The 144,179-nt window shown below is 42.9% G+C and overlaps 1 long non-coding RNA gene across 2 annotated transcripts; it reads right to left on the bottom strand.

The window, feature by feature from the left end:
- Positions 1-14,813: 14,813 nt before the first annotated feature.
- Positions 14,814-104,438, bottom strand: LOC132248316 (uncharacterized). Of its 2 annotated transcripts, none has more exons than XR_009459485.1 (3): positions 104,315-104,438; positions 18,378-18,473; positions 14,814-15,711 (listed from the first exon to the last, which is right to left on the bottom strand). It is a non-coding gene; the product is annotated as an uncharacterized LOC132248316 (long non-coding RNA). The 2 variants fall into 2 exon arrangements; XR_009459486.1 differs by lacking the exon at positions 104,315-104,438 and adding an exon at positions 27,067-27,143.
- Positions 104,439-144,179: the final 39,741 nt, after the last annotated feature.

Consider the following 144,179-nt stretch of genomic DNA (forward strand, 5'->3'; position numbering starts at 1 on the left):
ACTAAACAAGAGAAACATGACCAAAACTAGGAAGCTATAAAACTTTAGCCTTACCAAGATGTCCATGTAGAATTTGGCCAACTGTCTAGTGAGTAAACTTATGTTACACCTGTTTGTTTAATGATTTATTTTTCCCGTGTATGGTCTTATCTGTCTAAACAGTACTCTGTGGACATGTCTACATGTGCATTTTAACCGGCTTTAATTTACTGTGCAGTAAGTGGAAATAGGCCAGCATTTTCACATGCAGGCATTAAAGCACAATAACGCTAGGGTGGACTGATTTGGGGCTTGGTGTTATTGTGCAGTAAGGCATCTACACTTGTTACTGTGCAGTAACTAATCAGCATAAATTTGATATCTGCATGATGCAAGTATCAAATTTACATTCAAGTCAACATAACTCAGCATATTTACTGCATAGTATGGGTATGCATATGCAGGTGCATGCCTATACTGTGCAGTAAATTTGGTTACTGAGCAGTAAATGCACACTTGTAGACACACCCTATGTTATAAAAATTAGTTTGTCCCTGGTCAATCTTTTCATTTTCCCTAAAGGAATGTGACTACATGTGCTGAAAGAAAACTGAAGCTTCAGAGATGTCATAGTGATTACTACCTGTCTGCACTTCAACTTTGAATTCAGAAGTTCTGTGAATCCAAAGTGAATGCTGTCACCTAAACAACAAAAGAAAGAAGGTTGAACATTCATACTTTTCTTCAATATTTCTTACTGGCTACTTTAGGCATCTTCCTGCTCAGTCCACTTCTGCCTTGGATCTAATTCTGTGGTTCCTAACTCATCTTACAGAGTTGCATAGGAAACTTAATCATTCATCTTAGGACTTGAGTCTACACTGGGACAAGGCACCCAAAAAATAAATGTGGCAAAACTGAGTGTCACAGGGCATCTAGATATGCCCAAAGCTTGTTCAGGCATGTGCTAACATGCTCCAGCTGCCTCAGTGTTTCATGTATTCAGTGTCCCCATGCTTCAAAATGCAGCAGGTTGCTTTAACTAAAGCTCATCAAATGTGCTTTTGTTGCCCTGAGGGGTCAGGCCAGTGCTCAGGATCTCAGTATTGCACTGTTAGACAGGAGGGCGTGGTGTACAATTGCACATATAGAAACACAGAAATCAGTTGGGGCACATGCATACTTATCACCAATTCAAGCATATACACTATACACCACAAAAATTAGACACAGATCACTAATTCATATATCATGCACACAATGCCATACACACACACTAGCAACTCAGATACACACATGCTCAATATAACCAGTCTAGGTTCATGCACACCTATCACCAGTTTAATCCCATACACACTACACACACCAAATTTAGACAGAATCAGTTACCAGTTACCAACACCTGCACATCCAATACACATATGTGGATTACTAATTCATATATCACACACACAATGATACAATATATATATATATATATATATATATATATATATGGATGGATGGGTGTGTGTGTGTGTGTGTGTGTGTGTGTGTGTATTTACTAATTTATACACATACCACCCAACTATACATACACACAAGTGAGTTCCTAAGTTGGGTATTGTGATATGTATGTATGTATGTATGTATGTATGTGCTTGTTGTACTTGGGATACCTGGGGAAAAGTTAAGGTAAGAAAGTAGAAGTGTAGGGAGTTAAAGTTACCCAGACCGGGATTAGAACTGGTAGACTACAGGGGCCAGGGCTGAAGAACTGAGGCTGGGGGTAACCTTAAGTTAATTGATCTTAATTGATTAAAAGACAATGCCCAAAGCCTGCAGAACAGGGAAGCATGCTGGCACAGAGGCTGAGACTGGAGCCAGAGCTCTGGGGAAGCTGAAATAGTAGGTGGGGAGAGGGGAAAATGGGACTAAGGGAAAGTGTGAGTGTTAAAGAGGGGCTCTGGGTGTGGGGAGCCAGAGGATGGCTTTGGGGCAGCTAGAGAAGTTGCAGGGAGTGGCAGTAGGTGATGGAAGTTGGAGAAAGGCTCCAGCTGATGGAGAAAGGCTCCAGCTGATGGAGAAAACTGCAGGACAGCTAAGAGTAGCTGGGAAGCTGCAAGGGAGTGGGGAGGATTACAGAAGGTACAGGGGAAACCTGAAAACAGAGAGATGGACAGCAGAAAATCACAGGAAAAGCAGCAGGTGGCAGGGCAGCAGGAAAGCAGAGGAAGGCAGCAGAAAGTCACAGGAAAAAGGCAGTAGGAACAGGGGAGGCTGAGAGGTGGCAGAACAGGGGAGATGGAATTGGGAGATCGGGAAACTAGCAGAGAGGGTGGGGACTGGAGCTGAGAGAGAGAGGGAGGGAGGAATGAGGCTGGAATTTAAGATAAGGAAGTAACTGGGATTTAGTAAAAGATGACGCAACTTGGGGTTGCAAATGACAGTGGTTTTATTGAACAGGGGAAATGCTGACACAATGTTAAATTGGTTCCCTTGCACCCACCCACACACACAATGGGAGCAGGGGCTACAGAGACTTGGTGCAGAGGCTGAAATCCACTGAAGTCCAGGAGGAGAGAGAGAGAGAGACAGAGAGTCCAAATTGTAGGAGGAGGTGTGCAGGTAATATCTACCTATCCAGGCTGGAAAGGGGTCTTTGTCCAGTAGATATTGTCCAGAGGTGGGGTTGCCAGCAGGGCCTCTGGGTGGATAGGTGGTGTGACATGGTGCTGGTCCAGATGGAGAGGGCATCCCACTGGGTCTTTCTTCACTGCCCCTTTTTATAGGAGCAGACCTTGTGTGACCCTAGTGACAGGAGGCATGCCCAGGCAAGGGTCAACCCCTGGCATACTGAGCATGTGTGCTCCATGCAGGGATGTGCAGTTTCGGGTGTCTGTAATGGTGAGAGTTGCTGATTTTGCAGGGTCTTTTGTCTTTCAAATGCTGGTCTTGTCTCTGTTCCTGGGTGAGGTCCATGGTTCCTGGATGAATCAATGCGAGGTGATGGCCCAGTCATTACAGGCCATTTAGTAGTGGCCTGCTATCATTGTATTTCAATCATTCCCAATCACACTCATTCATCCGGGAACCAATTTACATGGAAGGGGTATGTGACTCATACAGTTGTGACACAGGAGATGCCCAGGCAGAGGACAGAAGATGGAGGCTTGACATATAAAATGGAAACTTGACATGACTTTGGTTCACTTACAAACACAGGCCTAAACCGTACAATATCCATATGAAACAATAAAAATGAATATGAAAATGATAATAATACAATATACAACAGTAAAAATCAATACAAACCTAATAATAATACAATATAAAAGAGTGGATATCCAAAACCAAAAACTTGCTACCAAAATAAAAGCTTATCCTAAGTCTGAGCTCACTTATACTTATCTATAGGGAATAGAGAGGGAGAGAAAAGGTTAGAAATGGTTCGGGAAGGGGAGGGAATGTATTTTAAAATAAATCAAAAAAAAAAGAAAGAAAGAAAGAAAAAACTGGGGGGTTTGCTACACTTTAGTTAAAGCACCCCTGCTACCATTTTGCAGTGTGGAATGCTGAATAAATGAGATACTGTGGGTACTTTAGTGTGGCTCCCAAAAAACAGTCTAATTAAAGTGCCCCCACCACCACCTTAGAGAACATGTAAAGTCACCCACAATGCTTAAGTACCTTTCTGGCACTAGTCCATAACAAGAGAGTCTTTGGCCACATCATGTGGGTAATTCTACACAAGACATTTACTGTGGAGTTGCCTAATTAGCTCTGCAGTAAAGTCTTAGTATCTACTCATGTGGCCCTATTAAGCTATCCTGTGGCAGCTTTATTTAGTGTGCCACAACATGTGTAGATGCTGACAGGGCTGGCTGGGTCACAAGGGTGCTTCAGTGTAGGGGCTGCTTGCCAACCCTTGTGCCCCAGCCAGCCCCTTCACAGCCAGCTGAGCCACGTGTGAGCACCCCTAGGCTGGCAGGCTGACCACTTCCTGGATCCCCCTCAACATGCTGCGGTCCCAGGCACATGTGTAAATGTGGCACCCAGGAGCAATAAACACCATTCCCATATGCACTGGAGATTACTCAGTATCATTAATAGCATGTGTAATGTGCCCTTGATGGGTACCCCTGAACTTTCACTATGCATTTTCTACTTCGGGAACAGCTTTGTATGTTTTGAAAAGTATTTTATCTAACCAAGGGCATAGAGTAGGTTGTTTAGGCTGGGGGAGATCGCTTGTTGCTTAGTTGCTTAATTGCTGGCCTCGCTAGAAGGAAAGCTGTATCAACAAAGTCCGGAGCTGGAAGGGGGGTTACTTGCTGGGCTTGCTATACATTTCGTCACATCAGCAAGTTTAACCTGTTACATAGCTATATAAGGCAGACGCCCACTGGGGTGGGTGTGCTTGCTTTGCGAACAATTGCCAAGCACCACTTTCTGCGCAGAAATAAAGATTAAGTTGGGTCCTTCAACCCTGTGTGTTTATTGGCACAAGCGCACCGGGCACGAACTCACCATTGTTTGGGGACAACAATTTCTGGCGACCCAGATGGGACTCTAGCTGACTGCCTTGCCCGGTCCACCTCTTCGGCTCCGGCAACAACTGTGGACGGCGCGAGGGCCAGGCGCCACCGACCTTATTCGTCGGAGGTCTGACCATCTCCTGGTTGCCTGACGGAGTCGGGGAGGGGCACAACGGCGCAACGCTCGAAGGACCAACTTAATCAGGTGGGGCGAGGGAGGTTTCAACAGACTGGTGAGTACTTCTTTCCATATTTTGGGCAGGTTGGGGAAGAGATGGCTTTGAAAGTTCCGACCGTGTAGATACCCTAGGCGAGTGAGATCGGGTGGCAGTCCCGTGAACTCCCTTTAATCAGTTTGGTTCTGAGGTTGAGCGGCAGTCGCCATCCGGTAGTTGGATAATGGGAAGTAACCAGTCTAAGATTCCACCCTGCAGTCCCTTAGGATGCATTTTGAAAAATTGGCCAAAGTTTGGAAGTGACCCTATGACAAAACAACAGATGATTCGGTATTGCAATACATGTTGGCCACAGTACCAACTTGCGGATGGTTCAGCCTGGCCGGAGAATGGGTCTTTGGATTATAACACAATCTTGCAGTTACAGTTGTTTTGTAGGCGCCAAGGGAAGTGGGATGAGATGCTTTATGTAGAGGCATATATGACTTTGTATGGGGATGGGGTTACGCAGAAGCTGTGTGGGATATTTAGGGGAAGTGGGGTAATGGCTTTGCAGGGGGTCACCACAGTATGTCCAAAGGAGCCGGAGGAGGGAGACGTTGCTAATTGCTCCCACGGCTCCCCCATCTCATCCTGTGAGCCATGCATCACCACAGGGGACTTTCACTGCACCTGTAACGGCTTGTCAGGGATTCCCGGCTGGTTTGTCCAGTCCGTCGTCCCTAACCTCCCCTGACAGCCTTGGGTTGCCGTCCCTGGGTCCAGCGGATGCGGATGGTAGCAATCTGGTGGTAGAGGGGACTGTAGGAGATGGGGCGTTTAGCCCTGTGGCGAGTCGCTTACGATCAGGGGCCCAACCAGTAGTTCAGGCCCCTTTACGACAAGCGGTGGGTCCTGAGGGTGAACCAGTTTTTGTCCATGTGCCATTCAGCACGGCAGACTTGATAAATTGAAAACAGTCTGTAGGCCAATATCACCAGAATCCGGAGGCAATGGCACAGTTGTTCTCTACTATTTTCCTCACCCACCAACCAAACTGGATAGATATTCAGGCCTTACTGACCGCTCTTCTGTTTGGGGACAACACCCTTAAGAAGAGTCTTTATTGGGTGCATCTATATATACATTTGATTGGGGAGAAGTTTACTTGTGAGTAAGCTACTCATGACTAAGCACTCCTAAGCAGGTGTCTACACATTCAGGGAAGTGAGAACAGATTTGCTGCTAATGGCAGCAAACTGCTCCCACTTCCTGGGGCCCTGCAATGGGCCCCTGCCACCACCAGGGGCTGACCAAGAGAACCGGGCCAGGAGACAGATGTCTCCTGCCCTGGGCTGAGACATTACATTTTGCCCCCAGGAGCTGCTGGTTGCTGGGATAGAGACAATGTCCCCATGCCCCAGTAGCATGCAGCTCATGGCCCTGGATCCCCAATCAGAAGCAGAGGGCTGGGACCAACCCCATCCCTGCAGCTCTTTCCAATACCATGTCTTGCCCACCCAATTGGGACACAGGGCTAGGGGCTGGGGCCTGCCCTGGACCAGAACACTTCCCACCCCCTGCCTCTGCAAGCATGGAGCTGAGTAGGAAACAAACTGGGGATCTTGTTCCCTGCTCAGCTCTACAAGCAAAAAGCTGGATGGGAAATGAGCTGGGGTGTAGCAAAACCCACATTCTTTTTTAATATATAACTAAAGTGTAGCAAAACCCCTAGATTATTTTTTTCTTTTTTGTATTTATTTTAAAATACATACACACTGCACCATCCAAGTTAGGAACTTACCTGTGTGTATGTGTAGGTGGGTTGTATCCATGTGAAATGGTGAGTGTGTGCATGTGTGTGTGTGTACATATATGTATACACACACATATATATAGCATCTGTGCATGATATACGAATGAGTGATCTGTGTCTAACTTTTGGGGTGTATAGTGTATGTGCTTGAGTTGGCGATAGGTATATAGGTATGCATGTGCCTAGGCTGGTTTGGATGTGAATGTGCCTGAGCTGATAGTGTGTTTATGTATGCACCTAATTGATTTGCGTGTTTGTATATGTGCAATTGTGTCACACCTTCCTGTCTAACAGCACAATATTGAGAACCTGAGAGCTGGCCTGACCCCACAGGACAACACGGGAGCTTTCTCCCTGCCCAGCTCTGTGAGCGCAGAGCTGGGCAGGGAATAGGATGGGGAACTTGTTCCCTGCCCAGGTCTGCACTCATGGAGCTGAGCAAGGAAAAAGCTTCCCAATCCCTGGCAGCAGGGAGCTCCCACTGCTAGCTCTGCACCATGGGGCCAGCGTTAGGAGACCCTGATCTCTCAGTGCCAGCTCCATGACTTTTGACCTGGCATTGCAAAATAATGATCTCCCAGCCATCTGCTTCCCCAAAGGAAATCTTGGAGCAGGGGGCTCAGAGCTCCCTGCTCCTGGAGCAGGGGGACACAGTCAGCTCCTGGGACAAGCAGCAATCTCCTGCCCCCTGGTGGACAGCTGACCAGAAGCACATTTGCACCCAGTCAGGTGTCTACATGGAGTGCTACAACACCTTTACTAATCAAAAGGAAATTTGTTCCCTGCATTTGCAGGTAGCAAATTTACTTGTTATTAGCAAGGTTTGCTACATAGTATGCATGTGCACTTGTAGACATACATGCTTACTTTGCAGTCAACTACACTACTGTGCAGTTAAGTGTCTTGTGTAGATGTTCTCCCTATTCCTTAAAAAAGGAGTCTTCCATTATTTCAGCATCTTTATTCTTCCATGCCAGACCCAGAAAATTAAAATGAAAAACAAACATATCAGAAGTTTTAGAATTCAAATTCTGTTTAGTAGTAAGAAGTTTAGGAGATGCATTTGTTGGCATGCCTCCCTCTCTCCAAACCAGGTCACTTGGTCTTAATCTTTGAAAACTACAAAAGTTTAAACAATTGTCAAGGAAGCATTGCTGTGTCAACTTTTGTTTTGTTTTTTTAAAAAACCATCACATTGATATGACAGTAAATAAGACTGTTGTAATAGTCCTGACAAGATGTAGCCATTGGTTCTTCACAGGTTCTGCAAAATTTAAATGTTTGAAAAAGAAGATTGCACATTGGCAGCATCTGCTCCCAAGAGCAAAATAGTAAGTCACACTTGTACTCATTGCAGATATAGATCTCCAAAAAGATATTTTCATAAACAAGTTTACAATAATGCGGTTGTGCCTGCCAAACATATCTCAGGAAACTGAATGCATTCCAGGAATTAACATACCAGCGTCCAGAGGAGACTAAGGAAACTAACTGCTTTAGTGACACCCACAACAGCAGGAGATGACAACAATGATAGTACCAACAGCAAAAAAGCCTACTTTTCCTTTTTTAAATGAAATCAAGCATATGGCTAGCCAATTAAGCCTATTCTCATTAGACTAGGGTATAGCTTGCCAAGAAACCTCAATAGGGGTTTTCCATGCACAGTGATAACAGATTCCAGGAAATACCCTTTAATATATAAGAAAACAAAAGTTTACCTTTGGAAAAAAAAACATATTCTACGCAACTTGTTTACAGTCAGTGAAGCCATTAACTCACCATTTGTAATTCTGTTTTCTGTACCTATAAGTGTTAGAATACTCCATGCCTACTTGCCTGACTATTAAAAGGAATGCTATGAATAAAGTTAAGATAAGGATGTTGCAGAGTGAGAGATCATTTGTTTCCTCTTCATTGTGATTATACATTTGTACCATTGTGTTTGTTTTTAATCTCTCATCTTCAATAAATCATCAAGACGGACAGTGTAAGCTTTGTTCATTGCATATGTAAGATATAACATTTCCAAATTATTTATTTCTACCTCCGCTGCTCTCCCATCATCTCTTTTTTTCACATGTTCATATTTCTATTTCCTTCCAATTCATCAGTCTGATAACACTGAACCAATGTGATAGCCATCTGTAGTAGACAGTATGAAATAAGAATGTGAATAAAATGTAGTACATAGATTCATAGATTCATAGATGTTAGGGTCGGAAGGGACCTCAATAGATCATCAAGTCCGACACCCTGCATAAGCAGGAAAGAGTGCTGGGTCTAAATGACCCCAGTTAGATACTTGTCTAACCTCTTGAAGACCCCCAGGGTAGGGGAGAGCACCACCTCCCTTGGGAGCCCGTTCCAGACCTTGGCCACTCGAACTGTGAAGAAGTTCTTCCTAATGTCCAGTCTAAATCTGCTCTCTGCTAGCTTGTGGCCATTATTTCTTGTAACCCCCGGGGGCGCCTTGGTGAATAAATCCTCACCAATTCCCTTCTGTGCCCCCGTGATGAACTTATAGGCAGCCACAAGGTCGCCTCTCAACCTTCTCTTGCTCAGGCTGAAAAGGTCCAGTTTCTCTAGTCTCTCCTCGTAGGGCTTGGTCTGCAGGCCCTTGACCATACGAGCTGCCCTTCGCTGTACCCTCTCCAGGTTATCCGCATCCTTCTTGAAGTGCGGCGCCCAGAATTGCACGCAGTACTCCAACTGCAGTCTGACCAATGCCCTATAGAGGGGAAGTATCACCTCCCTGGACCTATTTGTCATGCATCTGCTGATGCACGATAAAGTGCCATTGGCTTTTCTGATGGCTTCGTCACACTGCCGGCTCATGTTCAACTTGGAGTCCACTAGGACTCCAAGATCCCTTTCCACCTCTGTGCCACCCAGCAGGTCATTCCCTAGGCTGTAGGTGTGCTGGACATTTTTCCTCCCTAGGTGCAGCACCCTGCATTTCTCCTTGTTGAACTGCATCCTGTTGTTTTCTGCCCACTTGTCCAACCTATCCAGGTCTGCCTGCAGCTGTTCCCTGCCCTCCGGCGTGTCCACTTCTCCCCATAGCTTTGTGTCATCTGCAAACTTGGACAGAGTACATTTCACTCCCACGTCCAAGTCGCTGATGAAGACATTAAAGAGTATCGGTCCAAGGACCGAACCCTGCGGGACCCCACTGCCCACACCTTTCCAGGTCGAGACCGACCCATCTTCCACGACTCTTTGGGTGCGACCCTCTAGCCAATTCGCCACCCACCGGACTGTGCAGTCATCCAAGTCACAGCCTCTTAATTTGTTCACCAGTAAGGGGTGGGATACCATATCGAAGGCCTTCCTGAAGTCCAGGTATACGACATCTACCCCTCCTCCTGTGTCCAGGCGTTTCGTAACCTGGTCATAGAAAGAGACTAGGTTGGTCAGGCACGATCTGCCCGCCACAAACCCATGCTGGTTTCCCCTCAGCATAATTTGTCCTGCCGGGCTCTCACAAATGTGAGCCTTGATTTTTTCAAATACTTTACCAAGGATGGAGGTGAGACTGACTGGCCTATAGTTGCCCGGGTCCTCCTTCCTCCCCTTTTTGAAAATGGGGACCACGTTAGCCCTTTTCCAGTCCTCCGGGACTTGGCCCGTGCGCCACGAGCATTCGAATATTCCCGCCAGTGGCTCTGCAATGACGTCGGCCAGTGCCTTCAGCACCCTCGGATGGAGCCCATCCGGGCCTGCCGACTTAAAGGCATCCAGTTCTTCCAAGTGACTCTGCACCACCTCAGGATCTACGCATGGAAGTCTGGCGCCTTGCTGCTGCCTCTCTACAACCCCAGTGAGAGACTTGTCGTGCCCCTCGCTTAGGAACACTGAGGCAAAGAACTCGTTGAGGAGTTCAGCCTTGTCCCCCCTATCTGTCACCAATTGCTTCTGCCCATTTAGCAGCGGTCCTATTCCTCCCTGGGCCTTCCTTTTACTCCCTATATATGTAAAAAACAATTTCTTGTTGTCCTTTACTTGAGTTGCCATCCTCAGCTCCATGGTAGCTTTGGCCTGCCTAACTGCCTCCCTACAAGCACGAGCAGAGGAGGTATATTCATCTTTAGTGATCTCACCCTGTTTCCACTTTTTATGTGCTCCCCTTTTGGCCCTTAGGCTGCCCTGGATTTCTCTGGTCAGCCATGGAAGCCTCCTGGCCCCTTTCCCTCTTTTGCCTCTCTCGGGGATCGTCTTGCTTTGTGCCCAAAGGATCGTTTCCTTTAGGCACAGCCACCCTTCTTGGGCACCCATCCCATCAAAACTCCTACTCTGCAGTGCTTCCTTGACTAATCGCCTGAGCGCAATGAGATCAGCTTTCCTAAAGTCTAGCACTTTCACCCTACTAGTTACCTTACCCACTCGCCGTCTTATGTTGAATTCTATCATAAGGTGATCACTGTCTCCCAGATAGCTACCGATCTGGAGGTCCCCTATCATGTCATCTCCCGTTGCCAATACCAGATCCAGTATGGCATGTATATATGTGCATCAGAGATAATAATTTAAAATCTACTTTTTTTTTAATAAAGATTGCAAAATCAAGTACTCTGAAGCTAGGAAATAACAACATTCATGTTGCCTTTTCAACTTCATTTTGTCTCCCATTTGCTTGTATTCATTATGGCACTGTCTTTTAACACAGGATCACATACATTTCCCCCTCCACCCACACCAAAGAGGATGCCTGTTTCATTCAGTACACAAAATGGACTACGCTATTTAATGAGCTTCTAGTACTATTTGTTTTATTCTCATAGACTAATTATACTTTTCATGGGCTATTGTGGGGCCCACTCAGATTTACTTCAAAAACATTAATTTATTTTCACAACATGCCTGTGGTAAGAAGAAGGAATTTATAGATGGAGAATTGATACATATAAATAAATTATAGGTCAAAATTATTCACTAATTGTGAGTGTCACTATGTTTAAGATGATAAGGATCTAATTTGTCAGATGACATTGTTTTATGTCGCACTTTACATTTTCAGAACTCTGATCTCACTGACTTTTTCCAACTCTGAGCAGTCAACACTGCAGCAAATAAAGCTCTATATTCTCAAGTACTGTTGAGCAGGTATTTTCTAAAAATGCCAGTATGCTGAAATCAAATCATTTCATGGCAGGTATCAATTTCAACACATCTTCCAAATCACAGGTGACTGGTAGGGGGTGCATGGGAGTGAACGTGCCCCCCTGATGGGGCCAGTGCCCCCCCAATGGCTGACACTGATACGGTCAGTAGGGCTGGTGCCCCCCCTGAAAAGGCCACTGCCGTCAGCAGCTTCTGAGGGTGAACCCCCCCAAATTAAGGAGGCACCAGTCACTCATGTTCCAAATGAAACAAGGCAGGCCTCTGTATCCTTATCTGATCTGTCCCTGCTTTCCCCAGTTGGCTTCCAGGTCTAGTCATTCTCCCTGGACTTCTGATGAAATCTACAGCACCATTTCCATGTATTCTATTTGTTTTGCCCAACCATTCATAATTCTCCTTCTGCATCCACCCTCTTACACTTTTTCTAAGCCCTACATGCATTGTCCTCCCAATCCTTGTTTAACACACTTCACAGCTATGTTTTCAGTCTCTGTGCCCTTCAGAAACCTGCCCCCAAGTTCCACCTAATTACCTAGCCCCAGCCTTCCTTCAGCTTCAGTTTCTGTCCCATTGCCTAACCAGTCTCATTCCCATTGCATCAACCATCACAAATTCCTATCCAAGTACTCACAAGTTTCCTACCTTTCCCTTATTCCCAAGTCCTACTCCTTGGCTTCCAGTTCAGTCCCAGTAACTCTGTTCGGCCTAGTCTTATACTCTCCCAGTTTTCCTGTACACCCCAATACCAGTCTCATTACATTGGGACTAGGAGTCCTAATATACTATTTTCTTCACATACAGCGCAATATTTTTTCTCTCTTTCAACTTAAATGAGGCTTCTGCCTTCACACTGTCTGGATACCATCAGGGTGTTCACTGAGAGTATAGGGGAGAGTAGATTCTTGCCTTCTTTTCCAGAGTTTTTCCCAGAACAAGTGGAAAAAAGTAATGCAATTCTGTAGCCTTGCACAGAAGCAGTCAGTTTGGTTTTTTTTGTTGTTTTTTTTGTTGTTTTTTTTTTACAGGGACAGCACACATGCACTGTAATTACACACAGGAGCTCTAAGGGGATGGAATGACATTGCTGAAAATTAAATCTTTAAAAAAATGCAACTAACAAAAACTGAAGAAAAAGCCACCAAGCATACGTGAATTATGGATTTTGAAATACCCAAAATAACAGCAGATTTTCTGAGGGCTGAAAAAGGCATCTCTCTGACACAAAGAAAACCCTGTCCAATTAGAAATCCCACTAACATGGCTTGGGATGCTAGAGCATTTCATCATAACAATGTGGAACCTCATTCTCAACAAAGAGTTACATCATTATGCCTGAATTTTGTCATGCAAGCCATCAATGCTAGAGGTCAATGCCTGGCTTTTAACATTTCACCCCTAAACAGTTAACATATGGTAAAGTTATAAATAAACAACATGGTCATGCAGAAAGTAACAATCAAAAGAATTACTGGTCTCATTCTTAATGCTGCACATACATTTACAATTGCTGTTGCTTACTACTAAGTGCTATTTCTGCTAAAACAAAGATTGAGAATCCTTTCTGTTTAAAGGTCTACTATTCTATGAACTCCAAGGTTCATGTGTTTACTTAGATTGTCCTGAAACTTGGTGCAGCTCAATGGGGTTGAAGGATAGGGCTAGCTTACTAAGCTTAGAGACATTTAAAAAAGGGATTTAAAAAAGTCCCCACAAATAGATGAAGTTTAATAAATTCTAACAATTGTGTGTGCATAGAGATCTGGAGATCAAGCTTCAATGCCCTCAAGTCCTTTACTGAGCCTACCTCAACCTGCTACCTGCATCATGCCCTGTGAATTTATCAAATCAGAACCATCATCCTGAAACAAACAACTGAATCAAGACAGAAAAAGTGTCTTTCCTGAGGCATTACTTTCCATTGAGTTATTCCTTCAGGATATTCAATAAGTTAAATTTCTGAAGGAGCTCTTTTCATATTACAAAGAGCTACTTATATGTTATCACTACAGCTGAGTGAGGAATATGACATTGATAAACATGCATGATGATCCACTCCAACATACTGGTATGCAATGGATGAACATCAGAGTTTTTATTTATTACTTATCCTCAACTGCATACTTTTATATTGCTCCATGTGGCAGGGCACTGTTTGTACCTACCACTTCAAGGTCCAGAAAGCAGCAGCCAGCAGGTGCTTGATTAGGGCAGCCATTTTAGATTGAGGTCTGCCCATATAAACAGGGCAGTTCTGATGCTGGAGGCCAGGCAACAATACTGCCTGGCCAGAGGTTTGAAGATATCATTTGGAGGTACGGGAGGAGCTGTAGGGGACAGAAAGGAGGCTCCTGGTTCTGGGTATGACTTAAAACTGCACCCTGCCGGGAGTGGGTGGCCTGGTGGGGATCTCAGTGGTGCGGGAGCCCCCAGGAACTGCCAGGCCAATTACCATCCCAGTGAAAGGCAGGTTGGAGCACCTTAACCCCTAGCCCCCACAACCGGGTGGGTTATCCCTAGTTTGGAGGGCCCAGAGGGTGGACCTTTGGAGAAAGAAAAAGGACCATAGACTCAAGGCCTGTCTGAGTTCCCCGTGACTGGCCCATGCTGGGGCTAGGACCAGAAGGGTTGAAGGGCCGGGAGGCCCACTGTGAGGAATGCCCAAGAGCTGAGGGCCTGGGGTTCCAACTGGCCTGGAGGTGGGCCAGGGCTAGAGAGCCAAAGGATCACACCCAAAGGGGAAGCAGTTCAGGGAGCTATGTTGTCTGGTATGAAGGCGAATGAGACCACCTGAGGAGAGGAATCCAGATGGGGTTCAATTAGAAGGATTCTTGCTGGGGCCCAGAGTGGAGCCTGGTGATTTTTGTAACACCTAGCTACCATCTGTCAGGCTTAGGCTGTAGTGTAGGGGAGGAATGGAGCCGCAGATAGTGCCCCCTAGCATCAGGGCCAGAAATGGGCAGCCTCCAGCTTAATTAACATCTATTAATGAATTATAACAACAAGACGTGGCAGACAAGAACACTGGCAGTTGGCTCAGGAACAGGTGGGCGGACCAGAGTGAGATCGCCCCCGAGCAGGCCCCCTGTTACACTCCACAAATGAATATAGATAGCGATAACCTGTCAAATATTTCTAGTTTTGATACTGAAAAGGAGGGAGACAGCTAAAGTACTTGTATAATAAAAACAAACACAAACATATACTAAGCAACTGCCACTCAGAGTTGCCAAGCCTTTAATTCTTAGTACTTACAATGCATCTTGATTAACTTCTATTAGTCAAAAGTATTCCAAGGATGGCAAAAAACTTCACCTGTTATTTTTACTTACAAGCAGCCACCTTCAATTGTCAAACATCAGTCACCTGTCTGGTGTCTCAATTTATAGAAAAAATCATTTTCCAAACAAGTACCAATGAATGGTCTTTTGCATATAGAAGAAATTATTTTCATAGAATATAAAATGATAAAAGGAATTCAAAGTTTTTAATTATGTTTAACTTATCTATAATCTCAGTTTTAAACTTTAAATGGTTTAAACTCAAGTTACAAAAGTGAATAAATATCACCAGAGTTGGTAAGTAACATAAGAGTGAAAGATAATTGAGTGGCATTGGTGTGGAGGCTGGCACAAACAATTACATCTTTCTTAGTTGTAAGCATTCCAATAAAAAGATATTAAAATCTTCTGTCAACTTTGAGACAATTATATGGAAGTATCAAGTTATTAAAATCAAGCCTTATATCAGTTTCTCATTAGTACACAATGTTACTTTTTTATTTTGACAGCTTGCAGTTCAGCTTACTGCTGGAACTGTGAAAAATGTAGTGATAAAAGAAAAGTTTGAAATGATGAATAGTCTTTTGTTTAAATTCTGCTTCATATTTTAATTAGGAAACCTACTAAGACCTGTTCTTTGAAAGGCTATATTTTATTCCATGTTTTTCACATATTCATTTTCCATTAAAATTAGATTTTGATTTTGAAGTGAAGACATTTTCTAGCACAGCTTTGGCCTGTTTTGAAATGTTATCTTAATGGTAAAAATGTGTATAAGCAGAAATCTGTGAGTCAGTCATAAGGACGTTAAAGAACTTCCCTCTGTAGGCTGAGTAACACACCTAAAAGGAGAAGGGAAATGACCTTCTTAATGTGAATATCATTAGAAAATGACATTAATTTCTATTCAAGTTCTGTAGCCTGGCTCAATCAATCCACAACATATGCTACTCATAAAAAAGATACATGCTAACACAGAGTGGAACCAAAGGAGGAACAAACTCCAGCAGAAGTCTCATAGTTAGGGACTCATTGTTTAGAAGGGGCTGGATTTGTAAAGGTTTTTAAGTTTCAAAGATGAAACAAGTATTCAGTAGACACATCTATGCATGTGCTTTACTGAACATTATATTAATATGGAGATGCAGTCAGAGCTGCTGGGCCATGATGTGGTAAACCAGAACTTTATCTCCGACCCCAATGATGAAACCTTTGCCAAGTACAGGACTGCATATGGAACAGCATCTCAGCAGTCCTGGATGATGACTGATCTGGAGAAGGCCTTATTGTCAGGGGTGCATAAGGAGCTCTGGTATACCACATTACCACCCAGCAGCTCCATCACCATCTCTAGGCTTTTGCCAGTGGACAGAGTGGCAGCATGGTGGCTGGGTGAAAGCAGTGGTGTGGGCAGCAGCTCAAACTTCTTACAGATGTTCTTGTGGGATGTGGCAGCTGCAATTCACTGCCCTACTGCAGGGCATATGGGTCAAGGCACCTCTAGCTGAGGGGGAAAGCAGGGTGCACCCCCTCACCTGTGCCCCCCAAGCAGCTTCATTGCATTCCACCCAAAGCAGCTGTATTGAATGGGGTGCATCCCATACCCCAGCCTGTCAGGAGCCATGATCACCTTTACTAGCTGCACCTCCCCTAGGATCCTCTGGCCTTCCCCACCTCCCCTTTCCCCTCCTTCCTCCTCCAGCTGCAGGACAAACTGCACCCCTGGGAAGGACCCTTTGCCCCTCAGTAACACAGAGTGGGAGGAAACAGCTGGATGGAGGTGGAGGCAGCCCCCTGTCAGCTGCAGCTGCCCAGATCCTGGAGATTGAGTGAGGAAAGCCAGGCAAACTTTGCCCTCTCTTTGCATTGGCTGCCTGCAGCCCACCCCCTCTAACACCTCCTTCCCTTTCCATGATGCTCCAAGGCACCTGGGGCATTTCATGGGCAAGTCCCCCAGAGGCATATAGCAGAGGGCATGGCTTTGTGCCACCAGCCGAGGACACCAGGCTGTCACTGCTCTGTCTTGCACGCCCAGCCCTGAGCTCTGTCACTCAGAGTTGCCTTGAGAGACAGGTACAGTTCCTCCTGCACCCCCCAGAGGTCATGGCCTGAAGTAAGTTGCTTTTGTTGGCCTCAGTTTCCTCCTGACCCTGGCACACACATAGATGAGTGCCTGGGTGGAGTTTAATGCAACTGAATTTTCTGCACAGAAATTTCAGGCTCATTATTTGCACGTGTAGATACACCCTGTGGGCAAATCCACACATACAATTAATGTGACTGAATAAACTCCAGTGCAATTGATCTGGACTAAACTAATCCCAATGTGACCATCTACATGTGCATTTAAGTGCAGTAATTTACTCCACCATCAGATAGTACCTGTGTCTGACAGGACTATCCAACAGTGCTGTAAACTAGTCTATACTGGCCCAATTGCCATGCATATGTAGACAGTGACATTTTACTGCTCAGTAAATTAATTAGTCTACTGTGCAGTAAAGCTCATATGTAGATGCACACAGTATGATTTTTAAAAACACCTATGCCCACTCCAGTAACAGACACTGTTTTTTGAAAAATCATCCAGACTTCCTCCTAATATCTTTCATCATCTATATACTTTGATAAATCTAACCCCCTATCATAATCTGAACATATCAAGAGACTTTCATTATCATCATTATTTTGTGTGTCTAGGGCAGGAGTTGTCAACCAAGAGTACATGCACCCCTGGGGGTACTTTGAAAGGTCTCTGCAGGGGGACCACAGGGGCGGGTGGGGAAAAAGCACTGCCACCCTGAACCTCTGCCTCACAGGAGCAGAGCCAGGATAGGGCGATAGTAGGGCCACACAGGTGCCGTGCCGTTGCTTGCTACGCCCCTGCTCTGCATCTGGCCACTCACCACCCCCACCCCCGCATGCTGCATCCAGCCGCTCACCACCCCCACCCCTCCTACTCCACCTCCAACCCCTCACCACTCCTCTCCAGAGTTACACTTATTAAGAAGGGGTCCACTGGGAGTACACTTATTAAAAAAGTTTGAAAACCCCTGGTCTAGGGGTATGGATAGTTTCACTGTTTTAAAAGTGGAAGAGTTTAGCTGTTACAATCTGTGTGATCCTGTAATGATAGACGTTAGCTAGCTTGCTCCATCTTTGACCCTAAATGGGACAGGGTTATAGTTGAAGTGATCTTGATTTCTGATTTTGAAATTGAGTCATACAGATGTAACTGCTACATCATAAAAGCTTACACTCTATCCTTTGATACAGACACAGTTGTTATGCCTGTCTATACCTTGGGATAACAGTGATTGAGGCTGGAAAAGTTTTGAAAACTATGAGAAAAAAACAAGTTTTGTTTGACAGCATCTTAGTTACACAAGGAACAGAATTTTTATGGTATTAGCATTAGAGCCAAGTCTCGGTTTCCCAAGTACTGCTTCTAGTGTCCAGCCTAAAAATCCTGAGATTAGTGACTCAAGATGCAGCTTTCAGGACCCACCATGCTCTGTGTACTGGATCCAGGACCAAAGTTCTTGAGAGCCTCAGCTTGACAGACCATCAGGGCTTTCAAGCTTCCTTTTTCACAGCTGAGAGTCTGTCAAAATAAGAAAGGAAAAAAAGTAATAATGTTATTATGGTGGAGGTCTACTGTAGACTACCAAATCAGAAAGAAAAGATGGATGAGACATTCTTCACCAAAGTAACAAAAATTATGAGATGATATTAATTGGGGATTTTAACTGACTTGATATTATCTGGAAAAATAAAAAAGCAAAATATAAAACATCCCATAGGTTCTTGACTTATGTAGAGGACAAGTTTATATCTCAGATCGTGTTCTGTCCAAAAAAGAAAGAATGATTTATGAATGTGAAGGCAATAGGAAACTTGGGAAGAGGAAATCACAATATGATACAATTCATGATCTTACAAAAGGGATACAGGATGTCAATAAAATAAGAATACTAGAATTCAAAAGGAAGATTTCAAGTAACTCAGATAAATACTTAGTAAGGTCCCATAGTAGATTATTATGGGATAAAGAGTATTCAGGAGGGTTGGTAGTTCCTTAAAAATGTTGCATTGGTGGCTCAACAAGAAGATATTTTGACACAGTGGAAAGATAAGTTGCAAGAGACCTATGTGGATTTATAAGAAAAATTTTAGCTACCTCAAAATCAAAAGCAAAAAACAAACAAAAACAATTCCCACCTTCCCTCCCCCACAAAAAAAAACAGTCAATGGAAGGAAGGGAGAGCTGAAAACAATTATACCAAAGAATAGCGAGGATTTGCAAGGACAAAATGAATAAATAAATAAATAAAATAAAATAAATAAATAAATAAATAAATAAAGGGAGAGAGAGAGAAAAACATAGGATAATGAGAAAGGGTTCTATTAATATGTTGGACAGAAGAGAAAATTTAAGAAAGGTGTGGGTCCATTCCTCAATAGCTGTAACCATATAACTAGCAACTTTAATACAGACAAAGAATGTGAAGAGCTAAGGAGCATATCTGAACAGTGTCAGAGTTTCTGATAAATTTGAATGAATTAGTTCAGCAGGATCTAATAAAATCCATTCCAGCATGGGGGGGGGGGGGAGAAGGGGGGGAAACTGGGTGAAAAATACTTCAACCTATTGGCAATGATGTTTGCAAAGTAATACATGAGATAAGATATCCCAGAGGACTAGAGAAGGGCAAACATGACAAAAGGAAGGAAACAGAATGATAGATTTGTCAACCTAACTTAAATACCTGGAAAGTTACTGAAACAAAGAATAAAACCATCAATTTGTAAACAGCTGGAGGAGGAAGGTATGACTGATCATGTGGATTAGGAACAAGTCAACCCATACATACTTAATATACTTCTTTGACAGGATATCTAGTTTGGTGGATGAAAGGAATACAGTATAAGATCCAGGGGGTGACAGTGCCATTCCACCCAGTGCTACACAGGGATTTCTCAAATATTTGAATGACTGCCATAAAAGAAGAGGGAGAACAATTGTTCTTTCTTGCTGTGGAGGACAAGGCAATGAGTTTAAATAAAAGAAAAGCAGATTTGGACTATATTTTGGGGGTAAGGAGGAACCTTCTTTATTGTCAAGATGGTAGAAAAATGTATCAAGTTGTTAAGGAGGTTATGGAATATCCTTCACTGGAGTTTTCCAAGAGGAGGCCTCATAACCATTTGTCTGAGGTGTTTTGGAAATAGCTTATGTTTATTCAGAGGGATGACCTCAATGACCTTTGAGATCCTTTCCAACTCCGTGATGCTAGACTCTTATCTCCTAGAACTTCTGGATTTCCAGCTCCACTACAGAAAGTTTATAACTCTCAAGGCCCCTGGCTGCAAGGCAGTCCACTTTTCAGTACTACATCAAAACTGTAAATTAGTGTAACTTATTCAAAGGTCCATAAGTCAAGCTGGCAGGAAACCAGACAGTATTCCAATAAAATCTTGTCTTGGTGTCAACTTTTGATGAACAAAAAATAGTTTACACAATCATGTCAAGTTTCAAAGAACCAGTATTTTCTAATGAAATGCTGTTCCATCAAAAAAATCCTGACCAGCTCCAATTACCACCCTGCATCATGTTGGGCCATGGGCATCCAGGTCAGGGTGTCACCTCAGGTCTAGGAGACACTAAAAAGTCAGAAACTAGAAGACCTGTCTGGGGAACCAAGTCAGAGATCCAGAAGGTTAGGCAGAGCACAAGGTCAGGAGTTTAGCCAGATCAGGTGTCCAGGAGGTCAAGCCAGAGCTGAGTCAGAGGGTCAGGTAGACTGCAAGGTCAAGAAGCTAACCAGTCAGGTATCCAGAGCTGCTAGAGTCATTAGCAGCACAATCCAAGGGTGCAGCAGCATAGGTACAAGACTGTAAATTGTTACCCAGACACTTCCCCTTCCTAGCCAGGGGTTTATATGGGAAGAGGTAACAGGTTAGGTAACCTTGGCTGCCCACTCTGGTGACAGAATGGGCATGTGCCTAGGCCTAGATGGAGTGTTCTGGCCATTAGTATCTGTCCCACTATTCTTCCAGGGAGGTGGCAGATTGGAGTGAGCTACTGTATCAGTCAGGTCAAGTTCACAGTCTGATGCTGTTTTTTTTTTTATGCAAGGGAAAGGAGGGCCATAACATCCATAAGCACAGAAATACTTTGAATTGTTGAATGATACCAAGTAAACAATATTATATAAAATAACAGATTTAGGTACATTTAGATTCTTCTGTAACCCACACATGCTAATGAGCAGGTCTCAGTTTCCAGTGTCCCTATCTTCTACATTTTGATGTTACTAAATTATCCTCCCCTTCTTCCTTTCCTGGCTTGCACTAGCATAAAGTTCAGTAGTAACTCCACTGAACTAATTTGAGTTACACTGCAATAAAACTTGTTTATGTGAAAGGTGTATTTTGCCCATTGGTCCCAATCATGCCAAGTCTTGTACATGTGATACAAATCTGAACTTTACAGTTGTGGGAAGTGTAATTGACTTCAAGTAAGATAAATCACTTGTAAAGCTTAGATACAGGGTTGTGATCTTGCAGGACAGCACTGATGATGATGATGATGGGTGATCACGCATGAACAAGTAAGATAATCTTCCAAAGATCTTAATAGTGAGTCTGCAAGTGGCTCCATAGTCTAATTCTAGATCCACATTTCTTGTCGCAGTGAGGACAAGTGTTTCCAGGAGGGATGGGCACTGTGTTTCTCTGTTGGATATTCTAATGTGTTTTTTTTTTCCCACTTGTTCCTCTTTTCTTCTTCTGCCTGAAGATCTTTCAGGACAGATCTATACTGCCACTTACCATGGCAGTATACATGTTAAAACACAACCTACCCCTTTACTCCCACAACCTACCCCTGCATGCCAACTGATGAACAAAAACATAATGAAGCTATTGTTAGAGCAGCTTGAACATTCATCAATAAACCAGTGAGTGGCCTAGACAAAAACCTAATGAGTGATACTGCTACACTCTTGGTATATTCCAAGTAGTGGCTAGGTTAGACATTTTGTCATTTGGAAGACATGGAACATTGTGTGTTTTCATGGTGGCAATCTCATGAATGGTCAGGTTTGAGGTTGATATATGCATCAAGTTCAAATCCTCTCACTGTTCTTCCAAGATGAACTCTACCAGTAAAGAGTTCATTTCAAACATCTTCCAATTCTTTTTAGCTCAGTAGTTCTTAAAAATGTCTCAGGTTTTGATTATTGCTATTTTGTAATAAGAACTAAAATGTTTTATAGTGACTGCATAGATTATTAGTACCCAAAGGACAAAAACCAAAATCCCCAAGGAAGGAATTCAAAACAAAAATGCATTTCATGTTAATTATGGTCTTTATTTATCTAAAATGTTTTTGGTTCTCATTTTGTTTAAAAAGTGAAGTTTCAGGATTTGTCATAAATGTCATAATAAATTTGATGAAATAATTATTGTCATCAGAAGCTGTATTTTTCATCAAGCTTTTTGTTGGAGATTTAAGTTTAGATGGATCCATTTTGATATCCATAGTCATTCTGATGAAATACTCACATTTTCTTGAATGAAAAAGCCAATTTTTGCTTATAACGCCTTTATTTAAAATGTTTTATTTTAAAATTTTAGTTTATTTTAAATGAACATATTTTGAAGTCAAAATGGAGCAGTTCAATTGACCCAAACTATTTTTCAGAATTGTTTTATCCAATATAATATACTATATGAAATAATTTTCATACTTTTTTCCACTTTAAAAAGGGATGAAATCTCACAATTGTTCTTGGGATAGCAAAATCTACTTTTGATCACCGCTGATTCTAATGGATGCAATGTATTATTGGCCAGAGGCTACATAACTGTAACTAGCACAAAATCTTCTCCTTTTTATAAAAGTAGAAATAAAGAAGGAATATTATCAGTGATTCAAAAAGCTGCCACCATGTAAGCAGACTTCTGACCAGCTGTTGAGTGTGGAAGGGGTGACCAGGACATTAGCTTTAGATGCTCTGTTGGGTAGAGTGTAAAAATAGCAGTCACTATGCATGCAGCTGGCTCAGCTTTTGCTGCCACATATGGTGCAAAACTGCCTGGTCATGCCTTGGTCTATGAACTCATTCCCTAACTCCAGTATTTTCAGTAGGATTTTATGGGGCTCCATAGGGCTGCTTAGAAGGCCCAGTTTGCAGAAAGAAAGGACAATACAATTAGTAAGCAAAGACTTTGCTAACTTTTAGCCAATTCCAATGTACCTGAAGCCGAAACCACCCTTGTTTAGTGTCTACTTAGTTCTGAAGGCATCTAAACTCATTAGGTGCCTCCATTCAGATGAAAGTTCCCCAGGCCCTTGGAGTTCTGTTTCTGGGCATGCCACATACTGACCCAGTCTGAGTAAATGGGTTTCTAAGCCTTAAGACCTAGGGACTGGCGGGTGATCTGCCTAAGGCAGCTGAGGATGCATGAAGTACGTGTTCTCCACATTTGCCTAAACCTGTGACAAGATTAGAACCCTGTTAACGAGGGGAAAGGCTGTAGTGAGGTGGAATGCATAGCTGTAACCCTGCTAGCAGATTCAGGCTGCATAGGCTTGCTACAGGGAGGAAGGGACAGAGCAGTAAACATATTAATTAATAAGGGGAACTCCTGGTGCCCTATGAGGGAAGGGTATCCTGGTTACCAAAAGAGTTGAAACCAGGCAGGAGATTTAAGCAGAAGTCCTAGGATGAACAGTCAGTTATGACCCATACTAGTCTCAGGGCAGAAGCTCAGGAGGGACTGGAGTGTAAAATGGGCCTACTGTAGCCCTCAGGGAGTATCACCACTGCCTTCAGAAGTAGGATCCTATTACAGGGTGCATCTACACATGTCATTAAGGTTTCCTGGGTAGGTGATTGCACCACTGCATATAGAGGTAGGTGGCTACCCTCAGAAGAGTTTTGGGTTTTAGATTCCATGTGAAGGGAGGCACCTATCTACAGCCCAGGGAGAAGCATCTGGTTCTGTACAGGGATTCTGGGTACCCAGAATCTAGGCTGCAGATTACTTTTGGAGCCAAACACTGAGAAGTTGAGCATTACAGTGCACTGGATCTAGCTGACACTCTCTCCATGATTCAGAATCCCAAATGCAAAATAGGGTTATCCTACGGTCCTGCTAAAGTTGAGAGAATAAATGATGATTCAGAGATGGTAATAAGGACCATAATTGCCTCAGACCAGTACAATCGGTACTATTATTAGATAACTAAAAACCTAGATTTTTATGGGGAGCTATCAATAAAAGTAAGAGCTCAGTTAGGATCATTTTGTAATGTAACTGCCTGGATTTTTATTTCTTTTCAAATCAAAACATTTTGTATTGGTTTTGAGGAACCTTTCAGATGGAAGATTTCTCAGAATCCAGGTTGGAATTACTCATCAAAACCCAAAGCAGGGTGGGGGGGGGTGTGTGTGGAGAGGACGGGGGGATAAAAAAAATCTATCCAGCCTAGCTAACTGGCAGGCCAGGTGCTTATAGGCATTCATGAGGGATGTGCAGAACCAAGCTGCAAGGCCCTACATAGAATTAGCCAAAGCAAGGACTTGAACTTGGTTTTCCAAGTAAGTGACCCTATGTATTAGGCTACTAGCTACCTTCCAGTGGGTTTGTGATGGCCAGAACCAGAAGGGTTAATGAGCAACATATAGAAAAAAGAAATCTGCTTTTTGAAGATATTTGAAATAGCGCTTATGAAACTGTTTCTTGTCAGTCTGAAATATAACACACAAGAATTATATATAGCTGTTTGCACTAATCTTGAGACAGCATGAGTTTTAAAAAGCAGAACTAAAGAATATAACCACAGATTAAGCAAAAAAAAAAAAAAAATCAGAGTCAGTAAAATAAACTTAGGTGGGAACATGTTAATTTCAGACCCCAAGATGATGTGGTGTGATTTGCTCATTGGGTAAACCCAAGCTTGGGCAGTAACTTATTGTAATGATTTCTAACACCTTTTAACCTCATAGGATAACAGCTCTAGAATAAGATTATGAGTGGATATATAGCCAACAGATTAGTATAGACAGGATATAAAAGAACACACACATTAAGTGACCCACAGGAAGGACGTAACAGAAGGATCATTGCTGTCACATACCCCCGGATTTCTTACTCCCTGTGTAAGCAAGGACCAGATCCTGACTGAGGGACCTTTCCACACTATCGGAGGGCGATACCGGGGATCAGGGATGCCTGACTTCGCAGAATCAACTTGACGTGTACCTGACACTGAGGAACTATTGATAAGTTACTAACCAAGTGGGAACTCTTGGTTGATTTCTCTGTCTGTTTTTATTATCACAGTCAATTTTAACTTGTATTGTTATGTAGTCTGTTTATTAGCTTAACCTTTTTACTAACTGTCATATGTGCAAACTATATCTTTTGTTGCTATAAGTAAAATTCTTTTTTTTTTTTGTTTTGTTTTTTTATAAGTGAAACTTGTCATTGCACATCACCTCCTCTATCCTGAACCAAAAAGCCCAGTGGCTAATAAAGTTGCAGTGCTCAGTCAGTCTGCAACTAAATTTATATATTCACAGTGCCCAGCTGGCCTGGGACATGGGTTTCTTGCTCTGACACACATTTCCACTCTCTTGGAAAAATAAATTTCAAAAGTTTCTCACTCTCTCATCCTGATATGGAATGAAATAATTATGCTAAAACCTTTTCCCACCCCCCAGTGAAACTTTATTATATCCACATACATGTGTACACACACATACATTTTTCTGGCCAGCCTATTCATTATAGAATAGTTTATGATAAAACAATGCTATCATTTTAAGAATTTTTTTCTTCATTTTACTCTGAAAAAAGCTAAGAGCACAGGCCAAACAACAAAAAAGCCATCTCTCTCCAACCCTATGAAATATATCTTTTCTTTTTCTTTCCACCTTTAAGTCTCTCTTAATTGCAAAGTGTTCAAGAGTCCCAAAGCCATGAACCACAAAAAAAGAGCCATCTTGTTCCCCCTAACTCAGTCTGAGTAATTGAGAGGAACTTTGTTGATACAGAAGAGAACTTCTGGCTACCACAAAACAAATTCTGCCACTGAGTAGTTATTCAGTTTGTTCAGTTACTAGAACTAGTGACCTAGGTTTTGCACTGGATGCTGTTATAAGCCATGCTGACTTTGTCTCAATGAACTATTGGTCTGGAAAGCATGATAATAGAGAAATAAGTTATTTCCCTACTTACGATTACAATTCATTGCCTCAGTACTAGACAATACTTGAGATTTTTTTCTTTAATAACTTTTTAATAACTTTTTTTTTTTTTACTATTCTTGTATTATCAAGTGTTACCTTTTATAGATAAGAAAATACCAGGGATCCTGGTTTTCTCTCATTTTCAGTTAAAAAAAAAAATAACCCCAATTCCACATTTTCTGTGATTTTAAGTAAAACACCACTAATATATATAGAGAGAGATAGTGGTGTTACATTTTATTTATGGAAAATGTGGATTTGTGGTTACTTTTTTTTAAACTGAAAATTGGGTTGTAATGAAGACAGAGAGCCAGAGACAATACTAACTGAACATTGGCAAGAACCAATTAAGAAAAAAAGAGAGCTGTGCTTCTGGAGCAGCTGTTCCCTGAAGCTAAAGTGACTCTGGAGAAGGTGAGAGAGCAGGAGGGCCCAGATGAGAACAGAGGAGGTGGCGGGGCATGCTGGAATGAGTGGAAGATGGATTGAGAAGCGGCAGCATGGTGAGGGGGAGCAGAGGAGGGTGGAAGGAGAGCCAGCTGGAGAACCCAGGGAATGACAGTGGTATGGAAGAAGATGTAGAACCCTTCATTGGGAGCACAATCTGAAAGCCAGAGCAACTTCAAAAGCCAGAGTTGTCGATGGAGCCTGATAACACAAAGTAGAACTTTTCTTATATTTCTTTTTTTATGAAATGAGCTGGGCTAATGCAGCTTATTAAAGCAGAAGCCTCAAAGAGAAGTGATAAGCCCGGCATCATTTCAAGATTTAAAGGGTAAGATGCTGAGTTGTTTTTTTCAGTCTGATATCCAAGAAAAAGAAGGAAAATTGAAACTCATTAAACCCAAAAGATGGGAATTAGTTTGTTTTTTTTTATTTGTCCCTGAGTACATCCTGTGATGTTTAGAGAAGTGGATAGGAATTAATACTTACCTCCAAGAAAGAAAAGGTGTAACAGTAGCTTGAGGATCCAAAATCCTGTTACTTCTTCTGGCCTGGGTACAGTGACGACTAAGAAACCAGAAAAATAGAAGTAAAGAGATAGATACCCAATAAAAGAACATCTTGTGAGTCTGTATTTTTTGTCAACTGGTTTACTTTTTTTATAAAATTCAAAACAGAAGGGAATTGATCGATAACCCTTTTGGTCCAGTGGCAATTAAGTCATACCCTCCCAAGTATAAATCCATTAATATAAAAGATGTGGCAGACAAGATCTGGTTCACCACTGAAGAAAAAAAGAAGTAAAATTAGGTAAATTGAGACCAATCAGAGTGATGGTCTTATTTATATATATCTCAAGAGCCTATACCAAACTCCTCACATGGGGTTTCTTTTCAAATCAGATAAAACCAGGATCCCTGGAAATCATATATATAAACATGTTCAGTCCTGGACAACAAGTCAAAAACTCACAAGAATTAGTCAGAGACCATCTCTACCTCTGATGTTCCAGATGTTTAATAATTTCTTCACTATTCTGGGTAGCTGCACATTGACCTCATAAACATCACCTGTTTCTGGGCTGTCAGCCACAGCTCTGTATAATATTGAGCTACTTTGCATGCAGCTTTACCAAAAAGAAATGCCACTAGCTATGACAACGTCCCCAATTAGTTGTTGAAATACTATTGTAAGGATTTGTCACCAGTGATTACTCATCTCTTTAATAGTTCCTTCACATGGGGCTATGTGGGCTATGTTTCAGCTATTTAGAAAGTGACCAATATCATTATCATTCCCTGAGGGGCTTATGGAAGCACTCTGAGGGATTACTGTCCAATTTCTACTTTTAAGCATAGTTGCAAAAGTCATGAAACAGACACTTCCCAAGAGGGAAATACAGAATATTGGCTGAAAGATTTTCAGTTGCAAAAGGAATGCCAGTAGATATATGCACCTGAAGGCCAATTGTACAACAAAAACAAGAAAAAAAGTCCTCCATGGGGTTTGAGAGGGGAAAGAGGCAAAAAGAATGAGACTTGGTGGTAAGGAATAAATAGGAAATAAAAACTGAGACATGATAGATAAAACAGAATGAAACTGACTTACTGAATTCCAAATGTTGCTGATCATAGCATAAGCCAAATATATATATCAAAAGGAATGAATATCAGGATCCATGTTCTAAAATGAAGTAAATATATTCAGTTTTCTTCAGCGCTACAAAGGTCTTTTAAAGAGAGAAACCTGGCTCTTGGTTTAAAAAAAAAAAAAAAAAAAAAAAAAAAAATCACCTGATTCCCATGAACTGCATGTAAAACTATAACAAAAACAAGCAATCAAAAAAACAAACCAACCCCAGGAAAACTTTTATGCACCTGCCTTTTGTGGTATAAAATACAAACACACCTGAAAAAGTGATACAAAATCCAGCAGTAAAATTCTGCCCCTAGCCAAGACTCTCAATGTTACATCAGAAATATGGGTAAATAGATGTATGTGAAAGTCAACAATTTTGAGCTGTGTTGAAACAAAGGGGGAAAACACATTTTGGATTCTAGATCCTTCCTTTTAAGTAATCTTGAACTCTAATATACAGTTGTGCCAGTTGATGAACTGTCAGTTCAAGATTCATGCTCTTCAAATAACACAGTTCATTCAGCCTTCATTCAGTCAATAAAGTCTTGGGAATGATAGACCCAAACTATAAATGGTTTTGTAAATCAAAACCAAACACCCGAGTTACATCAAAAAATAAACTGAAGATCATTGCAGTCTTCACAGTCTCACCCATCTACATGACAGACTAAAAAATGGCTCCATTTCAGGTTTCCAAATATTCCAGGGGATCCGAGTTTACTGCAGTACTCCAGTGCTTCAAGAAATAAGGTAGTCCTTCATGTTCTACAAAAACAGGTGGTAACACACTCCCAGATAGCTACCAAAAAATGATCAAAGATTATTTTTCATCCTCTCTTCCTGCTACATGCATGTCATTTCCTCAATATGGAACTGTGCTTAAAAGCTGATGAATTTATATAATAACCCAGGCTCATATATACACAACTTAAAGTCTCTACCAAAGTTTCTCCCATGCTTCCCACAAGTGAATCTAGAATACATATCTATTAGGCCAAATAAAGAAGTCTTCTATCTACCCTAATCTTTGCCTCTCCTTACATGGTGAGCTCCCTAGGTTAAGGAATCTCCAGTCTTGTCCGTTTAGAAAAGTGTCTATAAGAGGAAGAGAAAGTAAATCAGGATTTATCACACCCTCTCACAATACAAGAACTAGGGGGTCACAAAATAAAACTAGTAGGTAGTAAGTTTAAAACTAACAAAAGAATTGGACAAATTCTTGGTGGAAAGGGGCATCAGTATCTATTGAGCATGGGAGTTAGAGATATAGCCTCTAAAGTAGAACTTCCTCAGTCTTAAATGGTGGAGGCTGCAAGGAGAGGGAAACAGTGGAAAAAACCCTAGCCATACCCAATTTACCATGCCTTTCAGCATCCACTCGCTGCCACTGTGTGACACAGGATATTAGGCAAAATGAACCTATGTTCTTATGTCTAGCACATGGTCAGCGCAATCACAATGAAGAGAGATCAATGACTTCTTGCCAAATGCTTTTGATATTCATCATTTTTGACACAATTACTTGCAGACCAAAAACTAACTAAATGCATAATAGGATTCCAGGGATGCAAACTTGAGCGATATAAAAAAAAAAAAAATTGATCAGAAATCACTTTATTAAATTGTCTTCATTCATAGACATCCTAAAGGATAAACCCTTTTCTTTCCCAGCAAAGCCAAAAAGGGAGAGAAGGGAGAAAATAGTCTTTACTAAAGATATATCCATTCTTTACCAGTCATTGACCTTTGAGCCATAGATTCAAAAAACTTTTATTATTCTACCCCAATTACAACAACACCTCTTGAATTTGGAACTACTACACTAGTTGGAATACTTATACTTTTTGTGTGATAGAGGTGATGTTTCCATAGTTTTTCCAACCAACAATTTTGTCAAGAAAATATGATTTAGTGGTAATAAGATTTAGAATAACATTTTTGTTAATACCCAAATGTACAGATGGAGCCATAGGGATCATTAGAAGAACAACAATCCTTGTCTCAAAGAGATTCTATCAAAGTGGCAGCCAGATAAACAAGTAGCTTCATGGAAGCAAAAGAAGTAAGGAACTACTCAGTGGAATGAGTTTCAAAATCTTTTCCAAGGAAATAAATGTAGCAAAGACACAATGCCCTATCCCAAGGGGACAGAATAATTCAAAGCCATTAAGTATTATTAGTCATAATAATTCTGACTAATTACTACTCATTAATTATTACTATTAACTATTGCTTTATGTGAAGAATATCCTTGTATAGTAATCATCCAAAACACTTTAGGAAGTATATTAGGATTCAATATATTGTATAAGAAGTATTTTGGAACATCACTGTAGAATACTAGAATACATTTTTAAACAAAAAAAAGCTGAATTAAACTGAAAGGTGCTTGCTGAAGTTAAATGGAAAACATTGATTAGAATGGAAGACATAGCTCAGGGGCATCAAACTCAGCCTGTGACCTAGACCAGACCTGGACGGCAGGGCCCTGTAGCAGTTTTGGGAATTTGAGTCTGAGTCTGATGCCGCTTGTCAGTCAACCTTATCTGCTGTGCCCTCCAGCTCCTCTGATACCTGCCTTTTTTTAACCCCTCTGCCATGCCTTTGATTTTTACAGAAGCCAAAGCAGCACCTTAAGTGCTTCTCTCCACCCAATCTACACTCACCTCAATAAACTGTGCCAGCAGCTGCCTGCTGACCTTCCAGGTTCACTCCATTGCCAAATGATTCTGAGCCCAGATTAGATCTAATTGTCCTATTAGCCCCACCTCAGTTCACCAGACTTGCTTGCTTACACTCTGCCTATCCTGGACAGATTGTTTTAGCATTCCTGGAGTGGGCTTTGGAGCAACCCAAGCTTCCCTAGGGCTTAATTGCCCAATGTCTGCTCTGTTCTGGACAGAGCACATGCACTGTTCTTTGCTAGGTACCCTATGGGTAATAACCTCATCTCAACATAAACCCAACACCATTCCAGGCTCCTTCAGTGACTTCACAGGGTACAGCCTAACAATTGCCATAAGCGACACACAGGGCACTTCCTGTAGCCTCCATATTCCTCTCCTAGTTACTCCCATGCCTTATATCAAACAGACTGTGAAAACCCAGCATGGACAACTCAGCTAGTCGACTAGTCTATCTCTCCCCAAGCTTATGTAGCACTATGTTCCACCCACTTCTGATCATACGTGCTGCCCATCACAGCTTTGGCCAATAGGAAACAGGGGCTGTCCACTAGTATCAATAGGCTTCCAGTTTTGCTGCAGCGTATTCTCTCTACTCAAGTACCAGAGACTAGGGGGCCATGTTACAAGGCCCTCACAGGCTGGATGAGCAGTGATGGTGAAACGGGTTATGGCAGAACTATGTCAACACAGCCATTGTTCACCGTTCTAAGTGCTGAGGGCCACCCTCAATAGAGCCCCATAACCATGAATTCTGTGACAGACCCCACCACTTAATTCCCTTCCTCTCTTCTTGCCTGCAGGGCTCCCAGACCATCTCTAAGGGTTGGATACAGCCCATGGGCCATGTTTGACATTCCTAATGGATGGTGAGCCTGTCTGATAATTCCTACCTAAGTACTTATCAGTGAAACTTTGAAGCATCATGCATGGATCCATTTACTTCACCATCCATTCACTCATCCATTTATTTCACTACCTTATCAGTATCCTGAAGTAGCAGCTGCTTCGAAAGACATAAGCAAACAACTGTACAGTTAGGAATCAACCTGCCTATGGTACAAGTTTCTTCTTAACCTGTCCTATATTGAAACTGATTTAAGCCTGGAAGGTTTTTTTCAAATTTATGCCTAGTCCTGCAGTATCTCAGACACATGAATTACTAGTGCAAAATCAATCAAGTAGGCTGCTGTGGGATTACTAAGAGTGTAAAAACGTATATATGTGAAGAAATATTTGCAGGATGTGGACTGTTAAAAATAAAACAGTTAAGTCATTAAAAATGATCAAGATAGTCATTACTTTTCTGGCAAACTGTTAAGTCTAAAATTTGTGAAGTATTCAGTTGTTTTGTTTCTTTGAATATGAGGAGGTTAGCTTTTATGAATATTATTATTGAACTAATAACAAAGATTTTTCCTTCTAGATAACCTAAATGAACTGGAATATAACACAAATCTATCCCATCAGGGAATCAGTAGATACAAGTTACGTAGTTTTCTTATTACACTTATGTACATTCTGCTTATTAGGGAATATTCCTAGATGTTCTATGTCAGTTTAGCCAAATGTTTTCAGGTACAGGTTAGGGATTGCAACCTGGCCTCCTGCTTCAGGCTGCAAATCTTTGTCCCCTCCCCCTTCTCATGCACTCCAAGAGCTCAAGCTTCCTAACACTTACCCTCACTGCAGATATGCTGCCACTCTGCAGCAAAGGTAAGCAAACATAGGCAAGAGAGAAGCAGGGAGGGCTGTGGAGGAGGTTTTACAGAGGTAACAGACAGCCCTAGCTTTCCCAGCCTTTTCACAGGCCAGATCCAGCACAAGGGCCACAGGTGGGACCTCTGTTTTAGTTTTACTGAAATTAAAAACTATAATTTCTGTAGATCCAAAGCACCATTGGTGCTTTATTAAATCTACTTTCCCCCTTTCAATATAACTATGCACTGGATTATAGGTTAATATACCATAATTACAATAAAGACACAAGTTAGCCCACCAAAAAGAAAGACGGCAAAAGTGGAAAAGGAGGTGATAAATAAGAAATGAAGAAAAGGGTGGTCAAAGCAATGAACAAAGAGTATTTAAAATAGTAGCATGAGGCATTTAAAATATATATTTAAAGGTTATTGGTCATATACATCAAGGACTAAAACCAATAACTCAAAATCTGTTGCTGTAAATACAACAAATACATTTTTGTTGTATATCACTTTAAAGGAATGGTTGAGAACAAAGTGAAAGACAGAAATTGGATCTAAACATTTTCCATGAAATTTACCAGGTACACTAATGAAATGTGACATTCCCATGGTCATTGACCAGGTATTTAAAACAACATAAACCTACAAGCTAATCCTCAGGTGTTATCCTGTGACCTAGCTGATGGTTTATGCAGCAACTTTGTGTTATGTTACCCATTTCATGAATATTCAATGCTAAAGAAAACTGTACAGTCCTCTGATATTCATACATCAGAGCTTGCAGGAGGAAACCTTTTGAGAACTGGAGCCTTTGAAGCCTAGTGCCTGGCATGTGTGAAGTGCTTGGCTTGTGTTACATTGCTGTTGTCAACACTTATGATTTTATTGTCTTTAGCGATGTTTGGTGTTTTCCTTGAAGCCCCAAACTCTGCAGTCTTGTGATTTCATGATAATGTTAGCTTTCAAAAACAAACAAAAAATGGGCCTACCTCTCATTTTAGTTAAATGTAAAACTAAAGACTTCTGAGCCAACCTTAACAATGAATTTAAGATGAAGTGGAATCTTTACCTCCCTCCCCACTCTTTTCTTTAAACCATCATAACAAGAATTTAAAAACAGAATGTTTCAACATACTTCCCCAGTGCTGGGTGTTGAAATTCTTCAACTTTGACACTAATTCATGAATAAGTTCTGCCCTCTAAAACTTCATTTCTCTGCTAAATAACTATTCGCTTAAGACGTTTAATTTAGCTCTATTCCTGAACAAGAGATCATAGAATTTGTGATGCATGCATCAACCCCATCAGGAGACAGAAACTGCAGGGCTACCAAATGGAAATGGTAGTTAATACACTCTCACCAAGAAGGCATAAGGGAAAGCTATATGTAATGTAAAGTATTTGCTGTTTTTCCTCTACTGTAATGAAGTAAATGTGAGCAATCTGACAAAGTTGCTGTCTACTCAGAGGTCTCAGGCAAAAGGCAAACAGGTTTCCTATGCCAGATTTCATGTTATATATGGAGCTTTGGTGGAATGATGCACAGTAAAAATATCTATGACCTGTATTTTAATTAGCCAGAGGAGATCCCATATATCTCTAAATGGTTGTATGCCATGCATACTAAGACACCCTGCAGACAGAAATGCTGAGCCTTTCTAACTCTCTAGCATTCATGACTTATGCTCTGGCAGGAAGAAGTGCTACAGAATCAGGCTCTTTCATTTCAGTAATGCTTTATACACAGTGAATGGGGACAACGTGGTATGAAAAGCTAGGATTTTAAAAAATGTCAGATTACTTAGTGAGGATTCTAATAACAGCTCATCTAATGACAACTGCAACAAAAGATGAATCCTGTAATGGTCCTTTGACAGTTCATTTTCAGTGCATATGCTTAGTCAGTACATACTGTTTATTTGCTAAGCAGCTTAACGAATGGGGAGTAAGTAGGATGGTGATTAGAATTCTATAAAAATAAATTTAAATAAAGTTGGGGTATGACTTAAGCCCTTAAAAGTCAAAATATATGAGTTCTCTTCAACATCAGCCTTAATTCAGTCACTTTCTTCCTAGTTATTAAAATGGGAATGGTTTAAAATCACCTTATCTCAGAATGCCACAGAATTGGACAACAAAATCTGTGTCTGTGTGTAACAGAGGGGCTATTGGGAGGGCCAATTTTCCCTTGGCCTGCCCACCTGTTTCTGGACCACCCACCCGTCTTCTCTTCTGTCATGGCTTGTTGTTAATTGATTAATGGTCTTTAATTAGGTGGGAGGCTGCTCATTTTTTCACCTCGATGCCAGAGGGCATTACCTGCAGTTCCATTCCTCCCCTACGCCGCAGCCCAAGCTTTGCAGGCGGTATTTATAAATTCCTCTTTATGTTGGGGTCTCAGCCACTGTGGGCTTATTCCCCCTCTCTCTAGCTAGGGCTGTCAGCCAGAAAAAAAATCCAACCCACTAATTGGGGCTTGGGTCCAAGGTTCTAGCTCTCAAAACCCACTTGGGCTTCTGTGCCCTCTCTGGCAATGGGGTCCGCTCACTGCAGTGGGCCCCCAAATGAGGCCTCCTTGTTCCCCAAATAGCCTCACCCAAACCACCGGTTTATTAACATAAAAATGATAATAAAAAAAAAATAGGAGAGGCAACATGCCTGCTTACTTTAGGTGATCATGTCTCTGGCTCACAGTGGGGTGTACTCTCCCAGACAAGGCTGTGGCCGTGGTACCATGGTCATCAGGAGTCCCCTTCACTGCTGCCCCTCTGGTCTTCTCCACTCACTGTTTATAGGGTTCTGGCCTTCCCCTTCCTGTCACATGACCAGCTGGCAGGCCTGGGCCTTAACCCCTACCTAACTGGCCAGCCATGAACGGAAGTTTCTAGATTTAAAGGGGCCACCCTATCTCCTTGTAACAGGGCTAGGGTTCCCTGTTACACTGTGAGATAAGAATTAGGCCTACTGACTCCAGAAGGATAAGAGTCTACACAGAAGGACAATATAATACAATGTTTAACATATGTGCCTCACACTTCATTTGTAGAATTCTGAGATAGATTTCCTTAAAGTCAAAACGTGAGTTAATACATCACAATATCTATGTTTTATAGGTATATGGTATCATATACTTCTAACATCACACAGTCTTTAATGTATCTTGACTCCCAATACCACACTGAGATCTGGAAGCTCCAGTATGATTCTTTTACTGAAGGGGACAGAGATGCAAATAACAAAGTCTGTGGATGGCTAAAGAACTGAATCCAGTTTTCTCAAGTCCCATGCTTATCCCTTAATCAGTTGGACTTTTTATTTTTATGTTATTTAAAATTGGAGTCACAAGCAACAAATTAAAATGCATATGCAACAGTGCAGATGGAGAGAAATGTCAAGAAATGATATGGCTTTTGTAGATGAAGTTATGGTCCAATTATTATTCCATTGCTACCGACTTATCAACCAGTGAAACAGAAAAGATCAGGACTAATCACTATCATTGTAGCTAAGGAGAAAGAAGATGAAAGGTGGTCCTAAGTGACTCTGATGAATGATGGCATTGGGATCGAGTATCTGCCACTGCAAATATTAATTTACAGTTTAAGTGACTCAGCCAGACAGAGCTACTACCTGCAAAATGCTGCATGTTATAATAGGAAAATGAGAGGTAAAATATAATTGATGCAGGTCATTAATGGGTTGTTGAATTGATTTAAAGTTATTTAGTTAATTAAAAAGAAGGCTGTGTCATGAGGCACACAACATTGGGGAGGAGTGGGGGGAGTGCAGTACTGTACTTTGGTGCATCAATAGGCTCTTTTCTCAACTAATGCATGAAGGAGGCTGGTGCCACAGCCACCTCCCTTTTCTCTGTGGGGACAGGATTTTTGCTACATCTTTATGGAGCACCTTACATATTAGGACTAAGTGCCTTAAAGTGCAATACAATTAGTATGGGCCCATATATGACCCCATTTCCTCAGCATGGCCCCTCTCCCAGCCCACTGTCCTCCACCCCTTCCAGGTGCCCCTCATTCCTGACCCACATTCCCCTGGCCCTGATGGTGTCTCTCACTCCCGATCCACAGCCCCCTGGCCCTGCTGGTGCCTCTCACTTTTGACCCACAGCCACCTACCTCCTAGGTGCTCCAGGGCCAGGTCCCACAGCTCCTTGCTCCCCCCCCCCAAGCAGTGATCAAGCCTTGGCTGTTGCCCATGGGAGAGGTGGCTTCTGTGGCTGGAACAGAGCATGGAGCCTGTCAGCCCCCTTCTTGCATTCTCCCCCATGAGTGGCATGGCTGGAGTGGAGCCTGTGGTAGGGGAATGATACAGGCTGCCCACTGCTGGTGCAGGGCTTCCTGCCCTTCTGCCCTCCCCCCATGGCCTCCATGGCCCAATGGCTGGGACCCAGTGTGGAAGGTGGGAGATGGTCAGTGCTACTGCTGGCTGCCATGCTGTGCTGTACTGCATGGAAGCTGTGCTGCCATGGCGGGGCACCTCCTTCCTGCCTGGCAGCAGCAGTGACAGTGGTGGCATAAAGTTGTGGCCCTCACTGTGGCCAAGGTCAGCAGGGGGCATTTCATCATATTAACACAGCCAGTGTGGGGCTTCTGGCCATGGCACCAAGACTTCATAAACTTCCACTCTGGGTCCCGCTTGCTGAGCCATGGAGGCCTCAGATGGAGGGAAGCAGGACAGGGAGACCTGAGCCCACAGCAGGCAGCCTGTATCTATCTCCATGCCGTGCACAAACCTGGTGGGTACATGCCCCTCGTGTCTCCCTCCCCAGGAGTGTATGACCTCATTTTTTATTGTTGCAACCCTAAATGAGGTTGAAAACCCAAGGTTAGGGGCTGCTAGTCTAGGATCAAAAGAAAGAAACTTAGAATCATGTTAATGTATCTGTTAGATTGATAGCCACCCTTTCCAAAGACACAGAGAGTCTTTCAGCAAAAGGACAAAATAACTTATAACCATAAACCTTCCAAACAATCATAGAACCATAGAAAATTAGACTTGTAAAGGAGCTCAGGAGGTCATCTAGTCCAAATCCCTGCTCAAAATAGGACCATCCCCAAATATATCATTCCAGTAAAAGCTTTGTCAAGCTAGGTCTTAAAAACCTCCAGGGATGGAGATTCCACAAGCTCTCTGGATAACACGTTCCAGTGATACACTACCCTCCTAGTGATAAATCTTTTCCTAATATCCAACCTAATCTTCCCTTGCTGCAACTTAAGACCATTGTTCCTTGTTCTGTCATCTGCCACCATTGAGAACAGTCTAGCTCCATCCTCTTGGAACCACACTTCAGGTAGTTAAAGGCTGCATTTCTAAAAACCTAATAAGCCCAGTTCCCTCAGCCTCTCCCGAGAAAGCATGTACCCTAGGTACTTAACCATTTTCGTTTCCCTCAGCTGGAGTCTCTCCAACTTGTCCACATCCTTTCTGCAGTGGAGAGTCCAAAACTGGACACAATACTCAGATGTGGCCTCACCAGCACTGAATAGAGGGTAATAATTATTTCTCTCAGTCTGCTGGTAACTCTACTACTAAAGCAGCCTAGTATGCTGTTAGCCTTCTTGGCAATAAGGACACACTGTTAACTCATATCCAGCTCATTGTCTGCTGTAAACCCCTGGTCCTTTTCTGCAGAGCTGCTGCTCAGTCAGTTGGTCCCAAGCTGGTAGATGTGCATGGGATTCTTCCATCCCAATATTCCAATTTAGTCTTGTTTGCTAAAAGCCTGAAAAAGTAGCAGGTCTTACAATGCTTCCTGAAGTTGTACAAGCTGAGGCTCTGGTGGGCCACAAAGTGGAGGGACTTTCAGAGCTAAGGAAAAACTATGTAAGAATGAGCTTCCACATTGATTTTGCCAAGTGAATTTGGTGCATTAATGGCTGTGACAGTTTAGCTTTTCCCACAGAAGTAAATCACAGTCTTTCATTTTAAAATTAAGTGGTTAACTTCCTTTATTTCTCTCCTGCCATGACTTTGATGAAATAAGGTAGGGAAATAAACACAGTCCTGAGAGACAAAGAAGATATTGTGTCTGTGGTTCAGCAGAATAACTCTTCTGCGCAGTTATTATGTCTCTCTTAGACAACCGACATCCTGGATATACTTAGTTCCCTCTCTCTTTGGGAACTCTCACTTTCTTGGTTGCCTGCCCCATTCTTCTCCACAGGGGTCCCAAACAAATGGCAATCCTGTGCCACCTTGTATTTTCTACTGATATCTAAATGTGGAGTTCACTTCCCTTGGTTAGCGCTCATCCACTCTTGTTTCTTTCTCTTTTATGTCCCCAGGAAGGCACCAGATGTCCCCAGGTATTGGACTCACCAACTCGGAGGTCTCTGTCATCACTTCACTTCGGCTTCCCGGGTAAGTCTGTCTTTGGGACTCTCCTTCCATTCTCTTCTCTCTGCCATCTATCGTCTCTCTCATAGTCTCTCCGTACTTCTCAGTTTCTTTCTTCTTCTTTCAGGAACTGATTCCAGGCTCCATTTTCCTTTAAATCCTTCCAGCTGTCTCTTGCATCTCTCACAGCCAGTCTCTCCTTGCTGTCTCTGCCCTTTGTTTTTGTTTTCATCTGGGTCCCACTCTCCTCCATCCAGGTATCTCTGCCCCTTTCTCTCCTCAGGCTTGTTGCCAAGGTAAGTTCTCTGTTTTCCATCCAGAGTTCTGTGATGGGGCAGACTTGTTGCCCTGTCACAATGGTACTTACAGGAGGTGGCTTTTGGCTGACCTTAGGGATCAGCCAAGGGATGATGATGGTGTTGGCACTGGATATATGCCCCATATACCTTATTCCAGGCATACCCAAAATCATAGATCAACCATGACTTTTTCATGCAATAATAGGCATGTTTTATTAATACAAAGTGATAGCGGATAAGAATAATGAGGACAAGGCAAACAAAATAAGGCCCCCATCCCTGATTTTATATTTACCAGTCCTAGGGTTGTCACAGATGGAAGGTGTGTCTGGCCAGTACATGAACCTCACCCTGTGGTTTGTTTTTTTAAATGTTAGCAGTTAGCAGCAAGGAGGTCAAGGGCTGAGGCCCACTCTCCCCACAGTGGGGTGGGTGAGACAGGCTGGTGCCACACACTTTATGCATGGTGGCCTTGTATTCCCCCCTTGAGGACCCTTTGCTGCTCTGAAATCCCTTCTTTTATATTCTTTTTCCTTTTGATAACTTTTATCTCCTTGGTACCATTGATTGGTCTTCCTGTGGTTGTTATGCTGTCCACATTTTATACTGCCAGCATATTCCTTTCACAAACCCATTACATTTTTTCAAGAAAAATTTCAAAATGGACAGCTTGGAAGGTGTAAACATTCCAATTTGGTTATTTAGTTTGGGCATGCCCCGGTTTGGCAGGGCATTGTTGTTGCTTGCCATGTTAAAGGCTAGGCCAGATAAATGGCAGGTGTCTCATGAGGGTTGCCATTTAGAGCTGAGCTCTCTGTGTTGAGGGGAGTAGCTTGAAGACCAGCCAATGGGGAAAGACCATCTCCCTGCTGAGCTCCCTGTGCTGGAAACAGCTTGGAGGTATATGGGCTGGGGATGTGGGGATGGAGGAGGATACAGGTCCTGGGCATGACCTAAAACTGCACCCTGCCAGGATATGGAGGCCTGGTGGGACTGCTGGTGGCATGGCAGCCCCAGGAAATACCAGGACTGCAAACCTCCCTAGTGAAAGGTGAGTAGGGGGTGCTTGATAACCTCCAGTCCCCACACAGTTCTGGCTGGGGAAAGTCCAGACCTGGGAGATGTTAGTTGGTCTGAGGTTCATTTGATCCAGTGGAGTTGTGAGGGAGAGAAGGCAAGCAGCTCAGACCTGACTGGATGGACCATCAACTGGTCAATGCTAAGGCGAGCACCTGAGGGCGGTCAAAAGGGTGAGGGCCCACTGCGAGGGATGCCCAGAGCAAGAGGCTTAGGATTCTGACTGGCCTGAAGGCAGGGCCAAAGCCTAAGGGGGAGCCAAATGTCCCAGAACAGGGACCACAGCCAGAGAGGGAGAAGAGTTTGGGTTCCTGGGATGCTATTTGTGATGCATGGTGCCCAGTGTTGGGGAAGGTTCAGAGCTGAGAATACCACCTCTAGTCATCGGGGTCTTAAATGGGCAGCCTCCCACCTGAGTAACATCTTAATCATTTTTCTATAAAGACATGGCAGACAAGAGAGGCGGGCAGTTTTTCCAGAAACAGGCCAACTCTAACCAGCCCTGGGAAGGCCCCCTGTTACACCTGGCCTTCTGATTTTGTCTGCCCACCAAAACCAGAAATCCCAGGGGCTCTACCACTCATCATTGCAACCTAGCCACTTATCTAATATTATGGAACAGTGTAGTACGCGTCTTCAGTTTTCCAGGATGTGTATGTCCACTTGTCCACTGGCCTCAAACACTGTCTGCTTTGAAGGCAACTTTGTCACAAATCGACTTTTAGAAATGAATTAACCCTTGCTGTTCCCCTGGACCATTGGTTCTAACGCATTTCTACTCTACCTAGAAGCCAGTTCCTAAAAGCAAATGTTTAAATATCATTTTCTAGCCATCAAAAGGGCATAAGGAGGCAGACCCCTTCTTTATTGCAAGTAATTTACTCATATTCATTTCAGTGGGACTACCTATAAGGCATTTTGAAGTAAGGCAGATTGTCAGCTATTATAAATGGATACCACCAATATATAGAGCTGACATTCTAGCTCTAGAACATTGTATTTAAACTGTGAACCTGGGAATGAAAGGTATGTTGAACTACACTCTCTCAATATAGTTTCCTTAGGTCATCCAACTGTCAACAGATTTTTAAGTTTGGTACAATACAGGGTTTCTCCCCCCTCCCCCCCCCTCTTGCCCCTAGGTCGAAAAACATTGTTTTGAATAGAATTTATTTCTGAGTTTCCAAGATCTCTATTGTTAGTGGACAAGATCTTCACATAATGTAATTTGGTGTAATTGCAAAGTTGTAATTTACAGACAACTTTATCTGTAGGTTACAAATACAGTTATAGCCCTTCCACAGAATGTTCAGCTACTGGATTTGAACACTTATAGATCCTGAGACCCACACCCCTGAGATTCCTGGTTAAGCCACAATATATTCTTCTTTTTTTTCAAGGTCTCTAAGAGGTTTATGGGGTCCCTCTGTGCAAAGTAACCCTTTCTGTATAAAACTCTGCCCAAGGTCTTCTAGCATCCAGACTTTAGACTTTTATACAAACTTTGAAGGTCTTTGCAGACATACTAAGTGTCTGGAAAGATTTCACCTTAAAAACTAATCTGATACATCAGTGGTTTTATTGCTTTCGCTCTCACACAAAAATGTTTGCTAGGAAAAATGATGTAAATACACTTTTGATCAAATTTGAAATAAGATGTTTTCACATTTGAAATTATATTCAAGTGCTCTAGCTACAGTAAAATCTAAATGTACAATGCTGTATGTTCCATAAAGAAACAGCTGTCAAAAGCCTCAATATTGCATCAAGTATATGGATTGAGATGTCTATATATCTGTGAAGAGAAGGAAGAACAGATGAAATGACAAAACCATCAGTCAGCAAGCTAAAATGTCTTATTTTGGGCCATTAGTATTTTCTCTGTATTTACAAAACTAAGCATAAAGTGCAGCCAGCAACAGGTAGTCACTTGTGTGCATGCTTTGATGCTTAGGAACAGTCACAGGGAGTCACATTGGGAAATGGAAAGGTCAAAGAGAAAAGAAAGCATTGATTTCAGTTTACTGAACAGTGTTGACCACTGAAGGGGCCATTCCAGCTTGTTAAGCAAACAGGTGAGATTTTGTAATAATAAACAAAACAAAGACCTTTATTAAATCCTAGGGTTTGTTTGGTTGTTAGATTTTTACACCAAGTTTTAGACTGTGCTGTACTCTACATTTTTTTTCCAAACTTTATAGCTTGAGCCTTTGAAATTCTTGTTCAGCTAGGGCCAAACACTTGAAAAATGTTTCCTTACCTTTATTTTGGTGGTTATAAGAATGTTTACACCTTCCAAGCTGTCCATTTTGAGACTCTTTTCCAGTCCCCTCCATTTCATGCAACAGGCTTTTGCCACTAAACAAATTGGTGATGCAACATCAGTTTCCAGTCAGTCTATTATTTATCTTTTGTTTCTAAAATATATATACTCTTTAAAAAGGGCACAAAACACTGACCTGACCCAGTTCAGTTTGATTATTGTTTGAATTTATAATCAAGAAGGAAGATAACTATACATTCACAACTAGCATATGTTTAAACTGCATTCATCAAGGGAAAGAGAAAAGGGAAAGAGATAGGTAAAGAGTCAGGGGACCTGGATAAAATTGTAATAAGGGAAGGCAATTGCAGAAGCCTTAGCAGTATTCTCAGGGAGAAGATAGAACAATCAGTTAGATGCCTGGAATGGGTGTACACTAATTCAAGAAGCATGGGAAACAAACAGGAAGAATCGGAGATCTTAATAAAATCACAGAATTATGATGTAACCAGAATTTAGGAGATGTAGTGGAATGATCATGGGTCATTCAGGAGGAGTAAGCAGGGGGGAAATGAGGTGTTGCCTTATATAAACAGTGACATATGCATGTTTTGATGTGCAATGTGAAGTGGAAGGTAGACCTGTTGAAAGCCTCTGGGTAAAGGCCAGAGGGGAATATCATGGTGCACAGGGGATATCATGGTGGGCATTTGCTACTGGCCACCAAATCAGGAGGAGGAGGCCTGCTTGAAACAACTGACAGGAGCTCCCAATTTCCAGGACCTTTATTCTCGTAGGAGACTTTAAATGTCAGGGCATCTGCTAGGAGGGAAACACAGCAGTGCTCAAGCAATCCAGAAAATTTTTGTTGTGTGCCAGGAGTAACTTTTGGATACAGATGGTAAAAAGGCCAAATATGATGGAATCTCTTTTTGACTTACTGCTCATGAACAGGGAGAAATTAATTAATAATGTGAAAGTAGAAGGCAACTTGGGTGACAGTGACCAAGAAATGCTAGAGTTTAAGTTCCTAAGGGGAGAAAGGAAGGACAGGGTGAGAATAAAGAGACTGGACTTGAGAAAATCTAACTTTAAGAAATTCAGGGAACTGGTGGGCAGGATCCCCAAAAGGTAAGTCTGAAGAGAAAAGGATTGCAGAGCTGTCTGTACTTTTAGGGTGCCTTTTTTAAAGGCACAGGAATAATGTCTCCTGGTGCAACACAAGAATGGGAAATCCAACAGGAGATAAGCCTAGCTAGACAGCAACACTTCAATAAACTGAACTCAAAAAAGAATCCCATAAAAAAGTTCAAATTTTGGTCATAGTACTTGGGAACAATCATGCAGAGAGAAAATTAGGAAAGCCAAGGAATGATTTGAGGTGCAGCTGGTAATAAACATAAAGGGCAAAGGGATTCTACAAGTACGTAAGAGAACGACCAAAGAAACCACAGATCCCTTACAGGACGCAGAAGGCAATCTTGTTTTGGATAATGCAGAGAAGGATGACATATTCAATGCTTTTTTACTTCAGTTTTTAAAAATAGGGACAGATAAAAAGACTAGTGCAGTTAACTACAAAGATGGGGAAGGAGACAAACAGCCTAGAGTAATAAAGGAACAGGTTAAAGATTATTTAGAAAAGCTACATGTTTCAGGTCAGCAGGCTCAGAAGAGATGCATCCTCAGGTAGTGAAGGAGTTAGTCAAGGTAATTTCAAAGGTCCTCTTTGAAAAACCCATGGAGGTTGGGTTTGGTTCTGGATCACTGGAAAAAGGACAAATATAGTGCTCATGTTTAAGAGAGGGAAGCAAGTGGATCAAGGAAACTGTAGACTAGTCAGTCTGATCTCAATACCCAGCAAGTTCAAGGAGCAGGTCCTCAAGAAATCTACTGTGAAACACCTACAGGATAAAAAGGTGATCAAAAACAGCAGGCATGGATTTAGCAAGATCAGATCATGCCAGACAAACCTGATTTCCTTCTATGATAAGGCAACAGGCTCTCTGGACGGGAGTGGGGATGAGCAGTGGATGTGATGTTCCTTGACTTTAGCAAAACTTTTGACAGTCTTATATAACATTCTCATTAACAAATGAGGAAACAGATTAGATGAAAGTACTGTAAAATGAACACATAACTGGTTGAATCATCATGGCTCAATACCTAGTTATTAGGAGGTACCCAGTGTGGTTGGCCCGGGATGAGATTGTTTAACATCTTCATGACTTGTTTGAAAAACAGAATTGGGTGCACAGATAGCAAATTTGTGGCAACCAACAAATTGGGTTGAGTTGCAAAGCTAGGATCCAAAATGACCTGGCTAGACTGGAGAAATGGTCCACAATCAATCAGATGTGGCTCAGTAAGTACAAAGTACTGCACTTGGGTTAGAATAATAACATGGACAAACACCAACTGGGGAACAATTGACTAGGCTGCAGGACTGCAGAGAAGGACCTGGGGGTTATAGTAGACCATATGCTGAACAAACAGTGTGCTTTTGTCATAAAAATAGGGGGTGGGGAAGCCAACAGCATATTGTATTAATAGGAGCATCACTTGCAAATCAAGGGAAATACTTCTTCCATTCTATTCAATACTGCTGAGGCAAGTTATGTCCAGTTGAGGACAGACTGGACAGAACCTAGCAAAGAGTGAGAAAAAAGATTACAAATTTAGAAAACAAGACTATTAGGAAAGGCGAGATGAACCAGGATTATTTAGTTTCGAGAAGAGAAGATTAATGGAGAGATTTGAAAACAATGTTCAAATACCTGAAAGGTGTTTATAGAGATGATGGAGACAGACTATATTTGTGGCCACAGGGGACAGGATTAGGAGCAAATAAGTCAAGCTGCTGAGAAAAATGTAGGTTGGAAATTAGGAGGATCTTTGTATATATAAGGGTAGTCAAGCATTAGAACAGGCTATGCAGAAAAACTGTGGAAGAATTCCCCATGCTGGACATATTCAAGAGCAAATTGGACAGACACTTGGCTGGGATTGTTTAGTCAGCAATGATCCTACTTTCAGCATGAGGCTAGGCTAGCAGGAACTTTCAGCAGGGACTTGAGAAGTCCCTTCCAGCTCTACTTCCCTATGGTCCTACAATTTCTATTCCAAAAGGAACAATACAGCACTTGCATTTTTAGGAAGAATCCAGTTTTGACATGATTATATTTATATCCAACTTGTTTACAAGAAACAGACCAGCAGAATGTTTCAGACATTAATCAAAACCTTACAGACTGGGTTCCGCCAGTTTCTTATCTCAGCAAAGCTTAAAGACATCTGCACTAACCAAACTCTGGTACAGAGTACATGCTTGCTGGGCATCAACAGGATCATCCATCTTATCCTGTCTCTTCTGTATGTATTCGTGCCTCACCCTGTGGAGTGTTATAGTCTCAGTGCCAATTTAGCATAAGCAAAAAAAAAAAAAAGCATTGCATACCACAATCTGGGACTGACAGTTTTATATAAGCACAGGCTTTTATACATATTGTTAATGAATACATGATGTATAACATTGGTTAATGTAAGGGTACATATATAGACTGACTGACTAGATTCTTGGACAACATCCCCTTGTTTGCGGACCAAGATACTTTGCAAGCCCATTAAGCTTGGCATCAATAAGCTTTCCCTTTGGGGAACTTGTGAACAGTAACAGCATGCACTGACAGAGAAGCAGCTTCTTCAGAACAAAGTATAATTTATCTTGCCAAAATGCAAACAAGCTTTCAGAGAAATTAATTCAAAACAAACAATCTACAGAGCATACTGTCTGAATGCTTGGCATTCCTTTCAGTATTCTAGGTAGACCTGATATAGCCACAGTATTCCCTATTTCTTTTGAGCCAGGTCTGAGTTTCTTTGCTGCAAATCCCAGACTCTTAGATCCTTGTTACACTTAGTACCATATTAATGTTAGAATGTATCCTGAGCAGGTGGATGGTCATATTACTATGAACTTTACCATGCACATTTTGCACATGGACCATCGTGCACGTGGCACATCTTGCAAATGCATCTTGCCAATTTGTTTCCAGGTCTCTTACTGTACCAGAGTGTTGAAATGGCCCAGTGTAGTGCCAGGGCTGGGACCAACAATCAACTGATTATCATTCCAAGTTCCCATGCCACACTGGACTCTTATATTGCCTCCAGTTTCATGCTGGGCCTGGGATTGACAACCAGATGATTATTGACCTCAACACTGGCACCAGAGCCCCTTCCACAAGAAGAAAAAGCAAGATTGGACATATGGAGGCTGCAGTGCCCTGATTCCATAGGAGTACACTGATTGTAAAGTCCATAAGGCACGGGGAGTTAGGAAAATTGGCCCCCTCTGCTTGATATTGTCACTTACAACTTGAGTGGACACCTCGGAAGACATCAAATTGTGTGTACTGTCTTTGTAGCTCAGTCTTAAGATCACTAAATATGGGTAACTTAATACAATCTGGAGATTTGCCTGCAATGAAAAGTCATGACTTTGCTATGATACAATCACAGTTAGCACATGCTTTTCTGCTTGTAGGTGAAAGTTTTCACTTTTTAACTGCAGTTAATACATCCCAAATGTAATGTGAGATATGGCCCTCAGTCAGTTTGAGGTACCTTCCACAATTAACAACTTCCTCACTTCCCCCTATGGAACCAGTTACTTGACAAGGATCAACCTCTTCTGATTTTCTTTCTCTCAGCCTGGGAAAGCAACTGTGTTGCCAGTATAAGTTCCAAAGTGTTGTCTTGTCAGAGCTATCTGACTACCATGCTTGTGGATTTCTTTTAAGACTTTGGATCTAGATCATTGTTTTAGTTTTTTTCTACATGTTTTAGATGCAACTCTGTATATCCAGATAGTGTAATATCACACAAAGACACTCTGGGAACCTGACATTTAAAATCCTTAATTCTTCACAATACTGAAATGGAAGAACATTTAATGTAATAAGATGTTATGAATTTTCTTTAATGGGTTAAATTCTGTTCTTTACATTGAATGTTGGAGCTGTATGAAGCTTTGGGTGCTGATTCAATTCGGAAGAGATTCAGCCCATTTCATATTCAGCGGGAAACCAAGAAAAAGGCCAAATTGATTCAAAGCTCTCAGAATCTATTCAGAAAAGATTCAGAGGGATTTGGAGATTTGGGCAGTCCCCACTCGCCACCCCAGGGAGCTGGACCTGGACTCTGTGCTGGTAAGTAGGGGGCAGGGGGGGACCCCCGCCAGGTCTCATTCCCTGCCTGCTCCCCTGACCACTGCCCACTCTCTCAGTACCATCGATGGCCACCGCACCTGGCCCCAGTTCCCAGTTCTTTAAAAAAAAAATGCCCTGCACTCACTGGCTCCCACAGTGGCCAATGGGGCTTCTGGGGGCTTTTGGCAGAACCCACCATGCAGCACAGTTAGTGGGGGGCATCAGGAATCACTCCCCTGACCTGGCAGGAGCTGATGAGTGCATGCCTTTTTTTTTTTTTAATAAAGAGACAACACTGGGGCTGGGCACGGCAGCCATGGGGGGGGGGGGCAGGGAGCTGGGAAAGTGGGCAAGGTGTGGGGGTTCACTGAAGAGCACTCCCCCACAGCACAGGGCAGTGGTGGGCAGCAGGATGGCCCCCCTGCCTGGCAGCAGCCAGTGAATGCAGGGATTTAAAAAAAATAAAATAAAAAATTTAACAGCCGGGAGGCTGGGGCCAGGCAGGGCAGCCCTTGATCAGGCTGGGAGAGCAGGCAGGGGATGGGACCTGTTTGATTCAGAGATATGGTTGATTCAGCGGTGACTGAATCTCCAAATCAGATTCGACTGAATCTACTCAGGACATTGATACAAATCACTGAATTGAATCACTGTCCCCCAAATTGGCTGAATCTGAATCCAAAGCAAATACTAGCCGCTTCACATAGGCCTATTGAATATTAGACTTGGCCCTTCTGTGCCATCCCTACACCTAAAATTAATTTGGTTGTAAGTAGGATGTGTTTTAAAGTGAACTAGCTACTCCTGAATAATTCTATCCGAAAAGGAGCCCTATTCAGAATTAGTGATTTTGGCTGTTGTATTCTCAAATCCGCTAAACAAGCAGGGAATCAGACAATCACACATGCCCTAAAAGGGGAGCATATAAAAAGTGGAAATGGGGAGAGATTACCAAAGAGGAGTATACCTCTTCTGCTAGCGCTTGTAGGGAAGCAGTTAGACAGGCCAAAGCTACCATGGAGCTGAGGATGGCATCCCAGGTTAAGGATAACAAAAAATTGTTTTTTAGCTATATGGGGAGTAAAAGGAAGGCCAAGGGTGGAATAGGACCTCTACTAAATGGGCATAAGCAATTGATGACGGACAGGGGGGACAAGGTTGAACTCCTCAATGAGTTCTTTGCCTCAGTGTTCCTAAGCCATGGGCAAGACAAGACTCTCACTGGGATTGTAGAGAGGCAGCAGCAGGACGCCAGACTACCAAGCGTAGACCCTGAGATGGTGCAGAGGCACTTGGAGGAACTGGATGCCTTTAAGTCGGCAGGCCCGGATGAGCTCCATCTGAGGGTACTGAAGGCACTGGCTGACTTCATTGTGCAGCCACTGGTGGGAATATTTGAACACTCATGGCACATGGGCCTGGTCCTGGAGGACTGGAAAAGGGCCAATGTGGTCCCCATTTTCAAGAAGGGGAGGAAAGAGGACCCAGGAAACTATAGGCCAGTCAGTCTCACCTCCATCCTTGGCAAAGTCTTTGAAAAAATTATCAAGGTTCACATTTGTGAGAGCCCGGCAGGAAAAATTATGCTGAGGGGAAACCAGCACAGGTTCATAGCAGGTAGATCATGCCTGACTAATCTAGTCTCTTTTTATGACCAGATTACAAAACACCTGGACGCAGGAGTAGGGGTTGACATCATTTACTTAGAATTCAGGAAGGCCTTAGATATGGTATGCCACCCCATACTGGTGAACAAGTTAAAAGGCTGTGATTTGGATGACTACACAGTCTGGTGGGTGGTGAATTGGCTAGAGGGTCATACCCAGAGAGTCGTAGTGGATGGGTCGGTATCGACCTGGAAGGGTGTGGGCAGTGGGGTCCCGCAAGGCTCAGTCCTTGGACTGATACTCTTCAATGTCTTCATTAGCAACTTGGACGAGGGAGTGAAGTGTACTCTGTCCAAATTTGTGGATGACACAAAACTGTGGGGAGAAATGAACACACTGGAGGGCTGGGAACAACTACAAGCAGACCTGGACAGGTTGGACATATGGGCGGAAAACAACAGAATGCAATTCAACAAGGAGAAATGCAAAGTACTGCTCCTAGGGAGGAAAAATGCCCAGCATACCTACTGCCTAAGAAATTACCTGCTTGGAGGCATGGAAGTGGAAAGGGATCTTGGAGTCCTAGTGGACTCCAAGATGAACATGAGTCGTCAGTGTGACGAAGTCATCAGAAAAGCTAATGGCACTTTATCGTGCATCAGCAGATGCATGACGAACAGAATCAAGGAGGTGATACTTCCCCTCTATCGGGTGCTGGTCAGACCGCAGTTGGAATACTGCGTGCAATTTTGGGCACCACACTTCAAGAGGGATGTGGATAACCTGGAGAGGATCCAGAGAAGGGCCACACGTATGGTTAAGGGCTTGCAGGCCAAGCCCTATGAGGAGAGACTAGGGCACCTGGACCTCTTCAGCCTCCGCAAGAGAAGGCTGAGAAGCGACCTTGTGGCTGCCTATAAGTTCATCATGGGGGCACAGAAGGGAATTGATGAGGCTTTACTCAACAAGGCACCCCTGGGGGTTACAAGAAATAATGGCCATAAGCTAGCAGAGAGCAGATTTGGACTGGACATTAGGAAGAACTTCTTCACAGTTAGAGTAGCCAAGGTCTGGAACGGGCTTCCAAGGGAGGTGGTGCTCTCCCCTACCCTGGGGGTCTTCAAGAGAAGGTTAGATAGGCATCTAGCTGGGGTCATCTAAACCCAGCACTCTTTCCTGCCTATGCAGGGGGTCGGACTCGATGATCTATTGAGGTCCCTTCTGACCCTAACATCTATGAATCTATTCCAGATCACATTTTGTATGCAATTTAATCTATAACAACACATATTAATTGGCCATTAATTATAATATCTTGCACTTATTACATTTTATATATATGATGTGTGGATTTAGATTAATATTTGTTTTAGTGAAAAGGTAACATTTGCAGGCCTTTCCTTGAACATTAAGATAGTGCTGGAATGAGAATGCATTACATCTCAAACAGATCAAAGGGTTACACTGATGTGAATGGGCTGTCAATCAGGTTCCTAACTTCCTGTTCTAGCATTCTCAGGCCACACACAGGAGTTTATTTCTAGTGGTGGAAATTCCCCACTGCTAGAAATGTTTTCTGGAGAGAGAGCAGTGCAGGTGTTCAGCCTGTAAATGCTCCTTTTCCCCTGCTTGCTCTGTGCTTCCAATGACCAACTGAACCCAGTCTGGGGAAAACATGGAAAGCAGCAGGGCAAAACCCCCTGCTTGTTCCTCAGACTGGGGAGCCTGGTCTAAGAAGTGGGTGGGGAGCAAGGAAAGGCTGTTCTTCATGTCCCCACTGGGTCTGCAGGGGAGGTGGGTACAACTGTCTCCCACACTTTCTCCAATCCAAGGTGGCCCTGGTCTTGGGTAGGCATGGGGAACCTTTCCCAACTGTTCAACTCCTCCCAGGACTGGGATGAGGCAAGCAGCAGCTACACTGCGCCTTGCCCATACTAGGGTAACCTTGGTCTCTGGGTGGCATGAGGAGCATTTCCCCACTGCTTAACTCCTCCTGGTCCCTGAGAGGAGTCAAACTGTGGGGATGTGCACAAGCATTCAATCCTGTGAGAGATTTTCTCCTGGAAGGGTTTTCCCCAGGGAAAAAAATGTAGTGAATTTTTGTTCTCTTGTCATTCTATTGGGAGAAAAACAATTTTCCCATTAAGAATGCAACATCTGTATGTTGCCTCAGATGCATTCATTGGAACAGTTAAAGAGGACTTTATAGAAAGTTGTAACAGACTTTATTTTTTATTTATTTGCTTTTACACAGATTAAAATGACTTCTAGCCACATTCTTCCTTTGTCCTTACCTAGCTTCTTAACAAGGTAGGATGCCTGTTTCTGCAGCTGACACATTTTTCACTTGAAATCAATGGCTGTGTTCTCCATGCTTTCTTTTCTTCACTTTGCCCTTTCTACTGCACACTGTGTATCACTTTGGATAATCCATTAAGTGTCAAAGAATGTATACTTGCTACTAACTGCTGTTGGTTGCACTTTGTTTATGTGCAACAGAAGTAACAGCAATAGCTCAAAAGGAGATATTTTACTTTGCTATCCTGTGCAGGCTGGATGACTGGTGCAGGGTAGGTCACAGGCCAGATCCACTCTGTGACATGCAAAGGACTGGGACTCAATCTATTGTGTGCTCATTTGGACTCCAATCCCATACAACATGTGGTGGCTGTGCCTGTCTGCTGGGATCAAGTCTGCTACCCCAGCCACAGCCCTGTGTGTGCTGGATTGGGCCTTGCCACCACAGGTCTGGCCACATGTGTTCAGGATTGGTTCCAACCATCCCAACCCCAGCTCTGGCTCCACTTGTGCAGGACCATGGAAATTTGTGGTGGAGAAACAGTATCACCATTAATTGACAACACCCCTGCCCATCAAATTCCACACCCTTGAGGATGAAGCCCTACAGGCTTGATCATACAGCTCTGCAAGCTAAATTTGGTCCATTGATTGTAGGTTTGGTCCATGGATTGGGGGCCGAGCTAAAGCAATGCAATCCTGATTAAATGAGTTCCAAATCCCCTCTCTGAGTGCCAGAATGAAAGGAGAATCTAATCTTCTATTCATCTTGACAACTCTGAGAGTTTTCCTATATGCTGTCTCTTTGCAAATTTTCTGCTGTCCATTCTATTGGACACCACTTCTGCAATTTAATAGATAGTTCCAATGAAAAGACAATACATTGTTACATTATCCCAGAGGAGTCTGGGGATGAAGATGCATCTTAATTTCTCATTCAGCATTCTGGAACAAGAGAATTAAATTCACAGAAGTTTGATCTGCTGCAGCCTTCTGTCTTCAGTATGCTCAGTCAACTTCCTAGGATAGAGCCTGCAAGTCAAAGCAAGTGATACTTTCACTCTATTCAATACCAGTGGGGCTTCTCCTGGAGGACTGTGTCCAGTTTTGGGCACCATGCTTCCAAAAGATAAAGACAAATTGGATATTCAAGCAGAGAGACAGAAAACATAATTAGAGGTGTAGGAAACATTGGTAGTTACAAAGAGCAGAGTGGTTACAAAGAGGATGGTGATAGATTGTGCTTTGCGGCCACAGCAGGACCAGCAAGAAGTAACCAACTTAAACTGCAGCAATAAAAATGTAGTTTGGATACTAGGAAGAACTTTCTCTCTATCAGGGCATTTAAGCATTGGAGCAAATTACTTAAAGGGGGCTATAGATTCTCCACCATTGGAAGCTTTTAAGAGTAGGTTAGACTAACACTTGTCTGGAATGATTTAGAGAGGGATGACTACTTGAAATTCTGAGGTCACTCCCAAACCTATTTTTTCTCTGATTGCATGTCTGAGAGAAGGGAGAGTAAACAGGCACCATACACCAACTAAACAATGGTATATACACATCCAGAGAGTGAAGACAGCATACACATGCACACACAAGCTTTCATGGACTGAAGCTCACATCATCAGGAGCTGTGAAAGATCATACAGAAAACAGAGTATAAGGAGGACAGAGAAATTGGAATACAAATGACAGAGGGAGGGAGATGGGGAAGGGGCACCATAGGTGGAGGGAGAAAAAATCATTTGATGGGGTTGATAGTGTTTGTGCATCTGTGTGTGAGCCCCAGCAGGTAAGTCTGTGGGGGAAGAGGAGTAGGGAAGGAAAAGTGCCATGGGGGGGAGAGGGAGTTGGGCTGGGGCAGGGGCTGGGGCAAGCCCTGCACAGCCAGGGTGGGGTGCAGGACAGAGCTGTGAGCAACTCATCCAGGGGGCTCAGGGAGGGGATGGTGCCTTCCACTGCTGCATCTGCCCCGAGAGGGCATGTGTGGGCATGTGCCCCTGGATCTGTGTAATCTGTGTGGGGCAGGGCAGGATGCCACTGTGGGCTGAAGCCAGGACTGCACCAAGCTCTTCCCAGTGGGGGGGTTGGGCTATCCTGTGCTTGGGCCGGGTGGTGATGGCACTGGGTGGGAGGTGGGGGGGGGGGGGCTACAGCAAATTTTGGGGTGTTTGCAGCCCCCCCATAGCTCCCCTGCCAGAGCCACCACCACCCATCCAGAGCACAAGCTGGCCCTGGACCCACCGGGAATAGCACAACATTGCCTTGGCCCCAGCCAGCAGTGGCAGTCTGCCCTGCTCCGTGCAGATCTAGGGCACATGACCCCTGTGCCCTCCCAGGGTGCATGCAGCAGCTGGAGCTGCACCTCCTGGATGAGCGGGTCACAGCTCAGTCCCACACTTCATCTCAGCTGTGCAGTGCCTATCCCTCCCCCAGCCCCAGCTCCACTGCCTCCTTCACCATTGTGTGCATGCACCTCACCCCCAGACCTGCTGCAGCTGCCAAAAGCCTGTGGCCAGTCTGACTTGTGGCACTACTGCTGCCCTGTGTTTGGATGTGGGGGCTAAGCCCTGTTAGCCACCCTGTTCCGCTGTCTTGGGGGGCACTATTGCAAAGAGACAAACACATTTTAAACTATTGGAAACAAAGGGGTTGCAAAAATTAATCCAGATAACAGATAAGAATCTATAGTCCATATTTAAACCATACTTAGCACAATCCAGTTGGCAAAAGATTGCTTATTCCACCATTAAAAATACAAAACAAAACAAACAGTTTGAATGAGAATTTTTTTCTGCCTGAGAACAATAATCCTTAGGTTAGCAGTAGAGTGTTCAGGGAGATTGAAGCATTCTTCCACAAGCTTTTGTGTTTTTCTGCAGCTGACTTCAGATCAGTGTTCATTTTTTCTTACACATAGAGATTACCCTGTCTGTCCAATGTAGACAGATGATGGGCATTGTAAGCAGATTGTGGCCTATATGATATTAGTGCAGGTGAATGAAACTTGTTATTAGGTTCAGTGATGATGTGGTTCTGTATTGATGTGAGGACACAGCAGGCATTTTGATCCAGTGCAAGACCTAGTGCCTCAGTGAGGATGGGAGTTCATTAGTCTGTTGTTTGAGAGCCACTGTTTTAGGTTGGAGCTGCCTGTGAGCCCTTTCCTGTCATCCTTTTTCAGAAGGGGTTGGAGGTTGCTTAGTGATATGCTTTAAAACAGGAGAGGGCAAAATACAGCCTGACAGCTAGATCCATCCCACCAGACCATTCTATCTGACCCATGAGGCCCCTATTTTTTTTAGAAAATTAATACTTACCTGCTCCTGGCTGCCTGTCAAAGATGACAGGAGCTAGGGGGAGTACAACCCAGAGGAAGCCGGTGTCAGGATCCAGCAGCCTAGCAGCAAGTTCTGCCCAGCCCTACACCTCTAACCCCCTGGAAGCCTGTGCCTAGCAGAAGCTTCTGGCCTGTGACTGTGGGGCTGTCAGATAAGAGTGGAGTGGGGGGAGGCAGGGGAAGACCAAAGGCAATTGCCCCAGTCCTTGGGGCTGGGTCAGGCTGGGCCAGATTGGCTCCTGCTGAGTCCTGCAGTCACAGCCATGTAGCTGGGAAACATGTGGTGCTGGAGTGCTGTGGTGGCAGGCAGGACAGCTGTGAAAGCAGTGGCAGGAGAGGGGTGAGTTGTGAGCGGGAGCGGGTGGGAACATGGGACCTCAGCAACAGCTTGGCAGGAGTGCAGGGCCCACACCAGTGTCCTGGGGCCAGGGCCAGTGGGGCCCAGAATGAGGCAGCAGAAGCATGGGGGTGGGCCAGCAGAGCTCTATGGAGCCAGGCTGGGATGCACCAGCAGGGGGAGGGGGAAGCCAGCCCAGCCCCATGCTCCTGCCATCCCACTCTGGGCTCCTGCTGGCGTTGGCCCTGGGGCACTGGCATGGGCCCTGTGCTCCCACTTAGCTGTCACACCCACCCCCTCCCTGTAAGCCTGTAGCTTCCATTTCCCCACTTTCCTGCCTGCCTGCTGGCCACTCCAGCACCATGTGGCTACTGGCTGCATTGCTGGGCTGTGGAGGCATGGGGCCCAGATCAGTATCCTGGGGCCAGACGTGGGGGGGGGGGGTTGTGTGTGTATGCGGATCCGTGAAATAAGGGAGGGGAAGAGAGAGACAGAGAGAGCAATGAGGGACGGAGTGTGTGTGTGTGTGTGTATTTGCATGCACATGTATGTGTGTGTGCGTGTGTTCACAGGGTGTGTCCCACATGCACACTCCACCATACACATGCACACACACCTTATCTTGTACTGCCATACACGCAGACCCCCATACCCACACTACCCACACCCTCTCACACACCACAACCACTGTCCCTCCACACACATCCTCCCCACAAACCCTATACCCACCCCACCTCACAAATCCACATACACACCCACATACTCCCTCACCCCACACCTCTCATACCCATTCACCCCCTCCACACCACAATTCACCCCCCTATTCACACCACAAACCCCTCCACACTCCCACACCCTGCCCCACACCCCACTTGCCCACATCCACAGCCTCCCACAAACCTATACCCATCCTCCACAATATACAAAGACTTCATTTTAAGCTATTGTGCAATCACTTCTATGTACACTACACAAACACATATAAATCAAGACAAAAATATTTTTTGAAATCAAATTAATGACTGTTGTAGGTGTTCAATTTTTATAATACAATTTGGTATTTTTCTGGTTCTGAGATGGCAAACCCCCTTGCTGAAAGACGTACTTCCAGGAGCAAGGGGAGGGACTTCTGGTGGCAAAGGTCAGGGGTTAGGACTGCTGGTCACTAGGTCACCAGAGAGCAGGGCACATGTCAAGGGGCAGAGCTACCCATGCAGCCTTCGACGGCTTGCCAAAACTCAGCAAGTGGCCATCCACCTGAAATAATTGCCCACCCTTGCCTTAAGTGTTCAAGTTGGGGGCTGTAGGTTACTATCAGAGGGATTCTATTGTTCTTATCCTGGGAGTTGGTATTGTAGTGGGTCAGATCAGGATCTGAGTCTGACTTTGTTGGATTTCAGTGGCTATGAACGTTCATTGTAGTGTCTAGGAAGTGAATGCACTGCATGGAGTATTGAAGAATTATTTTGATGGAGAGGTGGAAGTTCTTAAAGTGTCTGTGTGTCTATTCTCCATGCTCTGTGTCTGTGGTCAAAAAGTGCTCTGGCTCCATCTTTCTCCTCTGCTTTTTGTTTACTTTCTCTGAGGTGATTGTCATCTGCATGGGTACACAGAGGAACTTTGCATGCTTCCTGAAAAGTACAATATGAAGTTATCTCAGGTGCTTGCATGGGATGTATGAGCAATTAGGAAAGTCTATATATAGGTGAAGATTTTCTTCAGGATTTTGTCTATTGATAGTGAAAAGTTGTTACTTATGATGTAGAATCAGGTTTTGTAAGGTGAGACAAGCTGTTTAATGAACCAATTTACCTCTCCAAACTACGTAAGTGGTCCAAAAAAAGATATCATCTCACCTCATGTACCTTTTTTCTTTCATGTCCCTGGACAATCATGGCTACAACAATAACACTGCTTTAGAATGAAAGTTAGAGTCGTATTGCAGAGAAAAAAATTCCAGGCAACCATTGTTTATCACAGTATCCCCATGTCAGATATCTGTTCTCATCTCAAATGATTTTCTGTCATTATTTGGTTATTTTTAAAGAAAGAAAATATATAGACTTCTCTAAAAAACACTATTATAACCCTTCATTTTTCCAGGATTAGAAGGCCTTGCTGAAAATAAGTTTTACATTTGAAAACAATAAGTCAGTGGATGCCTGGGTTTTACCTTCATGACATAACAATTCTCTCTCTATATGCTCGAGCAGCCAACCATTGTATTTACTGAATAGTCACTAGCTTTGGTTCAAAAACACTGCTAACAGATAAAACCTCAAGGGCAAACATCTTGCTAAAAAAACAATCATCAAAGCTTGGTTTCCCTTTCTAGCAAATCCAATCACCTTACTTTCATTTCTCCTCTTCAGTAAATTTCAAACAACAGAAATGTGTGAAGGATGAGAGGAGTTTGCATGACAGCTGATGGTAAACTCTTCTTTATAGCCTGGGGAGGACCTGTGAAGCTTACGGCTTATAGTAATGGTTGAAACCTCTTATAACTCCAATATTCAGTGAACAGCTATTAAATTAACCTACTTGCTCATTTTTTGGTGCTAGGAGAAATTTTAAAAGAATTATATTCAATCAGAATAAACAGTTCCATCCAACTCAAAACTGTTTGTGAAATCGGGTCACTTTCCCCTGTATTTTCTTAAGGAGGCAAGCGGTCTAAAATCCAGCTATAAGAGCACTGCTGGCTAGCAGGAGGTTTGAGGCTTTGAGCTCAAGCTGGGGTGGGCCAAAAAGCAGTTTGTTTCTACCAGGGGAGCTATAAGAAAGAAGATAAAAATGCAGGCAGGGACTACCAGGCAGGTAGCATTTAGGTAAATGGAGATATGCAGCAGGAAGTTGAGGTAGAAGGGATCCCGGTAAGATGATAATCTATGTAAACTATACTGGGCTACCCTTAGGAGTTACGTTAGGATGTGTTTGGTTAAGTTATACTGGTAGCTTAATATTACTTTTCTTCTAGGTTATTTGCCCCTTTTATTTCCTGCCAGCCCTTTGCTATTCTATACATAATCCTGTTTTCTGGGAACCACTATTGCTTATGGCAAGGATCAGCAACCTCTGATCTGGTCTGCAGAGCCCATGGACCCAGCCCAGCCCATGGCTGTGGGGCTTCAGCAATGTTCACAGCCAAGTCTTTGTTCACACCATGGCATGCTGCACCACAGATGTGTGGTGGGCACTTTCCTATGCCACATCTCAGCTAGGTAAGGTGTTTGGGGAGAAGCAGTGGTAGAAATGGCAGCAGTGGCCAGGTCCTATTGCTGGCCTACTCAGACCTGAGCTGGGCCATTCTGGCCCACCACTGCAAAACATTCCTGACTGCTTGTTTGCAGAATTAGTTTTGGAGGTACATACACATTTCTCAAAGACATCTAATAGGGACTGGAATACACTGTGGAGTGGAGACAGTCACAAGTACATTGAGACATTTGCATACCCTGAATGCTGCACTAAACTGAGCACTCAGTCTTCATTTTACTGTGCCTTCTTTCGCTTATTAGCCAGAGTTTCAAAAGTACTCATTTACTGTTAGGAATCTAAGTATTTGTCATTAAGTATTGAGATTCAATAAGTCCAAATGATCTCAAGGGGAGCTACCATTAATTTTAGGAGCATACATTGTGATCTGTAAGATTCTCAATGTTTTAAGGATATAATCTCTGTCATATTTTGGCTCTATCCTTCAGATGAAGTAAAAAAGGTAAATCAAAGAAGAAATAAAATGTAATTTTTAAAAATATTTCTAATTAGTTCATGCTGTATGGGCATATCATAAAACACAAGAAACTACTTCAATCTCCTCAATATTAAGAAAAGAGTTAACACTTCCTAATTTTTCATACTCCAAGCAGATGGAATGGAAGTGGCATCACCAAGTCACTCTAAGTCTAACAAACAAGTATAAATAGAATGTGTAGGGACTAATTTTCAATGAGCAAGAAGAAAAATTAAGGGCCTGATCCAAGTAGAATCAGTAAAAATCACTGAATCAATCGGTTATAGATGACTAAATGACTTACAAGTGGTAGGTCTCTTATTTCTATTAGTAGATATTCTGGAAATCTGTTTTGAATAGAACTTTTATCTGAAAATGAAACTGTGAAGAAGCTGGTTTTAGACTGTAAAGGATCAGCCACAGCATTTCCTCTAAACTGTGTGGCATGCGTGGCCTCACAGGCATGCCTGGCAGCATGGCATGAGTGCACCTGTGCGGCCGTACATGCCACAAAGCTTAGAGGGAATGCTAATCAGCCTTTATAATACAGCAGTGTAAGTCAAGAACAATTGTAAAGTCAAAGGAAAATGAGGACCTGTATCACTTATATTACTGTACGTTCTCCTCTAGTATGGAGGTGATAAGTGAAACAGAATTTATACAAAAACCTGATATAGGAGTAATTATTCATCTAAAACCAACTAAAGTCATTATCCCTTCTTGTACTTTTGAAAAAAAATCTAACCCTAACAATCTACTGATCTGTTAATAGGACTTTCATTGTTTTAAATAAAGTCAGAGCTCATACCCCACCCCGTACTGTCATTTCGTTCCATGTTCTATTCACAGAAATTCCGCCAAACTCAGCTTGGTATAAGTGAACACAACTCTAATAAGTCCAGGATTTGGGCTTATAAACTCCTGTATTTTATTAAACCAGCTGGTTTATTTTAACTTAAAAAATACTGCTTCAATCAATAGCTAAGGAAGAGTTAAAGAAATACTTTATGTCTCCAAAGATTAAATAGTCAGAAACAATCTTCAGGGAAAGAGAGTCCATTTCAGCTACTTGTAATCCTTGCAAAACAGCTGTCCAGATGAAAAGATTGTACAATAAAAGCTACTGAGAATGGCACACAATTTATGTGCTTTTAAGAGTATCACAATAAACTGCAGGTGTCTGAAAAATTAAAACCATGCAACTGAAAGCTTCACCGTTGCTTTATTTTTGCTTTGTAAAAGAAAGTTTTTAATTCTACTCCTGATTACCTCTGCTGGAATACATGCACTTGACATATGGTCATTTTAAATGCAAATATTAAGGATATGAAAAGCCACAGTCACATGTTTAAATTTGGATGCCTCTCAGGAGCTAAAGTGGCTTTATAAAAAGACAAAATCACTTTAGTTGCCCAAGCATAAATTTGCCTTGTCCATCCAAATATCAATATGCATTTGGCAAAATAATTTGAAATACAAAAAGAGGTTGGTAAGTAGGGCCATTGCCATTATCCCTCAGAAAAAGAAAAAATGAAGTGAAATGGACCAGCTATAAATGATAAATGAATTGGTATAATAAAACTACTAATGGTATGTACCACTGAGGGGTTATTAGTTTAGAAATTATTGAAAAAGTTTCTATGGTCAGAAGTAACACAGATGTTTTCTGCCCAATAGGTAGATCAGGGGAGGGGGGGGGGCATAAAATGGCACATAAATAGTAATACAGCAAAAAAATCAAAATCTCCCCATGGGATTTGGTTCATGCCAGAGCAAGAGCATGTGAACAAATGTTGGAAAGTTGGCAAGAAATGGGGCCTGAAAAAAAATAACAAAGGAACAGCTAAATATAATTGTTCTGAGTAAAAAAGAACTTAACACAGCCATGCACAAAATCATAAAAAGAACCGATCCTAAGTTAAAAAAATAATAGGAGAAAAAGAGAGGAAATACTAATTTTCTTTAACAATATATTTGGATCTGTGGTGGGGAAAATTCTGGGAAGATAAACAAACACCTCTGGAATGTTAAGGAGTCCCCAGAACACTGAGAAAGCATCTAAAGAACTAAGCAACGCATGCTGATGAAGGATAAGAGATGGTCTTGAATTAAGATGAAAATCCTATGGAATCATATAATGTAAATGTAATTACTGATCTAGAAAGCCATAGGGATAATGCTTCTCAAAGCAGAAGGCAGGATATAGATTTACCATAATGACATTATTTGAAATTGGCAGTAAGAAAGGCCGATATCAATGGCTGCAATTCTGTTTTGTTTCCTTTTCTCCAAAGTTGCCATATTAGGGTCTGCTCCTGGATCATTAAAGTCAACATTATTATAAGATAATAGCACTGTCTTTGAGGCACAAAGGGGCTAGGTTGGTTAGTGGGAAGGTATATAGAAGGAATGGAACAGACAGATGAAGCAGTAGAAATGCAGGCAGGCAAAAATAAAGGTTCGTAGAGCATGCCAACTCAAAATTGGAAAAGAATTTCAGTTGGTGCATCCTTAGAGAATCCAGGTGTGGCCCCACACACAGCGTGCTTTAGCTCATATCCTGGAGGAGGGGAGCAGTCGCTACATTCAGGACAGCCCTGGAACAGCTGCTCCATGCTGCATACACCAGCTGCTCCAGGGATGTGGGACTAAGGCTCTAACACATGCCCCAGAGCCGTGGAACAGCCACCACATACAGCACATACATGCCCTGGGGCAGCAACTAAGTGCAGCATAACCCTGGAGCAGCTGGAGCAGAACTATACTACATGCTGTGCCCACTCTGGCTGCTCCAGGACACACTCTGGATCCAGCGTGGATGCCAGTCTGTGGGCCTAATCCAACCTATGGGCCTAATCCAGCCCCACACCACTCATCTGGCCTATGGGGCTGGATGAGTTTCACACCCCTGCTGTAAAATCATATGTTGGGTCCCTCCCAAAACTGAGAGATTGTCTTTTAACACCTGAGGTTGAATTTTAGGATCTCTGTTATTATCATCTGATATTGGAGTCTGTGGGATACACTTGGATCATATTTTAAATATTATTAGCTGCACTTATGGCTATAAATATACTATTTTTATTAATGGAAACATATCCTTACAAAACACAGGATTCAGGGACCTTGGAATTTCAGATAATAAACAATTCCTCCCTCCTCCAAAATTGCAAAAATTGCTATGAAATCATGATATGACAGCAAAGCTTGGGCATATGATTAAGTAGCACATTTTTGTACAAAACGGAGTGGAGTAGAAATTTTCTGTATTGGAAGACAGGTCAGTGTACAAAGAAAGAGCCATTGGAATCTAGGCTCTTATCAACACTGTATGATGTCTGAATGCACTTGGGGATGGGGGATTGGTTATGACTGTTGCATTCTAGCATCTGCTTTTATGCTGTGACTCTTATGTTTCTGGTTTCTGATGTCTATTTCACTCTGACCCCTGTTGATGCCTGTCATATTGAGTTCCCTTTCTCACTCTCGTCTTCCTGGTTGTCTTTGATGTAACAAACACAATACGATGTGGAGTAGTCTTGTGTATTTGCTATAAGCTGAAGTGCATTGGCACTGAGCTGTTCTGAAAGAACTGTGTTGTCAGCCCCCTGCCATTCCTGTCACTATTGTGAAGTTCAGCTCTACCAACATGCTCTATATTGCCTTGATAGTTCTACATTTATTTTTTCTTTATGATGCCAATGTATACTATTACAGGAATTAATATTATCCATGGCTGAATGGATACTACGGCCAGGTACAGTATATACTTTTACCAGTATAATGCTCAAAAACTAGTCTAAACTGATAATAGCACAGAAGTTCCATGCACAAAGTCTGGTTTAAAATTGCAGAACCCTAAGGTAGACCTGGATCCATGCGCACTCGTACTTAATTGATTTAGGTTAGATTGGGGAATTGAACTTCTGTACTAGATCTGCTATTGATTCATACTAGGCTGCCAGCATCTCAGGAACCTTTGTGGTACATTACTAGCCTTCTGTCGGAGAAAGAGACACTACCCTTTGCCCCACACTTGGCTGCTCTGGCCAACTGCCAAGCTGTCCCCACCCCTGGACTTTCACCCCTGGGGCTGAGTGCCTGTGCACGTGCACACATGCATCCCCCCAGCAGATGAGTCCATCGGGGAAGGGGTGGGGGGAGGGAAAAGGGCCATGGGGGGAGAGGGAGTGGGGCTGGGGCAGGAGCAGGCCCTGCACAGCCAGGACGGGGCGTGGGATAGAGTCATGTGTGGCTCGTCTGGGGAGCACGGGGTGGGGTCGGTGCCTCCTGCCACTGCATGCACCGTAGGAGGCATGGGGAGTGTGCCTCTGGATCTGTGTGAGGCAGGGTGGGCTGCCTCTGTGAGCAGGAGATGGCACCAGGGCAGGGACTGTGCTGACTCTGCCTCCCACTCTGTGCTCAGGGTGGGAGGCAGTGGTGCTGGGAGGAGGGTTATGGAGGATAAGGTGAAGTTTGGGGTGGCTTACTCCCTCCACCACCACTGCACGCACGCTTCTCCCCAGCCCTGCTGCAGCCACCACAAGCCCATGGCCGGGCTGCCTTGTGCCCCTACCACTGCCCCGCGTTCAGGGTGGGGCTAAGCCCCATTAGCCCCCTTCCCCCTTCTGCTGCCTATGGTTTTATAACTTCTGGCAGCATGTGGCTCAAGATCAACCCATTTTTAGACTCTGTCCTCGGCAGCCTAATAGAAAGCTGTATGCTACTGCATACTACTAGGAAAGATACTGATGGCTTCATGAGGCAAATTGGAGGCAAAGCCATAACACATTCAAACATATGCCACATCAACATTTTTCACAGAAGAATATCAGAAATGTCATCAGACAAGGAAGGGAATGATAGTTTGTGGTTTAGAAATTCCCTTGATTTAAAGCAGGGACATTTTTCTTTTGGACTTAACACATGGGTATATTGTTTTTACTGGTGAAAATTAATAGCCTATGGAATTTCAATAGTCCAAGACCAGGAAGAAAGCAGCTGTGGTTATTGTTTTAGGAACTATATTATTTAAGATTCAGCCACTGAAGTGGCTGCTGGACACCTAAATCCTCCACCTTAAGCAATTTTCCATCCACCTTATCCTTACTGCTGCTAAAAAGCATGAACGAGTGCTACTAGTAATACAATATAGGGTTTCTATGTGCTCCATACTCTGCTTATCTGTTAACTCAAATAACAGATGGATAGTTCAGGGTTTAGGGCACTCACTTTAGGAACTGGAAGATCTAAATTAAAGTATCTGCTCTACAACAGACTGCATTAATTGTCTTTTCAACAGTTCTCCCTTTGTAAGTGAGGCTAGTACTCCTTCCCTATATCTCAAGTTTTTTGTCAGGAAAATATGTATTGTATACTTACATACTCTGGTAATAGATTATATATGATCCTGCCTTCTTCCTTTTGAAAATTATATTTGATATATTACTGTTTCATTTTTAGATGGAGAATTACCTTTTTCTTATGCAAGTTATACAACACTTTATTTTATGTTAGCATATTGTGAAATCTTTTAAATCACCAATATAAAACCTTCATCTACAATAGCTCATTCAGAATGCCTGCACTGATGCAGTGATCTATGTATCCATCTGGACTAGATGGAGTACATTGCTAGTCATGTTGACTCTCTAGTCAAGTGCTTTAGACACAGGGAGAAGAACATCTGTGTTCCAGTATCTGTTCTAATGAAGTATAATAGAAACAGTGAAACAGAAGATTGGTAACCCTCTTCTACCACCCAGCCTACCTCAAAATCATTATAAAAAAGCAGTTAGCCCACTTCCCTGAAAAGCACTGGATGTGGGTTTCAATAAACATTTCCATAACTTTTGTCACTGCCCAACTAGCCTTGTGCTTTTAGATTAAAGAAAAACTTCATGGAACTTCAGCAATTCCATGAACTCCTTTAGAAGCTCCTTTCTCCCTCTCCACAGATAAAACTATTCAATGAATTCATCCCAAATTTACAAATAGTTTTGGGATAACTTGGACTGTATTTCTTAGTCAACAGTTTATTAAAATTAATAAATTAATAAATAATGCAGTTACCCCTCCTCCACACATCACAAACCCACACACCACAACCACAGCTATAAAGAAGAATTAATTTTAAAAGGAACTTGAAAGAAGATAGCCAGGCAAACTGAAGAATGCAAGTTATCTCAGTTGTAAAGGGAAGGGATTTAAGTAAAATACACAAATGTGAGTGGAAGGAATCCAAACACTGATTGCAAACCCATTTACTGGGATCTGGGAAGCCCTGCCATGAAATCATGGGTATAACAGGAAAGGAATGAGAAATGTGTGTGAGACTGATATTATATATAGCCTTGGAAATATGTTGTCAGGGAAAATGTTGTTCTACTTTGTAGCCAAAAAACCCAGGAGAGAACCCTTCATTTATACTAGGAACTGGTTTGTTTGGGTTTTTCTGCAGGTTGCTGAAGAAATTAGTGCTGAAAAAAGATCACAAAGCCAAGTTTTCCAAATCTCACCCACCTGTTTCTAGGTAACATGAAAGGAAACTGGCACCTTTATTATATGTACATTTTACCTGATAAAAAAAAAAAAAAAAAAAATCTGTTTGCTAACAGGACCAAGTGACTACATGCTACTTATTCCTTCTGATATTCCTTTTGAACTTCACTTGCTGGAAGACATCTGAAAACTGTCATGGGTAAAGATAACAATTAGGCGAATTTTAAAACATTAAGAGCAGCCATGGAAATTTTCTGTCTCCAGCTACACTAATGCAGAGGCCAACTGAGAAATCACACCAAGTCTACCAATTTTTCTATAGCATTTACCTTCCTTTAGAGAAGTCTGCAAACTTTGCAATTGTGAATGACTTTAAAGTGAGATCAGTAAGGAAACAGCAGGGAATCTTTAACTCCCAGTTAAACAGTAACTACATTACTTAGCTGAAATTAGTATCAGTGTCTCCCTTCAAAACAGCAAGGCAAAAAGTGCTTAGCTAGCATTCCAAGTTATGACAATTAAACATCTTAATACTCAAACACAATTATCTGTTCTGAAAATAGCTTCAGTACTAAAGAGAACATAAACAATGACAAACCTGAAAATGTTGAAAACCCAGCAGATCTTAAGCAGCAGCAGTTTTAATTCAGTAGAATTAAAAAACAAGCATTCTTTATTCTTTTTTTTCCCCCTACATACTTCACAAATGGAAACTGGAAGCAACTACAACAGCTATTCAAAGTATTGCATATTCCTAGAGAAGGATTTATAGCAGCAGAAAGATTTTAGGGAGAAGGCCTGGAATCTCATTAAAAAGTCTTTGTAGTATACTAAACATTTGGGGCTGGAGAGTTTTGTCAACAGTGATCCTATGTTCTGATCATAATCCTTTGAAGTCAATAGCAAAACATCCATTGACCTCCTTAGGGTTAGAATCAGGTTTTTAGTGACACCATGATCCCAGGGAGCTGAGTAATAGTGCTCTGACTAGACTTTTAACCTAAGTTAGAGATGCCCCAGTTTTCAAGGTGTTCAGGTTATTTTAGCTCTATATCATTGCAGTAAATACATGTCTTCTTTCTTTTCTATTTGCCTCTCCTGGGCTAGGGACAGACATTACACATGAACTAATTTAAGTGATCATAAAATGGTTTAAACCAGTAACAGAACAGAAATTCTGTGCACATAAACCAGTTTGAAAATGGCTAAAACCACACTGAGATAAACCTGGTTGAATGTAGTATCAGACTTAACTGATTTGGCTCAAACCGGTTTGTGCAACGTCTGTCCCAGAGCCCTTCCTGGTTTAACTTAAACCAGAGTCCCCCAGCATCCCAGGTGCTCTACAGCCCTGGGCGGGGCTCTCTGCTCCACACAAGGGCTGTCCCCGCCCCTCTGCTCCCTCGCTGGAGCTCCAGCAGAGACTGTAGGTACAGCAGCATCTGCCTGGCTTCCCCCTGCTACCCCCCACCACCACTCCCTGCTCAAGCAGGGATCCCCCCACCCCTCTGCCACAGCACAGATGATAGCAAGCATGTGGTATGCTAACTAGCTAATGCAGAAAGGTGTCTGTGTAAGGCAGACAGGACAAGGTCAAATAGGACAGTATCTGCTTAGGGCTCTTTGGAAGTAAGGAAGAGCTTGGCATAATGAGAGAGGCTTTTGTTTTCTTGATGGGCTGATAAACACTTTGTAACTCCCTGCTGTGTCAGTAAATGCTGTGTAATTCCCTGTTGGCTCCATTGCTGGTCAGGAGCAGTGGGGGGGGGGGGGGGAGTTGGGACCCCTTCCTAATCAGAGCATCCTGCCTAGGCCTGGCCATCCCCTCCCCGCCCCTCGCTCAGCTCAGCTCTATGGAAGGGAAGGGAGGGCTGCTCTAGTGCCCCCTGACTTCTAGCCTGAGCCACTGCAAACATGTCCCTGCATTTCTTCAGTCCAGAGGGGATGTTTGCACAGTTAGAAACTGGTTCAGCCTAGCTAGGTTAGACTAAACTTCAAAGATTTAATCAATTCAGGATCGGGCTTTTTGAATGTTTGTCCCTAGCCTTAAAGTTTAAAGTCCTAAAAATTAAGCTATTTCTCCAAACTGGTTCATTAACTATAGGCTTTATCAAGAGATTGTTTAAACAATTGAGAAAGTTTCCATTGGCTTGGTTCAGGACCCACAGGTTTTCATATTAGTCTGTAGATATTTAAAATGTACATTATTCATTGTAAGAATCCAGCAGTTCTCCTCTTAACATATAAAGTACCCTATAAAAATGTAAGTCAATTAGCCAGGTTAGCATGAAATATTGTATTTATAATAAAGCACGTTAGTAAATGGATCTGAAATCTGTATAACAATTATGTTTTCAAATCTTTGAAATCATCTCAAAATATTGACCTGAAATACCTTCAACTCAAGTGATTTACAAAACTATAGAATGTTGTTTAACAACACTTTCTTTCTTAAAATATAATGCATTGTCACAACAAAAAAATGATTTTGTCTGATATAGAGAGAATTACTTTTCTTATTATTATAATTAATCCAAATACCACACAAGTTCCTTATTTCTTTACTAGGAAGCGTTTCCTGCGTTTGAAAAATATCCTAAAAAGTATCCAATTTTTTTAAATAATCTATGACAGTAGGTTGACTATCTGTTACATAGAAAGCTTAATTATTTTTACTTTCTTATTTAGACAACACCAGATCCTAATTCTCAAAACTTGCCAGTTTACAACAAAAATCACTACTGACAGTGACTAAATTTCCAGGAGCTATACTGTATGAATTGATTATTTGACACGGTAGATTGTCACAACAGGACTCAGTGACTCAGTATATTCATTCCTGTCCTGTCACTTATTCGAACAAGTCTCCATTAGTAAGACTTCTTAAAAAACAAGTCATCCTTTTAATGCTACACTCCCCTAGAAGACCTCTTAAGAGAAAGAGAAACAGTGGGCACTTATACACAAGTTGCTATGTCACTATAGTGATGAGTTACGGTGACAACGTAGCATAGGCAGGCATGAACAATTACACCAATTCTACTGCACAGTAAGAATGAGCTACTGCACAGTGGCATCAAAAACAACCTGTGTGGCACTGGGACTGCAGTAACATTGGTTACTGTACAGTCATTTAGTACATGTGTGCACAGTGTGGCACACATGTAGACACAACCACTGTAAATCAGGGATGTCCAGCTGGTGGCCCATGCCACCCACAAGGTATTAAAATATGTCCCTGGGCTCCCATCTGGCCATTGCTCCCCCATTGCTCTATCTGCAGCTCCAGGCTCCCCTTCCTCCAGCTTCTCTTTCCTGTCTCTGTCCCATGGGGTGGGGCATGGTACACCCTGCAATGTTGGCGGAGTCTTCAGGTTGAGATGCTTGAGTGGCACTGTGCAGCATGAGAACTGACATCCAGGGAGCTAAGGGTGAGTCAGGGTGCACAGTGCAGTGGGGAAGGGTACTCAGGTGCATAGTGCAGCAGTGGGGAGTACTTCAATGAGTGGCACTGTGCATGGGAGGCAGAGCCTGCAGCCCTGGGACCCACGGTCCTTCACTGGTGTGACTTGTGCTACTGCATCCCCTGTCAGTGTGGCCTGAGGGGTGTGCGTCCCCTGGCTATTTAGAAATTAAACAGGACTGTTGTAAATGATGGTGACATTCTCAGGAGGAAAATTTCCTCCAAGGTGCATTTTTATTCAGATATTACTATGACACTTTTGGCCTTCCCAATGCATATATTCCTCACTGGTAGATGCATATAAAATCTTAAGTTTGAAAAACTTTCATTGGGTATGAGACAATCTCCTTTGCACTTCCTGTTTTTTTCTTCTTCTTCTGGTGCTTAGCAAGTCCCAGAATTTGTTCCAAAACATTGAATCACTGGATAGAAACAGAAGTCACTTGACATAGCATTTGTCCTGCCACAACAAGATTTATGGTGGCACAAATTATGAAAAAATAGACATAACTACCTTTGTCTCACTGCATCAGTGGTATAAGAAAAGGTATTAATAAATTCTGATAATTAATTAAGCCAACATCTACTTGGTCTGTGGCTACCCACACTCTCCTACCACCTGGGGCAGGTGACCCAGGAGCTTGATGAGACTGATCCTGTATACCCTGGGTAGAATTGGGCCCCTCCAGTTACTGGAGCACCTTCCTGGCTTTCCCTAAAGATCGAAATGTGTGCCAAGGATAAATCTCCATGAGTAGGGAAAGCCCTCATGTGTCCTGGCATGAAGGCTTGGGACTTGGGGAATCTCAGGTATCCCATGCCTCCATGCCAGGACCCATGTTACCCCGAGCCTCTTGCAGAGGTACAGGTCAACATGGGTCCCATTGTGGGGTGGGGCAGGTCCTGGCAAAGAGGCATGAAGCAGCATGGGAGCCAAGGAAACCCATTGCCCTATGTCTCCATGCTAGGACCCATGACAACTTGTGCCTCTGGGTCTGTGTAAGACTCAATGCAGATTGCAGCAGGGAGGCACAGGGCACTGAGAACTTTTGAGTAGGCCTGCATGAAGTAGCTAGTATTCACTTTGGATTCAGATTCAGCTGGTTCAGGGGACAGTGATTCAATTCAGTAATTCAAATCACTGTCCCAAATCCATTTGGCTGAATCTGATTCAGAGATTTGGCCATTGCCGAACCGGCAGAATCTCCTAATAGGCCCCATCCCCTGCCTGCTCTCAATGGCTGCCCCACCCACTCTCCCAGCTCTTTAAAAAAAAAAGAAAGAAAAAGTCCCCACTCACTGGCTGCTGAAAGGCAGGGGGTGGGGCGGTGATCCCTGCTGCCCCACACTTCACAGGGGGCTCTGCCATGAGCTCCCACAATCCCTGCCCACTCTCCCAGCTTCCCCCCCCAATGGGTGCCTTGCCTGCCCCAGCTCCTGGCCCTTAAAAAAAATCCCCCACTCACTGGCTGCTGCCAGTCAGGGGGTAATCCCCACTGACTCGCATTGCCCTACACTGTGTGTGGGGGCTCTGCCACAAGCCCCCAGAAGCCCCAAGGCCACTGCAGCAGCTGGTGAGGTGGGGACTTTTTTTTTTTAAGGTCTGGGAACTGGGGCAGGTGGGGCAGCCATTGGGAGGTTTGGGAGAGTGGGTGAGGGTCAGGGGACTTGTGACTGAGCCCCACCACATGGTGAGGGGCAGTGTGGATCACTCCCCTGCCTGGAAGCAGATGGTGAGTAAGGGCTTTTTTTTTAAAGGACTGGTAGCTGGGGCTGGGTGAGGCAGCTATGGGGTTGCTGTGAGAGCAGGCAGGGTTGGGGGCACTCAGGGGGGCTCGGGGAGCAGGCAGGTAATGGGGCTTGGCAGGGGTCCCCCCATAGTTTCCTCCCCCCTCCTTCAGCCCACCCTGCCCTGCCCCCTACTTACCAGCATGGAGTCTGGGTCCAGCTTCCTACGACAGTGAGCTTGGACTGCCCAAATCTTTGAAGCTCTCCAAATCTTTTCTGAATTGATTCAGAGAGCTTCAAATCAATTTGGACCTTTTAACTGGTCTCCTGATTCAATTCAGATTCAGAGTTTTGGCCACCAAATCAGGCTGAATCTCCTCCAAATCGAATCAACACCCAAAGCTTCACACAACCCTACTGTCCAGTTCTCCTGTCACCCTGTACCTCTTTGCCAGGACCCATGCTTCAAGGAGAGGCGTGGTTAGTGCAGATCTCAGCATGGGCCAGTGTGGAATAGCATGGGAGCCAGGGAATTCCTGGCTCCCATGGGGCAACGTGGGAGCAAAGGTATTTGCTGCACCCTCGACTTCCTTGTTAGAACCCATGCTGACCAATGGCTTAGGCAAAGTCATGGGTCAGTATGAACCCCAGCATGGAGGCATGGTGTTCTGGGGATTCCCCAAATCCCACACTGCCCTGCACTTCTGCACCACCCTGAACTGGGACCTGCACTGACCTGTGTCTTCACAGGAGGCACAGGTTAGCACAGGGCCTGATATAGGAAGCAAGGGACCCAGGGAATCCCCAGGCAAGGGGAACACATCACCCCTTGTCCTACATTGGGCAGGGTGCTTGATGAAGGACAAGAGGCAATGTGTGTGTCATCCAGTAAAATGGATCATCGGTGCTGAGACATGTCCTGCCACAGATCATCCACTTTGATAGAAAAAGAATTTGCCAAACCAACTGTAAGTTTGAACAGAAGTATTGATTGTTTTTTTCTTTTTCTGTTTCTTTTAAAGAAAAAAGTAACAGGCTCTTTTCAATTTAAACTAATAATAAACTAAAATTTGACAAGAAATGCATTAGAAATGTCATCATTTTTTGAACTAAAGGAATTAATTCTGTTACAAAGGTTTTAAAGAAAGCTCTTAATATTCTGCAGCTTTTATTGACTTTACATTTTTCCCCAAGCATAACTTGAATTGATCATGAAGGATTATCAGTTGGCATTATAAACCATTCAGCCAACATAACAGTTTATTGATAAAATGCTGTTTCCATGTGGCTCTATACCCTTGGTTTTGTTTGCATCATTACCTGTATGGTTTATTCATTAGATTATTGTCAATAGTATACCAACTTTATTAAATCATTCCTGCCTTCCTTAAAGGACTATGAAATTCTTCTGCCTAGTTCAAATAAAACATGTACAACATAGTTGTGGACCTCATATATTACAAATGCATATGATAAAATATGTCTAGTTGCCCTTCAAATAAAAACTTGTTTCTTATTATGCTTATCTCATGTCTTTTTTTAATGGTACTTTTTACAGTTGTAGCCTAGATAAAGGCTATAGCTGTAGCCTAGATTCTGATACCCTTGTTCACAGTGGATTATACTTCTCTGTAGGATTAATCCTATTGATTTAACCAGGACTACTTGAAGTTCAAGGCTACTCAAGGGATACGTCTACACATGTGATTAATTCAAAGCAAAACATATTGTGCCAAAGTTTATTGCTCCCAGGCACTGTGTTTGAATGTGCGCCCAGGACCATAGCACTTTGAGCCAGGTTGGAGCAGCCCCAGCTGGCAGGAAACCTCAGGGGACTGCCTGCCAGCCCAGACCTGCTCCCTCCTGGCACAACGTACTGCAGAGGGGCCAGCTAGGGCAAGACTGTGCTTCAGTACAGGGCTAGCTGGCAGGCAGCATTTACATGTAAACTGCTGTGCATGAAAAAATGCCACAGCAAGATAGTAGTTGTATTTACAAGTACTAACCTGCTGCGGAGTTTGTTAGTTTCCTGCGGCCTAATGAGTAATTTACTGTGGAGGTAATTACTAGGCCTGTGCGAAGCAGCTAGTATTCACTTTGGATTCAGGTTCGGCCGATTCAGGGGACAGTGATTCAAATCATGCGGGCCCATCCCTCACCCACTGTCCAAGCCGGCAGTGGCTGCCCCACCCATCCCAACTCCTGGCACTTTGAAAAAAAAAAAAGCCCTGGCTCACCTAGTGCTGCCAGGTGGGGGGTGATCCCCGCTGCTCCCCACTGCCCCACACTGCATGGGAGGCTCTGCATGAGCCCCCAACCCTCCCCCACTGTCCCAGCCCCCACCATGGCTACCCTGCCCACCCCAGCTCCAACTCTTTAAGGAAAAAAAAACTAAGTAAAACCCCCACACTCACCAGTTCCTGTTGGCACAGGGTGATCTCCGCTGCCCCCACAGTGCCCTGGGGATCGCCCCCCAGCCCAGCAGCATCCAGTGAGCAGGGTTTTTTTTTTAAAGTACTGGGAGCTGGGGCAGGTGGGGCATCCATGGAGGGGGCTGGGGGAGCAGGAGGGGGTCTGTGGGGCTAAGGGAGGCAAGCAGGGGATTGGGGCTGGCAGGGGTCCCCCCATGGTACCCCCCCCTCCTCTCCCACCCCTTACTTACCAGCATGCAGTCTGGCTCCAGCTCCCTGCTGCAACATGCAGGGACTGTCCAAATCATCTTTTCCAAAAATTTGATTCATAGATTGAATCTATGAATTTGGAACTTTCAATTTGGACCTTTTAATTGGTCCCCTGATTCAATTTGGATTTGGAGATTTAGCCACCAAGTTGGGCTGAATATCCTCTGAATTGAATCACCACCTGAAGCTTCGCACAGGTGTAGTAATTTGGCCACAGTAGGTATCTGAACCTACTTCTACCTTCCCAAATCATAAAAAAGACTTTTACCAAGGATAAGAAATAGTTCCTTTCCAGTTCCTTTTTTCCCCACTTTGCATTTCATCCTTTTTCACCCAATTTCACCAAAATAGATTGAGGTTTTGATTCTTCCAGGACTTACATACATAGTAAACTATATCTGCAGGGAATTTGATTTATGATATGCTAGTATCACTGGGAGAGTTTTCACTAACTTTATCATTTTTTAAAAAATAGGACTTTAGAATAGTTCCATTGAAGTCACTGCTCAAATGTATAAAGTGAGACACACATGTATATATAAATGACACTTAGGAAAAAATATCTAAAGGATCAATAGAATAAGCACAAGGCAGAAAGGTTATGTGAATCAGTGGGTCCTAATTAGGGTGATCCTGACATTATGATAATTTGAATTAAGCATGTAAAAAAAATATCAGTTCAGAAGAAATTAAGTAAAATATGTGTTTTTGTCAAAGTGTTGAAGTTAATTAATGTTCCAAAATTATACTCTTCAAGAAAAAAAAATGCATCTTAAGTTAATAGGAAAAATACCATAATGGTGTTTTAAGAGAAACTGTTGAATTTTGGAAAATTAGTTCTAACTATTTAAAATAAGGCATATTTGAACTGCCAATTCTGATGACTAACTTTGGTAAACTTCTTTTAGAGGAGTGACCTGGTAACTGTGGGGAGAAAAGGTAAAAACGGCACCAATGCATAGGATAGGCATTACTTATTTTGAAAGAATGGAAGTAGACAAAGTCTGTCCAAATACTTATCCAGCCCTCAAACAAAATCTGAACCTTTAAAAGCTAACTATTAGTTCTAGTAAAGAAGGAATTACATCTATCTTATTAACAATAATAATGACCCTAAAATATTTGACACCTGTGCTGTCCCTAGCAGTATAAAAAGCTGCCCTGTCCTGGCCCCAGCAGTACAAAAAGCTGCCCAGGCAAATAGCTCAGGGCTACTTGCTCTCAGGAGCTTCTGGGGCTCAGTCAATTGGAACCTGGTGACACTACCCCTTGTGCCAGCTGGACTGCTGAAGGAGCTCTGAGAGTTCCCTGCACCCATTACCCACTGCAGCTGTCTGGCAGTGGGGGCTATGACCTGCTGTGCACCCATCACACCTGGATGGGGGCTGCACAGCCAGTAGGCTGTGGCTGCAGAGTTGGCCTCTGTGCAGCCCTACTGCCTTGTGTGCCCCCTGCCTAGCCATCTGCGTAGCCATCACCCAGAACATGTTCTGGCCTGCTTTGAACTGTCAAAGCATGTCCTCCTGGCCTCATTTGGCAAGGAGGAGAGCCACCTCCAGCTGGGCCCAAGGTGCCAGCTCTGAGCAGGCAGGGTTCTGCCACTGGCCTCCCTAGCAGGAATTCTGATGTTCCCTATTGGAAAACTGAAAAATCCCTGATAAAAAAAAAATCCCAAAGTCATTCTGTAAAATACCCCAAAATCCATATTCCTCCACAATTAAAACAAAAGACCACTATAAAGACAGATAGAGAGACAGTGATCAGTTGGGCAATGTTTTATTGATATATCTACAGTGTTAAAGCAATGTGGAAGCCTACCAGCATCTCTATCATAATAATAAAGTGAACTTTAAATACATGTTTCATGAATTCATGAATACGTGAATATAATTTGCCACACTCCCACAAGGGCTATGGCCATCACACAGGGACCACAGCCTCCACACAGGGGATACAGCCCCCACACAGGGGTTATGGCCCCCCAACAGGGGCTACATACCCCACACAGGGGCTACGTCCCCCCCCTGCAAGGCCCACATGCCCCACCCCAGCTCCCCAATTGCTGACCCACCTGTTCCCATCCTCTGCCAGATGCTTCACCCCCCCTCCAGTGGCTGCCTCACCCAACCACACCCCTCACTTGTACCCCCAGGCTCCCATGGCTACCTCTGCAACCTCAGGCACTATCACTTAAAAAAAAAAAAAGAAAAGGGAATGGCTGGGGGTACTGAGGGAGCGGGCAGAGACAGTGGGGTTCCACCCCCATATCCCCCTCCTCCAGCCCCCCCCCCCAGCCCCTTAGCCCTCAATGGACTCATCTACAACACTTTACTTGACCTGTGGAAGTGATCATCCTCAACTGTGAGGCATCACTGCTGCCACTGCTGACTCTGGCCATGGTTTAGCAAAGCCTTTTTATAAGCAATATATATATTGATCAATGTTCTAGACAGACCAACATCCTTCTCTATCACTGTACATCTTCTATTGTTTAATGAATCAATGCTGGAAGTTAGAGAAGGAAGTGAAGCCATGCTAATGAAAGACTAAGGCTGTGTACAGATATTTGGGGAAGTTAGGAGGAGGTTAGATTGCATTAAACATATCCACCCAAGCTAATGTGAGATGGTATAGGAGGAATAGCAGGAGGGTTGAAGGGATGGGGAGGCAGCAGGCTCTGGTTGGGTGGGGGTGGAAATCAAGGGATCCATGAGTGGGATGAGGGAGGCATCAGGGGTCAGGCAGGGTCCATGGGGGAGTTGCTGGGGTCTGAGATGGTTTTGCACAATCAGGAGGACTCCCAGGGAGATGGGGAGAGGGTGGAAGGGGCAGAGGGGCTCTCTCCCCCATCCCCAAGGATATATGGCTATTTTTAATCCCCCTACTCCCAGGCAAACAACTCCCTGGCAAACCTAGCCCCCATTTTTCCCCTTCCCTCCTCTACCCTGACTTACTTCCTCAGGTCCTGTCTTTGGAAAACACTGATAAAACCAACAACAGGAGCAGTTTGTGTGATGGGGACTTGATGAGCTGTAGAGGGGTGTGCCTGATCCATGGGGGCGTTGTCCATCTGAGGGTGGGAGGGAGGGGCTAGGGGGCTAAAAATAGCCCAGTGCCATGGAGGGGTAGGAAAAGTACAACCCTGGGGCTGGGGAAGCAGCTGGGCTTTCCTAGCTCTGGGATCGCACTGACAACTGTACAGTTCAGTTTGATTGGTCTCACTGGACCCAAGCTAAGTTAGACTACCTCAGAGGTACAATTTACTGGGATAAGGTTAGCTATTTTGGACCAATTCACCAGTCCTGAACTTCTGTACACTTCACACATAGATCCACCTAACTCATGTGAGATCCACACCTGAGTAAATTAAATTAGATTGGGTGGCCATTTTAAACATGATACAACCTCTCCCTAACTTCCCCAAATGTCTACACATGGCCCTAGTTTACAGAGAAAGCTCCACAAGTTGATACAGACTTAAAAACAACAGTTACAATCTGGGTCTCTCTTTTAAAGACACTTTTTCTCTCTGAGATTTTATTTGTTTTTCACTTATTAACAAAGATAAGCATTTATGATTGGGTTAATAAAAACTGAAAACATCATCAAGACCTTTCAAAATAATAGTATTTGAATTCGATTAGTAAAATATTATTAACACTGCAAGATGAAAAACAAAGAGGCTGCAAATTCACATTATTTGGAAACATTTTTATGTTCCATTTCTATATAAAAATATATACACAAATCTTTGTTCAAGGGTTTGTTCATATTCAGCCCACTAGTGTTATGTTACACTATTTTTAATTTTCTGTACTTACACAGAACAATGGATACCCCCAAGCAGAATACAATGTTGCAGAGTTCACTATTTTGGAACTGTCTGTTCAGTTGGGTTGTGCCAGAATTTCATGTAATGGATTCTCCCCTACCATAGGGAACCTCTCTCAATGTCTGAGGCTATAGACATTTAAAATTTTGATCACTTTCTGTTTGAGATCCATATATTTAAACGTGGCCTTCCACTGAGCTGCTCTATATGTTGAATTTATTTATTGAAATTTATCCCTCTAATGCCTTCAAAATATCTTGAAAAAAATCATGATTTCCTCAGTGTTATTCACTATTTGAAAATATTTCAAGATTCCCCTTCCCCCGTTGTAATGTTTAACTGTGTCTTGAACACTTATTGATCAATACAAGTATTTGATGCACATCTCTAGGTCAGGTAAATTGGTAGTCTTTGTTTCCTTAATATATGAATGGAAAGAATCCAGTGGTAATTCTTGCATCTACAGTTTAAGATTTGATTGATTTTGAAATTTATTATCTTTGAATGTTCACATCAATAAAACTCAGTCATGTGGATTTTGATAGAGAATAAATATAAAAGATGAATGGACATTGCTAAAGTGAAGTAAGTTCTAAATAAATAATTGCCAAAATATTTCTCAATGTTTTCCAGTTATGCCTAATAATGCTGTCTATTTCACATGATCTTTAATTTTATATTGTGAAAATGATGACACATTTAAACAGCTACTCTATTTTCAATACACATCCTTTTTAGAAAGTGAAGTGGAGTAACATATTTAAATACACTGACCAAATCATTGCCAATCTCTTTTTGAGTTTGGTCAGTTTGGGCAATTGATTTCAGAATGTTGGCTCATGTTAAGTAGTATAGTGATGAAAGTAAATACTAGAGCTGTTAAAAAAAAAAAAAAAATCCAGCAAAATGTGTTTTCATTTAAATCCCCCAATTCTATTAAATCAGAACATTTTAGGTGTTCAATAGAACATAAAAAAAAAAAAAAATGATAAGTTCCTGACAGCTCTACATGTCTTTCATAATTCCATGGAGGAGTGCTTCAGAATTCAAGACTCGTGGGCTTCTGGGGCTCACCCAGATAGAATGGATCAGTCAGAAATATCATCACTCCTAAGGCCTACACTTACAGAGCCACCCAGAGCCAACCCACAATTTTTTGGCCTCCTACAAGATATAGTTTTGGGGCCTCCTGATCTGTCAGCAGAGATGAACATAACAGGGTGCAGGGCCCCCTTTCCCATCACACAGCAGACTTAGGCCAGTAAATGAATGTGTCAGCACACCAGACATGTGGGGAAGGGTGACAGCCAGAATTTCTGGCTGGAACAGTTAAACAAACATCCAACCAACTGAGTGGGTGGGTGGGCTACACTGCAAATGTGGCAGCAACCACCAAATGTGGGAGGGGCCATGGTCTCTCTGCCTGGCTCTGTAGGGCCCATTAGCTGTGGGGCCCCCTGTGGCTGCAGGTTCTGTGGGGTAGGATGGGCTGGCCCTTGGGCCACCCGTTATACAGAGTGTTTCTGATTTGACGACCACAACTCCATGGCTCTGGGCAACGTGCCACATGAATGACCATGTAGCCAGAGGAGAAACTGGAAATTTGAGAGTTCATTTTAAATTGGAACAAAAACCAAATTTCAAAATGCTTCATTAAATGTTTTCCACACTGCTCTCAGAGCACAGAGTCCATTCGTGTTATTTTAAAAACAAGATGAGTAATTGGTTATCTTTGATGGTAGAGAATAAAAGTTAAATATAACCTATATTTATTGTCTTAGTTCTTGTGTGAAGGCTGAAACATTTTGGGAGATGATGGAATTTATTTTTTATACTGTTATTCTGCATCCAACAATATTCTAACTCAGTCAAGTACTTGTTAATACTGGGAGACTCATTATGATCACTCTTACAGTGATTTTGTCCCATATATCAAATATAATAATATAGTAAATACAATATAGTTCTCCAAATTACCCATCTTAGAAGTTATGAAGAAAATCAAGCTCAGGAATTCAGTAGATTGAAGGTATCTCCAAATCTGGTAAAGTCAGAGGAGAAAAACATAACCTGCTCTAGTAAGTTTTACTGAACAGCTTTCCATTCTGCAGTGAAAAGAAAGAATAATTGGGTACCAGAAGGTGTTAACTTGTAGTTAAAATAGTTCTAATTGTACATTTATTTTCCCATTTTACATCTACTTGGGTCATTGGAAATTCACGGTTTCTCCTCAAAATGTAAACGTATCTTGAAGTTGTTAATATCTTTTTTCCAAGATAAACACACATACTAGAGAAATAAAGAATTGTTATGCTCTTGGGAATTCTGAAGATGTAAGCTACTTGAATTCTAAGACCCCAGTCATGCAGTTTTAGTACCCACAGATCCCAATGCAAGTAGAACTTGTTTCCTGCAAGCAGATCATAGTGTTCTGTGATCCTTTGGATGCAGGAATCTCAACACAAAAGGTCCATACACACATAAAACAGTTCAGAATTGACTCCTAACTTTAAATACTATTTGAAAGAGGTTGTAAAGCATTATTATTATATTGGAATGTATTGCTAACCAGAAAAAATTACACTGGTCTCTGCATTACTAGAAAAAATGCCTCTTAATAAACTCCATCTATAGATAAAAGAGAGAGATATATTATGCTTGCATCTGTATAAAAGAAAACCTTTGCAGGATTTGCAACTCATTTTTTTTTTTTAATTTGACATTTAGTTAACAAAAAACTCAGTTACTTTTCATGCAATAATGTATTCATAATGCCTATTAGACTTCTAAAATTATTTATTTGTAATGAGAAGAGATTGGAAAATGCCTGTTTTCTGAAGGTAGAAGAGCTGCCACACCTTTGCACTTTGCCAAAACCCTTAAGCAGTGGAGAAATAGACTAAGGGACATGAGGAAATTGAGGTGACTGGAACACCTCACTAGATTCAATGGGCGGCTGAAATAAAGCTATGTGGGATCTTGCCCAACATCATGTTCCCCTTAAGGGAGTGGTGTGTCATTTGTAACAAGAGGAGGAAATTACATGCTAAATGCTGTAAGCTACATCATGTTCCCATCACCCCACAGATAAGCCAATGAAAAGGACTTCTTCACCTCTCACTTCTGCTGCTGCTTCTACATAGTGTACAGCATTAGGAAAAGAGAGGCCGAGAGCTGTTTCCACTGACCGCAGATAAGAAAGTTTCCTATTTTATCCTTTCCCCTTCTCCTTTATTGTCCACGCAACAGGCCCACTATTGCTGTTCAGATTTGTAAACTCTATGTGATTTAGTTGGCCAAATTTTATTTTCAAAAACTAACTCAAGTCTAGATACAAGCAAAAGGGAAGCTGATTCTATAGCCTAACACAGTGGTACTCAACTCATGGGTTGGGTGGGTGGTGCCTGGTTCATCAATGGGCCATATCCAGCCAGTGGGCCTAATCTAGTGGACGTGGTAGGGCCTTATTGGAGACAGCATGGCCCTGATCCAGCCATGTGGGGTGAGTGGGTTTAGCTGGGCACCAATCCAGCCACACAGGTAAAGGATATGTGGCCAAACCCCTGTCTAGCCACACGGGGAGAAGGGAACATAGTCCAGAACAAATTTTCTGTCTCATGTAGGATTAGGGAATTTGGCAAGGGAGGAGTGGCTATATTAATTGCCACTGCTCTCCCCACCACCAAAATTTCCTGACCTGTGAAGAACCATGCAGACTGAATGCCATGGCTCTGTAGGCTGGATTTGGCCTGTGGGCTGAGGGTTGAGCACCACTGGCCTAATAGATAATGATTCTTACCCAGAATCAGGGACACAAGGTTCCAGTCCCTGCTCCCATAACTGTTTGAGGTTTTTACAATATACAGTTATTGGATTAACAACAAATAATCCCTGGAGAAAGGTCCATGGGCAATATTGGTTTTATGTTTTCTCAAGTTGAGGACGCAACCTGAACCTAGTGATCCCATTTCTTATGCAAGTGCTCCAACCAATGGACAATTCAATGAGAAAAGATTGGCAGTATCACCTCTTCACATTATTTCACTTTAAAAGAGTGAATTCTGCTCACTACCTAACTTTGGGGTTTGCATTTCACTCCAAGGGTCAGATGCTTAAAATGCAAGCGAAGTAGCATCAACTATTGGATCTAACCCTTAGTAAAAAAGCAATGTAAATGAAAATGAGAGTCAGTGGGAGCTGCACTCCTAGGCTCAGGACAAAAATTAACCATAAACTGGTATAAGGATAGGGACAGACATTCAAAAAGCCTAGGCCAGAATTGATTCAATCTTTGCAGGTCAGTCTAACCTGGCTAGGCTACATCAGTTTGTAACCATACAGGCATCCCCTCTGGACTAAAAGAATGCTAGCACATGCCTGCAGTGGCTGAAGCTAGAAGCCAGGGTATGCTAGAGCAGCTCTCCCTTCCATTCTACAGGGCTGAGCTGAGGAGGGTGTGGCCAGGCCCCGGCAGGATGTTCCTGATAACAGAGTATTTATCAGCTCTGTTATCAGCATTTAGCAACCCATCAGAAAACAAAGCCTTGATCATTAGTCCAAGCTCTTCTTAAACAACTTTTTCCAAAGGAAAGAATGAAGGAACATTACCAGCTGATGTTGATTAGCTCCAAAAAGCCCTAAGTGGACTCTGTCCTATCTGCCTTACACAGACATGTCTCAACATTAACTAGCATACCACATGCTGGCTATGGTCCATACTGTGGGAAAGACAAGGAAGGGATCCCTGCTTAAACAGTGTGGGGGGGGGGGGGGGGCAGCACAAGGAAACCAGCAAACCCTGCTGTGCCTCCAAGTCTCTGCTGGAGCTGCAGCCAGGAAGAAGAGGGAAAGGGCCAGCTCTGCTGTGGAGCAGAGAGCCCTGTCCAGCCCAGAGAGCATGCTGGGATGCTAGGGGAATCTGATGTTACTTAAACCAGCAAGGGGTCTGGAACAGACATTGCATAAATTGGTTTGAGCCAAATCTGATGTCTGATACTACATTCAACCAGGTTTATCTCCAACCAGTTTCATCCATTTTCAAAGTGGTTTATGTGCACAAAATGATTGTTCTGTTATAGGTTTAAACCAGTTTCTAATCATTTAAACCAGTTTATGTGTAATGTCTGTTCATAGACTAAATGTTCAGAAACCAATTCAAATCTATAACACAACAAAAGTTCAGTGTACATAAAATGCTTCCAAAATGGCTAAAACAGGTTTAAGATAAATCTGCATGGATATAGTATTAGACTGAACTGATTCATGTTAAATTGGTCTGTCCTAGATCCCCTCTAGATTCAAGTTAACTTCCAATTCCCCAGCATCCCAGGAAGCTTTGAACCTCCCCTACAACACTGCTCTTGCAGGATGGGTGGGCTAGCCTTGGCCCAAGCTGTTTTCTCCAGCCAGTAAGGGAGACATACTCTAGTGTCCCCTCTCCCCGCCTCCAGCTTCTGACCTGGGCCACTGCAGGCATGTGTCTGCATTTCTGGAATCAAAAGTGAATGTCTGTTCACTTGCTTATCAGTTCAATCTATGCAGTTTAGACTAACCTATGGGGATTGTATCTATTCAGCCTCAGGCTTTTCTGACTGTCTGTACTTAGCCCTAGCAATACCTTTGAAAATGAAATCTAGTCCTCTAAAACCTTCACAAATCTCAGGCTTTATTCTTAATATAAAATTATTCAAAAAGTAGACATTCCAGAGGGTACACAACAAGCATGAATGAATTAACAATATGCTAGCCATCTTGTTTTAACCATTTCAACTATAATTAAACTAAGAGTTAAGAAAAGGACCTCTTGAATTGGTCCAAGATGTCTTAAATTTGTCACTGGCTATTCATCAGAGGCTCCTTTTAATCTAAGCATTCTACTCAAAGCAAAACATCAAGTATGCAGAAAAACCAAGAATGGAACCCAGATTTTCTGTCTATAACTAAAGGACCAATTTTTTAAAAATAGTTTTGTGCTGAGTTAAGTTTGCGCTGTACTCAGAAAATATCTAAGGAACCTACATATTATTTGCTCACATTTGTTGTTTAGAATATTTCATGAATTGTTTTGTTCATGATTGTTTTAACTCTGAACTGTTTATGAGTAGATCTGAATGATTTTTCAATGTTTGCTATTAAAGCTGACTAATAATGATTTCTCACATGGTATTGCTACTGTTCCCTAACTGAATGAGTGCACAAACACATTTCATGTTAATGTTATTATTCCATTTCAATGAGTATTTCAAATTGAAGTATGCATTCATATAACAGTAAATTTTAATTTAATTTTTCACAAAAGGAGAACAGGAAAAGGATGTGAGCAAGGTCAAAGTAAATTGCTTTAAAATTAGAGAACATATGTATGGACACATTATTTCCCTAACTCTACAAGTGTTCAATTAAAGGCATGATGGGATCTGATTCATAATCCCAAGAATCACATCTCCTACCATGTGATGCAGGCATGGTAAAAGGTGCAGTTTGGGGATCAGGGATCAGATCGCAATCATGCCATATAGCCAATGCCATGATCCCAGGCTTCCTCTGCATGAGCAAGTAGCAAACTGTAACAAGGTACCAGTTCTGTGCCTCGTTACAGTCCTTGCATGCCAGCTGGACTGGCGCTGTCCTGGAGACTTACTCAGGGAAGAGGGTGTTGCGGTGCTGGGTCCAGAGATGTGTTGTCAGCTGACTAGATGCTGACGGGGACTGGAAGTGCTGGCACAGGTGGCAGGTGACCACTCCCAGATCCTGGGAGTTCTACCAGAGGCTCAAAAGGGGCTGCTGATACCCCAGTAGTAGAAGGCATGGGAAGTCTGAGTATCATGCGATCTGTGTGGAGATGCAGAGCCGGAGCCAAAACTGGAGCTGGAGCCCTAGCCAGAGCCAGAGCCAAGGCTAGAAATGGAGTCAGAGAAGAGAAGTCCCACTGCAGAGGTGCAGCTGGAGGGAATAGATGAAGCCAGTGAATGAGATGAGATCAGGGAAGACAGGGTAAGCTTTCCTCAGAAGATAGGTGAGTGCACCAATGAGACTGTGGGCAGTAAAATGACTAACTGCTAAAGTACAAGAAGATAAGTTGATTGAGTTAAGGTGCCAGTGGGGAATGGACTATTAAATGTTGAATTACGAGGATCATTGATTAAGTCGATGAGCTGGCAAGCTATAGATTATTCACTGAGGGGTAAGGATGATAATTGATTGAGTGAATAAACTGGTATATGACAGACAGTTAATTGAGGAATCACACGGTTATGAACTGAGAGAGATAAGTAGGTGAGCCATAAGTTAGTACAAGGTAAAAGTGTTAGATAGGTGCCTCGTGGACCTTCCACTGATGAATGCTGGAACTGCCTGATTGCACTGCTATGAAGGAATAGAATGGACTATTACCTGACCTGATGAGAGAACAGAAAGGATCATTATGTAAAGAAATTAGTTCCTATTTGTGAGAGTAACCAGGTGTGGACTTGTGGTGATGACTAGGTATTCTGGTTTTCCCCGATAATAAAAAATCACAAATTCTCTCCTAAACCCCCCCAAATCTGTGATTAAAATGAAAGGCCACTATATATATAGGTATAAGTGAAACAAAATATATTACTGATATATTTACAATTTAAAGCAATTTGGAACCTCAATCACAATAATAAAATACATTCTAAATACCTATAGACTTTGATATTTGATTTTAGTTTTCTATAACGCAAAATCAGAGCTGCCCCTGCCCCTTAGCTCACAGAATGCAGGTCCAGGCCCCTCAGTCCCAAGCCACAGCTTCCCAACCCTGCTGGTACCCCTCACTCCCCCACCCCCACAGCCCCTGGCCATCCTTGTGCCCCTCACTCCCCAACCACAGCCCCCTCAGCCCTGGTGGTTCCCCTCTCTTTCCCACCCCCAGCTCCATGTCTCTCACCAGCCCTGCCAGGGCTATGGAGCCAAAGACCAGGGTCTGTAACCCTCTGCCCACTGCCCCTCCAGCAGTGCCCAAACCTTTCTGGCATCCACAGGAGTCAGTAGCTACTGCAGGTGAATGGAGTGTGCAGCCCAGCTCCTCCTCTCTGCTGCCTGCCTCCTGCGGACTAGAGCCAGGGGAGTGGGGGTGGCTCCCTGCTGCTCCACACACTCCCAGGGGGCAGGGAGGACTGATGCCCCCCAGATCTGTGTGTAGGACAGGAGTGGGTGCAGGTTGCCCATTGCAGGCTCAGGCTCCCCACCTTGTTGTCCTCTCCTAGGGCCTACACAGCCCAGTGAGTGTGACCCAGCACTGCAGGGCAGAATGGGGCCGTTCAGGGAACCTGCTGGCTGGTGTGAGCTCTGTGCTGCTCTGGCAAGGCATCTATGCACAGCCCTGCTCTGCCTTGCATCATCAGGTCACAGTCGCTGGACTGCAGAGGCCCCAGGGGAGGGCAACAGGGCAGGCAGCCGAAGCCTGAACCATACAGCCCGTGCCTACACCCGCCCCTGCTGCCACCCCACTCACAGATCTGGGGGGTACCTCATAGACACAAGCATTGCAAAACCAAACCCATTAGGTTGTGATGCTTATTATGGGCAACACTTTCTATTTCTGAATTGCTTGTCATGATAATCTGACTTTGGATAAGGAAAATATTGAACAGCTTCAAAATCATTGATATAGTTTAATTTCAATCTATTTTGCAGTCACAGTTAATAAAATTTGGGATAAATTTGCATTTACACAAAACTTTTATATCATTTTGGCTGAATAAAGGTGCTTTAGTTTAAATGGAAATCAAGATCAAACTTTTGTTTTTAAAATAAACCTAAAATATCATGGTGAAAAAAGTCAAAATTCAAATTCACTGAATATATCATTTGGTGCTCAGTGAAGTGCAAAAATATCAAGGGAAGTTGAAAAGAAATAAAAATGTGCTAGCACAATGTAATAGTTGCTTTTAAAAATGCAGTTTATGGCATGATGGCTGAATATTTTTTTTCTTTTCTAGTCTTACTACAAAGAGAAGAAGATGAAGTCATGGCCATATTTAGCTTCAGAAATTTTAATCAATTTGGCATTATAAGCCAGGGCAGATACTCCAAACATAGAAATGATGTATATTTCCTCATTCTCCATCTGTACAGCTATCATTCACAGGGTCAGACTTAGATATGGATAACTGGGACAAATATCAATATGTCAAAATGCATGGAACATCACTGGAGTTAAAAGTGAATATTAAAGGTTAGACAATGGATTCTAGCTCTGTGGCTTGTTTGATCAAAGACTTTTCTAACACATGTTAAATGGCCATAGTATTAGTACTATTTCTGACTCTTCCCTCCTTTAGGCTATACCTTGGACTCAGTACATGAAATGAATAACTAGAATGGTCCCAGCAAGTTGTTGAGCCCCAAATTGTCCCTGAGCCCCTAGCCAGAAAGTTGTGGGGGAGACCTTGCAGTGGGGAGGTCTGTTATCCCTCTTCTTCCCCTTTCAGCCAGTGCTGAGAGTTGCCAGAGTGGGAGGTGGAGCTGGGGGAGAGGGACCTCTCTGACATGTGGGAGTGTCCCCAGTGGCCAGTGGAGGCAGTCTGTGTCATCCCCCCCCTTCCCCCCCCAAAAAATGAACATCTGTTTGGTTTGCTTCTGCTCTAACTTACAGTGCTTTGAGTAAAGCTTAGTAAGTTAGAGTACTTTCACCAGAGGCTTTTTGAAAGTCTGAACTTATGCTTTGTATTTTGTTTAGATACTGAAGAAAAGAGAATGTACTAGAGAATAATGGAAACATTTATATTATTTAGGGGCATGGGATGGGGGTAGAGTTAGCCCCATTTTTGGTTGCCAACATCTACCTTTTTTTGTCCTCCTGATATGGACTTTGTTGGCAAAAAATGGGGTAAAATTCCCCGCTCCCCAGCAGCAGCAAACTCCACTGCCACTCTAGAGAACTACAGTTTCCAGACTTCCTTGCACTCAGTGACGCACTGCCCATGCTACTGCTTCAGCATGCTGCCTCATACAGAAGCCAGAAGGAGGTGAGGAGTGACAGGAAGGGTAAGAGAGGGCTGCCCTGGATATGTTCTTCACATGTTACACCTCTGAAATTAAATCATCACTAGAAAATAAAAATTTAAGTCATGAGGGTGGTGAACGGCTCACACTTTACTCTTCAATTACGCATATAGATAAGCAGTTCACAAAACCTTCAAATTTCAAAGTTTTACAAATTCTAGGTTAAATACAGAACAAATTGCATTTCAATTTGGATTAAATGTTTGGTCCTCTTCATAAAAAAAGCTACCACTTCCTAGTTGCTAAGAAGAGTAGCTCACCAAGTTCTTTAACACCTCAACTAATTGCACTAGACTTTCCTATCTTTTCCACTAGGGAAAACTATAAAACCATGTTGTTATATTCATACCCACAATCATATTTGTAATTATTTGTAATTATGATTTCCACCATCATCACTCTAACCTATGCCTATTTCAATCACCACAGGTCAGTTTTAAACCAATTTATAATGCTGACACATTGATAATAGATTCCTAAGTATAGAAGCATGAAGATAATTTAATTTGTCAGTGAGAAAACTGAATTTAAACAACTCAGTATATCGGAAACATCCTCCCCCCCCAAAAAAAAAATTTTGCAGTGAATTGAAAAGAAAGATATAGGTCAAACAAAATATTTTGTTTTAGTCTGAGGTGTTTGTAATAAAACCAAAGGAATTGCTTCACAAGATCAGCAAGGCAAAAGAAGTTGGCCTACTTATACACTGTAACCCAGTAATTATCAGCCCTAATTACCAGTCTAAAATGTGTGCTGAAATGGGCTCTCTCCTGTTGAAGCTGTTCCACTTCATATAAAATATTTAAATAATGGTTGAATCAGTTAGAAAGAATCATTTTACACAATGGTGCTTGGTGCACCCATCTGAGACAAGATGGATCTGGGTTCTAGTTCCTATTACAAAAAATATTTAAGCCTGATTAATAGGGCAGTTAAGTGGGGGGACCTTGAGTCATATCCCCCTTTTTAATCAGATAGAAGGAAGCCTTGAGCAGAGGTTTCCCACATCTCAGATGACTATCCTAACTACTGGGCCATTGGCAGTACTCCTTCTCCCTCACAAATTCATGAGGTGTTTTGTGTCTACTGATACTGCATGTGGCCTTCATTGACCCAACTATGGCCTTTGATTCAATCAACAGAGAAGCCATATGAAAGATCCTACCTGCCAAAATGTGTTACCATCCTCAAATTTTTTCATGATGACATGACAGCAACCATTCTAAGCAATGATTCACAAATAAACCCTGCTTACCATTAAACTGGAATAAAGTAAGGATTGCAACCAACACGTTTTTCATCTCTACTGAAGTTATTCTGAATCTCATTGCTGATAGACTTCCATCAGACAGACTTCCATCAGCATCAGTATCACATGAATGGGAACCATTTTACTATCAACCAGTTACATTTCAAATCCAAGATAACCAAGACCTCTGTTACTAATCTTCAATATGCTGCCACCTTTGTTGTATGTGCCCACTCAATTAAAGAACTCCTGGACAGTCTTGAATGCTTCTGTGGAGCATATGAAATGCTCACTCTTGACTTCACAAAAACAAAGATATTTTACCAACCTACTCCAAACCAGCCAGATGCTCCACACATATTACATTTAGAAGGCCATGCTTGGAGAACATTGAGTATTTCCTCAACCCATGTAGTCAACTTTCCCCAAAAGTTAACAGAGACAATGATATTCAGCACCAAATAAAATCTGCCAGCGTTGCCTTTAGACACCTCTGAAATCATGTCTTTGATGATCATGACATCAGACCCTAAATCAAAGGGCACCTATACACATGCCAGATGTCTGCTCCAATGTGTGCTAATGAGTACATGTCAGAGCAGACCCAGTTAATATAATTAGCATGCTCGAGCACAGTCCAGGAGTCTCCATGATTAGCATGCTCCATCAGCCTCCATGTCACATGTATTCAGCATCCCTGCACATCAAAATGGTGGTGGGGGTGCTTTAACTAAAGCTCATTGAACAACCATTAATAAAAGCAATCCTGCCACCATTTTGAAGCACTGGGATGCTGAATACTCATGACTCTGTAGGTGCTTTAATTAAAGGGGCTCTCAGAGCTGCTCTAATTAAAGCACCTCCCCCTCCACCCAAGAGCACATGTAAAGACATTCAAGCTTCTCATCTAGCAAGGTGTTGTCATTCCTACCCTGTTATATGGGTGTGAAATCTGGACAATTTATTGGAAACATCCAAAACCTTGGAATGTTACCATCAGTGATGTCTTTGGAAAATCCTCCATATCAACTGGAAGAAGAATGGGAAAACACCACCAGAACTGAGGCCATGTTCATGTAGCACCAGCCCCATTGAGCTGGACATGTCATAAGGCTGCTTGACAGTCATCTCCCAGAACAGATCCTATACTCCCAGCTTGCCAGTGTTCATTCTAGAGGTGGACAAAGAAGGGATTCAAGGGCACCTTGAATGCCAATCTGAAGAAATGAGATATTAATATCAATACCTGGGAGACTCAAACTCTGAGTCATCACCAATGGTTTTGTGACATATGACAAGGCATCAACCATTTTGTGCAGACTCTCCTCACTAGGGAGGTGAATAGGTGAGAGAGACAAAAGAAAAGAGCTGTGATCCAACATCACCAAGATCCACTCCACTTTTCTGGAACTGTATGCTATGTTGAAGTCGAACATGCAGATCTCATATTGGCCTCTTCAGTCATCTTCAGACTCACTGATGACTTCCCTATCTACTGCAAGACTGTCAACCTTGTATTGAGGGACTGCAATAATTATGATTGCAGTGAATAGGCTATTCATGAAAAAATGTCCAATCCAATTTGCAAGTATCAGACCAGCAATGAAATAAAATCCATATTATTTCTACTCTATTTTAATTGTTTCCTGGATTACTGAGAATGAACAATTACATTTTTGTCAACAGTAGATATGGTTAACTGAGTTCCAGTCTTAGAATCTGAACATATGACCTAATTACATTATTGTAATTTGCAACACTTTTGCACATTGATGAAATCTGCATAAGCACCTGGAGATACAAATAAGCAGCTATTCCAGGGTAGCTGCTCACAGTAGGCACTATTACAGTGCCTTATCAGTAGGTTCAGTGGGAGGTAAGTAATAACCTGTTTCTCTCTAGCAAGCTGCCTTGATATACCTGTGAACATGCAATGTTTACACCAGTATAACTTATGCCAATACAGCTTTACTCCTGTCATTTCCTGGAGCTATATTACATTAGATTCAAATAAGTTATACTCATGCATGGCTGCACACTGTAATCTCTCTCCTTTTTTAAAATGGTGTAAAGACTGATTAAAGCAATATAAATGTGTTATGTGTCCAAGCCATTAATATAGTATATGTTTCCTGAACTTCTTGCAGAGACCTTTCCTAATCTCTGCTATACAAATAACCTTCTGTAAATGTGGATAAATTATATACTTTCTTGAACAATCAACTGCCATTCATAAAAGGATCAAACACCTTATGTTGCTGTATTCAGGCATTATGACTGTTTTTAATTGATTTTCCCCTTACTGCTGCAGACTGTCAGAATTATTCTACCAGATATTTAACTGCTGCTTAATAACTAACAGCATATAAATTATTCAACTAACAGAGGAGGTATATGAAATGTTTTCCCCCTTAGAGAGCTAGCACAGTGAATAATCATGAGATAAAGGTAGCTTTTATTATCAGAATAATTTTCTTAGGCATATTTTATTTTCTTGGCTAGAGCTTTCTAAAGTAATTAAACAGTATATTGCAAAAATAATAGTATTGATCTGATCTACCACAGAAATGATGAATACATATCATTGCTATATAAAACCACTGCTCAGCCATAAACCCTTATCCTAGCAATATAATATTATGCTTAAAATTCCTTTCAGTGAATTATGAGGGTCCAGGAATTATTTTTTTATCTGTAGTATTTGTACTATATTTTTTTAAACTTGCAAGTATCCCAAATTACAATTATAAAAGGTTATACATGCTTTTAGAGGTCTAAAATGACAGCTCTGTCCATAAGTGAAAAACAAATCTAGGTTAAAGAAAAGATCTTCATTCCAGATTTGTAAAAGAGTAGAAGTGTGGTGTCGCTCACAATTTTTTTTATTGATATAATGTCTTGAAGATTTGCAAATTCACTCAGTAGCACTGTTTTGTCTAATAGTGTTAGCCTCCACCATAATAGGAACAGATGGTACTTTATATTTGAACTATAGGGATGAAAGTCTGTTAGAATTTGCCTTTTTTTTCCTTTTTTAGAAAAAATGAGTTAGTAAGATACTATATCTCCTTGAAAAAATGCTGAGCCTTTCTCTGCAGTTTTCACTGAGGTATAATATAATGACCAAGTAACTCAGTGGGCGTTGTTTCTGTGGAAGTGTAGGGTACAATACTTGTTTCCTGTCTCCAATTTCAGTGTTTTAACCTTAGTGAAAAGAACTCATGACTAGTAATGATACAAATGTTATATTTGTGTGTGTGTGTGTGTGTGTGTGTGTACACACACACACACACACACACACACACACACACACCAGTATATGGATGCCCTTTCTAGCCTTCAAGCTATTCCAAGTAGAGACTATGTCACTGAGTTTATTTATTTATTAGGCACTCCTCCATCTCTGTACCTGTAGCCAAAAATGGGTAGTAGGGAAATGCTGCATTGTGCAGAGCCACAGAGAGGTAAGATCTAATTGCAGCATGAGTTTAAGTTGCAATGTTGTCTTAGTTTATATCAAAAAGTTGTTGAGCCATAAACTACCTATATGCCCAGCCAGTCCAAGACCTATCACCTATCAGTCTATACACAAATCCAGTGTTAATCCAGAGTAAAAAATGGCCAGGTGATAGCTAGAAAAATGCTCTATAGGTTCATAAAGTGAAATAGCATTTCGCCTGAAGTGTTTCACCAGCTTCTCAAGACTCAATCTATTTCCTGTAGAGCATGGCACATATACTACATATTAGAGCTGTGCGAAATTTTGCTGCCCGTTTTGTTTCAATGCTGTTTCGAGCCATTTCAACCTCAAAACAGCAAAGTTGAAACAGAACATGCAGGGTCGAAACAGAGTCAAAACAAAACAGGGCAAGTCGAAACATTTTGAAAACTTCAAAACATTTTGAGTTTCAACCAGGAAGCTGGGCTATGGGGTAGGGACAGAAAAACTGCATAAAAGGCAGTATTTTTTTAACTGCTCCTGCTTTCTGCCTTGGGTGACTTACTGAGCTGTCTGTTCTAGGAGCTCACCATCAGACCACTAGGGCTAGCAGCACTAATTTTCTGAAGGATTCCCAGCTTGTTCCCTAGCAAGAGGGATTTCAGAATACCTTTTTCTTGTAGGTGTTTTTATTTTATTATTATATTCATTGATTTATTCTTTTGAATTTATACTTATATTGGATAGGGTTACTATAGAATTTACTCACTATATGAATTTACAATATATATTTATTTTTATACATTCATTCTTTGCACCACACCAAAGCTATTGAATTTATATCCAGACACATTTATACCGCATTCAGAAATTTCTTGCCTGTGCCTGTAGTACAGATTTGAGTTTATACCCACAGACACATATATTTCTACTGCATTCAGAAATGTCTTGCCTGCACCAGACCTACAGTGCTGAGTTTATATAGGAACACAAATACATTTATACATTTCTTGAAAAGGAAGATATGAAACACCTCATGAAGCATGGTGGAAAGGCAGGTAGCCACACTGGCCAGCCTTCAGGGAGGGGTGGAAGATGGGGTACAGGGAGAGCTGTAAGTCCCCCCCCAAACTGAAACACAGCCTCTTTCCTCCAGCTACAAGCAGCAAGGAGAGGGGAGCAGTGCCAGTGCCACTGCCTGTGCCTGACACTGCATCCCTTCCACACTCAGCAGCCATAACCCACCCCGACCCCCACCATGACAACAACCACAACCAGCAGCACTAGCACCAGTACAGCAGCCTATTCCACCCCTATGACACTTCCCATGCTGAGCCTTCCAGTGCCAGAAGAAGAGCTGGTTCTGGATCTGGATCTCAGTACACTAGCAAGGGAAATACTGGGGAAGGAGGGGGAATCAGTTGAGTTCGTGCTCAACACCCCTCAAGTTTACCTTTGAGCCAGGTCTCCTTCCCCAGAAGGCACTTTGGAGGAGGCTGACATAGAGGTGGAGGCAAGTGGCTCAGCTGAGTCTGTTCCTCCTCTTGCTGTGCCTCTGCCTGCTAAGGAGGGGGAAAGTGCAGCAGCATCCACAAATGCACCTGCATCCCAGAAGTGAGCAGGTAGTGTGGTTTTGAGCTGGAAGATGATCCCACATATGCTAACTGCCTGCACTGCTGAGCCCTGCCAGGACAAGGGAACAAAACACCCACAGGGGTGCTGATGCATCTCCACAGACACCAGCACCTTGCCCTTGCCCCGCAGCCTGGCACCAGTGGGAGCGTGCCCAAAGGGAAGTCCTCCCCTGAGGGGGGACCTTGTGACTGTCTATAAACTCACTAGGGGGGACCAGAAGGGTTTGGGGGAGACCTTGTTTCCCCTAGCGCCCCCCAGGATAACAAGGAATAACGGCCACAAGTTGTTGGAGAGTAGGTTTAGATTAGACATCTGTAAGAACTACTTCACAGTTAGGGTGGCTAGGATCTGGAACCAACTTCCAAGGGAAGTGATGCTGGCTTCTACCCTGGGGGTCTTTAAGAAGCGGCTCGATGCCTACCTGGCTGGGGTCACTTGAGCCCAGTTTTCCTCCTGCCCAGGCAGGGGGTCGGACTTGAAGATCTACAAGGTCCCTTCTGACCCTACTTGTATGATTCTACGATTCTATGCTTGCTCCAAAGCCCCTGCCCCGCAAAGCAGAGGCAGGCCATGCTGGAATAGTGGGGGAAAGGTGGACAGAAACGGGGGTGCATTCCAAAGGAGAGTGAGCTCACCCAGAGCATTGGGGAGATGCTTGCTGTCAATGGCCAGCCCTTCTGTTTTTTTGAGCGGCCAGGGTTCAGGCAGTTCATGGTGCTTGTGGTCCCATCATACCAAGTGCCCGCACACACCACCTTCAGTAGGACAGTGGTGCCATCCCTGTGTGAAGCATGAACGGAGTACTTGACAGGGTTGCTGCTCAAGGCAGGTCTGCAGGTGCCCTTTCACTTCATCTTAGACATCTGGAGCAGCCAAGGTAGAGATCATGCCTACCTCTCCCTCACAGGGCACTGGTGTGACCAGTCAGGCCTTCGGTGTGCTCTCCTTCAAGCCAAGGTGATGGAGGAGTCCCACGCAGCAGCAGAGATCATGAGAACCATGGACCGCTTGGTGCAGAGGTGGCTCGCTGGGCAGGGTGAGGTCACCCGTGGGTTCATGGTCACCGACAATGGGGCCAATATGGTCAAGGCAGCCTGTGATACCAACTTTGTTGGCATCCACTGTGTGGCACACAAGTTGTACCTTGTTGTCAGGGACACCTTGGAGGAGGATAGCATTTCTGGTGATGGCGTTGCCAATACCAGCAAGCTAATTTCAAAATGCAGGAAGGTGGCAGGCTACTTCCACTTGAGCATCAAGGAGGGACAAGATGCTGTGGGGCAAACAAGCAGAGTTGAACATGCCACAGCACAAAATCATACAGGATGTGGAGACTTGGTGGAACTCCACATACCTGATTGCTGGACATCTGACTACCCAGGTACCTCTGTACTTTTACCTACACTGTTACATCCCCCTTTCACTCCCACCTCCTACCTCACCCTTTCCCTCGCCCCCTGACACCTCCATTTCCATTTTCATTACTGGCTTTCTTGCCTGCATTGTGCACCAGGCCAGCCTCTGGCTTCTTTACTATTCCTTCCATCCAGGACCAGGATGTACCACCAACTGCAGGTACTTCCTCAGCCTGACAAAGTTTTTTATAACCTGAAAGCTTCCTAAGAGATTATTTCTCTAGTTATTTTTTTCTTTTTTTTTATTTTTTTCATAATGAACATACAAACCTAAAAACACAGGATAAGCCATCACATACACCATGGGTAACATATATCCAACACAACATCTTTACTTCTTGCTGTCAATTCCTTTATAAAAAGAAAGGCTCTGTTTGGCTACCTTAGATGCTGCTGGTGCTGCTGATGCTATTGCTGTTGATCCAACTACATTATTTTCACCTGCCATCGTTTCAGTGGTGGCCTGAGATGGGGATGTAGGGGAGGAGGTGGCTTCACTGGGGAACACTGCCATGTTGTGCAGAGGCCCCAGCACCAGGAAGGGCACACCCGAACACACACACAGTGTCACCCACCCATGTCACAAGTTTTGCCTGTCACCAGCCAGAGGTTCAGGGCCCCAGAACCCAGAGCCCCACTGCACCTATCTCATTGAGACCTGACAGGCTTTTTTTCCCACAGCAGGGCCTAGCATCCAGGCCTTCAGCGCCCCCACACACAGAACAGACACAGTTACACAAGCACCCATGTCATGAGTTTTACCTGTCACCAGACAGAGGTGCAGGGCCCCAGAACCCAGATTCCTGCTGCACCTATCTTGTTGAGACCTTGCTAGCTTCATGGCTGCAGCAGGGGTAACAGGCCTTCAGTTTTGACCCCACTGTAACTTTACACATACAAGGGACAGGAGTTTTGCTCTCAAGAATTTGGGGTGCAGTTTCTCCAACCCCCCTACACCTATTGCCTTGAAACTTAGAAGGATTCATGCTCTCATATGGTGCTACCATACCTGCACATTCCATCAAAATCAGGCCAGAAATTAAAAAGTTATAGCTTTTTTCAACCTTTCCCATTATATCCTATGGTGAAACATCGAAACAGGCTCGAAACATGAAAATGTTTCAATGGAATGACATGGAACAGCCATTTCGACTCGAAACAGAAGTAAAAACAAAATGGTGTTCCGTCGAATTATCAAAATGCTGGTCGAAATGGAACACTTCCATTTCGCACAGCCCTACTGCGTATATTGTACTTGTATTTATTTTTAAAGAATAATTATAAAATCTCTAGGTCTTCAGGTTTAGAAACTAGCTACTAATTTGTGCCTGTTGAACTACATTCAACCTTTGGATGAACCTCTTAATTTAAACAATCTCCCTTTGTCTTCTTCCTCCTTTGAACAGCTTTATTTCAATATCCCTTCTATGCTCTTGCAAATTTTGTTTTAAGTGTTTCAAAGCATAGACAAGGGCAGAGATTCCTCGAGCTTTTCTGAAGCCTTTTAAAATCAAATGTAAAAGTACTTCTTCTTATTCATGATCAAGAGTTTTCAGAGAATTACATTTTAAGTGAGTGCTAATACATGCCTGTATTGTTTTGAAATAAAAAAATGGTATGAATATGGTAAAAATGGTAAGTTTTCAAATTAATTGATATGATGAATATTTGGAAACAGATGCAAATAATTTTGTGCATCTTTATCACAAATGGATGTAGAGTAGCCATTTCAGAAGCTTCAAAATTGTGAAGGTGATTAAATTTAACAAATACCCCCATTTTGGCTTCCAAAATTCCTTAGGATATGGTTTATGTTTATATTTATGCTGCTGTCCATACTCCATTGCAATCAAGATTTAGCTGGGAGACACCTAAAGTCTGCCTAGCATCCAGTCTCTTTGACAGTCACAAAGTACACCTAATACCAGTATAAAGCACAGCATCTCATGATTGCTCTCAAACTCAGCCACCAGGAACAGCATTGGTACCCACATTTTGCAAACAGCTGAATGGATAGGGCACTTTCTCAGAAGTGAGACCTGGCTTCTAGGTGTCCGTAATCTTAGGCCTGGGTTCTAGGCCTCCTTAGTAGAAGTAGACTGAAAATTCCCAATCAAACATACGTATCATTCAGCTACAAAAGATTTACAGCATTCTAGCACCAATCTATAGAGACTGCACCCATTACCCCCACAGGGAAACTTGACTACTGGGCAGCCTTAAGGACAAGTTAGGGACAAGAAGGAAATCAAAATCAGGAGAGATCATGATTCAATGGATCAGTGAAAGAGGTCATCAGTGAATGACCATTCCTTTAGGATAGTGGAGACTTGGTTGTTATTAACCACTACATTAAATTAAAGAAATTAACCTTAGTATTGAATTATTTATGCATTTTGTGTAGTCTAACATGACTATTTCATTTATAAAAGATGATTCATTCATAAGATTTTGGATAGTAATAATTCCTTGCAATGGGTATAATAATTAAGTTTTGATAGTAACCAATAATTGATTAATTTATTATTCAGCACAATTCTAGAATTCAGAACATAGAATTACTGTAAAGACCTGATTAAGTCAGTCCAGCTTTATGAGCTCCATTATGTTATAAAGAATGCTATGTATTATTGAAAATGGCTCAGCACAAATATCTCAATAGAATAATGAGTGTGAAGGATCTAAGAGCCAAATTACTTCAGAAACGTGTCTTCTCTCAAACCTCACAAAACAAAAAGTATAAAAAGTCTGTGGGTTAATATTCTGCAAGATGTTTCAAAATCTTAAAGATACTATTTCCTGAATATCATAAAAAAATACATTGTCATTCTCTGGATCACTGAAGAGTTTAGTAGAAAAGAGATTGATATTTCAGAGATGTCAACCAGGACTTTAAGACAAATATAGAGAGACAGAATTTGAGAACAAAAGATTAACTATAATGGTGAAACTGCAACAGGGAACAAATGAAATTGCTATATCCTTATAACAAATCTTTTAAACGCACCTGTAGAAAACTAAATTGGAATACCATGAAATACAGTCAGTGACAATGAAGTTCAAGTTTCAAAATAAACCCTCATGTTGCTGTCACTATGTCCCTCTATATAGTAAATTGAGTGCATAAAGGCAAACATGTGCTTTAAAGTTCTTATAAATGTTTTGCTTCGAGATCAAAACTTCAAATGATAACCTGTAAAAATAGAAGGCGCTATATGTTTCACATGACATGCGAGAATGGCACTGAACCTTTTTAAGCGCATGTTTCTCGCTGATACAGCTATGTTGCTTGTTGTACTTACATAACCAATCTGTAAATATTTGCTTATATTTTCTGTATGGATGTGTAAAAATTAAATGAGCCCAGGTAATCAAAACAATATTCAAATTACAATATTAAATTGCACTGATTTGTGCTATAATTAGATAAATCCCACAACAGTACTTTATCTGTTTCTTCACTGAAAGTTAATAAGTATTCTCAGGATCAAACTTATAGAGAGCGTTTTTATAACAGCTTGAAAGAATATATTTCATGAAAGAATATATTTCAGTCAAAAGCAGCCTCCAAAATACTCAATAACTCTTATTTAAGAATCCCTGCTTCATCTCCCCAAAAGTTAATTTTCTAACTATAAATTAGATTGTAATCATACTTGAGATTAATGATCCATATCTTCATGTGATAATAGCTCCTATTTGAGAAGGTGTGTAAACAGTTGCCTAATTTTAAGCATGAGACTAGCTTCCTGAATGGAAGCCAATAAAGGGCATACATTATTTGGAGAACTGAGAAATAGAACAATGGTCTTTCATGAGGCATAAGATCACTGCACAATAAAAGGGTGTCTGGTTAGCACAGTACTTAGCTTCCAGAGATGAAGTGATGATAATTTAAGTTGAGCTGGAAATGTCTTTTCTTTTCTGTGAAAATCTTTAAAATACTGGGCAAAGTATTTTTTTAAACAAAATTGGAAATATGGGAAATTGGTTCTGATCAAAATATTTTGATAATTTAAAATATTTTTACTTTATTTTTACTATTTTTATTTTAACTATAATTAGTTAAAATTTCCTTAAATTAATTTCAAATGATAAAAAAGTGTTTTTCATTTTTTAAAAATAGTGAAATGAAACATCTTTTACTTTTTGCTTACAAGTATATGCCATAAATTTACCCATTGTCCATCAAGCATGTACAAACACCAGAAGCCCTAGCTCTAGGCCTTATTATGGCAATCTTTTGGCCATAAAGCTATACCACAATTGTAATAAATGAAATCTTGTTTGCATTATTATGTTAATTCCCTTTGCTTAGATGCATACTAATACTCATTCTGAAGACTCTGAATGGTAAGGTCATCTAGTCCAGTCCCCTGCTTGAAGCAGGACCATTCCCAACTAGATCATCCCAGACAAGGCTTTGTTTACCCAGGTCTTAAAAAGCTCCAAGGATGGAGATACTACAACTTGCTTTGGTAACCTGTTCCAGTGCTTTACTACCCTCCTATTAAAAATGTTTTTCTTAATATTCCTAGTATTTGCTACAACTTGAGACCTTTGCTCCTGTTCTCTCGTTTGCCACCACTGACAGCAGTCTAACTCCATCCTCTTTGGAATCCCCCTTCAAGTAGTTGAAGGCTACTATCCAATCCCTCCTGGGTCTTCTTTTTTCCTGACTAAATAAGCCAGGTTCCCTGAGCCTCTCCTCATAAATCACGTATGTCCCAGTCCCCTATCCATTTTCAATGACCTCTGCTGGACTCTCTCCAACTTGTCCACATACTTTCTGTAGCAGAGGGCCCAAAACTCTACACACTACTCCAGATATGGCCTCACCAGTACCAAATAGAGAATAATCACTTCCTTCAATCAGCTTGCAACACTCCTACTAATTCAACCTAGTATACCATTAGCCTTCTTTACAACAAAGGCACACTGTTTGTTCATATTCTGTTTATTGTCCACTGTAATGCCCAGGTCCTTTTCTGCAGAGATCCTGCTTAGTGAGTTCATCTCCAGCCTGTTAAGATTTTCTTAAATTAATTTCAAATGATTAAAAAATAGAGTTTTTCATTAAAAACAGTAAAATGAAATAAACTTTTTGCTGACAAGTATGTCATAACTTACCATACCATACATCAAGCATGTTCAGGCACGAGAACCCCCATGTCTATTTCTTATTATAGCAACCTTTTGGCATTGTTCCTTCCTAAGTGTAGGATTTTGACCTTATCCTTATTGAACCTCACGTGATTTCTTTTGACCCAATCCTCCAATTTGTCAAGGTCTCTCTGAATCCTAGCCTCTCTCTCTAGTGTTTCTGTACCTTGGTGTCCTGGGCAGACTTGCTGAGGGTGCTCTCCATCCTAACATCCAGGTGGCTGAGGAAGATATTGAACAAAACCAACAGCAGGACCAACCCATTGGACACTCCGCTTGACAACAGCATCCAACTAGACATTGAGCCATTGATTACTACCCTCTGATCCTGATGATCCAGCCAGTTTTCTATCCACCTTACAGTCCATTTATGCAATGCGTACTTCCTCAGCTTGCTTGCAAGAATGCTGTTGGAGACTGTATCAAAAGCTTTGTGAAACTCAAGGTATATCACATCTACTGCTCTCCCTGGATCCACAGATACAGTCTTTACACAAGGCATCAGGTTGATCAGGCATGAATTGCCCTTGGGGAATCCATGCTGATTGCTCCTAATCATCTTCTACTCCAAGTGCTTGGAAATGGACTTCTTGAGGATCTGCTACATAATTTCTCCAGCAGCAGACATCCCAAGAAATATATGGGAAAATAAATTGCCAGAGGCCCAAGTTTCTTTAGTAGCATAGACCTGGACATTTAATGTGAATATTGAATATGCATATTGGTACTTGTCAACTCTGTGTTCCTGGGGAACCCTGGCACAATATTCAGCCTGTCTGACTCACGAAGGTCTCTCCCCCACACCTCTGCCTGAACCAGAACTGATTAGAAGAAAGACAAAAGGCAATGAAGATGCAGTGAGAGACGCACCTAAATCCCTCCTGATAAGGGTGACATGATTATGGCAACTTCCCTAGTCTTATTTGCATCAGAGATGGAAAAGGAAGGCATAACCATTAGCATTCAGAATGGAGAACAAAGATGGACCACACTGAACTCTGGGACCACTGAGAAGCAGGGGAGCACTGCATGATGGGGGATCCCTGCTTCAAATGCTAATCAACCTATGTCTGCACATACTCAGCTCAGCATTTATCAGGCCGTTTCTAGTAATGACTCCTTTATTGGTTCGCAAAATGCTGAAGCTGCCTGTCTGTATTGTGAGCTCCCTCAGAGTAATGCCACCCATAGCCAGGAGTTATCAGTTCCTATTATCCAGGATACAAGCCATTGTTTATCCATAAACAAACCTAGTGTTCTCCCTTGAGTCATTGTTATTTCTGTACAAAAACCCCTACCCAAAGCTCAAGTTTCTTTTCTGGTGCTTGGATCCAAACATTGCACCAGTTCCACTTCCCTGCCTGGAACACCTTCACTGATCATACAGTAGGCTCTGTCTGTCGACAAGCTCCAACAAACACCTGGGAACCATGACTGGTTCAAGCTTTGCTGAGTGGTGAGACTCCATCAATCTCTGTCTCTGTCTCTGTCTCTCTCTCTCTCTCTCTCTCCCTAGGCATAGCTTTCTAAACCTGACATTTGCTGGTCAAACTTGAACTAGACTTCCCCAAATACCCAACTGAAACTGTAATATTGTAACTGCTTTGCTTGTTTGTCTCTCCTTGTAAGGCTAGTACTACTAGTGTCATTGTAAGTTTCATATACCTGGCAATAAAATAACTTTTATGGTCAAGCTGGTTGCCATACTCTCTGAACTTCATTTACTCTTCCTTCTCCTCAACCTCCCCATTTGTTCTGCAGCAACACTTATTTTACCTAAGCCAAAGATCCCTGTAAAGCACAAAAATCCTGTTGGGTTTGCCCATCAAGGAAGTTACTACCAGAACAATTGGGACAAGAGATTGGGAAGTACTGAGCTGGGGCATATGAGTGTGTCAGCCTGTTAATGTTGATTGACCCAGCCCAGCTCAGATATACTCTGTTCCTGTGCTGAGTTCAGGGCATAAGAGAGTATCAGCTGGAAGTGCTGAGTAACCTAGCCTGACTCAGATGTGATATGTTAGTGTGTGTGTGTGTGTGTGCGCGCGTGCGTGCGTGCGTGAGTGCGTGTGTGTGTGATCAATTTGGTGGCTGGAGGAACCCAGTTCCACTGAAACCAAGCCCTGCAGGGTAGCTCCATTGGGAAGAGATAGAGTTCCGTATAGAAACGCAAGTGACACAAGTGTAGTAAAACCCCCAGTTGTTCTTTAAAAAAAAAAAATACATTCCCTCCCCTTCCCCTAACAATTTCTGACTTTTTCTTTCCCTCTCTATTCCCTATGGATAAGTGTAAGTGAGCTAAGAAATAGGATAAGCTTCAGCATTTTATTTTGGTAGAAAGTTGCATTTGTTTTGTTTTGTTTTTTCTCCTTCTTTTCAAATAAGTCCCCTGTTATGGATATCCACTGTTTTATATTGTATAATTATTATGTTTATACTGATCTTTACTGTACTATATTACTTTTCTACTGATACTATATGATTTAGGCCTACATATGTAGGTTAGCATAAGTCATATCAAGTTTCCATTTTGTTTGTCAAGTCTCCATCTTGTGTTCCCTGCCCAGGCATACCCTATTGTAACTCTGTTCTAACTGTGTGGCTCATACCCACCCCTCCTATGTAACTTGGTTCCTGAATGGAGATGAATGAGGGTGCTTGAGAGACAATGGCAGCATGTCTAAAAATAGCTCCCTCTGAATGACCGAACCATCAACTCCATGACCCAGCCATCACTCTGCATTGACCCTCCCTGGCTCAAGATTTGAAAGACAAAGTCTGCTGCAGATCCCACCACAGCCACCATTACAGACATCTGAAACTGCGTGTCCTGACCCGGAATGCACATGCTCAGTGCACCAGGAGCTGGCACTTGCGTGGGCAGGCCCCCTACCACTGGGGTCACAGAAGGTCTGCCCCTATAAAAGGGTGTAGTGAAGACAGACCCAGTGGGAACACCATTTTCCATCCAGACCAGACCAGCTCCACATCACACCACCTATCCACCTGAGAGGCCCTACTGGTGACCCCCTCTGGACAACACTGAGCTGAAGGAGACCCCAACTAGCCATTGAGGATCAGCTTTTAGCCTGGGACAGGTAGATATTACCCACAAACTTCCTTCTACAATTTTGACCCTCTCTCTCTCTCTCTCTCTCTCTCTCTCTCTATTTCTCCCTCTCTCTCTCTCTCCTCCTGGACTTCAGCCCCTGCACCAAGCCTCTTTAACCCGTACTGCCATTGTGTGTGTGTGTGTGTGCGCGCGCGTGTGTGAACACCCAGAAGAACCAATAAGATATTGTGTCACCATCTGTTCCTGTCCAATAAAGACACTGTTAATTTAGGATCTGAGTTGGGTTTTGTCTTATTGATTGCCCAGTCCTACTCCAGTTCCTGTTCTCTGTCCCTCTGATCTTCCTCCCGTGTCTTTCTCTCTGCCCTTGCCTTCTCCCCGATCTCAGTCTCTTCCTGCCTTCTCCCCCGATCTCTCCTGCCTCTCTTTCTGTTCCCCTACTTTCCGTCTCTGCTCTGCTTACTCTGCAATCTCGCTTTGTGTCTCCTTCTGTTCCTAGCTTTCCATTTCTGCACCACCACCTTCACTTTCTCTGTCTCTTTCTGTTCCCCTACTTCCTATCTCTGCTCTTCTGCCTTTGTGATCTGTCTCTGTCCCTAGCTTCCCATCTCTGCTCCCAGAAGCCCCTCCTCCCAGCTTACTGATCTGCCCAGAGTTCTCTCTCCAGGACCTGCAGTTTTCTCAGCATGCCCCACCCCCTTCCTACAGTCTTCCAGGGCCCCCGCAGCCCTCTAGCCTGCCCCCAACTTCCTCTCAGCCCTCTAGCCCAGGTCCGTGTCTCTTGACCCAGCTCTGGCCCTCCCAGCACTGTCCTGCAGTTTCCCCAGCAGCTGGAGGCCTTTCTCCAGCTTCCAGCACTGGCAACCCCTCCCCCATAGCTTCCTGATCTCCCTGGCAGTCCTTCTCCAGCACCCAGTTTCCACTTTGCTCCTCCAGTTCCCCCCAGTTGCAGTTTCTCTCTCCCCGCCTACCTTTTTGCTCCACAGTAACTCCAGCTTCGGTCTCAGCCTCTGTGCTGGCTTCCCCCTGGCATCACTCCCCTGCTCTGCAGGCTTTGGGTGTTGTCCTTTAATCAATTAAGGTCAATTAACCTAAAGTAACCCCAAGCCTCAGTTCCTCAGCCAGCATCTCTCTAGTCTACCGGTTCTAATCCCAGTTCCAGCAACTTTCACTCCCTACACTTTAACTTTCTCTCTCTCACCTTAATTTTCCCACCAAGTATCCCAAGTACCCCAAGCACACACATACCCACACTGTACCAACCAAGATAGGAACTCACCTGTGTGTATGTGTAGGTGGGTGGTATGTATGTGAACTGGTGAATATGTGTGTGTATGTATATATATGTCATCATGTGTGTGATATAAGAATGAGTGATCCATGTATGTTTAGTGAGTGTGTGGGTATTGACAACTGACTGTTGTCTAATTTTTGGTGTGTATAGTTTGTATGAGCTTGAATTGATGATAGGTGTACATGTGCCTAGGCTGGTAATTTTGGATGTATATGTGCCTGAGTTGGTAGTGTGTGTATGCATCTAGTGTGGGTGTATGGTTAGGGTTAGAGTTTGCACCTAGAGTTTGTGTGTGTGCACCTAATTGATTTTTATGTGTGTGTATGTGCAATTGTACACCATGGCCTTCTGTCTAACAGTGCAATATTGAGATCCTGAGCATTGGCCTGACCCCACAGGGCAACACAAGCAGTAAATTGATAGAATTACAGAGACCCCAAAAATGTAACTCTAATAAATGAGCACACCCCAAAGGGACAGGCAAATCTGTTAACAATATTCATAAAATTTAATAGCCAAGATTATTCAGATTAATATATATACCTGTATCAACCTAATCTGAATTACAGGCTGTAAGGGTAACATCAGCTTCAGGATCAGAAAGGATTATCATTGATCATATCACATCAAACTGACCTTTTGAATAGAGTTTCACTGACATATCTCTTTTGAGTCCTCTATTTTTGCTTGCCTAAAGCTTATTTTCCCCAAAAGTTCAGTATAGTAATACTTGTAGATGCTTATTTTTCAGCAACATTTGATAGGTTTGTTTTTATAGATATTTTCTTTGCTTTTTTTTTATTTAACACTACACATCTTTGAAGTAAAGATCAGGTCAAGGTTACTGGTATCTATTTTAACTGTAGCCTCTAGGTATGTGCTCAGTGGAATTGATTTTTTTTTAAAAATGCCTAGATGTTAGCCAGGCAGAGGTTTTGACTAATCCTGTATTAATTGTAAAATTTCCCTCTGGGTTCTCTTCTGGCTAGTACTTTGAGTCAGCACAGAAATATTGAAATAGTTGGGGATGAAATTTGATGCTTTAAACTCCATTCTGCAAGGTGTTGAACAATTATAAGGTACCAAGGCCTAGATTTAAAGATAAATACATGTGTAAGTATATATGCAGATCTGAGCAAGAATGATTGTGGGAACTATGATGTACTATTATGAAATGCTTTAAGTGTGTGGTGCTTAAATGTGGTACATGAGACAAGATCTCTACCCTCAAGAGTTTACAGTCCAACTCAGAAAAAAGAACCATTCAAACAAGAAGGCCAAAATGGTGCAGGGCAAAATACTAAGGTACCTAGAGACCCTTCTAGAGGAACCCAGCACAATGGAGAATTTCTCTTAAATTCTTATTGTCACCCTGGCAAATTTAGTTACAGCAAATATACAATATTTTTTCTCCTGTACATATTATAAACCATAAAGCAAAGACTTCTTGTAAATCTGAAGCTTTGAGACATAAAACAGTAAATATATTTGGTGATTGTAAATTATAGGAAGCTTTTCTTTATCAAAGTTTTAAAATGTTTTTTCGCTACATGCTGCCAGAAAAGCATCTATTAGGAGCGGGGGTGGGGGTTGACTTACTGTTTCATTGTGTAGATTTTTCCAGTCCTATTGAGACTATACCAGTGGTTTAAATTATGACACGAAAATTATTATTTTTTAAAATCATACACAAGAAAAAATACAGTATATGTGAAACTTGGTGTCTGAGTTTTTTATCTCTGTTTTCATTTTTCAGGATTTTTTTTTTTTTCTACAAGAGGTAAACCCTTTCAGGAAAACTACAGGTCAATCTCAGTGGCCTTTTTTAGTCTGTTATATGACGTATATGTTTTATATATGTTGTGTAGTGAATAACTCTTATTTATATTTTATTGAATATAATTAGTACAATTCATACTTAATAGGGTTTTTTTTTTTCCCTTAAAGGAAAAAAATACTAAATATATTAACCACATTTTTTAAACTAGACATATATAATATTAGATACCTTCCCTAGTTTCTAAGACTGAATTCCTTGTTTGATTACAATATTCTACTAATTTATCTTGGGTATCCTGATTTAGACAAACATAGTGTTGAGCCCCAGCTCAAGTCTGGGATCGTGCCCGGTATGCAAAGGCCAATAAAGATACCAGGGGTGAAAGTATAAAGAAGATTTATTGCTAGCAATAAAAGGTGCAAGCGGAATAATTTCTCATAACAAGCACACCAGATCACTACCACTAAGCATCTTTTATACAGGAGTTTTCAAGTTCTCACCAGCGTATTTGTTTGCTGATTGGTTGTAAGGAGTGACACAAGAAGTTCTTTACTGAGCATGTCTCTATACCTGTGTTTTAGCTATGTATCTCATTTACATACATGTATGTTTCATTAGCATACTTTTTCCCCACCTAGGGGTGTGATTTTTAGTATTTTAATGAGCCCTTTTAACCCAGTTCCCTGTTTTTTCCTTTTTGTTTTCAAGCCCCCTTTATCTCAGACTGTCTCTTCCTTATCATTGCAGATGGGCATTCGTCACATAACATTCTGTTTGCTTTGTCTTGGGTAGTGTTTTCTAGGTCACTCCTTACATTCCCCCCTATGGAGCATTTTTAATTATTATTATGATTGCTCCATTCAATTTGGCTTAACAAAAATCTAGTATCATCAGCTTTCTTTGTTTGTAAAATCATTTGATTTACCTTGGTTCAATTTTAAGGCAATTACCAGTACAATTAACCATTAGGAAACATTCCGAAGCATTAGCTGTTGCCTGAACCCGTAAGGAGAACATGTTTCTGTTTTTCTCTTTTACAATAGTCCCCCACTTATATATATATCCTGATATGTACTTTCCTTCTCTACATCTTCCAGCATAGTATAATTTTGTAAAATTTTCAAAGGGGTTTGTACTGCAATTAAGCATGAGGTAAAAACCAGGTGATCATTGATCCCTCCCGCTAAGCAGAAGCCCGTTCTATTTAAAATTTCCCGGGCCAGATAAATCCAGACATTTTCCTGAGGGTCAAATTTTTATTGTAAAAGGTTTTCCCCTTCTATGAGAAGGAGTGGACAGATCAGGGCACCCCACAATAAAACCTTGAACAATTTCATGATAAGGCCTGTAAAACTTGATCAAAGATTGACAAATTATTTAAAATTCCTTTCTTTTGAATAGGAATTTTAAGTCTCTTATTGGCTCCACCTTCCACTGTTCTCTGTCTCCAGTCCCGGAGTCTGCAGGGGTTCCTTCTTGTTCTGGTCCAGCCACTGGCTTTAGGCGACTGGAATGTATCCAAGTCTTGATTCCTTCGAGCTTTGCTGCCGTTGGGGTCATCAAAAGTACCCTATATGGGCCCTTCCATCTGGCTCAAAGTGGTTCCTCGTTCCAGTCTTTCACAAGGGCGTAACTCCCAGGTAATAGTCGATTTTCCGGGGCAGGAGACTGATCCTGTGTCTGCAGCACGTCCCGTACCTGCTGATGGATGGAAGACAAAACAGAAACCAAGGACCATACATATTCTCTAATCATTCCCTCTCCTAAAACATGTAACTGTTGTTCAGTACCCATGGGCAGACTCAGAGGGTAAGGCTTACCGTACATTATCTCAAACGGGCTTAATCCCAATTTAGAATGTGGTGCGACCCTTACTCGTAACAGGGTCAAGGGTAGGGCCTCTGGCCATTTGAGTCGAGCTTCTTGGCAAATCTTTGCAAGGTGTCTTTTTAAGGTCTGATTCATACGTTCCACCTTTCCACTGGACTGGGGTCTCCAAGGGGTGTGTAAATGCCAGCTGATTCCCAGGAACTCAGAAACCTTCTGAGTAATTTGTGCAATGAAATGTGGGCCATTGTCTGACCCTATTCCTTTTGGAAGTCTGAAGCGAGGTATGATTTCTCATAGGAGTGGCTTGACCACCTCTCAGGCTTGGGCAGTCCGACATGGGAAGCACTCAACCCAATTAGAGAAAGTGTCCACAAAGACAAGGAGATATCTCATCCCTTGTTGCCGGGGCAACTCGGTAAAATCCACCTGCCATTCTTCTCCTGGCCCACTGCCTATTCTCTGATGTGCTGAAGTTTCTTTTTTCCCTCCTTTTGGGTTATTTCTCTGGCAGACCTCACATGTCTCTGATACCTTCTTGGCAGCCTCTCTTAATCCCACTCCAGTTACATAGTGATTGATCCATTTTACCAGGGCCCTGGGTCCGTAGTGGGTGCCATGATGAGCACTCTTTACTACCACATGAACCCAGGCAGCTGGAATGATAATGCGGCCATCCTTTGCTACTAACCACCCGTGCTCCCCCTTCTTTGCTTGAAACTCTTTTATCAATTGTTTGTCTCTTTCCCCGTACTGTGGTGTCACAGGCTGGTACAGGTCTGGGAGGAGAGGTAACAGATTACTTACTTTAGGCAGCAAGTCTGTCTGAGGTCTTTTAGCTGCTCTCTTTGCTGTAGCATCAGCAAATCGATTACCTTTTGTGGAGGGGTCATTCCCTTTCTGATGTGCCTTACAATGCATTACCACTACCTCCTTTGGTTCCCAGACTGCCTTGAGGAGAGCTTTTATTTGCTTGCTATGCTTAATGCTTGCTCCTTTAGCATCAAGTAGACCCTGCTCTTTCCACAGTGCTCTGTGAGCATGTAAAAAAAGGAAAACATATTTAGAATCAGTATAAATATTGACAGTTTTGTTGGCCGCCAATTGCAAAGCCCGAGTCATAGCAATGAGTTCAGCCTTTTGAGCTGAAACAGATGGGTTTAAAGGTCCTGCTTCTATCACATTCTGTGTAGTCATGATAGCATATCTGGATTTTCGAATTCCAGTTCAGCATTTTCAAGGGGTCAATCTCTCAGGTAAACAGCTTCCAATGTTTGCAGGCAATCATGTACAAGATCTGGTGTGTCAGCCATAGGTGGCAACAGTGTTGCTGGATTTACAGTGCGAGAAATGGCCAATTTTATTTCAGGCTTATCTAGGAGGATGGCCTGATATCGAGCCGTTCATCCCGGGGTTAACCAGTTCCCTCCTTTCTGCTCCAAGACTGTAAGCACTGCGTGAGGCACATATACAGTCATTTCATGGCCTAGGGTTAACTTTTCAGCTTCTTGTATTAGCAGACAGGTGGCAGCAACAGCCCGGAGACAAGCAGGCCATCCGGATGACACAAAGTCTAATTTTTTAGACAAATATGCCACTGGTCATTGCCAGCTACCCAATTTCTGTGTTAATACTCCCACGGCTACCCCACCTCAGTCATGCACAAAAAGGGAAAAAGGCTTACTCATGTCCGGTAGTCCTAAGGCGGGTGCTTCAATGAGAGCCTGCTTTAACTGGCAGAATGCTTGCTCACACTCTTCAGTCCTTTCCTGGCTTCCATCCGCATTAGATATTGTTTCACACATGGAGGCTGGACCCCTGGCAAAAGTTGAATCTTTACAGGGTCAGCATTTTTAGCCTTCCCGGGTCGGTGACCTGCCCATACCCATGGAACAACAGCATCAAGCAGGGTTTGAGGAATATCCGGTGTACTTTCCTCTCTGAGAAGGCCGAGAAGGCAAGCCTGCAGGTGCCACCCCTTTTCAGGAGGCACAGTCAGGAACATTTGCCCATCCTGAAATGACAACATAGCTTGCAGCTTACAGAGGAGGTCTCTCCTTAAAAGGGGAATGGGGCAGTCTGGCATGTACAAGAATTGATGGGTGACTTTGGCCTGCCCAAGATTACAGGTCATTGGCTGTAGGAAGGGTCGTGTTACTGCCTTCCCTGTAACCCCTACCACTGGCACAGTCTTTTTACTTAAAGGTTTCAGTTTTTGAGTTAAGACAGAATGGGCAGCACCTGTATCGACGAGAAATTCTACCAATTTCATCTCTGTCCCCTAGTTGCATTTTAACCAGAGGCTCATCAAGGGACACCGGGATCTGGGTTATCTTTCCCTCCTGGGCCTCCGGTCCCCTTCAATCTGAATCCCTTCCAAAAGCAAACATTCCACTGCTCTCCTCTTCCTTCTTTTCACCTTCACCAACTTTCCGATAGGGGCATTCCTGCTTCCAGTGTCCCTTTTGTTTGCAGTAGGCACACTGATCTTTCTCTAATGGACCCCGCCTCTAAGGCTGTCTCCGGGATCCCTCATTTCTGGGTTTTCTCGTGATTGCAGCTGCCACTAGGGCTGCCTGCATTTTCATCTTTCTCTCCTCTTTCTTGTCCTGTTGCTTTTCCTGAACACTTTCTCAGTTAGTAAATACTTGGTAAGCAATGTCTACTAGTTGGGAAATAGGCATACCTGTTGCTCCGTCTGTCTTGTGCAATTTCTTTCTAATGTCCGGTGCACTCTGAACTATGAAGATCATATTTACCATGCGAGCGTTCGATGCGTCCTCCGGGTCCTCATGAGTGTATTGTCTGAAAGTAGTGTAAATTCTTTCCAAGAAAGCACTCGTGGTCTCATTCGTCTCCTGTCGAACCTCATACACCTTACTGAGATTCTGAGGTTCTTTCACAGCATCTCTCAATCATTGGAGGATATAGTCTCAATAGGCACGGATGGAGGTCATATCTTGGTCTGGTTTCCAATCTGGCTCCTGGGTGGGGACATGATCATCCCTATTTCCTTGCAGGTTCCCTGCGGTAATTCCTTTTCCATGTACTCACGGGCTTTGTTTACTACCATCCTCCTTTCCTCTGGTGTCAACAGGATATCTAAAAGAGACTGAACATCTGCCCAGGTTGGGTTATGGGTTTTGAAAATTGTTTCAAACAGGTTTCATACCTTTTCAGGATTCTCTCTCAAGCTGGGGGTATTGTTCCTCCAGTTATACAAATCTGAGGTAGTGAAAGGAATGTGCACAAAGGTTCGATGGTAGGTTGGCTCACCGTCATCTTCGAGAGGCCCGGGTACCACTTGTTCTCTTAGGGGAAATACCCCATTTACCTTCCCACAGCCAGGATCAGATTCCCTGCAATGTTTTCCCTTAACCCTGGAGTCTGCTCCTAACTGTACTCTCCACCCACCTCCCGGGGTTATATCAGGAGAAGTCGGGGATTCTGGAGATTGCCAAGCACCTGACGGCTATGGTTGGTGCTGTTCCAGATCCCTGGGTCGGGGAGTGTTCTCAACCTCTGCCTCTGGGGGGAAGAAGCAGGAAGAGCGGATGCTAACGAGGAATCAGATGAATCAGGAGGAGGAGGAGGGGGAAGAGGAAGAGAATAAGGTACAGGCAGCAGAGGGAGGGGAGCCTCCGGCTCCGGACAGTCCAGGACAGGATTTGCAGTTGGTCGAGCCATGGCCATCTCACAGATCCCAACCCCCTCCCCCAATCCACATTCCTCCAAAACCTTTCTATCTCTACAAAGAGACATAAACACTTGTGCATACATCAATTCTTCCCATTTACCATTCTGCCGGCAGAACAAAATCAATTGTAAGATGGTATTATAATTAACACTTCCCTCTGGAGGCCAATGTTCTTGATCATCTAGCTTATAGCGTGGCAACGCAGTTTCACAGAAGAATTTGGCTTTCTTCTTAGTCATAGGATCCCCACCGAACTCTGCCCAATGTCCCAATACACAAGAGAGAGGGGTACATTTAATAGTACCCATCTCAGGGCTGCCTTCCCGGTTCTGACTGTCCGACTTACCTGGGATCCAGGGATCTGTTCTTAGTCTTCGCCCTCACAGGGGAAAAATCACTGATCTTGGACTCGGGCCAGACAGAATACTTACAGAGATAATCCCAGGCAGGCGTACTGATGGTAGGCCTTATGTCCTTTCTACCCTCTCACCCAGGTGCCTGTTACTGGTACTTTCACTCTATGGCGTTGCACCGTTAGGCTACTGCCGCCTCAGCGATCCAGCTTCCCCTGAAGCAAAAGTCGCACCAGGAAAAGAGATCCCGGGGTGCGCCTGACATTCGTTCTGGAGGAGTAATCAGCTGGTCGTCAGTTAGTCCGGGCAAAGCTTATCTAAGGCAGTCCCATCTGGGTCGCCAAAAACTGTTGAGCCCCAGCTCAAGTCTGGGATCGTGCCCGGTATGCAAAGGCCAATAAAGATACCATGGGTGAAAGTATAAAGAAGATTTATTGCTAGCAATAAAAGGTGCAAGTGGAATAATTTCTCATAACAAGCACACCAGATCACTACCACTAAGCATCTTTTATACAGGAGTTTTCAAGTTCTCACCAGCGTATTTGTTTGCTGATTGGTTGTAAGGAGTGACACAAGAAGTTCTTTACTGAGCATGTCTCTATACCTGTGTTTTAGCTATGTATCTCATTTACATACATGTATGTTTCATTAGCATACTTTTTCCCCACCTAGGGGTGTGATTTTTAGTATTTTAATGAGCCCTTTTAACCCAGTTCCCTGTTTTTTCCTTTTTGTTTTCAAGCCCCCTTTATTTCAGACTGTCTCTTCCTTACCATTGCAGATGGGCATTCGTCACATAACATTCTGTTTGCTTTGTCTTGGGTAGTGTTTTCTAGGTCACTCCTTACATTAGGGTGAATGGTAGTTCAAAGTTTTGAAAAGTCATCTGATCTAGCTTCCTGTACAAATATAGGATGCAAACCATCCCAGATAAATATTTATCCAGCCTCTTCTTGAAAATCTCCCATAAAGGAGATTCTACGAAGAGGTATAACAGGCCATACTCCAAAGCCCAGGCAACAGTGACAATGTTGCTACTGCAGGTGGCAATGTCGAGGCCGGTCTCCAGTTGTATGAGCAGCTATTATTTGTCAACCCCTTAAAGGTGGCACTTGGATTATTTTCCTGGTCACCCTCCCTGAATTAAACTATTGTTTCTACAACTTTCCTGAGCAACTTTTTCTATTGTGTTACTGTTTTGATAGTAAGGAGGGTTATTTTACCCCACTGAGACTTAATCTAAATCTTCTGTCACAGTTCAAACTCATTGCTTCATGTTCTACCCTCCACAGTGAGGGGAAAGAGTTTTTCTCCTTTATGGGTATTTTACAAATATCTGAAAACTATTATCATATCCCACCTTAAACTCCTTGTCTCTAAATGAAATATGCCTATTTATTTCAACCTTTCCTCATATGGCTGGAATTCTAATAACTTTATCATGTTTTCCATTGGCTTTTGGATACTTTTGCTACATTCTTTTTGTCTTTGTCTTGTGTCAGAATAGCTTTTTATTAAACTTCCCATACTATGTCTTTAAGAACTTGTATCCTTCCTGGTTTCCATCTTACCTGCTGTTTCTCTGAGTTGTTTGAATTCCTGAAGTTCTTCTAACTTTGTGATTTCCCTTTATTAAGATCATGAATTATGAAGACCATGAATCATATGGGCTATGTCCACATGTGGTGTCAAAGATACTACACATGCAGGCATTCCCCATGCTACTACCTTGTAATGCGAGGGGAGGGGAGGGGAGGGGCAGTTGACCCTGAGATATTCTGGGGTTAAAAAAAAAAAACAGGCCAAAACAAAAACAAAAACAACAACCCTGGGCAGCACATGTGGCAGCAGTGCACACCACCCCAAACCAGAGCCTGGCTGGCTGGAACTATGCTGTGGCAACCAGCCAGGCTCCTAGCTGCAGAAGCATCATGGCTACACTTCCCCAAGGCCCCCAGGGCCCCAGGTAAGGCTGCAGGGGCAAGAAGAATTGCTAGCCCCAGCCTCCTCTACCCCATATGGGGTAATCTGCCACACGCCTGAGGACACATGGCATGGGCATTCCCCAGGGACAAGTAGCAGCAGCACAAGGTCTGCCACTGCTACTTGTCCCTGGGGAAATAAAAGTCTGCATTTGTGTTGATGTGGCCATGATAGTTTCCTGCCAAATTTCCTTTCCCCTATACCTTCATAATGATTTTTGTTTCTTACTGCTCAGGATGGGGGCTGACTGGGTGGACAGCAGCTCTTCAGAAAAGGACCTGGGGGTTGCAGTGGACAATAGCTGAATATGAGCCAGCAGTGCACCCTTGCTGTCAAGAAGGCTAACAGCATACTGGGCTGCATTGGTAGGAATATTGCCAGCAAGGTCAAGGGAAGTGATTATTCCCCTCTAGTCAGCACTGGTGAGGCCTGTCTGGAGTGCTGTGTCCAGTTTTAGGCCCCCACTACAGAAAGCATGTGGAAAAATTGGAGAGAGTCCAGAGGAGGACAACAAAAATAGTGAGGTGGCTGGGGGACATGATTTATGAGGAAAGACTGGGGGAACTGAGGTGGGATTTAATAGCAGCCTTCAACTACTTGAAAGGGGTTCAAGAAAGGATGGAGCTAGACTGTTCTCAATGGTGGGAGATGATGGAACATGTAGCAACAGTCTCAAGTTGCAGCAGTTTAGGTTAGATATTAGGAAGAATTTTCTCACTAGGAGGGTAGAAAAAACACTTGAACATGTTATCCAGAGGTAGGGGAAGCTCCATCCTTGGAAGTTTTTAAGACTCAGCTAGACAAAGTTTTGGCTGGGATGATCTAGTTGGTCCTGTTTTGAGCAGGGGGTTGGATTAGATGATCTCCTGAGGTCTCTTCCAACCCTAATTTTCTAATATTCTATGATTCATATATGCCATAAATGATCCTCTTATGGTTAATTTTCAAAGCAGTGTTATGGGAGTTATGCATGTAAGTCCATTATTGTTACAGTTGTTAGCTTCATGTACCTTAATCTTCCAAGCAAAAAGAAAATTGCAGAATTCCAATCTCAAGGTATGCAATCTTGAGATATGCAACTTTTCTATTACTTCATAAGCTCAAGGATATATTTTTTTGGAGGAATGCTTTTCCGATAGGAGTTTAAGAGCCTGATTCAGCTCCCATGAAATTCAATGTGAAAATTCTCCATTGATTTTAATTCCAACTCTCCTCAAAATGAGAGAGAAAAAGCAATGACATTCCTGATTCCTGGCACCTAGATGTGTGAAACTGATCAGGACAAAGGGAGAAGTGGACATGCTTAATGAAAGAAACAAAAGAAAGATCTGAAAACATATTTGGACCCTTGTATCTCTACTTTAGTTGCTAGAGACCCAATTCAGCTTTTATTTAAAGGGAATTATACCTTCTCACAGGCATTAGCTTGAGCCATTAACATTTATTACTAGTGCTGATTTAGATCAGAGTTCTGGTAGTCCATTGTTCACCCTCCATTAGAAACATTGCTTGATATGTAGGCTCAAAACTCCTTTCAACTTTAAGAAATGTTTTGCCTGCAGATCAAGGGAGCTTGGCTTCTTATCTGTCCTATTTTGAAAGGTTAGTTTCCTACATGACTAGAGTGAGAGAACACAGAAAATATTTTTTTAACTTTTATTTGTGGAATAACTCTATTTTTAATTTGCATTGTCAGTTAGATTAAGCCTTCATTTCTACTTTGCTTTAAAAAAATATTATGATAAAATTGAGATTGAACAGTTTTTTGTTTTTTTTTACCCTCTCTACCTACAGTTCATATTACAAGCAACACATAAATAGGTCAATTGTGGGGTTCATAGATTCATAGATGTTAGGGTCGGAAGGGACCTCAATAGATCATCGAGTCCGACCCCCTGCATAAGCAGGAGAGAGTGCTGGGTCTAGATGACACCAACTAGATACTCGTCTAACCTCCTCTTGAAGACCCCCAGGGTAGGGGAGAGCACCACCTCCCTTGGGAGCCCGTTCCAGACCTTGGCCACTCGAACTGTGAAGAAATTCTTCCTTATGTCCAGTCTAAATCTGCTCTCTACTAGCTTGTGGCCATTGTTTCTTGTAACCCCCGGGGGCGCCTTGGTGAATAAATACTCACCAATTCCCTTCTGTGCCCCCGTGATGAACTTATAGGCAGCTACAAGGTCGCCTCTCAACCTTCTCTTGCGGAGGCTGAAAAGGTCCAGTTTCTCTAGTCTCTCCTCATAGGGCTTGGTCTGCAGGCCCTTGACCATACGAGTTGCCCTTCGCTGTACCCTCTCCAGGTTATCCACATCCTTCTTGAAGTGTGGCGCCCAGAATTGCACGCAGTACTCCAACTGCGGTCTGACCAACGCCCTATAGAGGGGAAGTATCACCTCCCTGAACCTATTTGTCATGCATCTGCTGACGCACGATAAAGTGCCATTGGCTTTTCTGATGGCTTCGTCACACTGCCAGCTCATGTTCAACTTGGAGTCCACTAGGACTCCAAGATCCCTTTCCACTTCCGTGCCACCCAGCAGGTCATTTCCTAGGCTGTAGGTGTGCTGGACATTTTTCCTCCCTAGGTGCAGCACTTTGCATTTCTCCTTTTTGAACTGCATCCTGTTGTTTTCTGCCCACTTGTCCAGCCTATCCAGGTCTGCCTGCAGCTGTTCCCTGCCCTCCGGCATGTCCACTTCTCCCCATAGCTTTGTGTCATCTGCAAACTTGGACAGAGTACATTTCACTCCCACGTCCAAGTCGCTGATGAAGACATTAAAGAGTATCGGTCCAAGGACCGAACCCTGCGGGACCCCACTGCCCACACCCTTCCAGGTCGAGACCGACCCATCTACCAGGACTCTTTGGGTGTGACCCTCTAGCCAATTCGCCACCCACTGGACTGTGCAGTCATCCACATCACAGCCTCTTAACTTGTTCACCAGTATGGGGTGGGATACCGTATCGAAGGCCTTCCTGAAGTCCAAGTATACAACATCCACCCCTCCTCCTGTGTCCAGGCGTTTCGTAACCTGGTCATAGAAAGAGACTAGGTTGGTCAGGCACGATCTGCCCGCGACAAACCCATGCTGGTTTCCCCTCAGCATAATTTGTCCTGCCGGGCTCTCACAAATGTGAGCCTTGATAATTTTTTCAAATACTTTACCAAGGATGAAGGTGAGACTGACTGGCCTATAGTTGCCCGGGTCCTCCTTCCTCCCCTTTTTGAAAATGGGGACCACGTTAGCCCTTTTCCAGTCCTCCGGGTTATTTAAGTCTCCAATACAAATGTCTGCATGGCCTCAAGGGAATCCCAGAATTCCCAGAGGTAAAAAGCCCAACCATTGTTTTGCTCTTCATTGAGGTTGGCTGCAACAGATGACAAAGAACTTCAGGGGCTCAAGACAGAACAAAAATTTATGCCAGTGAAGCTGAAAGTAAAGTATGGCCTCAAAACATGACATGGACTGTACAACCCAACACTTGTTATTTGGCAACCTTTTAAACTCCTAACTGTATTTAAACATGCTTTCTGATGGGAATTGCAGGATTTATATAGCCACTTTTCTTTAATCTCTCTTGCTTTTTTCCATCCCCCCCACCCTGGAGTCAGCAGAAAGCTAAAATAAATAAATAATTTCAACGTTTTAGCACAACAGTAACTAGAGAAGACAGTGAACAACTGGTTTAGGGAGATTTCCATTATGTCACAAATCTTCTATCGATACGTGAACTAGAAATGACACTATTTAGAGAGAATAATGAGTATGCAAAGAAAATATAAGTACTGAGCTTTATTATTCTGCCTTTACATTTTATCTTCTTCATTCAGCCAATCAGCCTATTTAGAAGAAAAAAGGCTACAGAATCAGGCCCTAGATTTGAAACTAGAAAGTTTTCTTTTTTTCCCACAAGTGTACATGTACAATTTTACAAATGTTCATAAATGTACAAAAAGAAGGGGGAGGAGGGGGAGAGAGAGAAAGAGAGGAAAATATAAAAATCTTGAAGTAATAGACCCTAAGTGTGAAAAATATTGCTGTCTTGAAATTAGAAATAGTTTATTGATTCATGCTTCTGTCATATATGATACTTACATCCCTCACTAAAAGTGTTTGAATTCATATGCTTTATGTTGTTTTAAGCAACTGATAAACATATGCTATCAGGAAACTATACACAATTGGTATTTTTTAATGTGATTGCAAATAAATCTAAATTCATTTAGTAATGTGGTATCTGGTAAAGCAGTGTTTACATGGTAATAAAATCTAATTAATAGTATGCTTCTGATAGCTCTGACTGGACTTCCTCTGACCTGCAGTAATCCTCTCCTCCCTTCTTTATCATTGTGTCTTCACTTCAGCTTCATTGAACTCTTGGTCCTTTACTATTCTTCCCTTCTTCCCTGTCTCTCTCTCTTCTCTCCCTTCATTTTTTTTTTCATTTAGCTAATCCTATCCTTAACTTCCATACAGTTCATACCCCCCAAAAGTAGAATCAATATGATACCTAACATTATTCCATTATTCATTCTGCTCATAACTGTCTCATCTGTTTAGTTTACAATCTCTTTGAAAAAGAGAGATTCCTAAGGGCACCTACATGCATGACAGAGTGCTAATTAGCACACGTTGGAGCAGACTTGATTAGTCAAGTCTGCTGCGAGCCTGCTGGAGTGTGCTAATTAGCATGCTCCAGCAGCCTTTGTATCATGTGTATTCAGTGTCCCCACTTTTCAAAGTGACAGCAGGGTCATTTTAAATAAAGGTCATATGATGACCTTTAATTAAAGCACCCCTGATACCATTTTGAAGTTCAGAATGATGGATACATGTGACACTCTCAGAGCCACTCGGATTAAAGTACCCCTCTTCCACCTTGGGGCATGTGTAAAGATGCTCTAAGGGTATGTCTACATGTGCATTAATGCACTTTTCCTAATATGCATTAAATTTAGTACCTCCAATGTGAGACATTAAATCAATGCATATTAGGATGCCTTAATTGTGGTACCCAAAGTGCACATTTTTAAGTGATACTTAATGTGCAGTAGCCTATTTTACTGTTAGTAGTTTTTTTATATTATGCTTTAATGTGCAACAAAATAAGCTACTGCGTCTTAAAATGGAAGTGTAGATGTGCCCTAAGAATGTCAATTCATAACCTCTCCTTAGACACTTCCATAATAAATATGGGTAATACCAATTGTGGCAGACTTATTGATTAATCCCGGCATGTCCTGGGCTTGGAAAATATTCATTTTCATTGGTGGAGCCCAGAGGGGAGGGGAGAGGAGCCTCCCACACCTGATTGAAGCCTGTATTTTGTAGGTCTGGCAAGACTTTGGGAGAGGAGACTCCAAAGCAAATAAAAGGAGTCGTGTGCTCAGCACACTGCAGACACATCCAGGGATGATGAAGGAAGAAGGGGCTAAGAAGAGTTGGGGAAGAGCAGCTCAGCAAGTGAATCAGTGCCCAGAAGAGCCCCAAAGACTCCCCCTCACTGGGACCAACACCGCAGCCCCATTGATACATGGAGAGGTGCACGGGGCTCAGACCTTGGGGCTGCTCTCAGCGGTTCAGGTCTGTATCCCCTGTCAGGTGGCCAGGAAGTGGTGCATGGATCAGTGCATGGGGCCCAGACCCACTGGGAGCTGCTCAAGGCAGCTCGGGTCTGCAACCCTGGCAGGAGATTTGGAGAGCAGTGCAGAGATCAATGCACAGAGGGTCCAAGAGCAGACCAGGACTCTGGGAGCTGCTTCAAGGTGGCTCGGGTCCCCAACCCCTGGCATGCGGCCAGGCTGCCGATGTGGCAGTACCCTGCAGTGGGTCCAGGAGCTGATCAAGCCCCAGTATTGCATGAGGCAGACCGGGCCTGCCACCTCTGCCATAAGAAGCTAGCCAAATGGTGCATGGGTCAGTGCACAGGGCCAAGAGCAGACCTCAGGATAGGAGAGAACCCAGGCAGTGGCCAGCCACCATGCCAGGAGAGGCGCCCATCCCATAGAGCTGGAGCAGCCCTACATCACTGGGGGTTGAGAGTGTTGGGAACAGGGTATTCCACAGAGGAGGAACCCTTGGGAGGGAGCCAGTAGAGGCCCCTGTGAGGTAGTGAGTCCCATACCAGCCCACAAGGGGCTGGAGGGGCCTGGAGCATTCTTCCCTTTTCCCCTGGCAGAGCTGTGGCCAGGCCTCCCCTCATTCAATGGGGAGACCCTAGCATAGTAGCACCCTCAACACCCAGAAGGGTAAGTGAGCTTCACATATTTTGTCATGTGTGCCTTATATTTTTCCATTTAAGGTTTCACTGTTATATGAGTACAAGTGTGTTCTTATCTTTGATTTCCACTGCATTCATGACAATGTTCTTTCATGGACTGTAAATAGTCAATTGCATTTATCCTGGTGACGTGCTGTATTTACCTGTGTTTATCTATACTTACCTGTTCCAGATCCATTACTTACCTGTGTGGGTTCAAGCTCTATATAAGGTATAAGTCAAGTATATAATATAGTTCTGTACCATTGAATTGTAACCCTGTGGAGTCAGGCCAACTCTCAGGATCTCAATATTATGCTGTTAGACAGGAGGGTGTGGCACAATTGCACATATACAAACACACAAATCAATGAGGTGCATACACATACACACTACCAGCTCAGGCACATACACATCCAAACCAGCCTAGGCACATGCATACCTATCACCAATTCAAGCACATACACTATACACCCCAAAAGTTAGTCACAGATGACTAAATCATATATCATGCACACAATGCCATATATATGCACGCACACACACTCACCAGTTCACACATGTACAACTCACCTACACATACACACAGATAAGTTCCTAATTTGGATGGTACAGTGTATATGTGTGTGCTTGGGGTACCTGCAATACTTGGGAGAAGGTTTAGGTGAAAGAGAGAGAGTTAAAGTGTAGGGAGTGAAAGTTGCCAGAACCAGGATTAGAACCAGTAAACTATAAAAAAAAGCTGGCTGAAGAACTGATGCTTGTGTTTACTTAGGTAAACTGGGGCTGGAAACTGAAACAGACAGTTGAGATATTGGGGGGGGGGGGCAGATAAGTGGTAGCAAGGAGGACACAGCCAGGAAAGAAACTGAGGCAGAAACCTGGTTGCTCAGGGGAAAAGGAAAAGGCAGTGGGGATAAGACAATGACAAAGAAACAGGGGGTTTGGAGGCAGAGAGGAGCTCAGGACAGGTGTTGGAGGTGGCAGTGAGGGGAGAGAAATAAGTCAAAGTTAGAGGGGCGAGGAGCAGAGATTGGAGCAGGGCCAAACCATAGTAAAGCAAAACCCAACTTAGGGGTCCAAATAACAATTTTATTACACAGACAACACACTACACAGTCCCATGAAGTTATTGGTTCACACACACACACACACACACACACACACACACACACACACACACACACACAACTCACAATGGCAGCAGGAAAAAGAGACTCAGTGGAAGGGTTGGAGTCCAAGTAGGGAAGAGAAGCAGAGTCCAAGTCCTTGGTTGAAGAGGGGGTGGGGATGATAGCTACTTATCCAGACTGGAAAGGGGTCCTTTGTCCAGGAGGTGTTGTCCAGAGGGAGATCACCGGCAGGGCCTCTGGGTGGATAGGTGGTGTGGCATGGTGCTGGTCCAGATAGGGCATCCCACTGGGTCTGTCTTCACTGCCCCTTTTATAGGCGCAGACCTTTTGTGACCCTATTGACAGGAGGTATGCCCAGGCAAGGGTCAGCCCCTAGTGTACTGAGCATGTGTGCTCCATGCAGGGATGTGCAGTTTCAGGTGTCTGTAATGATGAGAGTTGCTGGTTCTGCAGGGTCTTTTGTCTTTCAAATGCTGGGTTCTTGTCTCTGTTCCTGGGTGAGGTTCGTGATTCCTGGATGAATCAATGCAAGGTGGTGGCCTGGTCATTACAGGCCATTCAATAGAGGCCTGCTACCATTGTATTTCAATCATTCCCCACACTTTTATTCATCTGGAAAACAATTTACATGGGAGGGGTACAATGAATCAAATTGTTGCAACACAGAGGATGCCCAGGCAGAGGACACAAGATGAAGGTGTGACGTATAAAATGGAAACTTGACATGCCTTTGGTTCACTTACAAACACAGGCCTAAACCATACAATATCCATATGAAACAATAAAAATCAATACAAAAATGATAATAATACAATGTACAACAATAACAATCAATACAAACCTAATAATTATACAATATAAAACAGTGGGTATCCAAAACCAAAACTTGCTACCAAGTAAAAATGTTAAAGCTTATCCTAAGTCTGAGCTCACTTATACTTATCTGTAGGAAATAGAGAGGGAGAGAAGTTGTCAGAAATGGTTGGGGAAGGGGAAGGAATGCATTTTAAAATAAATAAAAAAACGAAAAACTGGAGGTTTTGCTACACCAATAACTTGTCCGCTGAGATGATTTAAAATACACCCCCACATTTCTCTGACACATCTCTGTAACATCTTCCCTTTAACTTTCCTCATGTCTTGGTATGGTAGTAATGGCCACTTTAGGCCTTGTTGGAACATTGGTCAGTGCATATACTACTCACATAAAAGCTCTGCTGAAGCAAGAAATCCACCAGTGAAAATGGAAATGGAGGTATCAAGGGGTGAGGGACAGGATGGGGGCGCGGGGGAAAGAGGCATGTAGCAGTGCAGGTGAAAGTAGAGAGGTACCTGGGGAGTCAGATGTCCGGCAGGTTGTAGTGTGTTATAAATCCAATGTCTATATTGAGTTCATGAGTTTCTGTACCTAGAAGGCTGATGAAGTGAAGTTCATAGGTCCAGCTGTGAAAAGTGGTTTGTAAATTCAATCAAGGCCCGAACCTTGCTACCCTCATCACCAGAAGTCAAATTCCTGCAGTTCAGAACACAAAACCTGCCAACATATCACCAGCACCCCCCACAAACTGTGCACCAGAATCGATCAAAGACACACATACCCAACTACCTGCGGGGGCACATTTCTCACAAAGAACCACTCTGTCTCCAGTCTCTCAGGCCTGATCCTGAAAGGGAATTTACAAACTACTTTTCACAGCCGGGCCTATGAACTTAATTTCATCAGCCTCCTAGTTACAGAAACTCATGGACTCAATCTAGAAAGTGGAATTCTGACACACTACATCTGACTCCCCAGATACCTCCACACTTTTACCTGTGCTGCTCCAACCCCCACCCCATCACCCCAGACTGTCCCTCATCCCCTGATGCCTCCATTTCCATTTTCACTGACTGGCTTTCTTGTCTACATTGCATGCCAGGCCAGCCTCTGGCTTCTTTACTATTCCTTCCATCCAGGAACAGCACACACACCAACTGCAGGTGCTTCCTCAGACTGACAAAGGTTTTTTCACCTTGAAAGCTGGCATCCCAGGCAGCTAAGCTGAGCTCACCTGGAGCCTCAAAACTCCTCTATAACCAGCAAGCGTCAGGCCTGTCAAAGATGTGACGAGTCGGGGCTTTCCCCAGTAAGGACTGCGTGCATTTGTGTGGTAGCTGGAAGTTAGGGCACCTCCTACCCACATTTCACCAGGAGGATACCCAGTCCTGGCATTTCCTGGGGCTGCCATGCCACCAGCAGTCCCAGCAGGCCTCTCCAACTCTGGCAGAGTGCAGTTTTAGTGGTCATGCCCAGGACCTGGGGCCTTCTCCTTCCCCATAGCCTCAGCTCATACCTTCAAGTTCATACTGGCATGGAAGCTCAGGAAGGACATATTCTTCCCCTGCTGGCTGGTGCCCCCTCTAGCTCTGAGAGCAAGGAATTAAATGGCTTTTAAAAATGAAAAAAGAAATAGTGGCAGATGGACTGAGGAGGGTGGCATTCACTCCATCTGCACCTGGAGCTTGGAGAACCCCAGCAACGAGAGGTTCACCTTGAGGAACACCAGCTGCTCCACCAAAACAGGATCTAAGCAGGTGCAGTGGGGTGTCACTACATCCCCAGCAATGCTGAACACCCTTTCACTCAAGACACTGGTCAGTGGACAGGACAGGTGTTCCTGGGCAACTGTGGCCAGATCTGGCCACATCTGACTGAAGCTTGCCCAGTAGGCCAAGAGGTCGCACAGCAGCAGCTCCACATCCTTGATGAGATAGGCAGCCACCAAGTCCTGAGAGCTACCTGCCTGATAGTGGGGTCTGGTGCCTCTGGACCACATCATGGAAACCATGCAGTAGGCCCACATTGGCAACACCTGTGGTGGAGGAGACTGGTTGGGGGATGGCATGTTAGCATGGGACAGTGGATCCCCCTTTTCCATGTCCCCCCACCTCTGCCATTCTGCCTCTCTGACCCTCTTCACAAGCACCTCCATCCACTGATTCAGGCTTTGGCTGCTGCATTCACTGCCCTTCACCCTTGGCTCACACATGGCACCCAGCATGTGTGTGGTATGATTTTTTGCATATTAGTTATTATGCTTAAATGATAATAGTATTGAATTAATAAACCTCTATGATTGTATTAGCTTTATTTTTGTCTTTTATGAACAACTAAAACTCCATTCTGTGCTTGTTCCCTGCTTGACATGAGTAAATGAACTTCATATTCCCTGTGTATGTGAGTGTCTGTGTGAGAGGGTGAATGGTGAAAGAATGGTAACTATTTGCATGAAAACAGAAGAAGATTGAACTGATTATGTAAGCAACAAGGCACCAATGTATGAATTACCAGACAGTAACCTATTTAAGCTAATTAATGGATGGCTGAAGAACTCGTCTGTGATCAGGTGCAAAGAGGATACTGAGAAGAAGGAATTTTGCATATCCTGCCTTTTGAACTACACAATGCTTCAAGACTGAAATACCAACTGTGAGATATCAACTTTACTGGAATGACCTCAAGTTGAGATAACCAAAAGTTGGATAAGAAACAACCTCTAATTAAAAACTGAGCATGGAAAAGCCCCAATGGTGAACAAAGACTTGAAATCCCTCTAAAAGTGAAATGCAGCCAAGCCATGATGGGGAAACCACTCTCTGCATCCTTCTTGAGCACAGGCGTGTCTGTTTACCCCCGCTAATCACCCTCAATGAGCCTGGACTGGCCATCCAGTGCTAACATCGAGTAACTTCTGCTGGTAAGTATAACATCTTACTGGAGTGGTTTTGTCTGTATGTCTGTCTATATCTATTTGTATGTATGCTTGTGTATGTCTGTTTGTATGACTGGTGTGTCCAAGTTTATGTATCTGCTTCATGTAATCAATAAACATGGCATTTTGCCTTATCCTCGTTTATAAGGTCTTGCTCTTGATTTGAGCAATTGGCAATTTAAAGTAACACGTGGACCATACTGGACTGCAAGGGATCAAATTGTTTCCTGATGCCCTCCTTCAACCACCTCACTGGTGTTTGGGTATCTGGTGACAGCGGCTTGCCCCAGCCAGGAATAATGATCCCCTGGATGCTCTCCATTTGGCTTTGAAGTTCCCTCACTATGGGGATCACCTGGCTAAGGATGGCATCGGCAGCACTGAGGGTCTCAGTGGCCTCGAGGAAGAACTTGAGGACCACCAAGATCAGGGAGATGGTATCCCACAAAGCTCTGTTAAGGGGGATGGTTTTCCCAATCTCCCTGAGCAAGGAGCAGTCTCTCCTTCTGTTTCTTCACCAGCCTCTCAAGCATCAGGTATGTGCCGTTCCACTGCGTCTCCACATCCTGTATGATTTTGTGCTGCGGGAAGTTCAGCTGTGCTTGTTTGTCCTGCAGCATCTCCCCCCTTGATGCTCCGGTGGAAGTAGCCTGCCACCTTCCTGAACTTGGAAATGGGCTTGGTGGTGCTATCACTGTCACTGGCAGCTCTGTCCCCTGTTCAAAAAATGCTGCCTTTTATGCTGTTTTTCCATCCCTTCCCCAGAGCACTGGGATTGGAAGGTACCTCAGGGAAGAATCACAGTCACTGGCCAGCTACACAGTCAATATCAGAGTAGTCGTTCCCACCTCTCCCCCTTCTCCCCAACCCCCTCCCTACTTTCTATTTTCCTGCAGGCCAGCCCAGCGTCAGTTTTGAAACTCAAAACATTTTGAAATCCTGAGGTCCATTCCCATGAGAAACGGGTCAAGCCAGGATCATCCCCAAATAGAACATCTCAGCCAAAGCTTTGTTTAGCTGGGTCTTAAAAACTTCCATGGATGGAGATTCCACCACCTCTATTGTTACCAGATTTGCCCATTACTTTGGGGTGTGCTCATTTATTAGGGATACATTTCTAGGGTCTTTGTAATTCTGTCAATGTGCTGCTTGTGTTACTTGTGTTTCTATACGGAGCTGTATATCTCCCTTCTGCAAGTCCTCACCCCCAATGGAGCTCTCTTGCAGGACTCAGTTTCAATGGGGCTGGGTTCCTCCAGTCACCAAATCAGTCAGACACACAAATTAATGTAACACGCCTGACCTGGCCGGGCTGATCAGCATGGACAGGCTGACACCCTCATATGCCAAGAATCAGTTCATCAGAGCAACAATAAACTGCAGTCAGACAGAAGCACACAGGTAAACAGAATCCCTCTGAATCCGGCTGGGTATCCAGCTGACACCCTCATGGGCCAGCATTCAGGCTTTCTGTTCTCCATCTCTCATGTAAATGGATGGTCATTTGGTTCCACTTGTCCTTGTTGAACCTCATGCAATTTCTTTTGGCCCAATCCTCCAATTAGTCTAGGTCACTCTGAATCATAGCCCTACCCTCCAGCATATCTACTACTCCCCATAGCTTGTCGTCATCAGCAAACTTGCTATCAGTGGACTCTATGCTATCTTCCAGGTCGTTGATGAAGACATTGAACAAAACCAATCCCAGGACCTATGTCTGGGGCACTCCACTTGTTACCAGCTGCCAACTACACATCGAGCAAAAGATTACAACCCTTTGAGCCCAATGCTTCAACTAATTTTGTATCCACCTTACAGTCTATTCATCCAGCCCATACATCCTTAGCTTTCCTGAAAGAGGCTGGCTGGTCTGTAGTTCCCTGGATCCTCCATTTTCCCTTTCTTAAATATGTCAGCAATGTTTGCCCTTTTCCAATCATCCAGGACCTCCTCTGATAGCCATGAGTTTTCAAAGATGATGGCCAATGGTTCTGCAGTCTCAACCGCCAACTCCCTCAGCACCCTCGGGTACATCCCACCCAGCCCCATGGACTTGTATATGTCCAAGTTTTCTAAATAATCCCTAATCTGTTCTTTCACCACTGTTGGCTGCTCACCTGCTCCCCAAACTGTGCTGCCTGGTGCAGTATTCTCAGAGATGACCTGGCCTGTGAAGACTGAGGTGAAGAAGATATTGAGCGTTTCAGCCTTTTCTGCATTCTTTGTCACAAGGTTGCTTCCTCCATTCAGTAAGGGATCTGCCCTCTCCCTGATCCTCCTCTTGCTACCTTCAAACTTGTAGAAACCCTTCTTGTTACCCTCCACACCCTGTACTACCTGCAACTCCAATTGTGCTTTGGCCTTCCTGACTTTATTCCTGCATGCCCAAGCAATGTTCTTATATTCCTCCCTATTTATTTGTCCAAGTTTCCACCTCTTATAAGCTTCCTTTTTGTGATATAGTTTACTGAAGAGTTCCTTGCTAAGCCAAGCTGGTCTTCTGCCATACTTGCTAGTCTTCCTGCACATCAGGATGATTTGTTCCTGTACTCTCAGTATGGCTTCTTTAAAGTACAGCCAGGTCTTCTGGGCTCCTCTCCCTCTCAGACTGGCTTCCCAGAGGATCCTGCCCATGAGTTTCCTGACTGAGTTGAAATCTGCTTTTCTGAAGTCCAGGGTCCTTACTCTACTACTCTCCATATTTTATTTCCTCAGGATCATGAACTCAATCATCTCATGGTCACTGCTGCCCAAGTTGCCATCTACTACTACATTCCCCACCAATTCTTCCCTATTTGTGAGCAGCAGGTCAAGAAGAGCATGGCCCCTAGTTGGCCGCTCCAGCACTTGCACCAGGAAGTTGTTCCCAAAACTCTCCAAAAACTTCCTAGATTGCCTGCACACTACTGAATTGCCCTCCCAGTAGATGTCAGGCTGATTGAAGTCCTCCATGAGAACCAGGGCTTGTGATCAGGTGTCTTCTATTAGCTGTTTGAAGAAAGCCTCATCCACCACTTTCTCCTGGTCTGGTGGTTTATAGCAGACACCCACTACAACATCGAATTTGCTACTTTCCCCCCTAACCTTAACTCAGAGACTTTCAGCAGACCTATCTCTAGTTTCATATTGGAGGTCTGAGCAATCAAATGTCTCTTTTACATAAAATACAACTCCTTGTCCTTTTCTTCCTTGCTTGTCCTTCTTGACCAGTTTTTACCCATCCATGACAGTGTTCCAGTCATGCGAGCTATCCCACCAAGTCTTATTCTAATCATATCATACTTCTGTCACTGTGCAAGGACTTCTAATTCTTCCTTCCTGTTTCCCACATGCTCTGTGCATTTGTGTACAGGCACCTGAGGTAACTAGTCAATTGCCCTTATTTCTCAGGAAGGATGAGAACACCTCCCCTGTTGACAAAAACAAACCCCTCCAGTTTGCTCTTCCTCTAGGTCTCCTGTTTCCCCACATACTTCAGGGCCTTGGTCTCATCCTCCAGTGAACCTAGTTTAAAGCCCTCCTAACTAGGTTAGTGAGACTATCTGCAAAGATGTTCTTCCCTCTCATCATCAGGTGGATACCATCTCTTCTGAGCAATCTTTCCTCTTGGAACAACATCCCATGCTTGAAGAAGCCAAATCCCTGCTGGTGACACCACCTGTGCAGCCAAGTGTTAATCTATAGGATGCACCTGTTCATGTCCCTGCTGAGAACAAGGAGGACCTGGCACCTGAGTCTACCACTTCCTGGGAAGATGCCCAAACTACTCATCTAGTAGGGCTAAAACATAGGCACTTTCCCTTTCCCCTTTCCTCCTCTGGGCTGGGGACAGCAATTATACATAAACTGATATAAGTGATCAGAAACTGCTTCAAAGCTATAAAACAACAGTTCAGTGCACATAGATTGGTTTCAAAATGGCCAGTCACTGCACATAGATGTCTTTCAATTTGCTTTAAGATAAACTTGGATGGATTCGGTATCAATTTTAACTGATTTAGGTTAAATTGGTTTATTGAACTTCTGTCCCAGATCCCCTCCAGATTTAAGTCAAGTCACAGCTCATCACCTTAGCACTGTATTAAAAACTGGAGTGCTGACTATATCACTGTTTTGTGCATGCTCAGTCTATGTACACACACACAAATATCCACAGTGGAGGAGTAATAGAATCACAGTATATTAAAAACAAAAGGGCCACCTACACAGTTAGAAAAGTGGCAATGAGGCACATAAAGGGAAATAAAATTCTGCCTTAGAAGTTTGACTTCAATGCATGTATGCATACATACATACAAACAATCTGGAAGATAAAAAAAAATTAAATGGTAGTAATGAAAAGTGTTCCTTCTAAGCTGCGTGGCCATGCAGGCATAGTTATGCCGCATTGCTAGGTGTGCCTGGGAGGCCATGCATGCCACACAGCTTAGAGGGAATGCTGGTAATGAAGAACCTTTTACATCTTGCCATGAATTCAGTAAATAGTGAGTGTTGTTCTATTTCACTCTTTTCTGATTTTCAGGCAGGGGAATGCACAGGCTACAAGACTTAGGGTTAGTGGGGGGGGGTTGTTTTTTTTCAGTTATCCTACTTACAGCTGAATGAGTTAATGAAACTGACATCAGTTTTTGAAACTTTAGGATTTAGTGTATAGCTACCCTCCCTAGCCACAACTTCTAAAATCCTGTTTTGGGAAATTATTATAATTAAATTTCATCTTTTACAAATTTTCTAAAATAATTGAGTTTCACTTGTGATACCAGCTATCAGGAGGATATCAGCTAAGACGAGACTGCTATAATTTTGCTCTAAAATGTGTGGACAGACATTAAGAAATGTTAAAACAAATTGTGCATAATATGATTGACTTACTAAAGAGTTCAATATAATATTTTAATAACACATTAATGAGAACCAGACCAAAATAAATGGAAAATATGTAACCTAATTTGAAGTAGTAAGAGTTTGTATGGAAATAGCCAGATCAAAGCTTCATGCTATTTTTATTTTTTAATATATGAGAATGCTAAAATCCCCTCAGGCAACGTATCATGTTTCAAAAAGGCACAAATGTGGTAAAAATATATCCTTAATATTTGGTAAATATATATATTTAGATCATTTTGTTTATATTTATCTTCCATTATAAAGCTGCTGCATCATAAACCTTGCAGGAACATGTACCTGGAGACAAAAAAAAAAAAAAAAAAGAATAAAACAAGTTAAGGGGGTTTTATTTAATTTTAATCTCCTGTCAAGTGCTTACCCATCTATCATAGATAGATGGGATGCAGACTTAATTAAAGACTGCAGCCCTGGGAATCATTACCATTTCTTGTATCTCATAAGTGTACTACAGATCAGGATAGAATCCCACTGTGGAGGGAATACATACCAATCAACTACTTTCAATAATCCCTGAGAATAGTTTAATATACACTTTTTTTTTTATATAATTTACTTATTTGCTCACTTATTACCGTTTTATTTTCCTTGGAACCAATAATTCCAAGAGTTCTGTAAACATGTAACTTGACTCAATAAAAATTGGGCAGATTGAGTTTTAAGCTCAGAGGCATACTTTGATATAATTTTATCTTTAGATTCTTTTTTATTATTATTATTATTTTTAGTTACTGAGGCAATGTTTTCAGCTAAGTGTGGCTTTAGGGTATTTTTTCATTTAATCAATGGTTCCTGGGCTCCAACTATTAATCACTTTTAAAGGCAAGCAAATCAACTTGAAATAAATGAGTAAAAGTCTGCAAGCTGAATATTAAATCTGCAAATTGCTTTAAGATCTTAATGGAGTCCTGACTACTGCAGAGCCATATTAGAACTTTGAGAGTTACTAATGAACTTTTTGTGCTTGTGTGTATTTGTGCAAATGTCAAAATACTTGATAGCTGCCATAATGAGTTTTACTACCTGAATAACTACTGAGCCATCAAGGGGAGAAAATTTGGCTTGCTAAAAGGATTCCTAACTGATATTCATAATTTAATCTCTCAGACCCTTACATGTTTCCACAGAGCCTGAGATCAAAGACAATGTTTCAGCTAATGGACTTTGTGAAGCTAATGTAGTAGTGCCCATCTCACCAAAGGAAGACAGGTGAAGCATTAGATGATGTTCCTTTCTTTAAAGCACAAGCTCTTCTGAACTGCTTACCTCCATGCTAAAGCTCAATGAATTTTTTTTTTTTTTTTTTTTTTGGCTACAGCTTATTCAAGTACTAATTCTTCAGCAAAGACTTTGTGGAATTTTTTGCTAATTTTGGCAAATTTAGATTAAAAAAAAAACCCAAACAGAGCATATACAAAAATTAAAGAATGTTTAATTTTGCCATTTTAAACAAAGCATCTTAATTTATATTAGCATTGTTCTTTGAAATGGATTAAAATGTATTTTAAAAACAACCAAAGATCATCAAAAAATGAAATTAAACAGTATTTGGAGTAAGATGAAAGGTTTTGTTTGTCCCAAAATGATTTCTTAATCCTTCGTTCATCAAACAGTGTTTTGAATTGAACCTAAACTCTGTTCCCACAAAAGATACAGTGAACCATCCCGCCCCCCCACCAAAAAAAAAAAAAAAAAGTAGTTATTATCATAGTTTCAATCCATAGTTATGGTCATAGTTTCAATCCATGCTGAATTATTTCTTCAGGTCCCATTTCACCAAGACACTTGACTCTTTTCCCAGTTCTATACCCAGTAAAAAAACAACCCCCTTCCAAAAAAACTCAGCTGCTGCTGGCAGCTGCATGATCACAATTGTGATTGCACCAGCTATGGAGCAGGAACCAAGTCACAGCTGCCCCTGTGCCCCAGGTGCATGGCAATCAAGTTTTTCACATTCAGGAGCCTGGGTATAGCTGGAAAGGGAAAAGCATGGGTTGTATTACTACCTATAAGATAAATTCATGATCATCAGGGATCTGGGTTTTCCATTTCCCATATAAAATGGAGAAAAACACAGCTTTCCCCTTTACCTGAGAAAAATGCATATTTTCATTTTAATGGAGAAAACCATGGATTTTGCACTTTTGCAGAGAGCTCTCTGCAGCCTGGCAGAGATCCAGCCTGCAAGGGATGGGTGGGGGGTGGGGGGCAGAAGGAGGGTGGTCAGGTGGGGGCATATGTGCATGTATGTGCACATGGCCACCAGGAAGCCTGGAGAGCATACCTCACAAGTAAGTCTGGTGGGAGAGTTGGCGGGGGGGGAATTGAGGCCCCCATAGGGAGGCAGGGAGGAAGTTGGGCAGGGCTGGGGCTGGGGCTGGAGCTGCTGCCCAGCTGGGGAGTGCAGGGGGCTTGGGGCCCAGGGCCAGAATGCATGAGTGGGTCAGAGTAGGATGTGGCTGTGGGTGTAGGGTTACCATATGTCTGGCTTTTCCTGAATATGTCCTCTTTTTTGGCCCCCTGTCCTGCGTCTGGGTGGGCTTTTAACATGAAAGCAAATGTCTGGATTTTTTGCTGTTCCCTCTGCTCTCCTGGGCTGGCTTCTTGGGACTGGGAGCAGCAGACAACGTGATTGGCTGTCAGGGGTCATGTGCTCCCTGCGTGGGCTCTGGCAAGCCAGGTAAAGAGACAATGTGTGTGTCTATGCGTGTGTGTATACACACCAGTGTGTGTGTGTGTGTGTGTGTGTGTGTGTGTGTGTGTGCGCGCGTGTGCGTGTGTGTGCGCACATTCTGCTTGGGCCACAGAGCTGGGGGGCAGGGGCTGTGGGTTGTGAGTGAAGGGCATCAGCAGGGCTGGGAGGGCAGGGGGCTCTGGGTCCAGAGTGTGGGGCACTGACAGTGCTGGGGGGCAACAGGCTGCAGGTGGGAGTGAGTGGGGCTGTCAGGGCTGGGAGAGTAGGGTCTTAAGAGTGAGGGGCAGAGGCAGGGCACAGGTATATATCACTGCCCCCCGCCCCCCCCCCCGAATCATATCCCTATCTCCTCTCCCCTCCCAGGTGTCCTCTTTTTTCCTGCTGGAATTATGGTAACCCTGAATGGGTGCCTCATCTGGGGGAGTGGAGGTGTGGTTGACTCCTCACCTCTGTGCGCCCCCAGATTTATGCATAGGATGGGGGCAGGCATGGCTTACCCACTGCAGTCTTGCGCTTCCCACCCTGCTGCCCTCCCCTGGAACCTCTGCATCCCAACATGTGGAACTCAGCACTGCAGAGCAAAGTGGGACTGCATGAGAAAGCTCCTTGCCACTGTGAGCTCCACACTACCCTAGTAAAGCATCCCCTGCCCATGCAGCAGCCATGGGGGATGTGCCCTTCACTGCTGCCTCCTGGCCAGGAGACACCTCACAATGCAGCACAGAGCTCGCGAGCAAGGAGATTCCTTCATTGGCTCCACTCCACCCTGCAGTGCTGAGTTGCATCTGCTGGGTTGTGGAGGCCCCAGGGGAGGGCAGCAGCGTGGGGAACCCTAGCCCACAGCCCATGCCCACCCCTGCCTCTGCCCTGCACACAGATCTTGGGGGGCACAGTTCACCCTTCCCTACCCCGGGAGTTCAAGCAGGCATGAGGAGTTGACCCATTCCTCACCTGAGCCCACAGCATGCAGGCAGCATAGGTGGGGAGCTGGGCACCAGGCTCCATGTTCCACTCTATTGCAGCAACCGCTGCCTCTTGTGGGCAGCAGCCGGGGCTCAGGTGCTTCATCATGGGGCAGGAGGCTGTGGACCCCAGTCCCTGGCACCATAGCTCTGGAAGCTGACGACCCCCTCTGGTAGGTCTGAGAGGATCAGGGGGCTGTGGGACAACAGCAGGGCTGGGAGTGTGTGGAAAGAATGAAGGGCACCAGCAGGGCCAGAGGTCTGTGGGGGGCACCAGAAGGACCAAGAGGCTGTGGGTGGGAAGTGAGGGGTCTGGTCCTGCGTTCTGAGGGGCAGAGAAAGCTCTGATTTTCCATGATAAAAAACACAAAATCAAATGCCAAAATATATAGGTATTTATAATGTATTTCATTATAGTGATTGAGGCACTTGTACATTGCCACATTGCTTTAAAATTGTGAATATATCAAGAAAACATTATAGATTCATAGATTCATAGATGTTAGGGTCGGAAAGGACCTCAATAGATCATCGAGTCCGACCCCCTGCATAAGCAGGAAAGAGTGCTGGGTCTAGATGACCCCAGCTAGATACTCATCTAACCTCCTCTTGAAGACCCCCAGGGTAGGGGAAAGCACCACCTCCCTTGGGAGCCCGTTCCAGACCTTAGCCACTCGAACTGTGAAGAAGTTCTTCCTAATGTCCAATCTAAATCTGCTCTCTGCTAGCTTGTGGCCATTGTTTCTTGTATCCCCCGGGGGTGCCTTCGTGAATAAATACTCACCAAATCCCTTCTGTGCCCCCGTGATGAACTTATAGGCAGCCACAAGGTCACCTCTCAACCTTCTCTTGCGGAGGCTGAAAAGGTCCAGTTTCTCTAGTCTCTCCTCGTAGGGCTTTGTCTGCAGGCCCTTGACCATACGAGTTGCCCTTCTCTGGACCCTCTCCAGGTTATCCGCATCCTTCTTGAAGTGTGGCGCCCAGAATTGCACGCAGTACTCCAACTGCGGTCTGACCAGCGCCCTATAGAGGGGAAGTATCACCTCCTTGGACCTATGCATCATGCATCTGCTGATGCTCGATAAAGTGCCATTGGCTTTTCTGATGGCTTCGTCACGCTGCTGGCTCATGTTCATCTTGGAGTCCACTAGGACTCCAAGATCCCTTTCCACCTCTGTGCCACCCAGCAGGTCATTCCCTAGGCTGTAGGTGTGCTGGACATTTTTCCTCTCTAGGTGCAGCACTTTTTATTTCTCCTTGTTGAACTGCATCCTGTTGTTTTCTGCCCACTTGTCCAACCTATCCAGGTCTGCCTGCAGCTGTTCCCTGCCCTCCGGCGTGTCCACTTCTCCCCATAGCTTTGTGTCATCTGCAAACTTGGACAGAGTACATTTCACTCCCTCGTCCAAGTCACTGATGAAGACATTAAAGAGTATCGGTCCAAGGACCGAGCCCTGCGGGATCCCACTGCCCACACCCTTCCAGGTCGAGACCGACCCATCCACCACGACTCTTTGGGTGCGACCCTCTAGCCAATTCGCCACCCACCGGACTGTGTAGTCATCCACATCACAGCCTCTTAACTTGTTCACCGGTATGGGGTGGGATACCGTATCGAAGGCCTTCCTGAAGTCTAAGTATACGACATCCACCCCTCCTCCTGTGTCCAGGTGTTTCGTAACCTGGTCATAGAAAGAGACTAGATTGGTCAGGCACGATCTGCCCGCCACAAACCCGTGCTGGTTTCCCCTCAGCGTAATTTGCCCTGCCGGGCTCTCACAAATGTGAGCCTTGATAATTTTTTCAAAGACTTTACCAAGGATGGAGGTGAGACTGACTGGCCTATAGTTGCCTGGGTCCTCCTTCCTCTCCTTTTTGAAAATGGGGACCACGTTAGCCCTTTTCCAGTCCTCCGGGACTTGGCCCGTGCGCCACGAGCATTCGAATATTCCTGCCAGTGGCTCTGCAATGATGTCGGCCAGTGCCTTCAGTACCCTCGGATGGAGCTCATCCGGGCCTGCCGACTTAAAGGCATCCAGTTCTTCCAAGTGACACTGCACCACCTCAGGATCTACATATGGAAGTCTGGCGCCTTGCTGCTGCCTCTCTACAACCCCAGTGAGAGACTTGTCATGCCCCTCACTTAGGAACACTGAGGCAAAGAACTCGTTGAGGAGTTCAGCCTTGTCCCCGCTGTCTGTCAACAATTGTTTCTGCCCATTTAGCAGGGGTCCTATTCCTCCCTGGGCCTTCCTTTTACTCCCAATATATCTAAAAAACAATTTCTTGTTGTCTTTTACTTGGGTTGCCATCCTCAGCTCCATGGTAGCTTTGGCCTGCCTAACTGCCTCCCTACAAGCACAAGCAGAGGAGGTATATTCATCTTTAGTGATCTCACCCTGTTTCCACTTTTTATGTGCTCCCCTTTTGGCCCGTAGGCTGCCCTGGATTTCTCTGGTCAGCCATGGAACCCTCCTGGCCCCTTTCCCTTTTTTGCCTCGCTCAGGGATCGTCTTGCTTTGTGCCCGAAGGATCGTTTCCTTAAGGCACAGCCACCCTTCTTGGGCTCCCATCCCTTCAAAACTCCTACTCTGCAGTGCGTCCTTGACTAATCGCCTGAGTGCATTGAGATCAGCTTTCCTAAAGTCTAGCACTTTCACCCTACTAGTTACCTTACCCACTCAACGTCTTATGTTTAATTCTATTATTAGGTGATCACTGTCCCCCAAATGGCTACCGATCTGGAGGTCCCCTATCATGTCATCCCCTGTTGCCAATACCAGATCCAGTATGGCCTTCCCCCTAGTGGGACCATGCACCTCCTGTGTCAGGTGGAGGTCCTGTATACAGGTTAGAAACCTGCGTGAGCAATGGGACCTTGCTGTCTGCGTCTCCCAGCAGATGTCCGGGTAGTTTAGGTCCCCCATGACTACCGCCTCTTTAGCTTTTATGGTCTCCGAGAGTTGCCTCAGGAGCCCCGCATCTATTTCTTCCCCTTGGTGTGGGGGTCTGTAGGAGACCCCTACCACCAAATCCTTTTCTCCTTGCCCCCCATGTAGCCTAACCCACAATCCTACTTCCTCAACCTTGGATTCTGTCTTGATGAGGGTTAATGTATATTGCTCACTGACATAAAGTGCAACCCCCCCCCCTTTTTCCCCGACCTGTCCTTTCTGTACAATCTATAGCCCTCAATATGTACCGCCCAGTCATGGGATGAATCCCACCAGGTCTCTGTTAGCCCCACTAAGTCATAGGTGTTTAGTGCAAGCAGGAGTGCTAGTTCATCCTGCTTGTTCCCCATGCTCCTAGCATTAATATATAGGCACTTGAGCCCTGCGACCGGTGCCTTTGCTGCCCCCCCGCTCCGAGTCCCAAGGGGACCATTGTTTCTTACCTTTTTGTTTCTTACCTGTTCTGTAGTGCTGGTCTCCCCATAGCTTTCAGGTTTCCAATGTCCTCCTTCTTCAGGCTGGGCTGTCCTTGTGGGTACCACATGGTTTGGTGGTCCACAGCTTCCCCTGCCCTCGTACTCCCCTCCCCCTGAGGAGCCTAGTTTAAAGCCCGCCGGAGGAGATCCGCCAACCTAGTAGAAAGCACACGCTTACCTTTGGGGGACAGGTGAAGCCCATCCCAGCTGAGCATGTCCCTCGTCGTGATGTGCGAGTCATTGTCCAGGAAGCCGAAGCCTGCCTCGAGACACCACTGCCGAAGCCGCCAGTTGGTTTCTCGGATGCAGTTCTCTTGCCGTCTTCCTCGTCCGGTCACTGGTAGGATGGAAGAGAAAACCACTTGTGCACCGAACTCCTTCAGCACGCCACCCAGAGCACTGTAGTCCGCCATCAGGTGATCGGGGGTTCTCCTGGCCACATCATTAGTACCCACTAATTATGTACTACTAATTACGTTCAACTGATACACACACACACACACACACACACACACATTCGTGGCCTTTCGTTTTAATCATGGATTTGGGGGTTTTAATCAGAGAATTTGCAAGTTTTTATCAGAGAATTTGTGATGTTTTTGTCAGAGAAAACCAGGATCCCTGATGATCATTAAAACTCTCTAGTACTATAAACATTCCATACAGATGGGTTATTTTCCCTCAAAAAAATTAGAAAAATCTAGTGACAGGTAAGAAGTGTTTCACTACGAAGTGAAGATAGTATGCTGTTCACCACAAGTTTTTTTTTTTTTCTTAATACACTTCCTCTCTAATCCAAACACTTGTAAACACCAGTCATTTAGATTTGGCCAGTTTTAAACAGTATTTGACTGAAAACAACCACATTTTTTTCTTGCTGAATACACATGGCATACACTACTGTAAGGGAATTTTCCATTTTATTCATAATTAGTCAATGTTTTCTTGCTTGTTAATTTCCACCAAGTACTTAGTTTAAAGATAATACATAAGAAAAAACTAAGCAATCCTACCTTGTCAATCATTGGTTACAAGTTATCAAAGCCCATTTGATTTTCATTTGATCCTCAATACCTTCACAAAGTGCAGACAATGGGAGGCTTGCTGTGGTCCTCGTTTTCAATAGTCTTTGGTACAAAGTTGATGATTTGGTGTGCACGACAGAACAATACCACACATTGACCCAAATGGTTGAGAATAGATGGGAAATGTCATTCTGTAGCATTGTCTGCTGTTGTTCCATTAACCTTCATGTAATTGTTATTGCTATTGCATAATGCCATTCTACATTGAATACAGTGCTAACAGTTTCTACAGTGGTCACTTTTAAATGTAGTCCAGTAAACCTGTAACATCATTCCTCTATTATTGTTGGCATTTCCTTGCTTTGCATTGTCTTTAGATCTGTTTTGTATCACTAATGCAATTCTAATATGATATGGGAAGTTGATAAGATGATTCATCTCACCTGAGTGTACTGCTAAATGTGTTTAGTATACACACAAAAACTGGAAGTTTTGATTTGTTTTGAGCTTATTATTTTTGATGCATTGGCCAAAAGGAGGATAGATGGGCATTTGTAAATTAATGCTAGGAGATGCTGTGAGATGTGCTAGTCTACATACTTTTGCTCCAAATCGTATACAGAGTACAGCAGTGAGTGAACAGTGTGACATTACACTTCAAGTTACCAACATCAAAAAAAAAAAAAAAAAGAAATGGTGCTTTTTAAATATTTGTTTGCCCTCTGTGAAGGACGTTTGAAACGTTGCATACTGGAAATGTAAGGTTGCAGGGTTGTTTTCAAGTTAAAAATATTAATCGGATAGCAGCTTGAATCTGTTCATGTGGCTTTCAACTTTTTGAATCTTTCAATGACTAGTTGACAGTTTCTTCTGGGTTTGACTTCAGGGACACACAAATATAGCAAAGGCAAATCTTCTGTCATTTTTGCTGTGACATTTTTTTTAATAGTAGGTATGTAAAGTGAAAGCCTGTGGTATGAGTAGGATAGGCATTATGCTCAGACTTGCTCAAATTTATTCCATCTGACAAGTGTCTGGATTTGGGTATTAAGTTTCTTAAAAAAAAAACAAAAAACTCATGTTCAAAAGCTTTTTTCAATTTAAAGAATCGGAAAATGATTAAAAACCCAAAACAATATAATGATTTTACAGACATTTTGTCCTATGTTCAAATGTATGCATTAAACTGGGTCATTTGAGACTGTTAAAGGATCCTGTGGCTAGAAAAGCGTATGGATTTGTTTTTAAATGTATGATACATTTTGGAAGTGGAAAAATACATACAAAAAGATACTGATTAGGAGATGTAACCTAAAAAAGGGGGAGCTGGGAAGAAAGAAATGGGGAAAAGAAGAAAAAGAGTTGCAGACAAGAAAAACTAATGGAGAGTGAACAGATGGTCAAGAAAAAGTGTTAAGCAGAAAAATGTAGAAAGCACAACAAACAAACAATCAGAAAAAAGTATAAGAGTGAGAAGAGGGAAAATAAGAAAGGAATGCCACTGCCTCTCTCAGAGTCAAAAAACATTCTCCTCCCCACTAAAAGAGTTTTGGGTATAATATAAAAATATATCAAAATTAGATTTATATTAAATACTCCAGTTCATGCAGATATAATAATAAGGCTGAACACATCTTGGCACTACCTAGCTGTAGAAATTACAATGCCATATGAGTAAAAAAACCTCAAGAAAACATGCAAAATCCCTACAAACCCCTCAGGTTTATGACGATGCAAATAAATAATGATTTTAAAAATATATATATATTTCTAGACCTAGAAGAACTGTCTGGAGAAACCTGATAGCTCCAGCATGTTATCTTTGATCCTAACTCCAGCCTAGAAAAAAAAAGGGCTGATATTTGTTAGGAAGTGTTAAATTGAAATCTGCTAATTTTGTAGATAACAGTTCTCAGTTTGCACTTTTAACAGCAAGATATAGATACACAGGTATTTGACATACTTTTCTGGAGAAAGCCTTCTTTTTGTGTGATATTAATGTTGTTTACTTAAATTATTAACATTATACCCTTTGCCACAGCATCTGGATGCTGTAAAACAAATTCAGTCAGCCTGCTATAAGGTAGACTTGAATCCCATACAAGCCACTTTTTACAGAAATTTATTGTAGACCTCAAAACTATGTCCAAAAATTATATGAAGGCAATACTAATTCTTTCAAACTCCAGTTCAGCAAGGTACTTAACAGCAAGCCTAATTTTAGATATAAGATTGGCCCCTAATAAACTGAACTGAGACAGTGAAATGTCATGATTAATTAGCTAATGCATCCTAGCAAATCTCAGTTGCTGTAAAGGGACATAGAAGTTCTTTCCCTTAGATTATTCTCAGATGGGAGAGCTCTTATGGACAGTAATGCCTCAAAGTCTTTCCTGCAGACACTAATTAATTGACTCAACTAATTAAGGACTAGATAGTAAGTTTCAGTGTATCCAGAATAAGAGCGAGGGGTGCAGAAGCCTCTAGGAACAGGCAAGGAAAGGCATCCAACTCTAGGAGCTGATTTCCTCCCCCCTAGCTCCTCCTTTCCTCCACAAGGACAATTTCTTCAAATAACAATAATATAATGTCCTCATTTTAGCTCTGCTGACTGATTTATTGATATACTGATAGACCTATTGATCTATTCCTTCATGCATCCATCTCCCACCCACAGAAGCTGATGTCCTCCTATTCTCCCTCACACAATACACATAATTCTGTGATGCCCATAATACAGTACATGCAATGAATTAAAAAAGTGCTTTGGTTCTTATTATCCCCTTGCTAGTGTCAATTAATTCTACAAATGTAGGATGTAGAATGACAAGCACATTTCTAAACCACCTTTAAACAGTGATTACATCAACAAGAAAGATTGTCCCATCCAATTTATTCATGTTTATTCATTTATTTAATATTGGAAGTTTGACTCCCAGGCAGCTTTTCCTCTCTCGTGTTGATGTTAATCAGATATCTTCTGTTATCCTTTTGAAACTGCAAATAGAAAAATACCTTCCTGGACAGTTTAGGTCACTCCTTTCTTTGAATCCCTCCAGTGACTTCCCTTTGAGTACAATTCAAGGTTTGAATTCTTGTTCTCATCTTTAAGTTCTTGCACAGTTCTGCTTCAGCCTGTATCCTGGTTCATCAGGTGCAGTCTACTAGTATTGCAGGCAATCCCTTTAAATGATCACCTTTCCTAAATTGATCAGGCTTCATTTTAAATCTGTTTAGGTTTCTTGCCAAAATGTCCCCTATCAGCAAGCTGTTCTGAAATTTCATGCTGCTCAGAGTTAGAAGCCATCTTTTAATTGAAAACCTAAATTTACTCGTGTTAATATCCATTTGTTATAGTGCCAAAGTTGTCATTAAGCTTAAACAGCTATTTTTCTTCAGTGATGTTTACTCCTTTGATGTACTTAGAGAAAGCAATCATATACTTCCCAGCTTTCATTTAACTAAGTTAAATGAACCAAATACTCGCTGTCTTCCCTACTCATTCTAGCAGTCCTTCACTGCAGCTGTTCCCTTTGGAATTTACCTTTGTTGAATATGGACAATCAAAATTGTACTCAATATGGGGTTTCACTAGGGCATTGTACAATGAGATTAATTTTCCCTATTTTTACTGGAAATCTCTCAACTAGTACACTCTAGGATTACATTTACGTCTTATCATACCTGCATCATGCTGGTGGCTCATAGTCATCCGGTGCCTGACTAGTACACCCAGGTCTTTCTCCTCCTCAATCATTTCCAATGGATGAGCTCCCAGCTTATAGCAAAAAAATCTTGTTATTAGTCCCCAGGTGCATGACCTTGCACTTTGTACTATTGAATTTCATCCCATTTATATTACTGCTGTCCTCTAGGTCATCCAATATACCCTCTCAGCTATTTCATTCTACTAATGATACCAGTACAAATGCCTATTTCATGTTTATCTCTCCCTTCCACTTTATGGCTTCTTCCATGCTGCCTTTATGCATAAAATGGTACCCTAGTTTTAGTGTGCCATAGAGCCACTCTGAATTTCTCTTTATTCAAAGATGCCTCTTTAGCAAACTGCATAATGATCATTAGAATACACCCTGCCAAGAAACATAATGAATGACAGATAAATCCCAGTATTCACATTTATTAATATTACACAATATGTGTAATAAAAAAGTATTTTTCTCTTTTCTAGTACATTATACAGGGATGGGTTTATTTTTAAGCTTTTTCAGGCCAGCAGTATTTTAGAGATGAGGGATAGACAAGGTGCAGTTACCAAAAGTGGGGGCGTAAGAGGGAATTTGGAGTATTGGACAATTAAAGCTTTTTTTTTTTTTTTCTCAGGAAAATATAGTTTTTGATTACTGGTAATATTTTTCTGTCTTAGAGTCATGGTTCAGTTTCAAGATGGGAAAGTGATATTTACATATTGTTTGCATAATGAAAGGGGACACATAGCAGAAGGATATGCATGTGAAGTGTATTATGTTAGTGGTCTTTGTAGAAATATGAGAAAACTGTTCAAGAAATTATCCATTTACTCAAGTGGAGTACACAGTTGTGCTTATATGTTTATTATTTCCAAAAGTACCATTTACATAGAAATATTTCTATTTAAATAATTCTATTTTCAGTACTCCATTTTAGTTCTTAAAATATTTTTTGTTAAATTAAACCTACAGATTTATAATCCTATTGCAAGAAGTTCTGAAATCTGTAAGTAGCCCCTCCCAGCCCCAAGCAAATTTTAAACTTCCTTTTTAAAAAACAATGTCACAAACTAGTGTCCCCTAAAATAACAGAATAACCCAAAAGGAATTGCTCTCTAGACCATGAATAGTTATAGTCAAAATTCAGAGAAAGAGGACATTGACTGGCATGTGGTACATCAGAGGATTTAAGATGAGAATTTAAATGATTTGCACTGGAATGACAATCATTCCATAGCTATTATTAGCACTGACACTTCAGGTACCTCAACAATTCAATTTACGATTAAAAAAATGTAAAAAATATTTTTAATTCATTTTGTAAAATACTTCCCAAGTGCTGCAATATTTAGCAAACCATCAGTCTATATACAATTATGAAAATAAAACACAAGGATTGTAACGATCTGAGGCTAACTAAAACTGAAACTGAATAACTCTCATATCTATAGTCTGGCTTCTTCTTATAGTTTTAAACACATAGTATAATTGACCTAAATCCAGGAAACTACTTACATATGTCCCGACCTTTAAAGGACACAAACAGATACATTTTTGGATAGGGTTCTGCTAATTTTTAAACTAACTTAATATGTACAACATCTGCAGGTTCAGGCCTTTGTTTCTAAAGTAGTTTTCTTTTTGCCTATAGTTTGCCTTTGGGTCTAATTCCTTCTCCAGTCTCTTCTAATCAACTCCCATCTCCGCCCCCGCCCCCCCCATCTAAATGTTTTTTTACTCTCTAATATCATAGCATATTACAAATATTATTAAATAGCTACATATATTAACACAGTTAAGCACAAGACAGGATAGGGTTAAACCTTAAGTACACATTATTCTTACTTTATATAGAGGAAACTAGAACACAGAGGATTTACATAATTTTGCACAAACCAAATCTGTATCAAGTATCAGAAAGGACTATAATTTCAAACTTCCTAAATCTTATGCTGGGACACAATTTCCTAACCAAGTTTTATTTAGAAAAATGCTAATGTCAGAGTTTAGTGAATAAAAACAAGATAAA

This window comes from Alligator mississippiensis, chromosome 2 (genome assembly GCF_030867095.1).
Source record: "Alligator mississippiensis isolate rAllMis1 chromosome 2, rAllMis1, whole genome shotgun sequence".
In the NCBI taxonomy this organism is placed as follows: domain Eukaryota; kingdom Metazoa; phylum Chordata; order Crocodylia; family Alligatoridae; genus Alligator; species Alligator mississippiensis.